This window comes from Aplidium turbinatum, chromosome 12 (assembly GCF_918807975.1).
Source record: "Aplidium turbinatum chromosome 12, kaAplTurb1.1, whole genome shotgun sequence".
In the NCBI taxonomy this organism is placed as follows: domain Eukaryota; kingdom Metazoa; phylum Chordata; class Ascidiacea; order Aplousobranchia; family Polyclinidae; genus Aplidium; species Aplidium turbinatum.
Window position 1 is genome coordinate 10791593 of NC_137483.1, and position 144179 is coordinate 10935771.

General features: G+C 37.4%; 6 protein-coding genes across 10 annotated transcripts; 2 read left to right on the forward strand and 4 right to left on the reverse strand.

The window, feature by feature from the left end:
* Window positions 1-29367: 29367 nt before the first annotated feature.
* LOC145781194 (uncharacterized) lies at window positions 29368-50769 on the forward strand. Its single transcript, XM_082592973.1, has 10 exons — window positions 29368-30429; window positions 30961-31051; window positions 36875-36974; window positions 38107-38323; window positions 39054-39108; window positions 39770-39919; window positions 41750-41851; window positions 42238-42309; window positions 44789-44925; window positions 47745-50769. The coding sequence occupies exons 1-10, from the start codon at window positions 29390-29392 to the stop codon at window positions 48088-48090; spliced, it is 2310 nt and encodes a 769-aa protein (XP_082449099.1). The 5' UTR covers window positions 29368-29389; the 3' UTR covers window positions 48091-50769.
* A 3524-nt stretch (window positions 50770-54293) lies between these two features.
* Window positions 54294-57832, forward strand: LOC145781382 (uncharacterized). Its single transcript, XM_082593173.1, has 3 exons — window positions 54294-54582; window positions 57133-57232; window positions 57696-57832. The coding sequence occupies exons 1-3, from the start codon at window positions 54391-54393 to the stop codon at window positions 57776-57778; spliced, it is 375 nt and encodes a 124-aa protein (XP_082449299.1). The 5' UTR covers window positions 54294-54390; the 3' UTR covers window positions 57779-57832.
* Window positions 57833-58417: 585 nt separating this feature from the next.
* On the reverse strand, window positions 58418-60242 carry LOC145781447 (uncharacterized). The gene is made up of 2 exons (XM_082593226.1): window positions 60055-60242; window positions 58418-58833 (listed from the first exon to the last, which is right to left on the reverse strand). The coding sequence occupies exons 1-2, from the start codon at window positions 60170-60172 to the stop codon at window positions 58562-58564; spliced, it is 390 nt and encodes a 129-aa protein (XP_082449352.1). The 5' UTR covers window positions 60173-60242; the 3' UTR covers window positions 58418-58561.
* Window positions 60243-64645: 4403 nt separating this feature from the next.
* Window positions 64646-82003, reverse strand: LOC145781062 (uncharacterized). Of its 2 annotated transcripts, XM_082592789.1 has the most exons (6): window positions 81772-82003; window positions 80263-80364; window positions 69015-70014; window positions 68622-68755; window positions 67881-67979; window positions 64646-66461 (listed from the first exon to the last, which is right to left on the reverse strand). In XM_082592789.1, exons 1-6 carry the CDS (start codon window positions 81944-81946, stop codon window positions 66391-66393), a joined length of 1581 nt encoding a protein of 526 aa, XP_082448915.1. In that variant the 5' UTR covers window positions 81947-82003; the 3' UTR covers window positions 64646-66390. The 2 variants fall into 2 exon arrangements, with proteins under 2 accessions (XP_082448915.1, XP_082448916.1); XM_082592790.1 differs by lacking the exon at window positions 64646-66461 and having other exon boundaries at window positions 67873-67979.
* Window positions 82004-90652: 8649 nt separating this feature from the next.
* Window positions 90653-111523, reverse strand: LOC145780495 (RNA polymerase-associated protein CTR9 homolog). 3 transcript variants are annotated; one of them, XM_082592111.1, is made up of 27 exons: window positions 111395-111523; window positions 110181-110398; window positions 108780-108838; window positions 108353-108451; window positions 105938-106039; window positions 105075-105212; window positions 104390-104597; window positions 103647-103795; window positions 103025-103132; window positions 102359-102466; window positions 101958-102086; window positions 101666-101797; window positions 101363-101596; window positions 100398-100581; window positions 100074-100162; window positions 99732-99917; window positions 99115-99258; window positions 96437-96646; window positions 95956-96101; window positions 95694-95765; window positions 95373-95508; window positions 95018-95155; window positions 93331-93384; window positions 92810-92971; window positions 92509-92669; window positions 91675-91859; window positions 90653-90817 (listed from the first exon to the last, which is right to left on the reverse strand). In XM_082592111.1, the coding sequence occupies exons 3-27, from the start codon at window positions 108822-108824 to the stop codon at window positions 90720-90722; spliced, it is 3417 nt and encodes a 1138-aa protein (XP_082448237.1). In that variant the 5' UTR covers window positions 108825-108838; window positions 110181-110398; window positions 111395-111523; the 3' UTR covers window positions 90653-90719. The 3 variants fall into 3 exon arrangements, with proteins under 3 accessions (XP_082448237.1, XP_082448236.1, XP_082448238.1); XM_082592110.1 differs by having other exon boundaries at window positions 93313-93384; XM_082592112.1 differs by lacking the exon at window positions 93331-93384.
* A 16980-nt stretch (window positions 111524-128503) lies between these two features.
* Window positions 128504-143120, reverse strand: LOC145781355 (uncharacterized). 2 transcript variants are annotated; one of them, XM_082593139.1, is made up of 11 exons: window positions 143010-143120; window positions 141363-141697; window positions 140841-141013; window positions 140215-140394; window positions 136884-137150; window positions 134858-135027; window positions 134033-134184; window positions 133001-133375; window positions 132043-132190; window positions 131211-131761; window positions 128504-130247 (listed from the first exon to the last, which is right to left on the reverse strand). In XM_082593139.1, exons 2-11 carry the CDS (start codon window positions 141526-141528, stop codon window positions 129601-129603), a joined length of 2829 nt encoding a protein of 942 aa, XP_082449265.1. In that variant the 5' UTR covers window positions 141529-141697; window positions 143010-143120; the 3' UTR covers window positions 128504-129600. The 2 variants fall into 2 exon arrangements, with proteins under 2 accessions (XP_082449265.1, XP_082449264.1); XM_082593138.1 differs by lacking the exon at window positions 143010-143120 and having other exon boundaries at window positions 141363-141817.
* Window positions 143121-144179: the final 1059 nt, after the last annotated feature.

The window sequence follows — 144179 nt, forward strand, 5'->3', positions numbered from 1 at the left end:
TGATTGTTAAACCATAAGCATTTGCAACAGTTTCGTAATGATGAGTTCTCATGCGCATGTCAGGCAATAACAATATCTGTGAGCGCTTTATCATGCAATGGAGCTTAGATACGAAGCGGAATCATTGTGCGACGCTCTTAAAAATTGAAACTACGCACCAACAGCGTGGCAACGTACAGTTTGAGAACCTCTGACCAGGGTTGTTTAACAGAAAAGCCAAAACTTTTCAGTGTTCAATGTTGCTACAGATAGTAGCAGCAGTAGTGCACCCTATTTATTGGTCTTCTACTAATTCGACAGCTCAACAGCTTACTGTAATTATATTTAGACTAATATTAAAATCTTTTAGTCTTGAAGCGCTGTGCTAATATTTGTTAAAATTTTCTTGCCTTTTATTGTATATTTTTGAGATTTTTTGGTTGTAGCGGTTGGTGGTACGCGAGCACTGTATGAAACTGCTAAATGGTACGCGAATAGAAAAAGTTTGGGAACCACTGGTCTAGTGTCTATATAAGCAAAAATGTGTAACGACTTTCTTACAATGCCACTACTGTAAACTTAATAACAAATCAACTTTGTAGTCGAAAAAACATTATAAACTTACTGTGTCCCGCTTAGCGAAATTAGGCGTTTGTACAATATATGCAGAAGTTGAGTCAATGTAAAAAAACGTTAGATTAGCTAGCTACAGCGCGGTGGCAGCGCTTTAGCACAGCAGTGAAACAAACAATCCACACACGCTCCTCTCTATAATTTTTATGGTAATTTCATTTTCGCACTTCGGTGCTCAACGTGGTAACAAAGGCTTGTGAAAATATTCGATACTTGTGACAATAAGCAAGCCTATGTATTCCGAATGAACGTCAAATAAGTTGCACTAATCACACAACATTACCTGGAACTGATACGAAAAAAACTGCGGTGCATTCCGAATGAACACCTAGTTCGTTTTTTGCCTGTTTAGTGTGCAATCAGAAGTCTAAATTAATATGCTTGAAAACTAAACAAACTGATACTTTATTTCGCAGTTGGCTGCCTTAATGTAAGTAACAACAATTTGATGCCAACTTCCAAAACCATGTTATTGTCTCTTGTCTGAAGATAACATTACAAGACGGCACACCAACGTGGTATGAAAAACTTTTACAACCTTAGTGGCTGAGAATCACAAAGCAAGCAAAAGATACAGCGTGAGAACTCTGTCAGGTGTATCTAAATATAGGATGGCAATAATCTTATTGCATTCACTGCAACATGTTTTCAAGTGTTGATCACTCAAGCCCAGCAACCAATTGTGAGTAAAATAATGTTTATATTAAATTTCAATAATCCTTATATTTTTTCACTAGAATTTAGAAAACAATAACAACTTGTTATTCTTACAGCTCCAGTCAAGAGGTATATATCATTTCGCTGCATTGCCAAACCAGGGTTCAAGTTTTAAAAAAAGAGTATTTTTAAATAGAACCCAGCCTGTCCGGGTTTTCATGGGTAAGTTTATGGGCAAGAACGGGTTTAAAATTAGCCAGAACAAGATTTTTTGTCAACATTTTTTTATTGGTTTAAGTATAGTTTGACCATTATATTTATACAATATGCGTTAGGTATTTATGTGAGCAATCATGCTGCTGAAAAATGACTTGCTGGTTGCTAAGCCTGCTAAATGAAACAAGAATGCAAGATTTGATTAGTTTTTTTTTTCATGTCTAGCAATAGTTGCAACATTCAACTGATGATTTTTGTAACCATCACTAGAAAAGACAACGATCTTGATAAACATCCAAACTTTGCAGTACAAGCATTCATTCGATTAGTAGTTGAAAATATAATTCTTGGTTGCATTTTTCCTTCGTAGTTGTGTAGGTCTGTGTTGAGGTTGTTACTTTAATTACACACTTCAGTAAACTACTTAAAAAAACTGCAGACATCAGTGAAATATATGAAATCGAAAATTTTTATGAAAATTTCAACAAACTAAATCAATTAGCTAATGCAAAGCATACACTGCAAGTAGGCACGGCCAAATAAGTAACTTTAAGACCTATTTTTTTGTTTAAGACAGTTTTACAATGTTATTTAGCTTGATAAAAATGAATCTGACAAAAAACAATAGCAAATTAAGGATTAGTCAAAAAAGGAGTTTTTCAAAAATGCATTTGACATCCAAAGGTCTCAACCTTAAGCATACAGCAACTTTTAAATGACATCATGCTTCTTTCTAGATAGAAAAAGGTCACCTATCAAAGACAGTGTCTTTGTTGAGTAAAGGCAGAGTAAAGGCCATGAAAAGATTCTGCCACAACTGCCGGAAAAAAACTTCCTAGAAACTGCCCAATTTTCATAATTACCCTTATATTCACCTAATGTAATTTAAATATCCTTGTCTGGCAACACTGACTGAAGCAACTTCGGCAACCAATGGCATAAGTAAAGTTGATAACAAGTTGTTACTTTACTTACTTATGTCATGACACACACAAATTAATAATTGTTCCAACACAGTGTTTCATGACTAGCCTAATTGAGCAAGTGAGAAACTTAACTTAGAATTCTAAATCAGTGTTGCCAGATGGGAAATTTTGTCTTCAAATTGGTGTAATATTAAAGTTGTTGGCTAAAATAAGCTTGAAAATGGGGAATTTATCTGACTGCAGAAAATGAGAACGGGTTACAAGACCTAACTCCAAGATTAAGACTTGTTTCAGAGATTACGTTAAAACTGGTAAAAAAATGCCTCAGATACAAGTGTTTATGTAAAAAACTATGAAGACATATTAGATTTATGAGAAGACCCAGTGGTGGCTCGTTGTAAGGGACTGCGGGACTGCAGCCCCCCCAACATTTTTGTGCATATGTGAATTATATTATATATAGATAGTTTTGCCATGTTTTTTTTAATTTATTTCGCTTGAAGAATTAAAAAACTCTTAATATTAATTTTTTTTTGTAATAAAAAAAAAAATTTGTATTACAAAAATTAATTGGCAACTCTGGGTCTGCAAATTTTGCAGGTCCGGTGTTGTTTGTTCTCTTTTTTATGACGTAGGTTTTTCAGAAAAAAGTTTTCTAGCATCACTGAACAAGCGCTGCAGGGACTGCAAATAGAACAGACCCTGGTCAGGGATTCCAACTTTGGTTCTCGTAAATCTTTAGGGTAAGCGTGTGGAAGCTATCGGTGATTAGGTGAAGGGATCGTAGGTTACTTTACTTGATCTGTGTTTTGAGAAGTCACTGAGACAGACTAGTTTTGATGTGAAGTAAAGCCAATTACTGTAATTATTGTAATTCTCTTTCACAATTCGCCTTCTAGATGATGACGTCATAACACGTCACACACGTTGGAATTGGAATGGACTATTATAAAGGAGGAAGTACAGGGTGGAAATGCACTGAAAAACACCTGAAGGAAATTGTCTCCCATTTATTCATTTGTTGTTCAAATTCAAGAAATTTGCTATCGTTGGAAAGCACAAGCATAGATCTAACCAACTAAGTTAATACCGGTACCAAGTCCCATAATAGTACTACCTCCATCTGGTGGCCACCTAAACGTGACCAAATTCAAGCCATTATCAAAAGTTTACTTTAAATGATAAAACATTAAACGACAGCTAATTAAAAGAACATGTTACTGTATACTGTGTTACTAACCCTAACTCAGTGCATTTATAACTCAGTCCGGTACAGGTTTATAATTATTTATATTAGGTTAGCCTACTGGTTGATGCAGCCTACTGGTTGATGCAGCCCAGTGGCGTAGCCAAGGGGGGTTTTTGGGGGTTACAACCCCCCCCCCTTTGGCACGCATGTGACATCATGATATTGAGAATGATGCTTTCAGTCTCTATGTCTCTAAAACAAAGTTTGCCTAATTTTAAACAAAACTGCATTAAAAGAGCGAGTTTTGCCAATACCAAACATTCAAATAACTCAGCCAGGAATTAGCAACAAGAAAACATAGAAACTTAGCTTTAGTTCCGAAAAATGCTCAAGAAAACATGATCTTATCCTTTTGCCATGCCACCGGACAGCACCATTTTACAGGAATATTTATACACACATTTTTGTTGAAAATACTCTCAGAATGCACCAAATTCAAAGTAATTTTCAAAATTTTCTGGGGGAGGCCCCCAGACCTCCCGTCGCTGGGTGTCGCCTTTGGCGAAAACGCCGTCAGGGTTCGTCGCCGGCCGTCAAAACCCCCCCTTTCACAATTCCTGGCTACGCTATTGATGCAGCCCCCCCCATGTTTTGAGACCACGAGCCACCACTGAGAAGACCTATGTAACATGTTTTGGACTGAGAGGTTTTAGTGGTAAATTTGCACGCTCAATAATATGTACAATATGGCATATTATGTTGGGGTTCAAGCACACAAAATACAAAAACTGCTTAAGACAACTTCAACAATTGATGCAAAATCGAATCATCTGCTCAATATTTAATAACCTTTAGCAAAAGAAGAGCAAAACTTTCAACACTGTACCAAGATCTAGACATACCGGTACTTCCTATCAGTAATTTGTATAAATTAGAAATTTGTCCTTAAATTTAAAAATTAACTATTCATAAACTTTCTAACACTGTATCAAGACAAAAAAATGCAAAAAAAGTTGAGTAAAAGTTTCTGTTTGATTACGACTTTTAAACTAGAATAAATTGATTTTCGATTTGCATTAAACCAGCACAATTGATGGTTGTCCGCAACAAGAAGTCGACAACATTCACATCTCATGAGAACATGGATTCACTTCACAGTTAATTAAATGCACATCTCTCTTAAATGATTCTATTTGTGTGAACACCTAAACAATCAATCATATGAACAAGAAACAATCACATTATGTGACAACATTCAGAGCGTTTTAAAAACCAAAGCACTAAGCCACAAACTGTGATATAAATCAATCGTTCAAGTTTATTTCAGTTTAGTTTCACATACCGCTACAGTACATTGTACAACAAAAACAATGTACACAATACAGTACAAAACACATAACTTTTATCTATATGAAAGCTACACCACCGTAGAGGCACCAAAAAGATTTAAGGCAAGGTGCCTCTACAAATTTAAATAAAACTTAACCGACAGAAGAAGGAGTAAGTTTGAGAAAAAATGGTTACCCACCCCTTAATGGGAACAAAACCAAATTGGGTAACGTGTTGACCAAATCTCCCTACAGTTGCAACACACCGAACCAAACTCACCCAGCTGCAACACTTACTAAGTTTTCCAACTGCCTGAAAGTTACCGGTACATCAACAACTTCAGATGCTAATGAGTAATTAAGCGAACATGATTCCAAAGTTTTTCTGGTGCATGCGACAGCTACTCTATGCAGTTCAGTTGTTTTTATTTCTGACCATCATATCATACCATCTATGCAAATTGACCAGGTGTGGTAATTGTTGTAAAAAAAGGCTAGGCTACTTTAAAACAAAAGTTCACTTAATTTAGACAACCTTAGGTTGTTACACAGCATTCTAACTGTAGGCTACCCCAACCATTTGCATCACTACATTCGTACAAACTACCAGGGTAACCAGATGTACAAATTAAAAAAGGCTAAACCACTACAAAACAAACAGGCTAAAACTCAATAAAATCCCAAATGATGATTTTTGGCAAAATACTGCATAAGATAAAAAATAAATAAAAAGAGCTTTAATCCAATAAAACTACTTGCCCAATTGCAAACAACTTTGAACTCAATTTTGTAAAATTTTCAAGGTAATCGTGGCTCTACTACCAAACTAATCCACCTGATGACTGTTTGCTTGAGACTCGAGTAGACAACAAACACAAACTGGCAAATGCTTGGTAACCAACAAACACAAACTTCCGATTTCCAAGCAGAAAGATTAGACAGGCTTCATTAATCGCCGTTCAGTGTTGCCGATTTAACTGTCATGTCATTTAGTCACAGTTTAGTTACAAATTCAATCAATCAATCAATCAATCAATGTTTTATTTGTCAGTAACAGGAACATAGGTACATGTTTGAAATATGCAATATACACAGTACAAAAGTTACACAAGTTCCCATACCGACAGGGAGACAACGAGACGACCATACGGTCTACTAGTCAATTGCCACCCTACGGAAATTACGATTTTGCCATTTAAAATAAGCTTACAAGAGAAAAATAATAATTGAAACGTTCCCGCGCTTCAACAACAGCATACGCACAAAAAAAAACATATTGATGATAACGTAGGCCAAAACACAAAATTCCATGAAGCAAGCAGAGAATAATAAAGTTTCCGAAGCAACTGACAAGTTGGTTTCCATAACATATCACTTACGATGCACTGTAGCTTTGTAAAATTAACGTTTTGATCTCTTTTTTGAAACAATGAAATGATAAGTTTTTTAGCCTACTTGGAACCTCTGACCAGAGCATTGGTCCCAATACCTGCCTGGACTTCTTGCCAAATTCTGTGTTTGATCTGTTTATAAAATAATTGTTGCCTGTTTGATATCTTGTGTTATGCTGATGAATAGATGAAGCATTTGTAAATAAATCACAATACGTAGACGGATACTCATTCAAATGAACTTTGTACATATGTTTTTTTATTTCAATGTTATGTATGTCTTTTAGTTTCAAGATGTTCATTTTGAAAAATAAAAAATTAGTGTGAGCATAGTAATTTTGTTTCGTAATTATTCTTATAACCTTTTTTTTGTAATTTTATTAATAGATCCAGTGCACTGTCACAGGCCTTTCCCCAGCTTGAAATACAATATTGCAAATGACAGTAAATCAAAGCGTGATACACATCTTTTAAAGTGTCTGTGTTGACATAATTTCTGAGTTCAAGCAACGCCCATGAACCTTTTGCTACTTTTCCGCAAATTTTATCTATGTGATATTTCCATGTTAATTTGTTATCTATGTAAACGCCAAGGTATTTTATTTGATCTTTTTGTTGAATGCTTGTGTTACCAATGTTAATGTTAAAATTTTTTATGTGTTTTTTATTTGTTATTAGCATGTATTCAGTTTTTGAGAAATTTAATGATAATCTATTAAGCTTCAACCAGTTGTAAACTTTTTGCATTTCGGCATTCACATTGTTCTGCAAATTTATTTCACATTTGTCGCTCATCGTAAGATTGGTGTCGTCAGCAAATAGTTTAACATTCATGTTTGTTGAATTTGGTAAGTCATTTATATAGAGTAAGAAAAGAAGGGGTCCCAATGTCAATCCTTGGGGCACACCGCAGGTAACCTGTCTTGAGTTTGAAGAGATTCCATTGACGACCGTGTGCTGTAGACGATTGCTGATATAGCTTTTTAACAATTGTAATGGAAGGCCCCGAAAACCGTATGTTTGCAGTTTCTGTATGAGAATAGTGTGATCAACTGTGTCGAAGGCTTTAGCTAAATCAAGAAATACAGAGCAAGTTGTATCTTTATTATCTAGGTTAGTTAAGATGTTATCACAAACGTTTGACACAGCTAACGAAGTGGAATATTGTAGTCTAAATCCATACTGATGTGGTGGGATCAGGTCTTTTTTTGTTAGATAATTGTACATTTGTTCATACAGGCATTTTTCGAATATTTTGGTGAAGGGGGACAATAGTGATATGGGCCTATAGTTGGAACAATTTTTCCTGGAGCCACTTTTGAAGATTGGGGTAACTTGAGCGACCTTTAGTACATCAGGATATACACCTTTATCGATACACTCATTGAATAAGTTGGTGAGGAAAGGGGCGATTATTGGTGAGGATAGTTTGACAAATCTCATAGGTATTCTATCATGTCCTGTACTTTTAGAGACAGAAAGATTATTAAGATGTTTTAATACTTCTTCTTGATTGACAGGTTTTAGGAAAAAGGAGAATGGGACACTTTGCAATTTCAATAATGAGCCAGGAGACGGTAGAGGGATTTTAGATGCCATAGAAGGACCAATTTCTGTGAAATAATCATTAAAACAGTTACTTATTTGTGCAGGGTCAGATATTTTTTCATTGTCAGTGCTAATTATTTCTTCTGGTATGTGAGCTGTGTGCTTATGTTTGTACTTGATGATGTCATTTATGGTTTTCCATATTTTTCCAGTGTTGTGCTTGCTTTGCGTAATAATTGATTGATTGATTGAATCTTTATCCTCGGACTGGGAAAGCTTCTTGCAGAGCTTAATCCTGGCAGTTTCGCATACTTGTAGAGGCTTTGAATCACTGACGCAAGCCCGGTCATCGAGACTGACAGAGTGAATTTTCCGATTGTTGAAGTCTTATTGCCGGGGAAATATTTCATCTATTAGATGCCGCTGAATGGAGAGCAGTCCTTAACGTAGTACGTTGCTCAAGGGCACACCCCGAGAGTCGAATCAGCGCCGCTTGATCTTGAAGTTTCTTCGTTCCAGAAGTGACGCGCTAACCAATTGAGCTATCGGGGCGGCTGGATGAAATGACCAAATTAGATAAAAAAAAATAAACAAATAGATTCTAGTCAAAATTCTACTCAAATTTAAATGAAAAACTTCTGGAAAAAGCGAATTTTAAAAGTAAACTACAATTTAGCTGCTTAAAATTAATACCGTATTGCTCAATACTAAGATTACGCTTAAATAGGTAATCTATACTGCTGTTTTGCATTGGTTGCTTGCAGTGTTGGGCGCGATAACTCATTTTTCAGTTAAGCGATAACGATAATCGATAAACGAAAAATGCCTAAAGCGATAACGATAAACGATAAATCAAAAAAAAGTTAAGCGATAACGATAAATTATCGCCGATGATGTCTGATAACGATAATTTTTTTTTTCTTGATTAGCGCTGCCCCACCCCATGCAGCACGAACTGTTTTCATCAACATGCCGAAAAATCGAACATAATATACTGTAAAGGGACAAGACTTTTTGTAAGCTATGCATAAATAGAATCGCAATAGCGGCAGTGGGTATCGAGTCTTCAACCTCTTGATCCAGAATCAAAACACTGAGGTAACCGCCGTGCTTATAATTTTACCTTCAGGTACCAGTTGGATGCTTTTATCAATTGAGTTACACTGCCGCTTACGTGCAGTAGGCAAAATAATTAAATCAAATGAAAATACCATAAAAAATTCCAAACTTTGTATTTTGCTTTCTGCTTAAAGGGCTGTTTAGTGTTTACAGCAAAGTCAGCAATAATTGAAAAAATTCGCAAAAACGCAAAATGCTTGAAAATTTATCAGTAATCTTAAGCGTTATTGGTAGTAAAAATGTGCATACTGTGAAATCCATCAAGCTTGTCAAATTAGTCGTGTTTGTTTAAGAAGAATAACATAATTATCGTAATTTACTGATAATTTCAGATGATTTTTTTTTTGTTTTTTTTGTGAACACCATCATTAAAGCAATGGCAGAACGCTGAGTTGTTGAGATAAGAATTACAATGTAGGCACTGTATTAGTGGGAATAAAAATATTTTATTGAGGTAGGCTATGTCGCAAAGGTAGGCTACAGTAAATGAGAAAGGTTATACTGTATTTAGCATAATTTTACCACGCAACTCGATCCGCCTATTGTCATGCAAAAACTACTACAAAATGCAAAAAATGTGATGTGTTTTTTTTTCAAAAAGTACAAACACAATTAGGAAAAAAATAATTGTGATATGTTTTTTAGGTCATAATTATGCAATATTTAAATTTTCCGAAAATTCTTTTAAGTACTTTCACTTTCGGCACAAATGGGTTAACTTTTGAAGTTAAATGGCACTTATGCATTCGGTTATTATTTTTGGATTAAAGTTATATCGCCAAGCTAGAAAAAAATCGATCTTACAATGTATAACCGATCTTGTGTTGTTATTGTGTGTGAATTTTGTCTTTTAATCTGAGTTTGTGACGTAACCGCACGTCTCAAGGCAAGTTCTTGCAATTGTAGTTAATCTACTCATCTAAAGATTTAATGCGCTTAAAACAGTAAGTTTCGTGTTTTGACGAAAGAGATTTTATTTTTTTACGACAATTACTAAAAACTAACACTTCCAACGAAAAAAGAAAACACAAGAATAAAATAGTTAATCGTGAGGTGGCGCGAAAGACCATGTTTTCGATGTAAAAGCGGCCTCGTAAGCGACACTGTCACAAACCACTTGCCAATTTTTTTCGCTTCGCTTCAAAGGAAGTTGTCCCGCCTGTGCGCTTACATTTTAATTGTAAAATTCACTCGCGATTGCCCATTGCAGCAAAACAACAAGAGACTTGTTGCATGCATTTCATTGCATTGCAATTTGCAACTCTAAATTTTATTGTGTTGTCAGGGCCGTCGCTGCAGGGGGGCATGCCCCCTCCCCTGATAACGACTTGTGCACACACACTTCAGGCACTGAAGAAGAACTGGTTTTAATTTTAGTTTCATTAACTAGGTGGCTAGTAAAAATATTACTTTTCATGATCTTTCCATTTGTGTGTTGATCCGAAATAAAATTTATCGGCGATTAATTATCGGCGATAATCAAATATTGCCTTTGGCGATAACGATAAACGATAACTGAAAAAATAATTGAGCGATAACGATAAGCGATAAAAATTTATCGCCGATAATTATCGCCGATGAATTATCGCCGATAATGCCCATCACTGGTTGCTTGGTTGATTTTGAATCTTCATCCTCGGACTGACCTAGTCTTAATAAGTTCTTCCTGGTAGTTTCGCATACTTGTACAAGATTTTGGAACATCAGTGTACATCGAGGGCTGTATCAGCCATGATACCTACAAAAAAAGAAAGAGAGAAGATTTTGACACAGGGCCTGTTACCGAGATTGGCAGAGTGAAGTTTCCGATTGTTGAAGTGTTGTTGCCTGAGAACTATTCTATCCATTAAGTGCCTCCGAATAAAGAGCAGTCCTTTGGTTGGTTTTGAATCTTTATCCTCGGACTGACAAAGCCTTGATTGGTTATTCCTGGTAGTTTTGCATACTTGTAGAGGCTCTTGACACAGGACCGGTTACCGAGATTGGCAGAGTGAAGTTTTCCGGTTGTTGAAGTGTTGTTGCCAGGGAATTATTCCATTCAATAGGTGTCGCTGAATGTAGAGCATTCCTGAAATGCGTTGCTCAAGCGCACACCCCAAGAGTCGAACTTGCGCGGCGTGATCTTGAGCCGGGCGCGTACCCACTGAGCTAACGGGGCAGTCCTTAAAAATGCATTGCTCAAGTGCACACCCCGAGAGGCGAACCAGCTTGATTAGCTTTTTTGTTTACCAAGTCATGAACAAACTAACTGACCTATTGAGCTATCAAATGCTGGCATTTGCAAGATAAATAAATCGAGAAAAATAACCGTTGTTCGTCTTATAACATGTTTGAAGAATTATGCAAAAATTGACTTGTTCTGGATGCCTCCCTTGAGTTTTTAATACTCAGTTTTGAACTGCTTGCACAAAGATAAATAGGCTAATAAGTAGCCTAATAGTCTACTCTACGGTACCTAAAATCATCAAGCCAAACCAACGCGTTGCCATAATATTATTGATTGTTTTTTCTTCAACACTTCAAATTTTAACAATCTGGCAACTTTGAAGTATAATAGTTGGAAATGAAGAAGTCGCAGTCTGGTGTAACTGTTTTTCGCCGGACTACAAAACTTCCGGCAGCATTAGAAGGATCAATTGTCAATTTGACATTTTTCGTTTTCTACTGGCTTGCTTTCGACTAATTATAATTTATTTCACACAACTTGGGTGCAAAATACTGCAGGGGCTCTATCCACTTTTAGAATTCGGGGGGGTGATTTTTGGACAGTGGGCTAAAATCGTCATAGTCATTTCAACTTCTGGGGGGCTGCGCCCCCCAGACCCCCCCATTGCAGCATCAGCTTCTTTCTGATCGAAGCATAGGGTTTCCAAGTAGTTTCACAAAGTATGTTTCGGAAAGGGCATTTGTGGGTAAGCAAACTGGTAGGCACTGCAAATGAAAACTCGAACCAATCATAAACTACGTTTTCCGTGACGTGAAAAAGGGCGAAAAGAAGATGATACAAAGCAAATCAAGTGCTGGATTTTCTATCAGCTGTTTGTTTGTTTGTTTATTTGTTTTTCATATTTTTACCCTGCATTGCGAGAAAGCGGACTTGAACGCTATGCATCGGTGTATGCCTTCTGACGTACACCTGACCCACGCTGCAGCCGACGGCAATGTCCGTTTCCGGTTGTCTACTCTACTTATGACTTAAATTTGGTACTACCCATTACTCGAAATCGATCACTGAGTAGAGGCAATTATACTCATAGTGAAGTTTCTTGCCCAGAGAAACAACTTCAAGTGCGGGAGGTTGGAGTCGAACATGCAGGCTCTCGACTGCGAGCCCAACGCGCTAACCACTCGGCCACTGCTGCCGACTAAGTTGGCAGCTGGTTGGCTTTTTAGGGGTTAGGGTTAGAAAGTAGTCATTTCATTGGCGTGGGTTCGATTCTCACAACTGCTATTGCTCTTTTTTCTTCTGTAATTACCAAATAAAGTTCAAAACAAAGATTAACTCTCTGGCTAAGTGCGAGAAAGGTCACAATTGGACGGTAGCCTTATATAACATGTCCTGATTGGTTGGCGGTGTCATTCTAGTCATTTGCAGTGGCAGAATTTATTCTTGTTAAAGTGGCTACCATGCAAACTAAGTTAAAACACAGTGTAAACGCCGGTAGGCACTTTAACATTACCCACTAGTCGAAAAGGTACGCAATCATGCGTGACATGTTCATTCGCGATTCAGCTGATTTCAGTCATGTGACTCGACACGTGATATTCTGATTGAAAATTTTTGATACAAAGAAATTTAACTGAATGCTTCACCACAACCACCGTTGCCTAATGGTTAGGGCAGAGGAGTAGTAATTTCGATTTCGTGGGTTCGATTCCATTCCCACCCTCTGCTAATACTATATTTTCTTTTGCAACTGAACTGAGTGCAAGAAGGATCTTAATGACTGCAATCAATGGAGTTTATAAGGAAAATTGTGACTAAAACACAAAGCAATTTCACATTGAAAAGCAGGCACTCTTCGACGAGTGGGTGATGTAAAAGTGCCTATCGTAAACGCCTGGCTCGTAGTTCAGGGTTGCCAAACCAAAAAATCATATTGAAATGAAATGTATATTCATATTGATAAAAAATTCAAAATGTGCTAACAGCGAAAATATATTTTTCAAAATTTGATCAATAAAATATCACAAAACCTTTTCAAAGCCAAATGAGTGGGGGGGTGATTTTGCATTGATCACCCCCCCACTCCAATTAGTGGGGGGGTGATCACCCCCCTCACCCCCCCTTGGATAGAGCCCATGCAAAATAGTCAGTCCGGTTCGCCTCTCGGGGTGTGCACTTGAGCAATGCATTTTTAAGGACTGCCCCGTTAGCTCAGTTGGGTTTTGTGGCCGTGCTAACTACTGATATATAGCCTACTACATAATTTTTCATTGAGGCACGTTTTAAACCTTTCAAGGTTTTGCCACCTTTTCCCGTTCGTTAACGTGCTGGTAGGTTTATATCGATTTTTGTAGTTAGTATCTTTTTCGTCCCGGACGCGTTAATGACGAAAAATAAAATGATTGATTGAAAATAGCGTTATTCGTTTGAAGTTTGTAATCGCAATTTTCCAACAGCGTGTGATTGGCTTTACTAGCTTTACCAAAGTCTCGATCGTTGGCCTACTGGAAACAAGTTCCAGTGTTTCCACGTCTGCACTCTGCACCGGGTTGAAGTGGGGTTGGATTGCGCAAACGAAATTTTTTGCTTTCAACTAAAAGCCCTAAATTACCTTTAAACCAAATTCACTCCTCCTGCAAAGCCCGAAAAACTACATAAATTTGTAAATCAAAACAAAACGTAACCCGTCTAGTGTTGCCGATAAGCCAAAAGTGGATATAGCATGATAATCCCCAAACAAAACCGACTATTTATTATGAAATTTAAATTGCACAATACTGAAATCACGTTTAAGTATGCAATAAATAATTTATACTACTCTGTATATAAATATAAAAACGACTCTTTAAAAAAATGATTCTACATGTGTATAAAAATGACCATCCTACATAGAAATGCTCTTGGTTCGCCAATTGAACACTTTGCTCGCAGACATCTTGCTGTTGCATTGCGTAGAGCTCACCGCTTCGGCAGTTTGAGCACTTTAGCAAGACGGGTGAAGGTACCCGAATGTGGTTCCTGCCACAAATGGAAAATCACCACGCTGCATTACTTTTATAGTATTAAGGGGTTCCTGTCTGGTGCACGATTTACTGCACTGAGGAGACCTTAATGTCGAAACAGTGACGTTCTGTCTGCAGTTATGTAGGCTATATCAAATAAGCTACATGGTTAAAATATGCAAACCACATGACTTACACATCGCAATGTACAACTTTTGCAGTGTAGCCTATGTACCGGTAGGCCTATTTGTCTTGCATAAATCTTTGTCATCGGGCTAAGAAAGTTTCTTGAGAGCTTAATCTTAGCAATTTCGTATTCGTGGAGAACATTTGAACCACTGACGCAGGCCCGGATTAAGGTCAAATGGGGCCCCTGTGCTAATGAATTTTATGGGGGCCCTTACAAGCTTACGTGGAGCGTAATGGAAGTAGGCTGGTTTCGCTTGCAGAGGAAACCGAGCCTTGCTTAGGTAAGTTAGATAACTTTGAAATAGCACGTTATCGATGATTAAATAAGCATGTGCAAATTAAGTCAACAATGTTTAGGCTACGTTATAATGGATGCAAAATCACACACATTAAATCAACGAAACCGTGCAAGGAAAAACATTGTAGCAAGGGACCACTGTTAGTACTGCACACTACACTGCAAATTGCAATGAAAGATTATTCTGAATTTCTATTCTAAACTGCTCTTTCATTCACTAGTAACTACCAATAGGATTTAGAAAACTAACATGAAATTCAGTCGAACGACTTTTTTCTGAATTGAGAAGTATAGCAGTTTACCACACTCTATGCTGAGAAGGCTCAGATTAGCCAACCGCTCTTGTGTCATTGTAGACCGAAGTACGTTTTTGATTCATTTCAGCTTGGAGAATGATCTTTCTCCAGAACAGTTAGTGACCATCATACAACAGGCCTCGAAATTTCGGCGGTCATGGCGGACATGACCTCCGGAATGACCTCGAATGTCTGCCGAAGCCGACTCATTGGTCGGTCATAAATGACCGCCGCAAAATTCTTGACAAAAATAGAGCTAATGCAGCAAAAATATATTTTAAATTTGAATTATTACAATTGTTTGTTTAACGCGAACAAATACGGAGCTGAAACAATAATAGTACAGGCAATTGCTTTAAAGATCACATTAGAGTGGCGTGGTTAACGAATAACGAACTGATGGCAAAAGTAGCCATTTTTACATCATTTCAACGCCTTGCAATGTTGCCTTGAAATAAAGTTGTCTGAACTTTTCGGCAGGATATGTATTCTAATTTTAACAATGAGGATTATTGCGTTACATTGATCGTTTGTTAAAAAAAAACGTCACAGAAAAGCAAGTCTCAGCTGGATTCCGTACGTGCTCAGGCGAATGTGGCGACCTTATTCACGCTGATACTGATAGAAATAGAATTTCTGCACAGAAAGGAGGGTGTTAGACTAACACTATTGTGTTAGTTAGTTAACACTAACACTATTGAGGGCTAACACTATTGAGTCACTAATGCGCATTTGTCTGGACGGTCCTGAGCTGGAGATTTACGACCCCGCGCCGGCATTAATCGCTTGGCACAACGATTCTATAACGCGAAAACCACGGAATAAGTGATCGTAGTTGCTTTTGTAATAAGAAAATTTGGATTGTTGTTTTCAATTGTGTTTATTGCGTCATTACACGACTGTCATTAACGCACTGATTTATTTGCAAGCAATCTGCTCCTGTATACTTCAGGGTCGGTTAATTAAGCCATCAACCATTGCAGAGTTATTCTGTTGTAGAAAATCTTCTACAAACACGACTACACATACAATACTGTAGTGTGATTTTGTGCAAAATCTACATGCAAAAAATATGTCCGGTTGAGATATTAAATGTCCGCTGAAAGGGCCAGTCCGGTAGAACATGCTTGACCGCCGGAAAAAAGTACAAATTTCGAGGCCTGATACAAAGAAACAATCTAAGAATTGTTTCTACATTAGGGAAAGCAGCTTCAACTTTGTCATTCTTTATTATCTGGTAGCCTACATGTTTTCATGACTAAAACTTGCTTTATTTCCATAAGCCTTTTTAAGATACAGATAGAAATTCAAAAGTTCATCAATAAGACAGAGATCAACATCAGTAGGAAACTCTTTCGCTAAATTCATGACACTCTGTAAAATCTATTCCTTTAATGCATGAAGATCAATTAAAAACGAGAAATTCTTAGCAACTCTTTTGTAGGCTACACAGTAGCTCTTCTGCTTAAATGAGAGCGAAGAGCATCAATCACTGGAATAAATGGTTTTATCCTAAATTTATCTTTTACAGCAGAAGTTTTTAGCAAGTCTGCAGTTGCATTGAAGGGGTAGATACATTGATAAATGTGTTACTTTTATTAGACAGAGGGGTCCCACTTTTCTTAATTTTTTTTCTTGAAAATTTTTTTCAAGAAAAGTTTGTTATTTTATTTTATTTATTTCATTTTTAGGAAAAGTGGGGCCCTCTGTCTGCGGGGCCCCTGTGCTTTAGCACACCCTAGCACAATGGTTAATCCAGGCCTGCACTGACGGTCTGACCAGTCTATGGTCTGACGCAGGCGCAGTAACCGAGATTGACAGAGTAAAGTTTCCGCTGCTTCCTGTCTGTTGTGGTATCTAGATTGTTATGGTGCTATTTTATTCGTATTGTGTATATGTACGGTAGGCTATTTGTCTCACTTTGTCGTCCAATGGATGTGATAGAAAATGTGTAAGTTGTGATAACTTTAATTTGCTTCAATATGTTTAGACTGAATGTTATTTACTAAGTTTGTTTCAACTACTCAAGTAATTTGTAAAAAAATGCTCATCACTTGGGTAGCCTACAGCCCTACACGACAAAATTTTGTCATCGGTTTGAAATGGAAAACACATTTGGCAGCACATCCAATCACACTCCCAATTTCTCTTCTCTGGCAACATTATTCTTAAACTCAGAAATTCTGAGTCAGAATTCAGATCGAATACGATGACACAACTTCGTCAGTCGACTAGCTTAGCCTAATTGTTTATTAGATTCCTGATATCGACTGGTGATTATTTTTTATTTTAAATATTGATGCAGCGATAACAAACAACTGTAAGGTTAAGCTTTATCAGCTCAACAGGCAGCCAACTAGTGTTTCCAGAAGCCTAGATTGTATTTAAGTGTACATATTGGGTCTGAGGCTTGAGAATTGATTGCCCACTGATAGTGTTCTTGTTTGTGTGGAGCGATATAGATAATATACTGTAGTTATGACAATAACAAACAGCATCGATATTGCAACATTAAAGATGCAAAGCTAAAATAGATAGTTGCTGGAAACTTTTTAACCTAACTAAATCTCTTTGGGTAAATAGGCTAGTATCAAATCAATGTTAGCATCATCTTAGATTCTTAGGCCACATACCTTTATTCATACACATGATTCTGTTTAATAGGCATGTATACTTCCAATTATGAAACTAAACACCATAAGCCATATTAAAGTTGGGAAATGAAAATGCCTATTCAAATTGTCTTGTTTTTACAAATTTTACCCATGGCAGTCAATTTGTGATATTGCCATAATAATAAAATATTGCCTAGATTGCTTCATTGAAAAGGTTACCATAATCTCCGTGGCTACGATTCCAATAAGATTTAATTGCTCGAGTCTTGGATTGCATTTTGTACTGTATGTTCTGTTGTGTTCAGATGTAATTTTGTTCTGATGATATCACAATAGATAATACTTTTTGTGATACGGTAACTATTGTTGCTGCCCAAGAATAGAGTGTACAATGACCTCTCAACTTACGAACATTTGGAGATACAAATATTTAATTTCATAACAGTACATACAAATTCGTACTGGCGAAAAAATTTTGTAAATGCATCTGTGGCATATTTGTTTGTGTTAGAAACAGTCCTTATTTTTTCTTTTTTAAATTTCATGTTTCAGGCGGGGAGTTTGACTTCCAGGGCAGTGCGGCTGCCAAAGATTAACGCAGGTGTCCCAGTGCAGACTCGGGGAGGATGAAAATCTTCTGCAGAGCAAAATGGCAAAAACCCCGCTTGATTATGATTTTCAGTACAAATAGCAACATCAAAAGCGCGACCTATCGACTGCATATGCCAGGGCTACTCAACTAATTTTAGCAAAGGTCCATTTTGACAAGTTGAATATTTTTGCAGTCCGGTGAATATTTCACATGCAACCACAAAAATTAAACAACCAGTACGAGCACCGAAACACTTTTCAGGTAGTATGTAACACGACTTGGATTTTTGTCTGACACAAACAAAAAAGGAAAAAATGTATTGTGTTTCTTTGTAGTGTAGCTGTGTGGATTGCACATCAGAGAAGACGGCAAAGTGTTGGGAGGTCTGGGGGCGAAGCCCCTAGCTCCTTGGATAGTCACAAACAATTGCTTTTTGCTAATGGAAATCTGTTTTAAGAGGCCCTAAAATGTGGCAATGAAGTTATTCTTCCAGAAGCCCGAGGTCCACCTTCAACACCCAGAAGGTCCGGATTCAGACCGCGGTCCGCTAGTTGAGCAGCCCTGGCATATGCTATAAGACCAATTATTTATAAGTCAAGACAGTTAGTTATCTTAATGTGTTGTTTTATGTTTTGTTCTTCAACAAAAGTTTTGTTCTTATGTTTTGTTCTTCAACAAAGTTGAACAAATACTGCACTAAAGCAGGGTTTTTCAAACTTTTCTGTTTTGCGTTCTTGTTTCAAAAAACTTAATTTTGTGAGGCCCCTTGATGAAAGCTTACATGTTAATAATGATAGTAGAGCAATCATCATCATCATTAAGAGTAATCATCATTAAGAGCAATAAACGTCCTTTATGTCAAGTGATATGCTTGATTATGGAAATATTGTACATGTACATACAAATTCCCGAAAAGCTGAGTATGGAAGGAAAGACGTTTTTCCATCTTCCATTCTTAGATTTTCTTTTTGGCGAATGTAACTTCAGTTAAGCAATATAATGTGACTGGTGCAAAAGCATAAAAATAGCATAAAATAAGCAAAAAGATCATAAAAAAGCATAAAAAAAGCCAATTTTTGTCATAAAATTATAACAAAAATTAAGATTTGTGGAGTGGGACACCTGTGTTTAGTGTTAGAACTGCTTTAGAAAACCTACATCTGTGATCTTGTTTTGGTGCAACTTCAAAACTTGGTGTACAGCAGAGTTGGATCAATTACATAGCTTCAGTTCAATTACTTTACAAAATTACATTGTTCTGATGTTTTCAAATCACAATTATTTCAAAATGTAGTTAATTTCATGTTTCAATATTTATGGTGTGCAAATAGCGCGGCAAGGTAGAATGCATTGGAGTGGCTGTTTTTCGTGTTCTGTCAAACATTAAGGGACTTTCGCTTAGACAACTGCTTTTCAAAGTCTAAGGTGTATCGTCAACAGGTTTCTGTGGGTTGGTGAAGTTAGGTTAGGAGCGTCTGTTTTTGTTTGTTTTGTTGTTACTGTGGTTTAGTGTCTGGTGTATGTTTATTGCTTGTAACCGCCGTACCGTAACCAGCATTCAGTTATCTCGGTGGTAAAGCCCAAGCTTACTTACAAGCTTCTAGCGATTATATAAATAAGTTTTATTTATAATTGTAGGGTTGCCTTGAGTTAGATAACCACATGGTTTTTTTTTCAGGTCTTCCACATCGACAAAAGTTTTATTTTTGATAGATGGATTTTGTAGCCTATTGCACTGGTATATGAAGCTATAGGCTACCTACTGAAATGAACATCATTGAATGATTATTATATATTACCACACTCAACGTTATGTTTTCAAAGCGCTTTTCCTTTACATGCTGTCAAATAATGTTATTGTTTCTCAAATTCTTTAATTTATTGCTTAGCCTAATTGTTTGCACTAATAGAGTCATTTAAGAGCGATGTAGTGCATCTAAATGTTTGAACTGAAGTGTAACTATGCTACTCATGAAGTGTGAATGTTGTCAACTTCTTATTTTCGAACACCCGTCAGGACAACAGTCACGCTGAGTCAATATGAACAAAAATTGAATTATTCATTTTAAGAAACAATAATCAAAGAAAACTGTCACTTAATTTATTTTACAACTTTTTTAGGCTATATCGTGATACGGTGTTAAAAGGTTTGTGATGGAAAACTGTCTTCCATCCCACCATCCAAATCTTCCCTTCCATCCTTAACATTTTTTCATCTTCCATTCCATCTCATTCCCTGTTGATAAGAACTATTCATACACCAATAAAAAAAACGCTTCATGGTGATAGTAAACCTAACAAAAAATTAACAAAAAAAGTTTATAAAAGTTATCAACACCTGTAATTGGATGGATGTCTGTGCTTGATGCTGATTTGTGAATTAATACAACACTACGCAATACGCTTGACGAAGAATAAATTATCATCATTTTTCAAAGAGGATTGACTTGTGGGCTTGGTGGTAGTTAATTTTAAAAACACTGCATCACAGAAGTCATCATCATCATAATCCATCGTCGGTTTGTTCCCCACTAGTGGGGGTGGCCGATTGTTTCCGCGCAGCAATTGTTTTAATCCCCTTTCTCCATTTCACCCTGTCCCTTGCATCTTCCTCCTTCAGTCCGACTTTTTTAAATTCATCCTTCACTTGTTGTTTCCACGTTCTTCTTGGATGACCGCGTTTCCTTTTCCCATCCACCTTTAGATCTAGTGCCTTTCTAAGAAAACTTCCTTCCTCCCTCCTTATCACATGTCCATACCATGTTACTCCATTTGCCCTTGCCAGTTGGTCTATGGTCTCTCTCATCTCTAGCATATCCAACAATTCTTCAGTCCTTTTTTCCCTTCTCATTTTCACCCCACACATTGCTCTCACCATTGACCTTTCCGTTCTTCTCAGGATTGCCAGTTCACTCTCTCTCAATACCCATGTCTCACTACCATATAGCATTGCAGGCCGCACACAGCTCCGATATACTTTTCCTTTCATCCTTAGTGAAAATTTTCTGCCATGCAACATTTCCCCACATTCCCTGAACTTTGCCCAGCCCAATCTTGCCCTTGTTGTCACCGCTGCTTCACATCCACCACTTCCATTTATCCGATCACCCAGATAACAGAAGTCTGTCACTGTTTCGTTGCCATGGCAGAACTCATCATCATGGCCTTCCACTTCATTCCTTCCTTTACTGCATTTCCCACAAACAAAACACTTCGCCATTCTTGTTGCGGCTCTCTTGACATTAGCACATCTTGCATGTACCCACTTTCCACATTCATTGCATTGAATTTCTCATCACTCTCTTGCCACATATTCCACAGGGTAGCTACTTTGTTCTCAACAACTGTTCCTTCTGCTCCACTCACCATCACTTTTGTTTTTTCAAGATTCACCTTCATACCCTTGGTTTCAAATGCTTCTTTCCATTTCTCAAACTTTCTCTCCAGTTCCTCCATACTATTACTTGTCAAGACCAGGTCGTCTGCATACAAAATTTCACTCAATAAGCCCTCCCTCACTCCTTCAGTTACAACGTCAACCACAATAGCAAATATCAGAGGTGACAAAACTGATCCTTGGTGTACACCAACCTTCACAAAAACTCGTTTGAATAATTTGATCCAACTCTCACTTTTGTTCTTGCATCCTCATACATAGACATCACAGCTCTCACTAATATCTCCGGTATACCTCTTTTCCTCATTGCCCACTCCATCACTTTCCTTGGTACTCTGTCAAATGCCTTTTCTAAGTCGACGAAACACATATATAGTTTTCTCTGCTTCTCTCGGTATTCCTCCTGCATTATTCTCAATATAAACAGAGCATCCACTGTACCTTTTCCTGGCATAAATCCAAACTGCATATCATTTAATTTCACCAATGTTCTCAACCTCTTTTCTAGTATTCGCTCCACAATTTTCATTCCATGCTCTAGTAGTTTTACACCTCTATATGCACTGCAACTTCTCACATCCCCTTTTCTCTTGAACAGTGGAACAACAGTACTATGCTTCCACTCCTCCGGCATTCCCTCTCCATCTAATACCCTTTGGCTAAGTTGTAGCATTACTTCAATTCCCAACTCTCCACTTGCTTTTATCATCTCTACGCTCACTTCTGATGGACCGGCTGCTTTATGCAGTTTCATTTGCCGCATTGCCTCCACCACTTCATCACGAATAACCTTTCCCACTGGACCCTCCACCAGATCAACCTCTGTCATATGATCCCATACATTTTCCTCATTCATAACATTTTCCATATGTTCCTTCCACACTTCTCCTCTGCTTTCCGGGCTGAAATGCAACTTCCCATCTCCACTCCTTATACATCTTCCCCCTACAATATCTTTCCCATCCTTTTTCATTTGCTTTATGAGTCTGAATACTTTGTTTTGGCTTTCCCCCATTTTATTAAGTTCCTCCTCAGCACCATTCTTCATAGCTCTTGCAACAACCCTCTTCGCCTTCTTTTTCATACTATTAATACTTTTTATTCTCTTCTGACCCATTTTTGCGCCACTGCTTGTATGCATCTCTTTTCTGTGAAATCGCATGCTTCACCTCTTCATCCCACCACCATGTGTCTCCACGATCCCTCCTTTCTGAAATGAAGCCCACAAGTCCTGCGCACTCATGTTTACCAGCTCTTTTGCTCTTTTCACAAACTTAATTCTCGTTTCTTTTTCCTCCAGTTTCCACACATTTCTCACAAAAACTTGTTCTTCACAATTTTCTTCACTTTTTTCATATTTAAGTCTCCTACTACTAGTCTATGCTGCAACTCCCACAGAATTACTTTCACATTCTTCAAGTACTTTCTCTGTTCCTGCCCAACCACAATAAAATCAATTTCCGACTCATGTCCTCCTGAGCTGTAAGTCACCTTCCTTTTCTCTTTCTTTTTAAACCATGTGTTGGCAATACAAAGTTTCCTTTCATCACAAAATTCAAGTAGCATTCTTCCTTCTATGTTTCTCTCCCCAAAACCATACCCTCCATGAATGCCCTCAAACCCATTTGCTTGTTTTCCAACATGTCCTTTAAAATCTCCTAATCCAAACACCAACTCTTTTGAACTCCGTAAATCCCATTCCTCTGCCAAAACATCATAAAAACTTTCCTTTTCTAAGTAATCCCTACCACTTTGAAGTGCATATGCACAGATTAGCCTCACTACCTCCTCTTCAAAAGCAAGTACCATTGTCATCACTCTGTCACTCCTTCTTCTAACTTCTATTACTTTCTCACATAATTCCTCTTTTACCAAGAAACCAACACCACCGATTCCTGTGTTATTTCCTGACCACCATAACTTATATCTCCTCCCATTGGCACCTAAAAACCGCGCTGACTGTCCCCTCCATCTTACTTCCTCTAGGCAACATGTATCCACCCTTCTTTTTCTTAGTTCTTCACATATTTCAGTTCCTTTACCACACAAACTTCCCACATTCCAGCATCCGATTCTAACACCATAATCTTTTTTCAATGTTTTTTTGTTTTCTCGGAACCCAGAGATTCTTCGCACCCCTTGCCCATCTAAGGGCTGCTGGGGACTAGGGGCCATTTTTAGCTTTTGCTGCATTTAAATAATATTTTGGAGCATAGATTTTCCAGCCGGATGCCCTTCCTGACGCTAACCACAGTTATTGGCGGTGGGCCTAGCCTTTACTTAAAAAGTATTTCCTGCAAGGCAGCAGGATTTCTAACACGTTTTAGCCAACCAGTCGAGGTTGTTGCCCATGAGGTGGGACGTGGACCCACTTGTTAGTTTGGTGTGTGATCAAGACCAGTGTTCCCCGAGACCCATGGTGTAACAATCCATGGCGACTGCCCAGGGTTCAAAGGTGCTACTTGTACCACTCACCTACTCACCAAACTCAGAAGTATGTTGTGCAAAGTGGCACGAGTTTACAATTGGCTAGTTCAGAAAGGGCTCAGTATGCATTTCTTGTTCTTATCTAAAAATCACACAAGGTTTGTTTATAAGATTTGTTGCAAACTTTTGTCACTTGAAAACTTTGCAAACTCTTCCTTGGCTTGCACTACCGTGTGTGGGACACCTGAAATGATATTTATTCTATAAAAGTCGGTTCAAAATGAAATGACCAAACAAATCATTCAACTCACAGTCTGCTTAAGTTTTTCTGTCTCTCCGAAAAAATGCAGAAAATTGCTTTTGGGTTGTTGTATGAATATGTGTACGACGTACATAGCAGATTTTCTCACTGTTGAACAACTTTTGATAATTGGCCTTGCTGTTTCAACCCTTGTGAGTTTGAGTTTTGAAACCTAATTTATATGTTTGACAACAGCCCCATGAAAGTTAATGTTTAGAGTTTAGATAACGTTACCAGGATTTCAGCTTAAATTCTATGAGCTTCAATGAGACCTGTTTTTTTGCTTTCAAGGAAAAACAAAATCTAAACAGTTGTTATACCTGCACTCTAAATAAGTAAAGATAAGTTTCCTGAAGTGAAGTTTTTGTCATCGGTGACATCTTTGAATAAGGTGACATCTTTGTCACCTTATCATCCGTGACCATGACACACACTTCAATATTGTGTAATAATCTCAATTGCATGTTCATTTGTGTTCTTGATTCTTTCATTTGTAAATCTTGTAAATAATTTTGAAGTTGCTTGTTTTATATATATATACCATGTTGTTAAAACTTGGGCAAAGGTTGTCAAATACCCTATTATAAATTGGCCTTCAGGTCAAAAGTAGTTGGACACTGCTGTTGTAACTTATTGGACGTCATTAATGGCTTTGAGATCACTAATGGCTTGTTTGATTTTTCTTCAAATTTTACTGGAAAACATTTATTTTGTGATTCAGAACTATGTAAAAGTTAAGGTGTAAGTACACAGCCAGAAAGTTTACAATCATAGTAGTGACGCATTGACGCACACTATTTCAACATTGTATGTTTGCTTTTAATGTACATTTGATGACACACTTTATATTAGTGTTCATTTTTAGATTTATTGCAAACAAAGTTCTTTGTTTGGTGACCATCTTTTGTTTCACTCTTGTCTTTTTATGTCTTTCACGTAGACATTCAGTTGATACAGCCAGAGAGCAGTTTATGTTTAACTTTTTATACAGTTTCACATTGTGTAATTTCTTATGATGCATCTCATGAGGCTTAAGAAAACTAAGTGATGAAAAAAGAGCTCATTTTTTAAGTAGCCAACTAGATATAACCTCATGTGATTGGATCGTTGTAATAGTTAAGTTTGAAAGCCGCAGTATTGTTGGTATTCTCTATTTGAGCTTGTGTTGTGCTCTGGCTACTTGACAATAATATTCCATGCTTTGTCTGGTAATTCTAAGCAGCTTACCTTCTTCATTGAGTGGTTGAACAACCACTTTTAAAATCGATAGCAGTTGTTTAGGTACTTTTAGGTTTTACTTTCAACAGTTTTTGCTTTGATTTATTTTCAATATCCTTTGTCTACTAAAAGAATATGCCAACACAGACTGAGCGAATTGCAAAGTTTCAAAATACTGACTACAACTTTGTTGAAATATGCTGAACTTTCAACACCACTCTTGTATCATCAACTGTATCCTTTCTATGGCTTTTTGTTGTGGTTACGTAGTACTGCTAAAGTGTTAGTTAGGTACTGCTAAAGTGTTAGGTACTTAAATACAATTATACTTCAACTATTTACTGTAAAATACTGTGAGCGTGTTGGTATAGAATCATATATATGCATAGGCGCCGAGTTTTCAAAATAGCTGGACGGGCGAACACATACTGTTATTTTGGTTATTTATAAAGGTTATTTTGTGCGTTTTTCAAAAGGGCGATTTTTCTAGGTTGTTGCGCTAGCCTAGTTTTACATTTAAGTGTATGTTTCCTCTAACACGATTTGGAAACAAGTAACAAATATAATTGGTACGCAACAACGTCTGGTCCTGCGGCATAGCCGTACGAGACCAAACCATTTTGGGGGGGCAGAACGTAAATTTGCCCAAATGTGCACGCTTTTATAGAAATTGCCCAAATATAATGTATGCGGTGCGTGATAACAATGAAAAACTAACATAACAAGATCACCAGCAGTGGCGTAGCCAGTAATTTTGAAAGGGAGGGGGTTGACGGTGTGTTTCGCTTATGGCGACACCCAGCAGTGGGGGGTCTGGGGGGCCTCCCCCAGAAAATTTTGAAAAATTACTTTGAATTTGGTGCATTCTGAGAGTATTTTCAACAAAAATGTGGTTATGAATATTCCTGTAAAAGGGTGCTGTCCGGTGGCATAGCAAAAGAATAAGATCATGTTTTCTTCAGCATGTTTCGGAAATAAAGCTACAAGTCTCTATGTTTTCTTGTTGCTAATTCCTGGCTGAGATATTTGAATGTTTGGTAATGGCAAAAGTCGCTCTTTGCAATAGCCTACCCACCCCCCCCCTCTGGCTACGCCACTGATCACCAGCTAGCTAGAATTTCTTACCAAAGTAGGCTAATCAAGATAGAACAACTGAATTCATCTCTGAAGATACCTTGCTTGTGCATTGCTCGATGCTTCTGCACTTTGGCATAGTAAGTAGGAGTAACAAATATTGTTTTACACACCACAAATAATAAACAACGCCACTTAAATACTCAGTTGTGATGTCACAAAAGACTCAGAAAAATAAACATTGCAGGAAACCGGCTCAGGGTGACCATGCGGATTCAGAAAAAACTACATAACAATAGATAAATTATAATTAAATGTAATAAAACACAGACATACTACTTCCGTTTAAATAAACTTTGTTCAATCAATTAAAGTAGTTTTGATGATACGAATTTTAGTACAAAAATAAAAAGGTCTGGCAGCACTACTTCTAAAAATATGGTTAGGCTAGGTAATTTGATGACAAAAATAACTAATATACAGTATTCTAAGTTTGCATACAGACGATGACGTAGGATTCAAAGAACCCAATTAGCCTAACAGTACGTATTTACATTGATTCAATGTCTGAATATTGAATAATATTCAATCATCGGATTTGCAGAAGGCGTCGTTGGATTTTCAAAAAATCGCCGAATAGGCAACTCGCCGAAAAAGGCTCTTGCCGAATTGGGAACTCGCCGAATAGTAACAGAACCTTTTATAAAAGTAAATAAACAAAGCTAAGCAACACCTTAACATTACTTTTAACAGGTATAACATGTTTTTGTTAAATGTTGTGGTGTTGCTTAGCTATGTCCGTTTATGGTTGAAAAAGTACAGTGACCTCCTCACCCGAATTGTTTTATAAAAGTAGGCTAGGCTATTCACCGGATTTATATAAATTCATATTTTGTAGTTGCCCAAATCAAGATGATGCATTTATTGATATTATGAAAAAAATTAAAGACTTTGTAAATTTTGATGCCGAGGCAACTGCATCATGCCAATTTGGGCAGTTTTATAAATAGACTATGATCAGATATTTTCATATTTTTTTGTTGCCCAAATCTAAATGATACAGTTATGTAAATGGGAAAAATTAATGAATTTGTTCATTTTGGGGAAACTGCCTCACGCTAATTTGGGCAGTTGCATAAACAGACTAATCAGTTTCATCAAATAGCCTAATTTCATGTTTTCAGCTGCCCAAATCAACACGATGCATGTGTGAAAATTAATAAAATTAGCTAAAAAGGTCAAATTTTGCCATTTGATTTGTTCAGTTTCACAAAACTATTAGAGACATATTTTGGTGGCTGCCCAAATTGGCATGATGCAGTTGGTTAAATGCATTTCGTACTACAATTTGATCACCATGGAATACAATACATCAATACGGGTGTGCCAAATAACAATTTTGCGGCACATTTCTTGTGCAAATAAGAGGCTGTACTTAGTTTGATAGGTAAAAGTTACTAATTTATAGTTTTTCTTTATTCATGCAATTTTGTAGCTTTTTATATAGCAATTTTTGCCCTAATAATTTCAAGATTTTGCCCGAATTCGCGACGTTTTGAAACAACAGGGGGGGCGGCTGCCCCCCCTGCCCCCCTGGCTCGTACGGCTATGGGTCCTGGTAATTCAGTTCCGCATATTTTTTGTGACTGGTATGTGCGGGTTGCGGGACGAAAACTGCAATACTGTATTAGTTCGATAATTAATTACATTACTATTGTTGATACAACACGATAACACACACAATACATCGGTGGGTTCATACGATAAGTCGCTCCTAGCGGGAGCACAGATAAGAAACAAGATGCTGTAATGCAACGCAGAAGCGATTTCACGGCAATTCAGCTCCCGAGAAGCCATCTAGCGATAAACTGCGCTATTGAACCGAGATTACATTGAATCTACAATTAGAACACTTATATAACGAAGGAGCTGAATTTCAACTAATGTCAACCAACGGTTTCATCCGGCCAAACCAACAGGTGTGCACAGTTTAATATCAGTGACGTAACAGACGCAACTGTGATGATTGAGACGACAAAATAGAGCATTTTGGCAGCAGAGTAAATTGATAACGTCATATGAGACAAAATTACTCCTTTGAAGAACAATGCTACAGTTTTTACACCGATTTAACATCGCAAGATGTAAAAGCACTGGAAATTGCGGTCAGACTTTTGCCGCGAATGAAGTTCCTAGCAGGTTTGCGCAATTTACTTGATTTATAGCACTGGGCTACGAGTGGAGACAAACGGCGCGGCCGGACACTTTTGCTCGTTTAACGGCGAATCAACGTTGCATAAATGTAACAATGGCAGTAATTGACGAAAACTAATCGCTTAATTAGTAGGTCTAGTAGGGCCTATCATATGGCGACAAAACCCTGCGAATAAGGTAAGTAGGCTAGTATCAGAAGGTGGCAGATGGTTACAGAAATTTTGGGACTTGAAGTTGCATTAATTTTTTTTTTTAAATTCCTGAAATGTCCGACGGGCGCGGCCCGCCCGCCCGCCCGGGACTCGGCGCCGGTGTATATATGCCTTATGATTGTCCTGAAGAACTTAAGGTCATTTTGAGCCCATGTACACTACAGTACCTTTATCGCTTCAAAAGCTGTGTGATTAACTGTTTTAAAAAGCCTTCTACACTATTCAATCAAGTTTGCAACTCCCTGTAACTGATTGAAACATAACTTTAGGTACCGTACAAAAATAAAATAAATTTTATTTACAATTGCAGGATATCTTTTTGTAGGCTATGGTAAAGTTAAAAATACTCTACTGTAGATTTCTCTATTTTCTTGAACCTTTTACGCTGGAAATTGTTAGTTATGGATAATAAAGGCACACTTGGATCCACCTGCAGAAAACTGCAGAGATGTGATGGCAAAATTTCTGATGTAAAAAAAATGTTGCCTTGGTGCTATGACTCAAACTTTGTCAACAGTATAACCCCAACTGATTGCATTTCTACCTCTACGGAAAAGACAAAAGATGCAAGTCGCGTTCAAAAAAGACAAGAAAAAACACAAAATTCTAATATTACTGAAACCGATAATGGTTTTCAAGTAAATTGTAATTTTGGCGTTGAAAAATGCATAAAAAATGATACTGATAATGCAAAAACTGCGGTTTATAAAACAATGTCAAACGCCATATCACCAGAAGACTCTTCATCAAAGACAGCAAATAAAGGAGGTGTTTCTGTAGACATATCTGTTGCTAAAACTAAAGCCCATAGAGTACCCAGCACACCTACACTGATCATTAGTGATACCAATACAGGTGTTAACAACTGTGTTTTGGAATCTACTGTTTTACCTACCAGTTTTTTTGATCCAACAAACAAAAAGGATGAAGATTTGTGTATGTGTAAGTCATTTGACAGTAAGCAGTCAAGCTTAGATGATACCGACAGCTGTATTGGTACCGAAAATACCACTGAATCAGAAAATAACAGCCCGACAGAAATCAAATCCGTGGAAGATCATGTGTTGTTAAGTCCAAGAAGAAGTTGTGATAGCGCATATGGTTCTTGCATGGAAACTGCGCTCTCAATGCCAGCAGATGAGTTGAACATTGCTTCTAATGCAGACAGTGATACGACCACAGACAATAGTAACTATGGAACTGGCTCATCTTCCTCATCAGTTGACGATCCTTCTAATCATCCCACTTACGGTGCGTCTCTGTCTGTGTACTTGCCATGTAAAACCTCATCATCAATTTTTTCCTCCTCTTCCTCAATAGCATCTGACTCTGCTGCAGAAGGCTCTTGTGCAGAAGACTCTGCTTCTTCTGGGAGTTTGCAGATTGACAAAGAATCATTCAATGCAAGAAAATTATCTTCATCATCAATTACATCACTAAGGTATTTTTAAATAATGTGGAGTATTATAACATCAATCTTGCTGATTTATGAAACAATCATGCAGCCAGGCACAATGGCACATCCATATTACGTACATCATTTTGATCAGAAATTAGCACTATATATATACTTTGTTATTCTGTTTTGTAAATTCAATTTTGTGGTTTCATCCATAAGTATTCTGTAACATAATGCACAGAAGTCATTGGTACCTAGTGATTTTTGTTAAAATAATGCAGCTTAAATTTACTAAAAGCATGACCAAATTGAACAAGACTTTTTGAGTACATTGTTGCTACGCGAGTTGCTGAATTAATCTGCATAATATATTGAAAATGTGACTTGCCTAATATGCATTGGTCAATGGAACTTGGTTAATGCTTCTTAGTTTAGGACATTATCGTTTCCTTACATAACTCTTCGCCCCGAAATGCATTAAGTTTTTTTTTTTAGAAATGTACATCAAATGCTTGAAAACATTAATAATTTATAGGTATATATGAAGCTTGATTATTTTGTTTCATTTTTAAGATCTACGTTGTCATTTGAAGAGTCAGAAGAGGACTTTGCCAGTGGTGATGATGTTGTATTGAATGCAAGCAGGCGCAATAAGATCAAAGCTGTGAGTTGATACTTACCAAGTTTTAAGTTTAATTTTTAGCAAATGCATGTTATCTTATTTATTCAATGCTCAGAAGACTAAAAGTGATCATTTTTGTTAAGCAGTTACTTTCAATGTAACCTAAGAAGAACAACTTTAAGACAATCATTCTGCTTTGCATCTCGACATGTTTTAATGCAGCAAAGTATGCGGATAATGCCATGATCTCTATCTGATGTTATTATCGTCAAGCCATCTTCTTAATTAAGTTAATGCCGCGTTTTGCGTTGCTAGAGGGCATTTTCTAATTACGGAAGAGAGCATGGAGTGATATGTTGATACTGTGTGAGCTTTCTCGAAGAATGACTTTACGGCTTACGAGCGATTCTTATTATGATACGGTTTGCAATTTAGCTGGAGTTTTAGATGGTTAAGAGGAAAAGATTTTGGTTTGGTGGCGTAGTTTTCTTTTATAGATAGACTAGCTACTTCCTTCTTTTTTGCTACGTAATCATATGCCAAACAATCGAATCAATGATGCTAATTCAACAAACAAGCTGTCTGGTATATACATGGGTTACTAAGTAGGATGTGAAAGTGTTTCAAATGATATTAACGATTTATTTAGCTTCACTATGGAAACTTTTGTTTCGTTGAAGGAAATTATTTCATTTATTTTGTGCGTTTAGATTCCAGTATCGGTTTGTACTAAACAATGCCAAGCTAAGCCGTCATAAAGTTTATGACACAAACTTTTAAACAGATTGCAGCATGTCACAAAGACTTCACATGGTAGTTCACAATTATGTTCTAAAAGAATCTTAACTGTTTTACTGCTTACTTAATTTCTTGACTGATGGGTGTTAATTAGGGTTTCACCAAATGCCAGCTTACTCTTGGGTTATAAAAAGTGAAATATATCGAGTGGAAGTTATTGGAGAGAGTATTGCAATGTAGTGAATACTTTGACCAGTAGAGCAAGCCATTTCATGACATAATTATAAAAAAGCAGAATGTCGTGAAATCTTGAAAGGTGACAGAAATATTTTTTTTATAACATCCTGTTGACGTCTTGTATTTGTTAGTTATTTGTTTCTTTATTTTATTTGTTATTATTTGATAAAATTAATCATCGTTGCATATTTTATTACATTAATTTACAATCTCTGATTCTCCATTTACGCGTGCAGTGCTGCGCATTTCAAATTGGTTTAATTACTTATAAAAATGCTCTGCTTAGAAGAGCCAATATTTTATCATATAGCCAACGCTGTGGAGTGGACTATAGATTTTGTGCTACCTCATGCTTCTTGTTTAAGCAATCGTCAGTCCTACATTTGTTTTACATTTGTTAACGTTGAATCAATGTGAAAATGATAAATTTTGTCCACTCGGTTATTCCGTTGGCGTTTTGTGTCCTTCTTTCAAAGTTTGGTCATCATGTTTTCAGTGTTTCTAATAACGTGCGTTTGTAATATATTAAAAGCGGTTTATATTAAAAGCAGATTGCCTCCTTCATTTACGTTGTAACGCATTTGGAGCGGATGGTGCTAAATTGGTAGCCTATACATTGTTGATTTGTGAGGTAAAATATTAATGTGCTATTGTTGCACGTTTAAATGTAGAATTTTGCCATTCGTCCTTTGTGAGTGTGGTGGATGAAAGAAAAAACATTTGGAACGTTTTCTCGGCTTGTGTCATAATTCCCAGACAGCTAAATTTGTCATTTTTATAATGATTAAACGTTTGCAGACGGATGTACGACGTTAAGAATGAGGGATTTTGCTGTCTGAGTAAGGTATAGAAAGTCGGTTTTCATTGTGTGGGGGATTCGTTAAACGACGGCCTTATAGCAGAATAGCAAATGGCATTATAGCAGAATCTATACACTGTATACAGCTCTTGTTATAGCTCTATTCAGGACGATACTAAGAATAGATAGTACCTTATATAGATGATAAGGTTATATATGTAACATCAATTTCAGAGCATACCAGTAATGATAAAATAGCCCATGGTAATTCACTGTGCAAATATTACATCTACATGGAGAAACTCTTTCCGGTTAAGGTTATTTTCTATCATGATTAAATATGAAAACATGTTTGAGGAACCTGAAGTACGGTACTCACCAGTGCATTAAAAACTCTTACACAATCATCCCATGTGTTATTCCACTTTTTCTTCTGTCACCAACCAAAGTAGCCTTGTAAACCACAGGACTTAGCAGTGTTAAAATGGTTTTTACATCTTTTCTTCAGTCGATGTGCACTGTACAGGTTTATTTTTATCGCCGATTTGCTTTTTTCCCACCCTGTCGACCAAGCAATCCTCCGTTTTCTGTTTTAGTAATGTTAATGGATAACAATTGGATATCAGGGTCATCAATAATTAACGTTACGAGAGATCCAATTCAAAAACTGGCAAAGGAGGCGAACGTGGCTTATGGATTATGGAACCATGTTTACTGTTCTCAAGAAGAATTTGAAGATGAGCCCATTCAAACACATGAAGAAACAGTTGCTAAATGCCAATGCCATTGAGAAACGTCTCTCCAGAGCCAGAATTCTGCTCTCACGCATTGAAGGAGGAGGCACGCTGCCAAACCTTGTGTTCAGCGATGAGAAGAAATTTGACGCCCAGCATCATTTTAACAGTCAGAATGATCGTGTTAGGTCAAGAGAGAGTGACGTGAAACCCCTGGTAGTCATTCGGAGACAAGAGGCGGCATCTGTGATGATGCGAGCCGCAGTCAATGAATCAGGAAGGAGTCCATTGATTTTTGTCAACCAAAGTGAAATTGAACCAAGAAAACTACCGAAATGATATTCTTGGGGGTTCATTGTTGACTTGGGCAAAGAAACGCTTCAAAAAACGTTTTGGTTATTCCAACAAGATTCTGCCCCTTCACATGGAGCTAAGAGAACGCAAAACTGGCTTTCAGCCAATGTGCCGTTCTTCATTTCTAAGGAAGAATGACCTCCTTCATCCCCAGACCTGAACCCCCAAGACTTTGGCATCTGGTCTTACCTGGAGAGCAAGGTTTCGACTAAACACCACCAAAGTTTGGAAGCGATGAAGGCTAATCTGAAAAAAATATGAGCCAAAATACCTCAGAGTCATTCGTGACTCTTGCAGGTCCTTTTCGAAACGTCTCTGACTTGTTATCGACGCAAATTGCGAACACATTGAGTAGAACTTGTTTTTCCTAAATATTTATTTATTTAACAATTCAATATTATATGTTTATTACTCAAAAATTGTCTACCATTTTTTAAATACAGTTGTTTGAAGTTATAACGTTAATTATTGATGACCCTGTAATGCCAACACCTCCACCTGCAATCACGCATCATCCCTCTGCATTGACTAATCACGGGAGGTAAAATGCTTTATCAGAAAAGTCTTCATCTCATTCCCTGTATACCAGCTTTGTTATGCGTAGCAATAATAATTCATGTTACCTGATTTCGTTAATGATTAATTGAGTTAACATCCGTTCTTTTCTTGCGTTTTGCAGCAAACGTATGCTAGTGCGACTAATTTAGTTCAAAAGTGTCATGCGCCTGAAGAGCTGCACAGTTTTCTTCAGCGTAGAGAAATAGTTATGATACCAATCGATTTTTTTTTACTTTAAGCTTTGCTTACGTCAACCTCAAACTTTTTCCGACTGAGCGTGCTTATGTAATCGTGAGATGCAGCTTGTCGACTGAGATTCAAACTTGTTTCACGGTTTGAACAATAAGCTTATTTTTCAACACAGTCGTAAGAGGCGTGACGTAGGGAGTGGAGTGTGTTTTGTAGAAATTGTCTTCGACCCAAAAATGCTGCGACTAGACTTCCATGAAGCTTCCATCTATTTTAATCTTGGTCTGAGACGCCTCAATTCACATCACTTAACAGTGGTTAACTGGTTATAAGACACGATGCTTGATATCAGTGTTCCTTAAATGCACTCGTGTAAACTTTAAAAAAAGCGAAGAAAGATTTTTCAGTTTAGCAATGGAGATTGTTCAGTTTAGGGTTCAGACATGCTAAATGTTTGCAAAAAACTGCATTGGTTTGAGTGAGGTATGTTCTTGCTTGTCGCGAGTGCGCAGATAATGCTGTTGTGAATTAAAATTATCGTAGTCGTTCTTACGGGTAGTATTTTATTTCCCCTTTATAATCTGTTAGACTTATTGACAGGAGTTTGATAGATAAAATTTATTTTGCTTTTTTTATTGTTTATGAGGTTTTTTTTTTTTTTTTGTCGTATCCAGGCTTACACCCGGTGGTTGAAGATTTAGATTAAGTGAACGGGAAGGCAAGGAAGCCAATCTTCGTGTCCACCTTCAGGCATGCCTTTAAGTGTCCTGCCACAGACACAGCCGCATGCTCTTGAGCGGTGTCGAACCGGCGCCCTTTCGATTGCCGTTTCAGTGTTTTCACCACTCGGCTATGCAGCCGTTTATGAGGTACATACAGTCATACAGTAAACTTTCAAATGGAATGTCAATAATTTTTGTTTTACTTTTTTTAAAGCAGCCTTTTCTGACTTTTTAAGCCGGAAGAGTTATCCCATTGACGTTTTATTTGCACTTCTCCCAAACGTTGTTTGATGATTCAAATCCGTGCAATTTACAGATTTTAATTCACACGTGGTTAAACAGTGACTCAAAACTGAAAGTTTTTATCAAGGCAGTTCATGAGTCAGCAACAAACTGATACCTCTCTAATAGCAATATACAGTTTTATTTAGTCATGAATCATGCATAACCCATTTCAAAGGCACTGTGTTCATCGGCAGCCTTGAACAGAGTACAGTGGAGGAATAAGGTCCGTTTGGTGGTTTCTTCTGAAGTGGTAGTGAAGACTGAAGTAGTGTCATACATGACTAACTTTACTTTTGTTTGATGGCATGTTCATTTTTGCTGCTTGAAACTATAAGAGGTTCTTTCACCACCTACAGAATGATTTCAGCCATTATTGATTAAATCTAGTAGGAAATTTTCTGTCCCCCGATGCTTGTAGTTGTCTATTTCAGTGTAAAGCTCTTCTCTAAGTTAATAGTAAGTATTACGTCAACAAGCATCCTGTGCTTTTACGTACTACCGGAAATGCTGACTATGTCATTGTAGAAAACGTAACACACACTGCATTGGTATCAGCATATACAATTATACAATTCATATTATTATTGTGTCGTAAATGTGAATGTAAGCAGTTATCTAATTGCAATTTTATGCTGTGCATGTGCGTAATAACGATTTTGCTAACTTATATATCAACCACTTATGTACACTTTCATCTCACAGTAACATGATAAAACCTTTTTACAACATCAGCTTTTGTGAAGCAGTGAAACACTATCGTCTCAATTTGCAAGAAATTGTTGCAATTAAACTGCGTCATTTATTGCTTTGTACCAGATATAATCAACACGCTCGCCCAGCTTAACGCTTGTTCGGTATTTCGGTGTAAATTGCTTGCTTTTTTATCCGACACACACTTTACTGCGCCTGTCGTGATGATTTTTCTTTATTTTTGGCGACATAATTTAAACTGAGATGTAAATAATGCATAGAGGCTGTGCAGTGTGAAGATATTACCATCGCTAATCCTGGTTAAACAAAGAAACGGCGTTCAGTCCAGTGTTGTTTAAAGGTGGTTTAATTGGTAATTAGAAACACTAGCCTCTGCAGCTTAACCATACGATTTCTCGGATTGGCTTTTTTTAAGAGCATGTCGTATTTTACCAATATTGGAAGTACATTTAAACTGCTATTTACAATACCTTTGCATTTGCCCTGACATTTGTTTGCATAGTGGATGATTTTGAAATGTTTATGTAACATTTTTCAGCAAAAGTCATGGACAAAGCTGAGGCGGATGGTGATTTGGTCCCCTTTTATGCAATCGTTTAAAAAGAAATATCCTTGGGTTCAACTGGCTGGCCACGCAGGTAAGCGAGTTGTTCAATTATTATAAAGAGAGATTTCCCACAAAATGACTCTTCCGCAGAAAAAGTTCAAGGAAAGGCTCGTTCTGGCAACATTACTGTCTATAATATGCGAAACTCTTTTATTTCCTTAGTATTTGGCCATGCTCTTCATTTCTCTCCAGCCTTTGTTGTAAATTTTCTCTCTATTGCGAATCTTTTATTTGTATTGCCGTGTGTACAATTTCAGTTCTGTCATCATGGGTGCTACTATAGCGTGATGTCCACCGTCGTATACCACCTGGCCTACCCATGTAAAATGAAGTAAACAAAGAGTTAGGGTTAGAGTTAATGATAACGTGTTTATTTTTACTACCTAACCGTATTTAAGTCATCCGAGGAATGGATAACACACAGATAGACCTCACGCTGTAGTAGCACATTGTGATTTACTTGGTTATATTATTTTTCGTTATAATTTTAGATTATAATCAAGTCCCTCAAATTTCAAATTTGCTATTTCAACGTTAAAATGATGCTGGCCATGTAGCAATGTGCGTTTGAAGCACCCAATTGTTAAGAATTTACAGCTTTTAGTAAGTTGTAAGTGTCGGCTTTCTGAAATTTCATTTACAGCCATGCATTGGTACACAGCAGGATATTGGCATTGGGCCTTTCAGGCTTAATATAGCTCTTTTATTGACTTTTAATAGTCGTATAACGTATTGTTTGCTGCATAGCTTCATGGCTATGGTAAAATACCTATACACATTTCCTAACAAAAACTCTCGTAAAATGAGAAGATTTGCTTCTCACGTTTTTATTTCCGCTGCAATTTAAAACTATTATGTACGGTAGTAATGCGATTTCTTAGTAGCCTACAACAACTTTTGAACAAGTTCATATGGTTCATAAATCGTTGGTGAAGAGTTTTCTCTGCTGTGTTGCAATGTCAGGCACTGAGTGTGTTATTGAGAATGAGATGCAATCATACTCACAGGGGACGTCGACGTCGAGCTCTGAGAACTTCCAGGGTCAAGCTTTGGTCAGGTTCTAACTGGGCTAGTTGCCGACAGTTACAATTAACGTTTATAATTTCGACGCGTCTTAAAACCAGCCATGTTTTCGTTTAAATAAATTGGCTTTCACTTTGCAGGCAATTTTCAGCCCGGGGAGGAAGGCTGCATCCTGAAAAAATACGTGGAACGCGAAGCGGAATGCTTGAAAGAACTCACCGCCGATCCTTTCCTAAGAGATTTTGCTCCAACTTTTCGCGGAGTTGTAAATCGGTTCGATGAGAAGTACACGCGCATGCAAGACCTTCTCATGCTCTTTGAAAGCCCGTCACTGATGGACTGCAAGATGGGCATAAGGTAGTCATGACGATAGCAACGCGTAACTTCCTAGTATAAGATCGAATATAGTACAGAACTTTTGTTAGCGCCGCTCAGTAGTTCTTTTTTATCGATTCAATATCTGCAGATGTTGAATTAAATTGTAAAAAACATTTTTATGTATAGCTTTTTGTTAGTTTTTTTTTGAAATTTTAGTGCATTCCAAAATACATACGTGGCAAAATTATGAATTGAAACTTTTTGCTTTTCAGTCTTAACAATTCACTGGCATGCGTGCAAATGCCGGCTCATTATGTTAGAAAGCAAGAAAGTTTCTTTTTTTAACCTCAAAGTCCACGTCGAAACATAACAAGTTCCCAAAATTCTACTTATGACGTCACTTCCTTCCGGCATACTTGTTCCTTTTTTAATCTTTGAAGTTTTTCGTTTTTGCTGACTTTTAATCGCTATACGTGACGTGGTGCCACGTGTTTTTTTCATATTGATTTGCATAAAAAAATAGTAACCCCACCACTATGAACTACCGCTTTTCTGATAGCTGGTTAGACGAATATTTCAACCGCTTGATGTGACTTCTGTCGTTCCCATGCAACAAAAATAACTATCAATTGTTTTCTTGTGGTATTCCAACACGCTACGCCATAGTTCATATGACGTTAACATGCGCAGGATGGATGCAAAAAATAACACCTTTTTTGTTGTTTTTTTCCTTTTCACAAAGTTCTGCAACGTCTGTGTCTTATTTCAGGACTTATCTTGAAGACGAGCTTGTGAAAGCGAAAGTAAAACCCAGTTTGCGGCATGTAAGTATCAACGATTGCTGGCAACCCTTACAGGGCGCGATTTTCGTTTAACGTACTTGCTCAACTGCTTTCCTATTTTACGGTTTTGTGCATTTATTAAAGTATTAAGAACAGTTTGTTCAAATGCCCATTTGGCCAGTTTTCAGTACTGTGCACTTATTAAAAGAAGCAGCACCTTTGGCTTGGTAATAATACAACACAATTAACTAGGGCTTTGGAGTATTGGAAACGAAATCGGCATAGCGCAATGTGTGTCGAAACAAAAGAGTTTAGAAATCTATTTAATTAATATGCATGTCATCGCTGTTCATCAATGATGTCATTTCATCCAGTCACTGTGACAAAATTTACACCTGTGGCTAGATAGCCTATTATATCTTTTAAACTAATGTAGACGCTTGTATACGGTGGTTGTAGCTTTTTTGTTCATCTGTAATATAAAATAAATGATACGTGAATGATGAAGTCGAATGCTCCCAGAGCAAAAGCCAACATTTTTACATTGATTCAACGTCTGCAGACGTTGCCTCGATGATATAAAATTAACGGATTTTGCGTTATGGGGCTATTTAAAGTTATAAAGTCTTTTCTGTGGTTCAAACAAACTTCATCCAAACTACGCCCCATGTGAAGAGCTATTACCAATTCTCATCTTTTTTAGGACATGTATCAGAAAATGATCGAAATATCCCCAAACGAGCCCACCCCTGAAGAGCGCAAACAGGAGGCTGTCACCAAGCCGAGGTACATGCAGTGGAGGGAGCAAGTCAGCTCGACTTCAAATCTCGGTTTTCGTATCGAAGGCATTAAGGTAGGACTGTGTACTGTTTCCAGATGCTTTTGTTCATTGTTTTTGCGTTCGTTCTTTTTCATTGGTTCAGCATCTGTACACGCACCCGACAGGGATACAGTACCTAACCAGCAGATGAATCCCTTTTTACATTGATTCAATGTAAGAAAGCACTTTGCCGGCTCCACAAGCAGTTCCTGGGTGTGTATGGAGATTTTACTGCGAGTCAATATGCTTTTCAAAGGCTTCGTTTTAATCGTTATTTGATTCGTCGTAGCCCAAAATGAGTCTTTAAAAACAGTTTCACGTTTACAAAACGGTGCAAACTTTATCCGATGGCCTGCTAATTTTCACGTTGTTTTAAATTTTCAGCTGACGCAATTCAATCAGATGAAAACAAATCTTTTTTCATTTGAATGCTTTTGGAAAAGTCATAGTGTTCAATGATATTGCAGTGACGTTAATGCAATGTACTGACGTTTCTAAGTTTCTAAAACAAACAAAAAAACAAGCGAAACTTATTAAACAATCTTGTAAGCGCGGCTTATTGTGTTCAGCTTAAAATTTCATGTTTTTATGACATTCCTGTCGTTTCAAAGTGTTATCATTGCGCACTGCACGCATACTCATATCCAAAGTGCTGCCACGGGCATCGGGCAGGAAAGACTTCAGTCGTATATCCACACGCATGGCGTAAGCTCATTAACGTTAATAAACGCTGATTAACTGTAATTTAGAGAAAAATGCCTTTACCGCTTGGACTGCATAGTGCATATGCTACCATCGATCTGATTAGGTTGACACTTAGACCACGGATTGACATAATTGACGACGTATTATGGAACGATGCCGTGATAGGTTAAGCCTACAAAGTCATACGGAATCGTATTGAATTCCTTGACAATACTGTCTTCCGATGTGCTAAATTAACATTGGGGTCTATATAAAATCGCCTCACCGGACGTACCATTGTGTACTTATGGCGTTTGCTTTGTTTTCTAAATTTGTAATCTCCTTTTTGTGATCGTCCGGCTACGTTACGCTTTTTACTTGTTTAAAAGCCTTAACGCGCCACGCTGATATTCTTGAATCTGTTGGAATGCATCGTCTTCTAAAAATACTTACAATAGCCTACTTTTTCGCACAAGAGGTATTTATGTGTTTAATAAATGTTTGTACAGCAATATTCGTCATTTCAAGCTCAGTGAACTTTGCCAATGGGTGTTTGAAGTGTACAGTATATATCTCATGAAGGCGCCATTCTTAACCTTTGCGCTAGAACGAACGTAATACGTATATGACGTGCTTGACAGTTCAGACAATTTTTCATCATTTTAATTCAATTTTGGCCGCTTTCAACACATTTTCAGTTTTTGTTTGTTAAACATGGCATATATCAAATTGGTATTACCTATTGTCTGGAAAGGGTGGCTCTCAACATTTCTGTTTAACATGGATAAACATGGATAGAAGTTTGTAAATCGACGTTTGAGATATGACAAGGTTTATTTTTATTTTGCCATTGGAGCATGCATTCCAAATGATGACTCGAGTGGGATGGTCAATGGGTCAGTGACTAAATTAATACTTTGCCTTTCATGCTCGCTAAATGTCTAGCTAGCAGATGGAGCTTGCTGCTGTTGCATTGTTTTTTATGAATCTCGATATGCATTTACCAAATCACCGTCGTCGTCTGTATGGTTAGACTTCCATTCCTTTACTACTGTTTGCTTTTTAAGGTCAATTTCAAAAAAGACGGTATGCAAACTCGGTATCTTATAGGCTTACGTTTTGTCAATGTCCCATGAGGATTCAAATCACAATTTCAATCCCTTTTTTTTCACATTGCAGAAAAGTAACAAAGACCCGAGCAAAGACTACAAGTTGACCAAAACCGAAGAACAAGTAACGAAAGCCTTCCGTTACTTCATTGACAGCAATGTATCTGTCTTGGTAAGTGATTGTCAAACACAACCTTATATGTTTCCAAGGGAAAGAAAAAAAATTCTCCCTGCTTTTCAATTATAGTCTAACACTTTTTATTGATTTCAAACAGCTCAAGTTTCAATCTACATCACCGCATTCACCTATTCATTCACTCGTTGTTAACACGTTCCGGTGATTTAAATTGATTATATTATTATTACATAATAATTGAATTTAAAGAGCACTACAGACCTTAGTCTGAAATAGCTGGTTTTCTTCGAGTTTACCCAACCAGGAAATCAGTCCTTTTTCACTTTATTTATTGTTATGACGCAATGCAATGTAAAAAAAGATGATTTGTGAGTGGTAATGTGATGACGTCACACCACTGACTTTCATCACTTGCATTTCAGAAAAATTACATTGAGCGATTGAAAAGCATGAGAGATGCTCTTGAATCTTCGGAGTTTTTCCAAAGCCACGAAGTGAGTTAGAGTTTGATTGTTATCTTTTTGCAGCTGGTAAAACTTGCTATTTTGACATCGTTTAACGTCGCTAGATGTCGAAACCACGCACCCTAGTCCCAGAGACCAGATTAATTTGATTCGCGTCTGTCGAAAAAAAAAGCAATAACATAGAATTATTGAAAAAATATTACTAACCGACGTTAAACATGGTAATGTAACCATGACTAAACGGCTCTTTTATTTGGCGCATTTTCAAACAATTGTTTGAATCAAGCGGTTACTTGTTTATGTTATTTCGATGACGACCATGCACTATGCAGTTTGCCATAATCAGTTTCCAGGACAAGGCAAAATAATTAATTGGTACCGTTCTATTTGGCAAACCCAGTGCATGCTTCACCCTAGCCTACACTGTAACGAGTATATCCGTTCCCAACTACCACTCACTGCATGTGGAGATAAATACCGGCTCTCACTGTTGTTTATTTGCTCCGAAACTACAAATCGCGTTGTGCAATGCCGATACCAATATAAAAACGATGCATTCCTGCAAAATTAACCGAAAAGACCTTGTATCCACGAGCTCACGTGCGTGAGTCTGGGTGAAAGAAAGTCGTTCTATCGTCACCATGCAGTGTTGTGTTATATCCAGCTTAACCGTGGAGCGTGTGTTATGTATTATATTGCGGAAACTTTAGAAGGAGAAAAAACTTTTATTTCGTCTGTTGTGAAAATAGTGCGGTAGATGCATTTTGTCAAATGTCAAAACTAAATTCTACAACACAGACAGCCCAGACAGCAAAATCCGTCATTTTTACATTGATTCAACGTCTGAAGACGTTGAGTTAAAAATTGTAGAGCTGTGGACAGTATCTGATTCGTAGTATCAAAACATTTTTTTGGGTGGGAGGGGGTGCAATTCAACGTCTGAAGACGTTAAATCAATGCAAAAATGACCGATTTTGCTTTCGGGGAGGAAGCGGCAAAAGATCTAATAGATGTAAAAACAACATTATTTTTTATTGCGCTTCCCTTGTTTTCATTGCGTACCTCATCTCTAACCGTCTTTGTGCTGTCTGCACGACTTGACGCAACAAGGGAAGTGACGCACATCAAGTTGAATTGTAATGACAAGGCTCATTGTGAGAACCGTTGAGGTAGGAGCTCCGCTTGCTGCGTGCAAAAGAAAATCGTTTAAAAAATCAAACTTTCCTTGGATTGTGTCGTCTGTTGCACCGGTTGCAATCGTGTTTTTGTTTTGACTGATTTTCATTGGCGATGATGTTGCTTCGACAGGACCTTTACGAATTATTATCAGTTATAGAAATCAATGTTTCTCTTTTTTTCTTAATTCTTTTAAAGTTTTCCCTCTTTCTATAAAAATCAATTTCTCTCCTTTCCAGTGGTAACACATCTGACCATATCGCAGGAGTTACAAGAATAAAGCTATCATTGAAATGTTTTGTTAGGTAGTGACTAAATTAGTAAAGCAAAAATGGCAAATAAACAGCAGAGCAGTCCGAGAACGTTTGAAGTACACATACCGATACATCAGTGATGCGTTGAATTGAGAGCCAAAACCGAGCAGTTTAAATATTTGTTGTCCATCAACAACTGATTTAGGCCATTTTATGAATAGTTGCCACTGTGCTGACAAGCGTGTGAATTGAAACTTTTGCGATGTTTCGTTCTGGAATGTTGGTTTAAGCCAAAACATTTCAAATAACTTGGTTCTATATTGATGGGGCTACAGCAGCTGGGCTGCTGAACGTATCGATATCTTGTGTAAATAGTACCGAAATAATGCCATTTCCATCGTACGTTTCTGCTCTATTGTAAACAATGGAGACGATATCCGACGCAGTCTGCTTTGTTTGTTTTCATCAATGACCAGTTCTATTTGCCAAAAAGGCAATTTCTTCTTTGCCATTGACTGATCACTGTTTCATTTTCATTGGTTCAGCCTGTAGTGTATAGCCGTTGAATCAATGTCAAAAACCCGATGCTGTTGTCGTTCATCGCCACCACAGCACTACCTTTTTGTTTTACCGAAAGGTATGATTTTCTTACACGATTTCCTTTCACAACGAACAGCAAATGAGTCGCTTTTTACATTTAAAAAAAAAAACGACTCATTTGCTGTCTGGGATGTTTCTGATATTGGATTTTTATGAAGCAACCTCCATTAATCCAAGGCACTCGCCGTTGGCACAAATAAATCTCCCACTTGCATGGTTTTCTTCGACATTCTTCTGTTTCATATTTTCTCTCAACCAGCAGTGCACACTCACTTGATCGATAGTCGTAAACATTGCGATACAGTAAACCAAACTCTTTGTCAAAGCTCAATACCCATCGAGAAAATCAGTCGTTTTTTTACATTGATTTAACCTCCCAATACGTTGAATCAATTTACAAAATTGAATTAAAAGACTGATATTCTGGATGAGGATACTCCTGACAAACTTCGATATTTCAAAAGAGAATGTCTTCTCAGGCGATAGGCAGTTCGTTGCTGTTCGTACACGACGGCACAGGCTTGGCCAACATTTGGATGATCGACTTTGGAAAGACTTCACGATTACCCGGGAATAAGAAAATTGACCACAGAACAGAGTGGGTCGAAGGAAACAGGTTAGTAAACGTCGAAACTACCTTATATCTACGTTGTTTTTACGAAATATCGTACTTTGATCAATTTCTGAAGGTCGTAATCTGTTTTTTTTTCAAATTTCATTTTTTTAAACTTACAAATTTGAAAAGTTGCGGATTTGCGTTACTGACCACATAAAATCGGAGTCCTTCCATCCAGCAACACTCAAGATTGATATGGCCAGCCGTGTCTGGCTGTCTGCAAGAAATTGCAACCGGCCATTTCTTTTCACTTTGAGTAACGTTTTCACAAAATTTAACGTCCAAAAAAACGTCACTATGATTTGACGACTCCTTTGAGCTTTAGTTTTTTGATGCATCAGATTTGGCCCCAGACTTCAAAATCCGTTTTTACATTGATTCAACGTCTGCACATACCTTGGATCGTTCATTACGATTGATGGTAAATGTAAAAAAAAGAGATTAAAATAAGAATTGTTAAGCGAAACAGGCTTTCCAAAACTTTGCATACATTCTTCGAAACTAAAATTTACAATGCACAACAAGGAAGCGAGTGTCAACGTAGTATATCTTTCCTATTTTGCGGTATGGATGTAAAACCTGAACGCTAAGCAAAGAAATACAGAAGCATTTTAACGCCGCTGAAGAGTGGTCCATTCGAAAAATACAACGAATGACATACATCGGTCACAAAACAAAGGAAGACGTACTAACTCAAACCAAAACTCTCTTGAAAAACATCATGAAGCGACAAACAAGTTTTTTTGGCCATGTCATGAGGAAAGAACGATTAGATCACACTGTTTTTTGTGAAGAGATCAAAGGAAAACGAGCTCGTGGAAAACAGCGTCTCACTTTTCTCAATAACCTCAAGGATCATCTTCACGTTACAACCACAACAATTTGTAATACAGTCAAATACCGGAATAACTGAAAAGAACTATGCAGGAACGCCTAAGCCTGAAACAGGCATGGTACACACAGAAGAAGAAGACGTTGAATCAATGTAAAAATGGCGGATTTTGTTCTGGGGCTATGCCCAGCACATGCTTTTTTGTTTGTAATTTCAGTCCAGTAAATCTCGTTGCTTTGGTGTCATGATTTACGAGTCTTACGTCACGTCACGCTTTGCAGAGAATGTATTTATATCACGCTTTGACGTCATAGTCGGTTGTAACTTGTACTGCTCCATAACGTTTCTGTTCGTGTAAAAAGATGATCATGCATTGCAGCAAAACGGCTCAAGATGCGCTAAGCTTGTTGACAAATTCCGTCGGCTTACCTAGCAAGCAAAATCCTTTGTTTTTACATTGATTCAACGTGTGTAGACGTTGAATCAATGGAAAGGTCTGCGCATGAATGCTACATAATTGCGGTTGGATCAACGTAAAATTACTGGCTTTGTGAATTTCATTCACACCAACTTACATGGTAAAAAGCAATATATCTATCTCTTAACACTTCACGCCACAAGACGTTTGTTGGTGCGAAAACGCGAACGATAGTCCAGCCAGTAAATTAGCCTTTTCACATTGATTTAACTCTCGCAGACGTTGAATTAATGTGAAAGATGACTAATTTGCTGCTTCAATGTGGCTTATGGAACTCAATAAAAAATATTTATATTTCGGTTCCACTACCTGAGAGAAGCAAGCATATAAGTGGTACAACTATATGATTTCCGTGTAAAATTCACATAATTTCCTTTTGAAATAAAAATATCCTTTAAGCGCATTAATCATTGCGGTAATCTCTGCGACGGCTGGTTAGAATTAAGCCTGCCTTTGACTTCCAAGGAATTCCAAGTTGTCATGTTCATGAACAGGCTGAAAACACAGTAGTTAATTAATACGTGTCTGCCTACTTAATAACGCATTGAACGAAATTTGACATACAAAGCTACAAGGCAAATTACAAATTATATGTTATTAGAAACTTTATGACACTGGTTTAACGTCGCCAATCGTTGAAATGTGATATAAGCGATAAATTTGCAATGATACCTGAAAGCTATTTTCGGATATCCTCCCGCTAAAATTTCTTTCAAATATAACCTGTTGTCATCGTATGATCTAACTTGGCTTTAAATTATTGATTCTCATTGGTCATTTTCTCGCTCTATCTCCGATGAAACTACTTAACGAGGCTGTGATCTGTGCCTGCGAACAAACCAGTCGTTGCTGACATTGATTTAACCTGTGCTAAGGTTGAATCAATGTAAACGACTAGTCAGATTGCGACTGTCTATTTTCTGGGATGCCAGAACTTCAGGGAGATAACTTTAACTGCAGAAGCATTCGTTTCTAGCACCAGTTGCTACGTTCATCAGTTCTACGTTTCAGTATACAGAAGCATTGTCGCTTTCAAGTTAATTTTGGTTTTATCAATTTGTGACACCACTTCCATATTGCACAGCGAAAATCGCAGCCTACAATAAAATTGATAATACGAGATTTGGCTGGAAGCCGACAGTTGGAGACTTTTCATTGACGCTGTTTCAGCTATATGCTACCTACTTATTGTGATAGGGGAGTAATGAAACGATCCAACATAAGCAAAGAGAAGAGTGCATTAGAAACAGCTAGGAACCACTGGTCTAATCAAACGTGAGACACCAAAATGGTTGTTTAAAAAGATGCATATGGACGATGGTGTTATGAAATAAAGCATTTCTTTACACTAATTGACGACACACTGTTTGTTCTGATTTGCGTTGCTCGCTGGTTGTCTGATTGGTTTAAACGTCACTTTGCGTGGGGCACGTTTCGTGGTTTCCTCCACTTTCTTACGTAATGTGTTGACGTCAGCATCCATCAATTTGTCATTGACCTTTTTTTCAGGGAGGATGGATATCTCTTTGGCATGGACAAGATGATCTCGCTTTTTGAGTCCATCCTTCGACAACTGACTCCTGAATCCGCAGCAACATCGCTCTCCTCTTCCGCAACTAATGATGTCTCACGAAGCACCCACACTCATCCAGGAGGCAACATGGTGACTCAGCTTCGCATCACCATCGCTTCCCCCCTTCCAAAGAATCATGTCATAAAACGTCGCGTCGCCAAAATTCGCTTAAATGACGATTACGCCTCACAGCGCAGTGACGTAAACACGCATGACGTCACCAATAACAACGTCACGAACACTGACAACAACAAAAACGGTTTAACTGAAAGGACGTCATAACAACAGCCAAGGAGGTTGGTCAGTTGCATCCAGCGATTTGATATCCCTGTCGTCTCGCGTTTCCAGCTGGAAAAGTTACTATTTTTTCATCGTTCCATCGTTTGGTGAGATTGTAACGATGTAAAACTGGTCTTTTGCTGGTCGGGTTGTTAAACTATCAAATTTGTGATGTTTTAGTTGCTTGAAACCATGAGCTGCTGTTTAGAAGGCACAGTGGACAGTCGGTGCTGCGATCCTGAGTAGTTGACCAGAGTACCTCCTCTCAACCAAAAGTAAAGTGCGTTTCTAACTTCCAATTTAACTTAAAATTAGCTAGGTATGCCATTAAATGATGCATGAGGTGAGGGAAATGTCGTTTGTATCTCCGATAAAGAAGTAACTAGCAGCTTTCAATTGGGTTGTGAAAATTCGCCTTGGGGACCTCCATGCACTTTTATTGTGTGAGTGTGTTCCTTGGTTTGTTAACTCAGCTGCGCTGAATCAGCAAAAAAGAACATTTTAGGACAGATGTTATATTTGCATTTCTTAATATTGCGCAATATTACTATTTTGCTATTTTCTTCATTGAATTAACGTTATTTTATGTTTGTTTTTAACTTCATGGAAAGATCTGCCCGATGCTCTGCACATTTGCGGTTTCTTCAAGCAACAAATCCCGAAAAAAAACTTTTTACATTGTTTCAGCGTCGCCAGACATTGAAACGATGTATAATTGGCGTCTCTTGCCAGCTGGAAACGTCGTGGCCAGACGTTGAATCAATGTAAAAAGAGTGTTTTTTGCAACCGGGTAATGTCCTTACTGTATTTCTATGACCATCTTGCGACCGAGGCAGGTCCAAACTTTTATTGTATGAAAGTTATTTCGGTTGTTCTGCCCCAGACAATAAAATCTGTCATTTTTACATTGACTCAACGTATGGCTTCGACGTATGCAATCTGCAGACGTTGAATCAATGTAAAAATGACGGATTTAAACCGTCGCTTTTTCTTTGTCGTCATCCACCGAAACACTTTGCAATACGTCATAACTACGTTATCAACAACAACGCACTGCCCTGAACTTTCATCTTTTCCCAAGCAAAACCATCTCATTACGCAAGGGAGCGGTCTCTTCTGAAACTGATGACTCACCTGACGTTCTTAACGTCATTCGGCCACGCCTTTTTTCCAGCATCGGTACAGTTCAAATCGCTCGATTTCTCGTAAATAAATCATTTGAAAACCGTTGCCATGCCGACATTGGACGTGACCTCAGCTTCATACCGAGATCAAGGGTATCTAACTTTTCGTTTGGAACTTAAATGAAAAGTACACGTTAAGTTAAATTTGAATCATTTAGCCTGATCTTAGCTAGAAAATCAGTCGTGTTTTATATTGATTCAATGCAGACGTTGAATCAGTGTAAAACACAGCTAATTTTCGGACTTAGATGGATAAATCAAAATACTAGTAACGAGAACACGAAATACAATTTCACAATAAAACTTTCATTGTTTGACGCACATCAGAAGTAAGTTGTGTTACGAAATAAGTCACACGAAGTTATTCTACAGAATGTAGATGCAGCAGTTGGGTTGTTTTTATCGTGGTTTCACCAGTCCAAATACAATTCACGTTGTTACAACCTCTTGAGAAATTGGTTTGAAGCCTTATTTGTTTTCAAAGCTGATTTTTTTCCAACTATGATTGTTTATTTCTGTATGAATGTTTTTATTTGTAAATGGTGCCTTTCTAGTTTGCAAAATTTATCAGTGATTTGACGTCTGGTTACGTTGAATCAATGTAAAAAAACAGTTCCACCTCTTGAATTTACGTCAAATTTTGTGTGTATGTCCCAATGCAGTGAAGTCAGTGCATTGGTTCAGGCAACAAAATTAAGTACTGTAAATTTCAGTTGTTAAAGAGTTTTGCCGATAATCGTCGTTTGTTGCTGTATTTTTAAAGTGAAAGCACTTTCACTTTAACAGACTTGTGATCATAAGTCCTTCCGGCGAACTCAATTTACATTTTTGGAGTTTGTTAAAAGTTAACTGTGTCTCAAATTTCTCGCCTATGACTAGTTTGTATTCGTGCGTGCGACGTGTGGCAACACTATATGATCAAAATCCGTCATTTTTACATTGATTCAACATCCGCAGACGTTGAATCAATGTAAAAAAGTTGCATTTTACTATCCGGCCATGCTATGTATTTGCACAGATAAGAAGCAAAAGCACCTTCTGGTACGCTGGAACCTTACTCAGACAGCAAAATCCGTCATTTTTACATTGAAATAACAGATTTTGATGTCTGGGTACAGACACTGTGTCTGTGAGCGCTGGTGCCGGTACGCAATAGAATCGCTCGATAAAATCAACTTCATGCCACGCTTTTCATGAAGTGAAAAGCATCGTCACACTTACTACCAGCTTCGCCAACTCTTTCGCATGCAAAAACAGAGAGATTCTGTTCGCATGTGTTGTGCTCTGGAACTTGCGGTTTTCAGAGCGATTAAATTAAGTCACATCCATTTTGCAGAGATGGTAGTCTTTCTTGTTTAGACTGTTGCTTTTGGCGGCTCCGAATTTTTTAGTTAATCTTAAATCTTCTCCCTATTATTAAATTTAACATTGTTTTTTTTTATAAATTTTAACAAAATATTTTGCAAGTTGTGTGTATTGCGTAATAAATACCATGTTATGATAATAGTCCTGTGCGTTACAGTCTCACCTGACGTTTTTAGTTTCTACGTCTACTGACGACGACTTTGAAAGAAGAGGTAGTAGATAGTAGTAGTAGTAGACTTTGAAGAGTAGAGATAGATCCAGTTTTGTGGTCTGCATTTTCATACGAGTGATCCAAAGACCGTAACTTCCGTTTTCCATCTAAACATGCCAACAGGGAACAGATTGACGAATGAACTATTAAGGGGACTGCCCATTTTCCTTTTATGGCAGAGAAGAACTGCCACCGCACTCCCTTTAAGCATCTTGCTGGCACCAGATGTGGTGCAAGTGCTATAAATAATAATGCATCCTCGCTGAAGCTTAATGCAGAAGTGACCAGACCTTGTCGATGTGCCAATCAACTAACTACAGTAGAACTCGGTTAATCCGGATCTTCACCTAATCCGGATAAAACTGGAAGTATAAAAATTGATTGAACCGTCATCGGTTAATCCGGATCTATACGGTAACTGAATGCCTTCGATCATCTGCAACCGAGTTCTTGCTGACGTTGACCCAGGTAGGCTATTGTTATTTGGTTTTGAATCTTTATCTTCAGACTGACTAATCCACATTGTGCGCTACTTAAAAACAGTGACGTTGCTAGAAAAGAAATTAGGGGGCAAAAGCAACTGCTGAGGGAGATATAATTCAATGCTTGAAATAGTTTATTAATGTTTTTGTTTTATTTCAATGTTTTTACAAGTCATTCATGGAAGTTTTGCATACTTGTAGAGGCTTTGAACCATTTACGCAGGGCCGGTTACCAAAATTGATGGAGTGAAGCTTTCGCTTGATGTTTTCTATGAATTATTTCATGCACTAGGTGCCGCTGAATGAAGAGCAGTCCTGAAGTGCGTCACTAAAGCGCACACCTCGAGAGTCGAACCAGCGCTGCTTGATGCTGAGTCGGGCGCTTTACCACGGAGCGGACGTATGCTGAGTAGAGATGTAAAAAAACGGTTTTTTTTGTTTTTAAAAAAAACGAGCTCGTTTTTTATCGTTTTTTTTTGTTTTTATTCGTTTTTTTGTTTTTTTTACTTATTTTGACATTAAATGTCTCAATATGCAGCAATTAGGGTAAACTCATTGCAATAGCGTCTCTTTCAACAAAGAAACAGTCTCATAACTTGTATAACTTACTTTAAATTAGACTATATGTCTGGTATAGGCCTATTTTTTCATTGCAATTTTGTAGATCCCAGGTCTCAACACACGAGCCATAAAGATTTCTCACTGTCTCAAATAGTAGTAACAGTGTCCTATGGTTGGCACATCTCAAGTAGCCTATTGTCTGTAATTTGGTCGAGCCAGTTGTTAAATGCAGTACCACACTCGTGTACAGTTTCGAAGCCACCTGGGATTTTGGTTAATGGGCATGTTAGGACCAGGTGGTCAGTGTCCTGTTTTTCTACTTAACACAAGCACTTTTGACCAGCATTCCACACCTTTTCCAGTACAACGGCAAGAGGTTGTTCCAGTTGATGTGCATTTGGTGCAAACTTGATGAAAATCACACAAGCGGTTCTCGAGTTATAAGTGAAGTAACCTTAGCCACTAGGTGGCTTCATAGATAAGGAGCAGTAGAAAAATGGCAATATCTCAAGAACCGCTCAACATATTTGGATAATTTTTAGCTCTACCCCATGTTTTCTGGGTTGGGCTATCTGTTTATGAACATTAAAACAAGTTTTGGCGACTACTTTTTCAGATAAAAAGAAATTAACCTCTTGTCGTTACGCACCAATAAAACCATGATGCGTAACTTAAAAAAAAATTTTTTTTAATCGGGTAGAGGAAAGATTGATGAAAAGTTTGGCAAAAGCAGTGCAGTGCTAAAGCCCCAACTTTTAGCCCAAATTACATTTAAATGTAGTGAAAGATGGAAACATTTTGATGTTTTTTATTTTCCCTGAAGAGGTTCAATACTCCTTTGTGATGTCATAGTCATGTTTGTTTTCCCTTAACTACACCATTGTGCTGTCATAGACATTTTTAAAAGAAGTATGGTTGCACTTATCCATCCAAATTCAACTACTGTAGTTTGCAGGACCTTGAGACTTTAGCACTTTTCTGTTTTTGCCTAACTTTTCATCAATCTTTCCTCTACCCAATAAAAAAAAAAAAAATTAAAGTTACGCATCATGGTTTTATTGGTGCGTAACGACAAGAAGTCAATTCTCAGTCCTTTTTACTCCAGCGTAGTTCCCAAATAAAATAAGTTTTCATCTTTGATGTTTGTTTTGTATCTTTATCCTGCATTGCGGTACCTAATATGGGTAAAACTTTATTCCTGTCAGGAAAAGTATTATGAAGCATTTATTCACTATGTGAACACTGAGCAGTGCTGAAAAACTCCACTTTAAAGGGAAATTTTCTTCATTCATGGTTAGTAGATACTAGCAATAGTTAACACGGGTGGTGGGTATTTGAAACGAACATTAACCTAAACCTTTTCTGACAAATGCACTTACTTTTGACAGCTAAAAATATCAGTGATAAGATCTCTTGCATTATGTCACAAATGATCTGCAGGAACTATCAATGACAAAGTGTCTAAGACCTTACAACACATAAAAAGAATACTTCTGTTTCAACATTTATAAAGCATATTCATCGTTGTTAAGCTATCAGTTTAAAAACATGTTTAAACAAGCTATTGGCAATAGCTTGCATTAGTAAATTACCACAAACAAGGTAATGTGCGTTCTGAATACTGCCATCTTGTTTTTCCCAAAATTTCGTCAACCCATTGAGTGTGTACAAGAATAACCATGTAGGCCTACCGGTATACTAACATCGTAGGCTACCTTCCATAAAGGGCACTTCCATAAAAGGAAAAAGAAATTAACTCATCTACATTATGTCATGTATCAAATTGCATTAATACAATGTTTGTCAGGTCTACTGCCACAAACATGCCTGAGAATGAAAAAGAAAGTGAAACAACGTAAGCTAAGGGCTATGCAAAAAACATATGCTGCTGCCAAGCACACACACTTAGGTATTTCAGCACACCAATAAAACCAATTTTACTAGTTTAATGTTTTTCAAGAGCACTATAATGAAACTAAGCTGCAAATTGTAAAAAATTTGCAACTTTTCCAGAAAAATATGAAAAAAAACAAAAAAAACCAAAAAACGCGTGTTTTTTTTGGCCCAAGTTTTTTTTGAAAAAAAACACGTTTTTTTTAAAAAAAAACGGTTCGTTTTTTTTGCATTTACAACTCTAATGCTGAGTCAGTGTTATACTCCTCTAAATGAATTCCAACTGCCACATTTGCATTTCACTAGCGTTTTTCATTACGTTGTTTCTATGAATAAAAAGTTTTTCACCTCTTGGAATGGCGTTCTTTCGCCAGCGTTGCGGTGCTTTCTCGTAAAAATGTGAGTCCTTGAAAATATTCAAAATGTGCGTTTATGATGTCACAGAATAATTTTTATTAAGTAACAAACAAAACATGTCTCTTCTAATATTGCCTTGCTTTGCTATGAAATTCAACTAATTCTGAAAGACAGTTCAATTTCTTGAAATGACCCGCTAGTCGGGACTTTTGATGGACAACGTTTACTTTCTTGCAGTCGTTAGGATGGAATGGCCAGATTTTCATCTGGCAATAGCATCGTAAAGGATACCATCAACTGGATTCGCAAAAATGAATTGTACTCTCAATCTTCGGCAGCTCTTGGATTCTTTTTATTCGCTGGGCTCATCAATGATTTTGTGCAATACGTAATTGCAGAACAACCATTGCTCACAACTCAAAGCTTTACGTATATCATTCTGGTGAGTTTTTGATTGCATCAGGGTTGACAGGCAAGCTCAACTCTTGTGATCAATTTAATTTTTTCTTTCAACGAGACATCAACAATAGTTTGACATTTCAATATTAATGAAAACTTTTACGTCCCTGCACTTTGTGCGCTACTTAAAAACAGTGACGTTGCTAGAAAAAAAAATTAGGTGAGCAAAAGTAACTGCTGAGGGGCAAATAGTTCAATACTTAAAATAAAGAGTTTTATTAATGCTTTTGTTTCATGTTTGAAATAAATGCAGCCGAACATTTGTGAAACGTCATTCAACCTGCCGTATAATACAATGTCATTAAAACGTTGTAATAGTATTAATCCGTACTTTTTTTGAGGGGCAAGACAAAATCATAGGGGTGCGATTGCTCAACCAAGCCCCTCCCCTCCCCCGTACGTCTCCACCTAATAGAATTCTGTGACCTGTATTTTTTAGCTGGTCATTTGATAAATTGGTTGAAATTAACTGATCATTTTTAATCGTAACCTATCGGTATATCTAAGCTTTTGCACAATGGTGAAAATTTGGATTCAGTGGACCAAACGATGAAAAAATCAACCTCTGTGTCAAGCATGTCGTTGAAGAGTTGAATGGACCAGGAACAGATCATTCACTAATTAAACAAACCAGCTGATTAAGTCGCGCACTTTGCAGAATACTATTTTAGGCACAGGGCATACGTAATCCGGTGATTAGATGTTCCCATCATTGATTTACAGATGAACTTTGTGCAAACTGATTTTCAATTATCTAATCTGGCGATTAGCCTAATCGCTCGCTTAAAAGATCCGTTTGTGGTGCATCCAACTCTCAAGGTGCGTCTACACGAGAAAGTGTTCTTGCTTAGAAATTCTTGCTTAAGCTAGTGATTAAGCTCGTTTCGTCTACACTGGCAACCTCGACGAAGATTTTGCTCGCTTGAATCGCGGTCACGTGAGTATCTAATTTCCAATGACGTCACGTTTTAAAAAGTTCGCGCCAAAGCATAGCAGTTCGCGCAGCAGAGTAGACCAAGCAACTGACTGTTCTTTAACCATTTGAAGTTGTTGCAGTCTTTCAGTCATGGCTTCCTAGAAGTTGTGTAAAAAATGCTGCAAAAAGCGAAGGATGCAAACCCGCAATTTACTGCTTATTGAAGCATTCAGACACCTCAGTGAGGTTGAAATGTTGGAAACAGAATTTCGTGTCAGTGTGGGTGACTGGTAATAACCAGCAAGATCATTCCTCCGCTATTTTTATTACCCAGTGTACAATGGCAATGGTTTTCTGTTGAGATCCTGTTTTGGATTTGAAATTGGAAAATATTGTGCTTTCTATGGACTATTTCGAGTACGGTCACCGCCAGTTCAGCCCGCAACATTAATAAGAATGGGTTGGGATCAAAACTTAACGAAATCCTTTAACGATACCGCCCTGCCCTGTCTGGATACTGAGCTGAGAGGAGACCTGAGATTTTAGCGGGAAAAACATTTCTAAGCAAGAGAACTCACTTAAGCGCCCAGTTTTTCGCTCTGGAGCGTATTTTTCTCGACGGCTCGCTTACTCGCCCATTTTCTTAAAAGTAAGCGGCACAAACTGCGATTAACTTAAAGAAACAAGAAGTTTGGCTAGCTTAAGCAAGAAAACAGTCGTCGTGTAGACGCACCTTCAGTGTCTTGCCAAGGCACAATCATGTGGACAATTTGTAAACCTGCAAGATGTAGTGGTGTCCATCTTGAACTCTAAACGTTGCGCGAAAAAAAAAAATCATGTGCATTTTGTGGGGTTCGATTTTAGAATCATGCGAGCGTTGCTGGAATGGTTTTATCTCTCGGCCACGCAGCCGACGTAAAGTACAAATTTGTGATAGTAAAGATTCGTGCTTTTTCCAAGCTTGCAGACATTCTTGTCAGTTGTCACGGTGCTGGACTTTTTCGACGCTTAAATTAAGTTTCAAATTGAAGACCTGAGTTGAAAAACTACGTCCAAAATAGGCTACGACTTTTGAGTTAAAACAAGTTAAAATTCTTTTAAATTTGTTTTATTCTTTTATTTCTATACAAACGCCAGCGTGTGTTATAGCGAAAGCCGTTTTTTAAATCAAATTTTGTGTGAAGTCAGGCGGACCAAGTTCATTCATCAAGTTGTTAACAAATTTTTGTATTTTAAGCGATGTGAGGAGAAACTGCTGACTTGAGTTCGTGCTCACATTTTTAAGGAGGTGGTAGCCTGTTATAACATCGAGTAGAAGAATTGACAGCAGTTTGCCGGTTTTTGTTTTCAAAGTTTACTCAACGAAAAACATGCGGATGCATGTCATAGACCTACTGTTTTTCAATGAAAGCATTTCAAAGAAATCAACGTTTATTTGAAATAAAATTTTATTTAAAGGAGTTGGCCTACAGGGTATAACGAACCCGCCCCCATGGCTTTTCTTCCCCTTGCGTAGGCTATGTGCCTCTATAGAGACCACATAGAACAGCTTAGCTTTCCCAAAATCTTATTGTCAGTTTAAGTGATAAATTCTATTCGACTATTGCGTTTATTTAGGTATTCCATGTTATTTCTGTTCTTATGTCAGCACAAGCTTTCATGTATGCAACATTGAGATTCAAGCAAATATCAGATCGCACTTCAATCCTGCTCTTGGGTAAGTCAATAAAATGTCCTATTGGTAAACAGGCGTTGCCTACCAGTGAGCCCGGTCCAGCTTCAAATCAGCAATAGGTGAAGTCTAAAAGCTTTGCCATCGTTTCACAAAAGATGAATCTAATTGCGGTTGCTTCCGCCAAGAGCCTTTTTCCTAAGTAGCAGATGTTTTTTTAACATTTTTACGATGTCCTCTGGAGCATTTGTTTGCAAATCACCTTCTGCAGAGGCTACGACAGCAGTAGCTTTAGTGCAATGAAAAGTAGAGCTATTCCAATTAACAATTTTAGAGGGAATCAATTTTAACGTCTTGCTGGAAGATACAATTTATAGAAAAAATTTATAAGCAGTTTAAACTCCGTCTTGCCGAGTGAGATTGAAGATCTTGCAATACTCACTTCACTTAGCTACAAAATTTACTTTCAATTCTTTAACTTTTCTGCAACGCTCGATTTTATCCACAGTTTACAACGGACTGCTTCTGACTTTGCGGCTAGCTCTCGAAGTAACGTTGATCCACTACAGGCGAGAAGATTACAGTTTGTAAATTTTGTGTACTGCTCCTTTCGCGCTTAATAAATATGCAAATGCATTTAGTGTACAGATTTTGCTTTTACATGTCCGTAGCAATTCGACTTCAAAAATATTAGTTTGCAGACTAGCGAGAACTAACAAGCTGCAAGGGGGGCTGCAATCGATTTGTGCCACCTACCAAACAGTAAAATAGCACCTTTGGTAGTGGGTTACCTCAATATTTATCTCAAGAATTTAGCATTTGCATAAAAAGTTAGATAGTAGCCTAGGTTCCTTTGATAGCTGCGGTTGCCCACCTAGCCAAACCTTCAAGTTACCGTACACCAAAAAAGCGCGCAATTGGATAAGCGTCCAACTTTGTGAATGCAGAATTGGAAATCAGATAACCCACACACTCTGGTCCAACTTGAATAAGGTGACTCTCAGTTCTCACAATAACTTTTCATCCAGCTGCACCAAGCGGATGGAATGATTCACAAGTAACAGCCTTTCAAAAACTTCAAAGCGGACTTTTCGGTCCGAGGATTCTATGGGTTACAGGCGCAGTGGATTACACTTATCTTTCTGATTGGGCCTTCCTTCCTTTCTAGGTACACTTCCGTCTATTCTGTCTACCAGCACCACAAAATATTTTTTTTTTGTCTACATTTGGATGTAATTTATGTTTTACCAAGGAAACGTTATAATCGTAAAGAAAAGACTATAATAAGTTGCGATAAGGTAGATTACTGTATCAAAACGAAAGTTGTTGTGAGGGCTGATACCAGCTCCGTACCGCAAGTGAGTTGTAGGGCAATTACTTTTTGCTGCGGGAAAACGAACTGGAATAGCTTTGGCGGTGAAGCATTTGATTGGATGATGGACGAAACACAAATTTCCTTCTTCTGCGCCTTCGCCGCATTCTTGATTCGGTCCATTTGAGAATAAACTTGAAGTCTGCTCCAAATAGACCACAATACCCGAGCATAGATTCGTCATCTGACCAACGACCAATCAAAGACGCTAACAGCTTTCCCACGTGACCACTCATTACTTCGTCATAATTGACTTTAGCTTGAACTTTTAAACCTTAAAAAATAAAATCGGTTTTAACTTTTCAACAAAATAGGATAATAAACAACAACACCTAGCAATTACCTCAATAGTCTATTGTCAAGCCTATATGTCAGTGGTTCCCAACCGGGGTGCCGCGGCACTCTGGGGTGCCAATTGCAATACTCAAGGGTGCCGCGAGATATTGCAATACTGCGGCCCATTCTTTATTTTAACATTAACCCGTTAAGTGTGGAATTTATTTATTTATCTTAACTCTAATCCACGGTAAGCCTTTGTTTTCTCGCCCAGGAAATACAGCGTGAAAAAGATTTAGACTCGTTGCTGCTCTTTCCATAAAAACGTTTGAAACGCATCATTATTGCCAGGTTTCCTGATTTTACTTTGCGTTTCACGGCGCACAAAGTCAAATTGCAGTGATGGATTATCGGATTGTGTGACCCAGAACAATTATAAAATTGCACGATTGTTTGCAAACCATTATAAAATAGAAACTTTTGCATGGGGAATACCTGCGCATACAAACACGATAGCCTACATAGCTAATCGAGAAAAGGCTAAGTTATAATTGATTTCTTCTTTATACTTATGAATATATTTTGTGAATTGCTTTGCGATTACAATTAGGTCTCCAATTTAGTGGATTTTCCGTACAAACGAACATTAAAACTAAAAAACGAGAACGACTGCTTACAGTCGAGGAAGAAATGTGCGTGGCTTTGTCGAATGTGCATCGAGATATTAAGGGACTTTGTGCAAGAAGTCAAGCCCAAATTTCACACTAACTTTTGAATAAATACATTTATTTGCGCGCGCTATACTGTACAACTCATTCTGTGTTATTTCATACAGTTATTTGAAATACAGAAATCTCATAAAATTGATCCAGTTTTGCCAGGGTGCCGTGCCGCAAACTATTTATCTCTTTGATGGGGTGCCGCAAGGTCAAAAAGGTTGGGAACCACTGCTATATGTTTTAAAATTCTAAATAGCAAATACACTTTGCCAGGTGTTGGCCCTTGCATGCAAGCAGTAAGTCATGCACTGCAGCGGCAGTAGGGGGAAGGTTGGGTAAAACGGACTGCGGGGTAAAACAATTCTTTGCATTTTTTTAATAAAGTATTTGTACCTCCAGTCCAATTTTCTACTTAAACCTACGTCACCACAACGTTGTTGTTTGCTTTAGCTTGGCAAGTTTAAATTGCCATGCATATGGTATATATCCAATTTACCCACCCTTTTCGCGATAACATTTCCAGCAATATCTGCACAGTTCGTCATCATGGTCAAATATTCTGGGTGGCAGAATAAAGTTGACAGAATTTTCTCGACTTCTGGCTGAATTTATTTCCATTTGATGAGAAAATGGTAATTTGTTAATGGCTTAGGCCTACAGCCTAATAAACTCTTGGAAACTCTGCAGGCTTTCTGTAAATAGTAAAATCTTTATTAAATATTTGCAACATCCTAGCACGGAAATGAACCAAGGGCAATTCTCATTAAGCAAAAATCCATTTTTTTACTTAGTTCAATGTCTGCAAATGTTGAGACAAAGTAAAAATGTTGGGCATTGCTATCTTCGCTGACTACAAAATAGCGCTGTTGTTAACTGAAAGATACGTTTGTTACACATTGCATTGGTAAGTGAGCTACTGGTTTTTTCGTATATAATATTTTCTAATGTAGCACTTGAGTACTGTATGAGGGTAGAGTCGTCGGTTAGGCTAGCTACTAACTTTGTGGGCATTGCAGTGTTATAACTTAAGCTAAAGTGAACTAACTAAGCTTATAACGTAAACTGATTTAATCACAACCAGTCTGATTGTAGGTAGGCCTGCAACTCAAAAACATGCTACTCTTTGGCAAAATTATAATGCCGTATTTGCAAGAGGTAAGCTTGGTCAAATGTTGTTCGTCTTCGCAAAACTTTCTCCTGCTTTGGCCAAATATTAATTGGAAACTAGTTTCGAATTTACAACGAAAAGAAAATGCATCTCTTCACAAACCAAAACAAAAATTTGAGGTCGAAAGCAGGCAGTATTTTCGAATTTTTTTTTATGCTTAAAAACCTACTACTGCAAAGTTGGAATATTTATCAAATCATTTCGCATTGCAAACTACTTTTAGAGTACTTCAAAATAAACGCAAGCACGACAATAGGCGAAGTTTTGTTTTGAACCAATAGCCTACTTTTGTTTCTGAAATGAACTACAGTTTTGCAATGAACTCGAAAGAGCCTTTCACTCATCGGAATCTGTTGCCTCGGATATATTAGCTCATGATAGGCTTAATATCCCATCAACTGCAAACTTTCAACTTTTTGACTGGCTAGGCTTTTAAATATGAAAAACTACAAGCATCAGTTTCAGAAAACAGTTCTTTAATCGAGAAAAAATATTTGCAGATTTGATGCTTCCTAATACTTCTGCCAGTTTCAATCTTCAAGTAAAGCTTTTATCTTAAATGTTTGTAATGTCGGCTAGCCTTTAACATAAGCGCTTCCAAATCTGCAAACACAAATGGAAGAGTGTGTTGTTTTGATAACCATTGTGTTGAACTATGGGTAAGCTTGTCATTCAGGTTTTGCTGAACTCACTTCATGGAGATTAGAGATAGCACCGTTAGCTTTGATTTAAGTATTAATCGACGTAGGCTATTAGGCTTGACACAAACTTTATGGCTCGCCAAAGAATGCCTATCCAACAACAATGGGATCGCAATGAAAGAAAGGTAATCTTTTGGTGGCACGAGATAGGCTAAGTTCTTGCTTTTGACAATCAAGTAGGCCTATAAGGTTCTTCTTACGTTTGAAGTTGCCTCATGCCAAGTTGTTTGATCCAGGCACAGCACAGGCCCGTAACTAGCTTGGAGCGCGTAGGGGGGGGGGGGGGGGCCATAAGTATTCTAAAAGGGGCCCAACTCTTACCTTCCGTATCACGTACGAAAACGACGTTTATACTCAATGTGGGTATATTTACGCAAAAACCTTAATCGTAATACAGCGTTTACACTTTACATTAGCATAGATTATTATCATGGAAACAGCAGCGTGAACTGGCATTATAGAGTCAATTAGGCTACATGCTGTAGCTTGAACAGTTAAAATGACGACAGCATAGAAATTGAAAAGCAAAATCATTTTTAAAACATCCGACCACCAACTAGTGATAAACTGGTTAAAAATTGGCTTAGAAACCGCAGTAAAATTTATTATTTTGTGGTTGATTCTTTTGTTAGTTAATCCATTGCCTTTCATAAACTTTGAGTTCGTTTTAGTTTAATTACATTTTCCTCAAATGCGCTGCATAAATCACACAAAATATAGGCTACTAGACCTATAGGCTACATAGAAAATAGGCGTTGAACTATGATCAAATAAGGCTGCAGCCGCTGCACCTGACACTCATTATCGTTTTGTAAATAATTGTACAATGCATCTCACTTTTTCTAGTGCAGAATCAACAATCCTCTTTTCAAGATCAATTCTTTAATGATAGCCTAATAGTGAGAATGTAGCCTATTTCACACCATCAGTGAAATGTATCCTCGCCATAGAAAGGTTAGGTCCTACCACCTAAAGATACGGCCTGATTTGTCACATTTTGCAAAAATTTCCAGGTTTTTCTAACTTTGGGCAAACGTTTAAATAATTTTTTTTTTAAATTAGATTTTTACGCTTTCTTTATTCTTTTCCCTAGATGACACAATAGGTTTTAACATCCTCACATGTTGAAAAATGAAGAAAATTTGATTTTGTAGATTTTAGTCAGACTGTTAATTTTCAATAACAGTCTGATTTTGCGTTTTTCAACTTGCTTTTTCTCATTTGCTACTGCTTCCGCAGGGCAACAAAAAAGTTTTATGTCATTAGGAAACCGCAAAAAGTAAAAACATCTCAAAAAATGTCAGTTAAGCACTAGCAGTAGCTGTAATCAAAATCTGCAAAATGTGACAAATCAGGCCGCATCTCCAGGTGGCCATATGGTCCTACCTTATAGACACCCTTGAATATTTAAGGTGTCTATGTCCTACCTTAACATAAGGCGTGGATGGACTTCACTGAATCTATTAACAAAAACGTCCAGGTATATTTTCTCGGTCATTTCCTTTTCAAACGTCAACAAAACCAAGTTCTCCTGGAACATAGACCTGCGTGTAGGCTTGTCTATCCGAGATAAGACCGAGAAGCCACTCTCACAAACCGCACTACTGGACCCGAATGATGCCACAGCAGCGGCAAGCTTATATACATTCAGGAATGTCAGTCGTTGATTGTAGGGCTGTAGGCCTACAGTTCTTTCAGTACCATATAGGAATCCTGGAGTTCTGCAACTTCCACATGATCATGTCCGAACTGTTGTGCGACTTGCAATTCCGCCTCTGATGGAATACTGTATCTCTCTTCAGTTTCGTATGTAATGGAAAATATAGTCGTATATAGTCTGCCAATTTGAGTTTCAAACTGCAAGTAGCCTATAGAAGCACACCTAGAACGCAAATGCCAAGGTGGTTGTCCGGTAATAACGCTTAGTGGCAGTCAACTGCACAGTATTCTGGACACTGATTGGCTATCACACTGCTTAGCTCAGTTGGAAACTGGTGTAGGCGTACTCTGGATCTTACCAGCAATAAATCTCGAGTCTGTCTGTTTAACACAACATTCGACCACACCATTAGACACACAATGTTTGGGGGGGGGGCAAACATTAATGCAGGGAGGCTTCGCCCCCCCTAGTTACGGGCCTGGCACAGCAGCCAGCATGCGTTCATCGTTTAGCAACACTGTTACAGTTAAAATAAGCTATTTAAGTGGTGTAGCCTACTCTTTCAGCAGTTTTGAACTTCGGAAATCTATCTGAAGTGTCCTGACTTTCGTTTCACCGATAGCATTTTCGGGGCATATTTAACTTCACAAGTCACAACCAGGGATATCTGTTCGTAACCTATCTCAATTAGCAACGAAATTTGTCAATTTAATTGGTAATTAACCAGGCTATTTGAGTACGCTGCGTTTACTTCGAAATATTAGGCTACATCATTTTGTTAGCTTTTGTGGGACAAAAAAAACTTTGTGCTCCGTTAATCCACCGTTGAAACTATGCACGCCAAATTTTGTCGGGTAGATAAATAAACTGTGGTTGAGCGAGCGAGAAAATTTTACAAAAATGGAAAAAGATTATGATTAAATGTTACCGGTACATGTAAAATTACAACACGAAAAGCGCTGCACGAACTAAATATGAGCAGCCGGGGTTTGAGAAGCAGTAAATACTTCTGTGGCAGCTTTTCTATTTTTTAAACAGTCAAAAAATAAGTATTAGCGGTCTGTAGGTCAGCATTGTACAAATCACAAAAGCTTGATAATTGAGCATTACTTTGGTGTGCTTTTTGATTTCATTCATCCAGAAACTTAACTTTCAGGTATAAATTTTGGCCATGGGTAATATTATCCATATTTGGTTTCGTCTCCTCCAGTGAGGTTGGTCGATTCTTTCCCTGCAGCTATGGTCTTCACCATTTTTGTTACTTATATTTCATTATCTTTTTTCGTCATCAATCGCATTCTTCATTTGTTCGATTTGAACGTCACCGTTACCTAATCTCATCCACTTTCAAAGCCAATAATTTTCACAAAAAACTTCCTTATTCTTTTCTTTAGTAAATGTCCATAGCCTACCATCTAACTCATTTGTCCTTTATATATTTTGAAGTTTAAACTACAATATAGTGTTTCTTTACGTATCTAAAATATCCTCATGTTTTCCCTTCTTTTGTAACTTTGGTAAAACAACTCGACGAATATAAAACAAAACACACCAACTAGATCAAGAATTTTATTGAAATGGCAATTCTCGCTTCTTCGCCAGAAACGCAATATTAGTAAGAACATTCGAAAATGTACATGAAAACAAACCGACCAAAACCACTGTAACCTTTCTGAAAAATAAACTAAGTGTGCCACGTGCTGATAACCGAGGGATAGTCAGAGACGAAATGTGAGAGTGCTACACGCTTGGGAGCAGTGGCGTAGCCAGTAATTTTGAAAAGAGGGGGGTTTTGACGGCCGGCGGGCTCGTGTTTGCCTATGACGACACCCAGCGGCGGGGTCTGGGGGCGGAGGCCTCCCCCAGAAAAATTTGAAAAAATACTTTGAATTTGGTGCATTCTGGGAGCATTTTCAACAAAAATGTGGGTATGAATATTCCTGTAAAATGGTGCTGTCCGGTGGCATAGCAAAAAGATAAGTTCATGTTTTCTTCGGCATTTTTCGGAAATCAAGCTAAGTCTCCATGTTTTCTTGTTGCTAATTCCTGGCTGAGATAATTGATTGTTTGGTACTGGCAAAACTCGCTCTTTTAATACAGTTTCGTTTAAAATTAGGCAAACTTTGCTTTAGAGACATAAAGAGACTGAAAGCATCATTCTCAATATCGTGACGTCATACGCGTGCCAAAGGGGGAGGGGGGTTGAAATCCCTAATTGGCTACGCCACTGCTTAGGAGGCAAAGCACACTACTAAATACAAATATAGAAGCTATCGTTGTTTGTCAAATATGGCATTTTCTTAACAACATGTGGTTATAATGAGGGTCTAATATTTTAGATTGTCCTTCGGACAGCCCTGGAAACCATAGCTAAGCCATAGGCAGTCTATTCCTTAGTTTGCACATCAGTGACTTTAAGGCACTCTCAGCTCTACAGATTTGTCAACGTGATCACGTTGGATTGAACATGGACTTTCAGTCTGGACGATAGTGAACGACTAAGAACTCGAGAAAAAAAATCACATTATGTTATTTTACGCAATTACAATGCAATTGTGCAACATTCAATTTGCAAAAGCTTGTACTGATGAAATGATAAAGTGCACAATGTACTATGTGCTAAATGCAATTATAGTCTTTGAAACGAACGAAATACAGCATTATGAAATTAAAAAAAGATCAACGTTGTATAGCAATTACCCACTTTGCGCAACGAATTCAACCCAGGCACAATGAACAGAGGCAAAACATACTGTTACATCACAAGTCACCAATTGCTAAGCAAAACGCGCAAATTCTTCGTACTGTAAAAGGCGATAGCAATGAGCAACGTTTTTCTTGGAAGAAATCACTTCCTTGTTGCTGATATCAACGTAAACCCACCTAACAAAAATTGCCATATTTTACATAATTTTCACGTGTGGTGACGTTGAAACGATGAAAAAAGGGAAATTTTTGTTTGGTTAGAAACACTATAATACAATTATACCACAGGGTTGAGCATTACAACAGTATAAAAGCAAACTCTCTCCCGAAACTATATTATAATACAATTGTCGTTGAAAATAAAATTACTAAGCTTATACTAAAAAACGTAAGTTCAAAAAATCAAATTTGCAAAAGCTTTACATTAAAAAGAACAGCACAAAACATCAACAAAGTGTTTCAAAAACGCACCGAAGACTAAATGTTCCGAAGATACCACAAACACTTTCAAAAACTTGCTGAAACAAAACTGAAAAATGCTTGCACGGGTTCTACCTGCACCTAAACACCTCTAGGAAACAAATCACGATGAGTGGTGTTCTCAAGCTCGTAAACTGGGGGGGAAAGGAGGGGGCATTGAACTTGGAGGCGGACGGTATGGGATCCTTTCGTCTGCAAAAGAATATTTTTTTATAAAATATCGAAAAATCGAAAAGCTCAAGCAGTGAGTTTTTATTTTGTGGAATTTACCGCATGCTGCCCAACCAAAAAAGTTAACACTCTACCAAAAGTGAATGAAAATACGTGACATAATATTCAAAAGAGTCAGCTGAAAGATTGCTAAAACCAGGCAAGCTTAAAAATGTCATATTAGTAGCTAGATCAGATTAAATACTGTAACTATATAATATAGAATTCACAATACAGTAGAATTCGCCTATAACGGCTTCGTTTATAACGTCAATTCGCCTATTACGTCACATTTCGCTCGGTCCCGGCAGAATTCCTATCTTTTACATACATTGTAGTTCAGCTACAACAGCATCGCCTATAACGTCAATTCGCATGCAACAGCACCCTTTATTGGTCCCCAGATGTCTTTTCATCGTTTATAACGTCACTTTAAGCCATCACCTTCACCACGAACGGTCAGTCTTTTAATCCAGTTAGCGCTGCTGCTTGCAAAATGTCTTCCCTTTATTTCGCTACGTCGTTCTCAGCAGGGACTTTCTTTTAACTGAATTAACTTTTTCCCGCATGAAAAACTATCACATGTACAAAGCAGCTCTACAGCTGACCTAACAACTCAAAGCAACAGTTGTACAATGTACGTGCAGTAGGCTACTGTATAAACTAATTAACTTTTTTTTCCCCGCGTGAAAAACTATCACGTGTAAAATGCAGCTCTACAGCTGTGTCAAAACCGAAACAGCTCAAGATCAATGCCTTTTTTTGCGAATAAACAATGAACTTCTCTACTACTGTAGCCTATGTAACGAGCTGTAGGTCTATTGCGCAAATTTCCTGTACCTTTCGCTGTAGGTTTTTTTTTTAAAACAATTTCTTTGTTTACTGTATTTTCTGCGTGACTTTTGTCAGTTTAGTGGTACACAGTAACCCTGATTGGATTATACACCTCTTTCTTTAATCAAAAGACAGTTGTGGAATAGTTTGCGGTAGTTCGTCTATAACGTCAATTCGGCTATAACGTCAGTTTTTGCAAATCCCCCAGAGGTGCCGTTATAGACGAATTCTACTGTAATTCAAAAAATACGTTTTTGTGTAACACTGCATCTAAACGTGTGTAGTTACAGCATTACCTTATTAAGCCAAGTACATCATTACCTTAAATTAGTTTCATTCAATGCTAAACACACAACACCAAAGCAGAAAATGCAGTTTAATACTTTTAATTACAAATTTTATGTGTGACTGGGTTAGGTATCGAACCCACGTCTCAGGAAGCAAGCAGTCAATTCACTAAGCAGACACGTCGGTCAATCTCAAAGCAAGTTGAAAAAAATTCTCAAGTTGAAAAAAATTCTAAAAGTTGACGAGCAGTTTGCACTTCAAGCAACCTAACTTAGTTACCTCTTCTGGGGTTTTGGCTGGGGTAGGTCTTTGGGTAAGGCCTGAAGCTTTCCGGAGGGGGAAAATCCTTTCGAAATTGAAATCTGGCGTCAAAATCATCTGAAATAATAAAACTAGTCACAACCAGTACAAACTAGTTATACTGAAAACAAAATAACGACCTTGGCAGATAAAACTTCACTACTTTATTTCAGTTGTATCAAATCAACCAAAGATTAAAAAGACAGAATTTGGTGAACTGATTTGATTCCTATTTAACTGTATAGAATGCAAAACTAACTGGTAAACACAGCCCAGATAGCAAATCTGCCGTTTTTTACATTGATCATATCAATGTAAAACATGACAGATTTGCAGTCTGAAAGGATACACATCGTACTGTATTCAAATTGCACGTTGTGGATAGAACCTTACGACACTCAAATCTATGTATTATTTATGTTGATAAAACGCAAAACAGTTCATGGTTTAAAACTTTAAATAGTTAAAAAAAATCATCAGCACACCATACACGTTTTTCATTGCAAGCCTGATGTCTAAACAGTTTCCAAGAGTCACTAATTCTCACAAAACACCGTTCGCATCGGGTAAAAAGTAAAAGTGTAGTCATATGTCACAAAACGGGTAAACATTTATAGGTTCAGCTAGCTTCCCCGTCTTTCTGTTTATTCTAAATTCTCAACTACCGGGCTTAAGTCAGGACACAATAAAAAGTGAGTAGAAGTTGAACTAAAAACTAACCGTCGTCAAATGCGTTTGAAAACCGACTCATTGCTTGGTTTTGGAAGCCACTGCTGTTGCGGGCTGGAGGAGGAGGTGGGCCCATACGACCACCAACATCGTATCTTTGTGGAGGAGGAGGAGGTGGTTTGCTCCTACAAGATGTTATCAAGTTTGGTTATTGTGTTTTCAACTGGTCATCATCAACATCATGTTCCATTTCCGAGCCGAAGGTTGGCTGACATTTGCTTCCACACGTTTAAACCCTCATTACAAAATCGAAAATTTGAATTTTTATCATAGGCAGAAGATAGAGTTTAACAAAAATGTTTTCATGGTGACGAAACCAATAAAGTTGGAAAGATGACAAAAAAATTATCCCCAAAATGAGAAAAAAACGATCGCCATTCTCACCTTCCAAGACTTCCATAATTTAAAGGTCCTCTTCCTCTCGTTGGGGGAGGAGGAGGTGGGCCATTTCTTCCTTGATAATTGTGGGGGACTGTTGACATTTGTGGAGGGGGTGGTCTAAAACCTGATTGCGATGACGATCGAGGTCGAGCGTTCTGCTTTGGAGAACCCTGGTTGTTGTAGGACATTGTTCCATGACTTGACATTGAATCAGATACGTTCCTACTTGGCGGAGGAGGAGGATCGCGATCACGGAAGTGTGGATTACTCCCAAAAGTTGATGAACGTTCACCTCTAGATCCGTTGTTACTTGGATACGATGAAGGAGGTGGTGCGTTGCATTGTGATGAAAAGGAAGATGGTTTTACTCTTGATGAAGGGGGTGGAGGAGGTCCACTATTTCTTCCTCCTCCATAAGACGGAGATGGCCCACTTGAATGAAACGGAGAAGCGTTGTTCCTTGATGGATTCAAATTTGCTCGTCCTCTATCTTGTGATGAAGAAGAAAAATCATTGTTTCTTGATGAAGCGGGCAATGAAGGACCATTGCTTCTTTGTGATGGCGGTGGGCCGTAGTTTCTTCCAAAAGAAGGAGATGGAGGACTGTCGTTTCTTGATGGAGGAGGAGGAGGACCTCTGTTTCTTGGCGAAGGGGGTGGTGGAGGAGCATTGTTTCTTGAGGGGGGAGGTGGAAAACCGCTGTTTCTTGAAGGAAGATTATTGTGTCTTGATGAAGAGGGTGGTGGGGGTATGATACTGGCTCTTTGATGATTCTCAAACTGTCGCCCAGATGAATATCCAAACGTAGCTGGTTTCCGTGAAGATGAAGGCACATGCGGAGGAGAATTAGATGAATGGAAGTTATTATTCGGCGAGTCTCCATGATAATTTATAGCATGATCAGTATGGGAGCGATGTGAATTAGGGGTCGGTGGTCCATGAGGATAACTATTTCTAGCTCCACTCCGGTGGTTTTGTTGCCCAGGAGGAAACATAGCTTCACCTACCAAAACAATGATTAAACATTAGGTGGAGTGATAGCATAACGTAGAAGAAATAGTATATATCATATATATAACAAGTTGTTGTAATTCATCTTAAATAACATCCTGTGGTGTGTAAATACCACAGATTGTGCCAAATTTGTGAGTGGCAAAGTTTCTTGCTTGCTTCAACTTTTTGAAGCCAATGGGCCACAATACCGCAAATAAAAACTGCGCCGTGATTTGCAACTCTATCTCATAGTCATCATACCAATCCCTATTTCGTTTATATAACCTTTGCAGACGTAGAATCAATGTAAAAAAAACTGATCAACTAGTTCGGCTATTGTCATTTCATGTTTTTTTTAGTGTAATGTCCACAAACATTTTCCAATTTCAACAAATGGTTAACGTCAGAACAAAATCTGATTTGAATTTATTTAAGTACCGTAATAGAAAAGAACTCACGTGAATTGGCCTTATTATTAACGCCTAACTATTTGTGTACCTTTCACTATGCACTTGTCTTCAACACAGCACTTCAATCAAAAGATGTCTTTAAGAAAATAGTTAACAAATAAAATATAACCGTGTAATGTATTTGGTATTCCACATTCCACAAGGTAAAAACTACAGATTGATTAGACATTAAGAGCACAAAAGCAAATCTAGTTTTATTTTCAGTTTTATGTTCAGTTCAGTTTAGTGTTCAGTTATTTTCAGTTTTATATTTTCAGTTTAATACTTTGACAAAATTGACAATTTGACATGGTAGGTTTTGCAAGCCGAAAGTGTTTCGCTGCAATACAGTACACAAGCCACGAATCTGTTGCCGTTAAAGCTAATTGCCGATAAGACGAAACAGTTGAGGAACAACCGATTAGCTACTGAATTCTCATCATGGTGAGGTCACCTGGTCACTTTTCGGTTAGAGCTCGAAAATCAATTTCGGAATGATATTGAAATATGAATAGAGAATTGTTGCTGCGGATTCAAAGTGATATCAGTTTGCAATGCAGTGAAAACTGGGTTAAAACTAGAAACTGTTGAACAAACTAACAAAGTGCATTGAAACTTATAATTATTATAAAAAAAGCCACTAAACTACTTTAGCTTTAGTTGCAAATGACACTTCCTCAATATTACTGCAACTTTTGTATCTTATGAACATTACACACAGCCTCCTGCCTACAATAATGCAATTCACTGGCGATTATTTTCTGCTTAATATTCTGACATAGGCTACAGCTGCGTATCTTTTTTTGTTCTTTAAACGCAACATTTAATGACATTTAGTTTTAAACACAGTGACTAATGCCGTCTGAGCTGACGTTAGAGCACGAATGCAAAATAATGTTCAAGGAAATACTAACACCATTAAAACACGTAAAAATACTTCAAAAATCATAAAGCTAAAATAAGAAACATTCATCAACTGCTGATGGCAAAATATTTCAAATTAAAACCAATATAATGACTCATAAACAACATTAGTTTAAAATTTTTCGTGTTTCTGAATAAAATCAACTTGTAATAATCACGGAAGTGGTGAAACAGAGGTAGATAACCATAAGGTTGCAAGGGCAAATAGAGTAAGATGGTATTATGGGCATGGGTATGTGTATGTGCTATTGTGTTGTGCTAAGGAAGGAAGGTTTATTCGTAAGGCGTTGACTTTGAAGGTAAATGGGAAGAGAAAACAGGAAAGTCCAATAATAACATAATATGGGCAGATAAAGAATGAGGAAGACATGGTAGGACTGAAGAAAGCTACGATGGAAAAGAAGAGTAAAAACAATTTTCTTAACACAAAACAATCGGCCATTTTCAGTGCTGGGGACAATACCGAATTTGAATTATGAGACAAGCATCAGCTTCGACTTTTTATCGGTGACAGACTAAAATCGTTATGTATAGGCCTACTGGAGTCAAAGATACGTTCGCTACAACATTACAACGGGTATCACAAAATGGCACAAAGTGCGTTGTTCCTGGAAATGACTAAAACGGTCTTTTATACATCAATGTATGTAGCCTACACTGTACAATGTACATACAGTATAATTTTTTTGATTTTTTGTCACACTAGATGCCACAGAGCTGATTTTTTAAAGTCTAGAGTCTACCATAAAACATGTGTCCGAGACTGCCTTGCAGAGCGTTTGCCAGTTTTACTAAACTGTAACATTCAGTTCCTGCTATTTCGCCAACAAAAAATCCATTTTCAATACCTTAAGTTACTTACTTACCGCTTTGCTTAAAACATTATTAGCTGCTTTACTAAAAATCGAAAACAGATTGGTCCACTACACTTCAAGCCTTCAACTGTTAACGTAAAACATCATAAAGTCGTTGCAGCAATTATATCCATGATTAGGGTGCGCGAAAACGTAACAAGAGTGACGGTGACGCTATAGCAAAAATAATTCTCCGAATGAAGCCCGTTTTCATGGGTTGGAAACCTGATTCTTCTAAGAGGTCATTATAATTTGTGATACTGATATTTTTCCTATTGCAATGTTCTAGATTTTGCTTGGAAACTAAAATTTTTACAGCTATTTTGTTAATAGAATGCATATAGGAAAGAGCCATTCCGGTATCTTCACTTTGGCTTTGGGTACTGTGTACATATCTGAACAATGAACAGGGCCAGAACACTTTCAACTAGAGATGTACCGATACCAATATTTTGGCCGATACCGATATAACTTTTTTAGGCCGATACCGATACCGATATTTTGGCCGATACTTTAGTGTTACAAAAAGAAGCAATTTTGGTATTTGCAAGTAATTATATCAAATGCTAAGTTTTACCTTATTTGCATAAAACTATTAAAAAAAGCTTTTTTTAATAGTTTTATGCAAATAAGGTAAAACTTAAAGCACAAGAGCACAAGATCAAAAGTAAAACCACAAGATCTTGTGCTAAAACACAAGCGGTGGCACCACCGCGACTGACACAGTGACAAATTAGTCTAAAACCAAAAAATCCCCTAAATTTAAAATTAGTTGTGTTCAAGTTTAGCGCTTACAATAAATAAATTCCAAAATACGCCACAAAACCAACCAAATTTGGAAATTTATAGAGCAGCAAGGGGAACTTCAAATGGGCAACATTAGGGGCCAAAGGGGCATTATTACGTCATTATGAGTGACAATGGACGGATTTCGAAGTCCTTGGTACTTGAAGATTCAAGAATCCAATCCCAACTCAATGTTGTGTCATAATAGTAGGTTTTAGTAATGAAAGGCCACCGTGATTGAGAGCTGGGGTATAAGGGAAGAAACATTATATCATAATTGGGGTTTCTGAAAAATTAATAAAGAGTTTGCGCAAACTCTCCAAATAGGCAATCATAATTGATAATAAGATGTAAAATGTAAACCAAGTCATTTGTGTAGTCGTACAAAAACTATACGACAAGTAATGTGCAACCTAAGGGCGGTAGGCACTTTAACATACTGATATCCCATTGAATCATCAACCAATCAGAAGCTACGCTGTTCATGACGTCATCAAGGTTGCGTTTCTCGGAACAAAGGAAAAATGCAACTTCCCACCACTGCTATTGCTCTTGTTTGTTGTGTAATTACCAAAAAAAGTTTAAAGTAATAATCAACTCTCTGGCTGAATGCTGAAATAGCCACAATTGGACGGACAACCTAACATCTGATGGTTCGGGTTCGTTCAATTGGATATCAGTATGTCAAAGGTTCTACCCTTAAGGGCGCTTGTCGTTTGGTTGAGAAGCTTTTGCCAGGCCAAGACTACCAAGGTAGCAAAAATGTATAATTTTGCATCGTTTTTACGTTGCTAAACGTTTAAAAAAACATGTAACTTGGTTGTTTTTAGTAAGCTGGTTCTATCAGTTTGTGATTTAATTTCCACCTTTCGTTGTAATAAACTCATCAAGCTTAAACAATGTCAGAGTAGGCTAAGTAGGCTGCGCAACAAACTCCCACAGCCACAGTTATCCCCACTTGCTGCTGACAAGTCAAAGAACATCCATGTCTTTTGATGTTGCCTATTTGCGTTGCATTTTTGTGTTTTTTTTTGTATAGTGATACTTGCTCTTCGCTATTTCTGTTACGTTTAGATGATGTCACGTTATTATGCCGATTTCAGATATAATAATTTAATTCAGATAATATGAAACCAAGGAACTTTCAGAAATAATTAATTAAACTACCATTCAACGTTTTATAGGCAGAGAAAACTTTTTCTCGAACCGTAGAAAATTTCATTATCAGATCACCGCTTCAATGCGTGATGGAAATCTACAGATAAATCTGCATCAGGCATTGCAGAGTGCAAAAAACAGTGTTGCAGAACGCGTTTTCGAATATTAAATTCTCATCAGTGCAACTACGTTTATGAACGCAATAATGACGTTGTATGGATGAAAAACTTTTACAAGTTTCATACTCTGCTGAGAGTAAAAAAGAAACACAAATGATAAATATTGGAGAAATTGAGTCTCCTTACACAATTTAAGAATCGAACAACGCAAAACCGCTGAAACAAAATGTTTTGTTTAAGTGAAAGAATCACTCTAAGCAACCAATGTTAAAACTTGCGCGCAAGAAGTCATGGGAGTGTGACGTATCAAAAATTTAAACAGGTTGTTATTTTTCTACATCAATGTGACGTTAGTTACTACTATAAAAAATTTATATCTTTGCTTCTCTAGAAAATCCGCAGCAAAAGCCTTTTTTTTCCGTGTTTAGTATCGGCCACAGTATCGGCCAAATTTTGCCGATACCGATACCGATACTCAAAAAATGGCCGATATCACCGATACCGATATATCGGTACATCTCTACTTTCAACCTTGTGGTGCCAACTATTTGCTATTTGTACAATTTACATTTCTCGCCAACAAAACAAATAGACTGAACTAAAGTCAATACATCGAATCCTTCGGCACCCATGTGACACTGATGAAAAGTAAATAAGTGTTTCGAAAAAACAAAGCTTCAGATTTAATATTATAATGGCCAGGTCTATTATACAGGGTTTTTTTGGTTTTTTTTAAAAAAAGATGTAAAAAAGGTAGATTCATGCTTATTTCACCTCAAAACTACTTTTTACCAATGAAGTGCCTTTCACTCACAGTACATGCTTGCATAATTCAATAAAATAATGCACTATTACTAGAGCTGTTGCTGCTTGAATGTTGCATCATCCATTAATTTCAAGATCAAATTGGATGTTGTATCATCCACTGATTTCTATACCAAGTTGATGCTACCTTAGTAGAAATCACATTATTGCATTATTCGCTTTAGATTTGAAGGCAAGGAGCATTTATGCCATCATGTTTAAATATTTTTATCATTTATATAGTATATATAGTAGTATATAAACTACTAACTTATACAAAGTTAAAACCCAGGATTGTAAAAAATTGCTTAATGATAATGTATCGGCAAAATACAAAAAGGTGAATCCTGCTATCAGTGACACGATCAATACTGAGGCTAAAAAGATTGCCAAGGCGTTAAAGGTTGATGATCGGGTTGAAAAAGTATCAAGCAACCCAGCGTTTATTACGCTAAAAGATCATAAACCAAATTTTACATCGAACCCTAAATGCAGGTTGATTAACCCTTCCAAGTCCCAGATTGGCCGTATAAGTAAACAATACTTGGACTCTATTAACGTAACCATCCGTGATGCATCACGACTGAATCAATGGAAAAACACAGACTCTGTGTTATCCTGGTTTAAGGCTATTCCATCTAAACGTCAATGCACCTTTATGAAATTTGACATTGTTGATTTTTATCCATCCATTACGGAGGAACTTTTGTGTAAAGCAATTGAGTTTGCCAAACCATTTATGGATTTGGACGATCGTATCATACAAACAATATTCCATGCTAGGAAATCGTCGCTTTTTGATGGTGGTGAAACTTGGGCTAAGAAAGATGGTTTGTTTGACGTTACAATGGGCTCATTTGATGGTGCTGAGATTTGTGAGTTGGTCGGCTTGTTTCTTTTGAACGAACTTTCTGCTATTGTTGACAGAGACATGCTTGGCTTATATCGTGATGATGGTCTGGCTATTTTGCGTAATTTATCCGGCCCTAAGATTGATCGTTTGAGAAAGAATGTCATTCAATTATTTAAACAACATGGCTTAAATATTACTGTGGATACTGGTCTAATTGAAACTGATTTTCTTGACGTCACTTTGAATTTGCTATCTGGTAAATTCTGGCCTTATAGAAAACCCAATAATGATCCAATTTACATCCATGCCCAGTCCAATCACCCACCCAACATTAAGAGACAAATCCCGACTATGATTTCAAAGCGATTGTCCGCCACATCATTTGGCCAAAATGAATTTGATAAGACCGCATCTGTTTATAACGATGCCCTTTTGAAAAGTGGTTTTGCGGAGAGAGTTTGCTACAACCCTGCTAATAACTTACGAACATCTAGGAAAAGGAGCCGGAAAATTTTATGGTTTAACCCTCCTTTCAGCTTGCAGGTTGATAGCAATATTGGTAAGGAATTTTTCAAACTTGTTTCCATACACTTTCCACCCCATCATAGATTGCACAAAATATTCAACCGTAATACTATTAAGCTGAGCTACAGTTGTACTCCGAATGTTGCAAGCGTCATATCCTCCCACAATAAAGCAATATTGCAGGCTGATAATATACCATCGCAGTCTGGTTGCAATTGTAGGGTGAGGCCAGAATGTCCTTTGAATGGGTAATGCTTGCAGAAGGCCATTGTTTACAAAGCTACCATTGATAACAGCCCGAAGGTTCTTAATTACATTGGTTGTTGCAAAACTACTTTTAAAAAACGTTTTTCCAACCATAAATGTACCTTCATGAATAGGTCTAAACGAAACAGTACCGAACTATCTAAGGCAGTTTGGGACCTTAAGGACAAGGGTGTTGATCCTAAAATAACTTGGTCCATCCACAGCTGTGCTCGGCCTTATAGTGGTGGTGGTCGTAACAATTGTGGCCTATGTTTGGCTGAAAAGCTGGCCATTCTGAAGGCTGATAGTGGCCACCTTTTGAACAAGCGTTCGGAACTGGTCGGCAAATGTCGTCATAGAAACAAATTTAAACTCAAGTACTTCAAAATAAAATAAATTCCTTTTGATTTTCACAGGTTTTTAAAATTTCATTTGATTTTTACAGGCTATAAATCTCATTTAATTTTTACAGGTTTATAAACAGATTTTATTTCATTTGTTCAGGACACTACAGGTTACATCATCACAATTCCTTGGGATTTTTACAGGTTATAATTTTGAAAAAATTGAATTTCATTTCATTTTTACAGGTTGTAAATCTCATTTAATTTTTACAGGTTTAAAAACAATTTTTGTTCATTCTGTTCAGATTACTACAGGATGCGCCGATCATAACAAGCATTTTGCTTCTTTGTGATGTCATAGATGTTGCCATCATGTTGCTTGGTTTCCATTGGGACAAATTGATTGAAACTTTATCGTGGCGGATGGAGGCTGTCCTTAGTAATTCTGGAGTTTTTTTCTGCAGATTGGATTACGGTTATAATATTTAATATCTTTTCAGGAATTCAGGTTTAGAGGTTTTTTTTGCAGATTAAATTACAGTTGTAATATTTAATATCTCCTCAGGAAGTACAGGTTTAGAGATTTTTTTTTGCAGATTAAATTACAGTTGTAATATTTAATATCTTTTCAGAATTATCGATTCTTTACTGTTTACATGTTTTTACAGACCTTCTGATGATCCGTTAGGTGAAACAATTTGTAAAGGCTTCAGATAGTAATAACTACATTTGATTTAGTAGTATATATCAATATATAGTAATGGATGAGCGATTGCGTGGCCATTTAGGCAAATGCTCTGAAACAGCCATGCGTTAGAATCATAGGCGCCTAACTATTTTTTTGGCCGTGGGGGCGAAAGCGTGTTTCATCAGCAGCAACGTATTTTCAGCAAAATGTCACGCAGATGGATGACGTAATTGTGTCGTCACACTAGGATTGCTTTTATAATTGCCACACTCAGAGTTATCGCTACGTTCGACCTACCGTTAATTCTTATAAACAAAACTCGACAAAAACACATGCCATGCGTCTGCGTTGGCTAGCGGTTGATGGACTGCGACTCTTCAAGCTAAGCACAGCATAAAGTTTAGCAACAAACTAGATTCATTAGCATGAAACAAGAGACGAAAAGGTTTACTAAAAGGTATACTGTAAATGGAATGAAAATGCTAACTTGATTATACGCTTGAAAATATACCTGTTGAAAGCAAAATCATTCATGTTTACATCAATTCAACAGCATGTCACCTTGAATAAATTTAAAAGTTGCTGACATCCGTAAACAGCCCTTGAAAAATAGTTACAGAGAGACGTTTGATTAAGTTTTCGACTTGACATTGCTCCCTTTTCACTACAATATCGCTGACCAGCTTTCAAGTTTCAATTCGCTGTAATACGCCCGTTTTCGTGTTGCAGATGAAACAAAAGATGCGCATATTCCCCGCCTTTGATCTGGTTTCCATGGCAACGGTCGTGTGTGTGTCATGCAGTTTGCGCGAGTCCGTTGTTGTGTTGATTATGCCGCGTGTGCGCAATTCGGTTTGTACTAGCCCTTGTTACGTTGGTTAGTGGTAAATTCAAGTTCATTTTCACAGCAAGCGCTTCACTGCCGCGACAATTCTCTGCAGAGGATTCGACTTTCGAAAGCGACATTGAGTCTGTTTGCAAGCGCATTAAGCTAAACACATGCTGCGTCAACGTAGCAAATTATGTTGTTTTTGGGTGCATTCAACATCTGATGACATTGAATCGACGCAAAATGGTAGATTTTTGCTATGTCTCAGGCAGCAAAATCAGTCATTTTTACATTGATTCAACGTCTGCAGACGTTAAATCAATGTAAAAATGACAGATTTTTTTGTCTGGGGTGGGATTGTAGCATCGCTACTCGTTCTAGTGATTCTTTATCGCGAAACTGTTGCGGTTTGCATTTAAAAATGTTTTCCTGCTGCCGATCGCTAGTTCATCTATTGTTTTATGTATCAATGCAGCATAAAAAGTTGCTCCCACGCAGAAATATGCGTGGGGGCCTGGCCCCCACGGCTTAGGCGCCTATGGTTAGAATCCAGAATCTGTAATTGGTAAATAGCCTACTTTTTAAAAATAGCCTCCTAAATTGCATTTTACATCATATATACAGACTACAGTAGAGGGGTCTGCTACTATTCGGCGAGTCCAATTCGGCAATTTTATGAATTTTTTTTTAAATTATTGGGTACCGTAGCCTAATTATCATTGCCGCTTTTACATCGTTTTAATGTCGCGAAACGTTGAAATAAGATCTTAACCCTAACCTCTAACCCCAACCCTTACCTCTAACCCCAACCCCTAAAACGGCAATGATAATTAGGCTACGGTACCCGATAATTTTTTAAAAAAAATCACTGAATAGGGAACTCGCCGAAAAGGGCTCTCGCCGAATCGGACTAGCCGAATTGGACTCGTCGAATCGAACTTCCCGAAACGGGCCATTCCGACAGTAGAGTAGTACTTTCACCAGTTTAACTGTAAGGCCTTCTGGCATAAATGAGTTTTAGTGCAGTATACACAAAGTGGCATTACTTGATTTTTGTGTACTGTACAATATCCACTGCGTTTTCAGTTTATTCTTGGAAATTTACTTCACAATCACATCCTTAAGTCCTAATTTAAAGTTTGTTTTAAGTGCCTTGTAGTGTTTTTGTTCATTTTTTTAAATTTTTAATAAAAACTGCACAAATATGATGCTCTGGGTTTTTTTATGGGTTTTTTTGGGTTTTTTTAAGTGGGTTTTTTTAAAAAAACCCACCCGGGTTTTTTTGGGTCGGGTAAAATACCGACAACCCTGCTATTATAGCAAGAACTTATAAGGCATTTTGTAGCTAAATTATGGGACAAATTTTGGCTTAGTCGTGCAATGTGCATATCATAAACGTCTGTGGATTGAATGAAAGTTGGTCAGAAATTTTTGTTGATTAAACGCATAGCCTACTGAACATTTTTGGAGGCTCTCTTTTTGTTGTTGTGCAATACGAAAACTGAAATGGTGCTACTGACAACTATCATATAATACATTATACTATTTTTGCTTTTCCAACATACATAGTATAACAATTATTCTTTTCAAGCAAATATTATATCATAACAGCAGGATTAATTGCAATCTACATATTAATAGTGTAGTTTAAATTGATGTCGCAGGTTCATCAATCTCACCTGGTTGCCCACTTGTCTTGCGAAGTTGAGGTATTCCTCCAGAAAACAATCCTCCTAGTCCCCCTCCAGAGCTAGCGTTACCACTACCACTAGTTTTAGAAGCTAAAATAGAAACATACATATGATAGTATTGCAATTAAATCATGGAGTTAGGTGGTATGATGTTGTAAGAAGGCTTCCAGAAATATATGAAAAACAAAAGTGCATGCAAATGATACTCGAAGCTACTTGGAATTTGACCATTTTTTATGACAACCTCCTAAGATTATGCTTGGCAATGACCACAACAAGTGATAATTTCTTTTAAATAAAATTCACAATAAAATAATGTCATTGAGGTTTAAAAAAAAAAGATTGAACACCAAGTCATTGCAGAAAATGATGTTATATGTATGTTTAATGTCTAATCAACTAAAAGTACTGCTACTGATAGTCCAAAGTCCATCCAATTCAACTACTGGTTCAGTATTTGTCTTTTAATTAACTTAGTTTGTATATGGTTGATTGGTTGTACAATGTACATCTATATTATATAGACTATCTTAGATCAATTAAAAGAATAATTATTCATATTTTGCTGCAATGAAACAGTAGTTTGATGATTATAATTTTCATTTGGGGCTCTGGGGTCAAGGGTCTACAGTACACTTTTACCTCCTTCCAATATTTTTCAAACTAAACCACAAGCCTACTAGAGAGCAATGAGTCTTTGGTCGCATCTTGGTCTTAATGAAAATGAATAAGAAAGTGTTGATTTTTCGTGGACTGTTAAATTTCCAACTACTGATGCGGTGTCTCCTCTAATGCTGCTATAGCCTATTTTATGCATAGAAAATTGCAGCATTGTTTTCATAAAAATAATGGGCATGAGTTATTAAAAACAAAACTTGTTTCGATTGATAATGGAATCCTTATCCTTAGATTGAGAAAGCTTCTTTGCGAGCTTAATCTTAGCAGTTTCCCATACTTGTAGACCTTGAATAAACTGAGTTTGACAGAGTGAAGTTTCTGATTGCATTGTTAAAAGAATTATTGTCTGTGAAATATTTAATCTACTGTACAAGGTGCAGCTGAACGAATAGCCATCCTTGCAATGTGTTGCTCAATGCTCATGTGCACACTCCAAGACATCGAATCAGTGCTGCTTGATCTAGAAGTTTCTTTGTTGGTAAAGTCGGACACTGAACCAACTGAGCTATCAGGGCGGGATATTACTTGGAGCATAATTTTGTGTCGTGTGTGCTCATTAAGTGATTTTATTATGAAATCTAACATTTCTATCAATGACTAATTCATGGTTGACGAGTGACAACATCATGATTTGCAGTACTGCAACATAATTACATTAATGAATTACTCCAAACAGCAAACCAGCTTGGAAAACAGAGGATAGACTACATCAACTATGACAAATCCTTTGCATAAATAGGCTAATTAAATGAAAAATAGCAACATAAAAAGCATTTCTAAATTAGCCTTGTACAGCAAAATATTGTTTACATACTGTACCTGCCAAGAGCGGACCACTTCGATCATTTGTTTGAGTTTTCTTTAGCTTTGCTCCTTTAAATTTTGTGATGTCACTCAACAATGCATTTCTGTCTTTTGCATCATTTTTGCCAAGTTTTGGTGGCTGTGATATTGGAATAGATGCAGGTGGTGGAGGGGGCGGAGGTGGCGGCATTTCAACAATCTGTCTTATATAAACAGCAAAATATGTTCTAAAAATATCATTTCCTTATGTTCTAAATACTGATAGCATTTTAATGGTTTTGAACATTAAAAAATACTCAAGAAATAAAGTCACATGTGCAATGTGCAGGAAATACTTATATCTTGTATTCAAATTCACAGAGTTGATCTCTAAATGGTCAAAACTGGTTTTGACCACTAAGCAGTTTAAACCTGATTTTAACCGGTGAAAACTAGGTTTAAACCGGTCAAAACCCAGAAAAATATTTTATGTAGTGAATGGTCGGCTACCTGGGCTATGGGCTATTTAGGAAATATAAAAGCAGTTGTGAGTTGTGACCATTTTGATATGCAGTCCTCGAAATAGCTGGCGGCCATGGCCGCCTGAACTTTCATTAATGGTCGCCGATACCGACCTGTCAGGCAGCCATGATTGAAATATCAAAAATAAACAGAGAAATTGAATATTTTTTGTTCCAAATCCAGCATTTAGGTTATTGTTGATCAAAACAAAATATAGTTTAACATCATTACTAAACATGGAGGGTAATATTTTTAATTCAATTGAAAAGCAACTTGATTCATACACTAAAGGGGTTTTGACCAGTAATAGGTGGTCAAAACTGCTCGATTTAAACCAGGTTTTAACCGGACAGTTTAAACTTTCCCGGTTTAAACCGATCAACCTTGCATATTCACCTCAATGTAAAAAGTGATGAAAGTTCTACTCAAAAATACAAGTTGCCCTGCTTTGAGCAATGAGCTGAAAGTTGAAAAATGATTTTTTTCCAGACAAGTTTTACTTGGTGGCTGGTGCAAAGACTAGACTTAGCAAAGCTAAATTTTTTACAATAGCTTCGGCTATAATAAATAACGAAGTGGCCATTTTTACCCACTTGTTGCCATGGTTAATGAGGTGTTGCCAGAGTTAGGATTAAAGTTAGGAAGGGTTAAAGTTAGGAATAAGGTTAGGGTTTTGATCTTTGCCCAGGACTAAAAAAAATTCCAAAATTTAAGCTTTTGTTTTCAACATAGAGTAGAATATCTTATCTGGCAACGCTAGCGAATAAATAAAGCTTAATGAATATTATGTGCAAATATCATTTTAATTTGAAATAGTTTAGTTTAGCAAACTAAACATTTAGGCTTATCATTACACACTTTTAAGGTTTGTTGAAATTATAATATGAGGCTATTCAAATTAGGCTGTGGCTATATTTACATTATATAGTGTAACAATAGTCTCAATAGTGTTGCCAGAGAAGGAATTCTGCCCTAACTTGAAAAAAGTTTAAAGCTGTTGAAAACAAAAATTTGTATTTTGGAATTTTTTTTTAGTCCTGGGCAAAGATCAAAACCCTAATTTTATTTCTAACTCTAACCCTTACCTTAACCCTTCCAAACTTTAATCCTATCTCTGGCAACACCTGATTGTAACCATAGCATTAAGTGTGGAAAAATAGCCACTTCCTTTCAATTAAGTTCATATATGATATTTAAATCAGATTGAGAGACCTGTTCCCAGGCGGTGCAGGGATGCTAAATCGTTTGGGTTAGTCATAAAATGACAAGAAGTTATGCTTGTTTACCGTGCTTCAACAAGCATTTTGAAATATACTACATACAACTATTACTTTTCAACCAATGCTAGGAGGGGGTGCAAGAACTGGTTAGTGATTTCAAGATGGTGACAACAAGGCAAAAGGTTAAGAACCACTGCAAGCTGAAACAAGTACAAAGCAAAACATTTACATTGAAACAAAATGTGGTGAACAATAGGGCAGTTCATGTGGGTATATTTGTGATGAAAACTGAAGCTGAGTAATCATTATGAAACAAGTAAGCATTTATTCTCCCATATTATGATTTAATATGTTCTTGAAAAACAGTAGTCCACAAGATCATTTTGAACTTGATTTTGAACAAGATCAATTTTGAACACTGTCATTCACTTTTTGTGTTCGGAAATTTGTAAAGGCCTAGCTTACCGTACGATTTCATTGTTTATGAAATTGTTATGAATTCATTGTTATTCATGAATTGTTATGTTATTCATTGTTATGAATTGCTAAAAACACTAAATTTCTCATTTAAATCAAAACAGTCTGTATTTGCACTAGTTTCTTTAACTGTATATTTTCAAGACCAATTTGGTGGTAATTCATTCCAGTTTCCACCATCTACAAATGACCAAACATTCACTTTCAGATCAAGTGAAAAATAATTTATTTTCAGTGTGAGTACAGTACTTTGTTAGTTGTGTAATTCTCCTTTTCTTCCAAAAAAATGCTGTATGGAAAAAGGATAAGAATGCCCTTGAACTTTAAAAGTAGTGAATACAGTTAGCTTACAAAGTAAAGTAGGCTACTTTACCTAGGTACCGTAGTAGACATACACTTGTGAGTTAGGGCCAGTGCTTCCACTTCTGACAATTGATAAATCCTCTTCAGTTTCCTTTTTGGCAGTGGCTATTTGACCGGCGCCGGTCTTTGAATCTGAAACACTATTTGACCGTCATTACGTCACTATACAGTCACTTTTTTTCTTTTTCTCTTTCAAATCAAAGAACGAGAAACGCGTATTCTAAATCCGATCATGTTCTTCAACTCGTTACGTGGTGCGTGCGATACGTCGGCGGATCTTATTCTAGAGGGCCTGAGTTCGTTACTACCCGGAAGCGTCCCTTTTCTTTTATTTATTTTTTTTTTTAACTAAACTTTGACCCGAAGTGCATTTTTGTTTAAAACGTCTGAAACGTGCCTGAATGAAAAATTATGTAGTAGGCTATAGTTAGCACGGCCACAAATGGAAAATTACCCAGAGAAATTTTCAAATTTCAGCAAATTAAAAAACTCTAACTTCATTACTCACATTTGAAAAGACATAAAAAATTGGGATGTAGAAAACTCAAATTAAAAATTGACTACAAAAATGCACTTCGGGTCAAAATTTGTTTAAAAAAAAAATAAATAAAAAAAGGAGCGCTTCCGCTTAGTATCGAACTCAGTCCCTCTAGGCTAGGAGCCGGCGACGTGTCGCACGCGCCACGTAACACGTTGAATAAAAATGGTCGGATTTAGAACTTATATACGCGCTACTCGTCTTTTGCTTTGAAAGAGAAAAAGAAAAAAAGTGACTGTTTAGTGACGTAATGACGGTTAAATAGTGTTTCAAATTCAAAGACCGGCGCCGGTCAAATAGCCACTGCCTTCCTTTTTTGTCCTGAAAAATCCCTTTTTTCTCAGTCGGAAATCCTACAAAATTTCCTTCAAAGGCAAGGTTATTTTTGACGTTATGTAAGTTAAAAAAGGTGGTAATATAACTTTTAAAGTTATTATAATCTCAGTTAAAGCTGTTTTAATCTCGATTTTTTTCAGTAGCACCAGGTATGTCGAAGCAACGTTGTTTTATTAGAACAGTAGGCTGTACAAAAGCAGCACATATTTCACAATAACATGGTTTACTTTCTTTGTTCGCTGTCCAGCCAAAAAACTGCTTGTCAGTTAGTTGGTTCTGGGACATTTACCAACTGGAGTCCTGGACATCATTTACCAATTACCACTCTCATCTTTCCTACCTGGATTCCTAACCTATCCCTAACACCAAAAATGTACAGGTGGTACATGTCCAGTACGTAACAAATTATCCATCCATTACCAAATTTATTTTTGTGTTTAGTTCAGTATTCCTTCATGCACTAACTTAACACTATTGGCTAGGCTATCTCTTTTTTCTCCTTGTCAGTAACGTCTTCACAATCACCTGAGACTGATGAAAAACTTCATGATACTAGGCCTATTTATGATACTGACTCAGTGTGACTGTGTAGGCCACACTAATATGTTGTATACACATACTAGCTAGCTCTATTATCATAACACCATAATAGAATAGCATAGGCTATAACTAAGTTTTCTAAACCGGAAGGGTATGGTACCACTAACCTAAGGTGGTGGTCTTGCACAAGACGCCCTGTTGGTCAACTGGACAAAATGATGACGTCAAAAAACGTCACACACATTGGAATATACTATTATGAAAGAGGAAATGCGGGGTGGAAATGCAATGAAACACACCAGAAGGAAATTGTCTCCCATTTATTGATTTGTTGTTCAATTTAAACAAATATGCAATCGGTGAGAAGCACAAGCATAGATCTAACCAAAAAAGTTAATACCAAGTCCCACTATGCTACTAGCTCTATCTGGTGGCCACCTAAACTTGACCAAATTCAAACCATTATCAAAAGTTTGTTTGCAATGATAAAAACATTAAACGACAGCCAATTAAAAGAAAATGTTACTGTTTATTGAAGGGCTAACTTTCATTTTTATATCTTGTTTAATATGCGAGCAATCGTTGTTTGGAGACAGCCCCCCAACGAAGCTTTTGCCCAACGCATTTCAATGGCGAATCGATCGTCTTTCAGTTCACGCCCTGCGTGATCACGACAATTAATTGTCTCCCATTTATTCATTTCTTGCTCAATTTCAACAGATTTGCTATCGTTGAAAATCACAAGCATAGATCTAACCAACTAAGTTAATACCAAGTCCCACTATGCTACTAGCTTTATCTAGTGGCCACCTAAACTTGACCAAATTCAAACCATTATCAAAAGTTTATTTGCAATGATAAAAACATTTAACGACAACCAATTAAAAGAACATGTTACTGTTTATTGAAGGGCTAACTTTCATTTTTATATCTTATTTAATATACGAGCAATCGTTGTTCGGAGACAGCCCCCCAACGAAGCTTTTGCCCAATGCATTTCAATGGCGAATCGATCGTCTTTCAGTTCACGCCCTGCGTGTTCACGATAATTAATTGTCTCCCATTTATTCATTTCTTGCTCAATTTCAACAGATTTGCTATCGTTGAAAAGCACAAGTATAGATCTAACCAACTAAGTTAATACCAAGTCCCAACATACTAATAGCTCCATCTAGTGGTCACCTAAACTTGACCAAGTGCAAACCATCACCAAAACTTCATTTTAAATGATAAACAACCTAAATTAATTCCAATTAAAAGAACATGTCACTGTTTATTGAAGGGCTAACTTTCATTTTTATATCTTATTTAATATGCGAGCAATCGTTGTTCGAAGACAGCCCCCCAACGAAGCTTTTGCCCAATGCATTTCAATGGCGAATCGATCGTCTTTCAGTTCACGCCCTGCGTGATCACGATAATTAATTGTCTCCCATTTATTCATTTCTTGCTCAATTTCAACAGATTTGCTATCGTTGAAAAGCACAAGCATAGATCTAACCAACTAAGTTAATACCAAGTCCCAAAATATTACTAGCTCCATCTAGTGGTCACCTAAACTTGACCTCACAAAGGATCAAAGTTCTACACCGCTCTAGAGCACACATCGCTTTCCTATTGATCAGTGTTTGTTACATTACTGGATTCGAACAAGCCATTACACCACCAATTAGGCTATTTGTGTGCCTGATCCTAATCCTTTCTATGACTTTAGCATTTTTTCAATATAAATGGGAGACAATTAATTATCGTGAACACGCAATGCGAATCCAAAAAGACGATCGATTCGTCATTGAAATGCATTGTGCAAAAGCTTCGTTGGGAGGCTGTCTTCGAACAACGATTGCTCATATATTCAATGAGGTATAAAAATAAAATTTAGCGCTTCAATAAACAGTAACATATTCTTTTAAATGGTTGTCGTTTAATGTTTTTATCATTGCAAATAAACTTCTGATAATGGTTTGAATTTGGTCAAGTTTAGGTGGCCACCAGATGGAGTTAGTAGTATTTTGGGACTTGGTATTAAATTAGTTGGTTAGATTTATGCTTGTGCTTTTCAACGGTAGCAAATCTGTTGAAATTGAGCAAGAAATGAATAAATGGGAGACAATTAATTATCGTGATCACGCAGGGCGTGAACTGAAAGACGATCGATTCGCCATTGAAATGCATTGGGCAAAAGCTTCGTTGGGGGGCTGTCTTCGAACAACGATTGCGCGCATATTCAATAAGATATAAAAATGAAAGTTAGCACTTCAATAAACAGTAACATGTTCTTTTAATTGGATTTGATTTAGATTGTTTATCATTTAAAATGATGTTTTCGTTATGGTTTGAATTTGGTCAAGTTTAGGTGGCCACCAGATGGAGCTAGTAGCATAGTGGGACTTGGTATTAACGTTTTTGGTTAGATCTATGCTTGTGCTTTTCACTGATCGCATATTTGTTTAAACTGAACAACAAATCAATAAATGGGAGACAATTTCCTTCTGGTGTGTTTCATTGCATTTCCACCCCGCATTTCCTCTTTCATAATAGTATATTCCAATGTGTGTGACGTTTTTTGACGTCATCATTTTGTCCAGTTGACCAACAGGGCGTCTTGTGCAAGAGCACCCCTAATTTTAACTAAAAGAATTGAGAACTAACTCACTCACTGCACTCACGTCCAATTCTCAAAATGGAGAGAATAGAAATCAAGCGACAGAAAGGCGAGAATGGGAAAGAGAGTGAAGGGGGTTCCGGAAGGCGAGTGACAACGGAAACTAGCTGATCATCGTTATTCCAGTCGTTTTTAGAACGTTTGAAAGGGAATATTAATAAAATTTTCTTTAAAATTGCTAAAAACAACAATTCCCCTTTTAAGACAAAATTTCCTTGTAAAATTGTTAAAAATCCTTCTTATCTTCATTTTCTTTTTTTATCCTTCAAAGCGTTGAAAAATCCCGATTTTGGGATAAAATCCTTCAAAGTGGAAGCGTTGGTCAGGACAGTCAATTGAGTCCTTGACCAAAATAAAATTATTTTATTGACTGGACTTTCTACTGTGACACCTTGCGGCGATATTGGAACTTTTTTCTTAAATTGACATCAGGTTTGATTGAATGATTGAATCTTTATTCTCGGACTGGTCACCGAGATTGACAGTGTGAAGTTTCCGATTGTTGTTGAAGAATTATTCCATCCATTAAATTCAGCTGAACGGAGAGCAGTTCTTAACGTGCGTTGGTCAAGCGCACATTCCAAATCGAGTCAGTTCAGTTTATTTTTTGTTTTGTTGGCGAAAAAGAAAGACACAAAAAGCAAAAACACAATAAACACAAATAATTCGCACAAGGATGGCAGCGAAAGACCAAAAGGTCACCAAAGTCAGCTGCCACCCAAACATTTAAACAAAAGACCCAAAATTAAGAACATTAACACTTATGGTATATAATATATAGCACAATACCAGCACTTTAATTTGTAAAAATTAACAATGGAATTAACAATACATTAACAATGGAATAACACTGGGCAACATAAAAAAAAAATTTTGTGTAGAGAAATAAGCGGATGATACGTTTCAGGAGTGATCATTGTACAAATTCTTTAATAAACATTTATATTTAAATTTAAAAACATTGTAAGACTTTTCTTTTATTTCTTTTGGTACTTGATTCCATAGTTTCACTCCATTAAAACATAGCATCTTCTTACCAGAGTTTGACGTTGTAGAAGGCAAATATAAATCATTTTTTTGGTTCTGACGGGTTTTATGATGGTGAATTTTATTTACAAAAATAAAGCAGCCAGCAAAGGCCCGGGCAGCATTTTGTGCACACATTTGTACATAAATTTTGCAGTTTCTAATTTAATAATATCGTCAATTCTGAGCACATTAAATTGGTGATAAAGAACAGTTGTATTTGTTGACCTCGGCAAAAATAAGCAGGATTGAATGAACTTGTTTTGTAACACTTGTAGTGGAGCAAGCAATGTAGAGTTTGCTCTTCCCCAATTTATAATCGAGTATTGGATCTTGGATTGAAACAAAGCATAATATAAAGCCCGTAGTTCTGTTAAAGGGGCAATGTATCTCAGCTTAAATGCTATGCCGCAGACCTTTGCAAGCTGCTTTCTAAGATTAATAATATGACTATCCCATGTCAATCGCTCATCCAAAGTTACACCTAGATAGTTTATACATTTCTTCCTTTCGATGGATCGGCCACTGATGGACAGACTAAAATTTTCTGCTGCAATTGTCAGCGTCGCTTGGTCTTGAAGCTTCTTCGTTCACGAAGTCACCAACTGAGCTATAGTTTAATTTGGCCTGATTTAACCAAAAATTATACAGTAGGGGAACGTTCAAATATTACGTAACGCCTTCGAGGGGGAGGGGGGGGTTTATGCAAAGCGTTACGTTAGCGTCACATCGGGGGGGAGGGGCTTCAAGCAAAACGTTACGTCACGCTTTCGAGTACGGAATGGTAGTTTTTTGTGCTGAATTTGTAGTGAAAAAGCGTTACATGGGGGAGGGGGGGATTGAAAAAAGCGTTACGTTGGCGTTACATGGGAGAGGGGGGGGGGTCAAAAATTCGGAAAAAAAGCGTTACGTAATATTTGAACGTTCCCTAGTACAACTACCAACGAATTAAGATTCCGTGGACTTCCAGTTAAAATTTAACAGCAGTAGGCCTACACCTTAATTTAATAACGGAAGTCACGGTTTTATCGGCAACAGGTATCTTCGCCCGGAACGAAAACAACAGTTAGACAATTTCTGACAGTTAAACCAACCGATTTATTTTGTTTTAAGAACTTGAGATGATTACATTTTCCTCTCAAAATAACATCTTTTTTGAAGAGTTAGATCTGAACTGGCTGCATTAACTCAATAACTCATACATTAAAATGTCAAATCTTCACATTTCAGAGAGCGTGTAAATTTTATTCGCGATAAAAACAGTCCGTGAAACATAATCCGAAGTTCAATGGCTCCATCACTCATCGTCTGAATCATCATCACCACCATCATGTGATTGCTCTTCATCATCGGACGCAGGGGCTGTTCCTCCCACACTTTCATCATTGCTTTCATCTACAAAGAAGGTTAATTAAAACTCAGTCTAGGTCTTTCAGTCGTTTATGAACAAGTAAACAATTATGTCTTGGTAGGCTAATACTGTTCTTAGTCTTCTACAAAACTAGGCCTCCTCAGGTAGGCAGGTTAACAATAAAAGACTTAGGCTAATAGTCTTTGCGTTGCATAAAAAAAATTGACAATAAAGAAATCGTTGAACGTAGATCCGGTGTAGCTTCGATAAGAAAATCAAACCTTTTCTAAAGCTAATAGCGAAAAATACAACGTTTGAAGTTCATAATTTGTTGAGCACAACAGAGAGGGAAAAACTTTAATTCGGCTGTTGTAAAAATAATATGATAGGCTACATTCAAACTAAATCAGTATAAAAAATAAAACCATAACAAACTGAATTCTACAGCAGACAAGTAGCAGGAAAAGTTTATAACTTATCATCGAGTTAGCTGCTTCCGGTTTCCTTAATGTGATAAATGTCAAGGAAGGTCGAAATAGGTGAAAAACCAGACGAAAAAACTCAAACGCAAGTGTGGCACGAAACAGCTTAACCCGCTTTCGGGATTTTGCTCTATTTACATACCACAAACCTAAGTTGTTTCTGGCAGAACACAAGGTCGACTTGACTTCGCTGAGCACCCCAACATCGGGAGCTCCCACTCTCGCATGTAAAGCAACGTTGACCAACGGGTGTGAGGACAAGCGACCCAGCCCGACCCTCCTCCACACAATTACTTTGCAAGCTTAAACTTGAAGTGAAATAAACCGATCAAATCCGGAACCTTCACACAACTACACTTATTCAAAAAGGTTTCGTCAGAACACTAAACACGAGGAAAAAAAATAAACTAATTTTTAACCTTTTTGCTGCGCTTCTCCTTCAGAAGATTCGTATGCGCTGGCAACGGAGTCTTGTGCTGCTTCTTCATCATTAACATCGGAGGGATCGTCTTCAGAAGAGGCAGCAGAATCTTGGAGTGCAACATCACCTTGGTCCTCATCTTCGGATGATGAGTTGAAACGAGCCTGAGCTGGAGCAGCATCCCTGCAGCGAATTACATTGACAGAATAAAAGAAATGAACCCAGGGAAAATTAACCAGGTTGTTCTAATTTACATCTTTCAGTAACTTTGTTTTGTAGACGGCTTTGTTGAAACATAGGCTTAAAACTCATTCGGCGTAGAACGCGCAATTACGTCAATGACAGAGAAAGTTTTTCTTTTATGCTAATTTACATTGGCGAAAGTAATTTTTTGCAGAAAAATACGATTGTTATCTGATGAGAAACTTCCTTTTGGCAATTGTTGCTAGTTATGGTTAAATCACGAATATAGGGTGGAAATCGCAGTTGTCTGTTTAAATTGGAGAGAAACTATTTCCGGCACCAGATTCTTGAAAGTTGTCCTTGCTACAATATTCAAGGCTCTTTCATAGATGATCGACGCAGAGCTGACCTGGTCAGTGGATGTATCAACATGGACATCTTCAACGCTTTACAAGACCGGTTAAAAAAAAACTAGATTAAGAATGTACAATTGTACAAAAGACCTTTTCAATTTTCATAACTCACTGGGAATTATAGATTGTGTCACCAGACGAGAACTATCTTGACATACTACGTAACGAGAAGGGTACATATCCTCGGACTTAAAATTACAACGTGGTCCTTTACACAATATACAAAGCTTCCTCACACTTCAAGCTGATTGTTATCAGAAGAAAGAGATGAATCCGAATCGGAGATGTAAGCGCGTGATTTGATCTTCATTTTCTGCTTCACGCTAAGATTTTCTTTCTTTGGAGGCTTCTTGCTTCGTTTTACAGCCGTGGAGTCGTTATCAGAATCACTGTCGTCCTAAAAACAAGAAACATTTGAGAAGCACAATAAAGAGATGTTTATGCGACGGTGAAAATTCGGTGATATAGAAAACGAGTTCACCACATAAGTGAACAGTAGTAGAACACCAAGAGAACTCTATTTTATAAAATACATACGTTGGACAAAGGCCTATCTCCAGTTCCCCGCTCTTTCTTGCTCTTCAGCTTTCGTTTCTTCTTTGCTCCTGAAGGTTCACCCTTTTTCCTCTTGGCAGAGACAATCGCGTCACTGCTGCTGCCGTCGTTGACAAAATCGTCTTGAGTTCGTGGCTGCTTTCTCTGCGTCATACAGCAACGTTTAATCAACGTTAATTTCACAAAAGTACTAGTCTAATCATAGAACAAACTGTGCCGGTGAAGTGGCGCATTATTTGTACGCAGCATTCCTGCTACTCCAGTAGTTCTTAAGTCGTTACTCGTTTAGTGTAGTGGTTTTTAAAAATGTAAGATCCGTAGGTCTCCTTACCAAGACCACCAATTCCCATGGCCTATAAAACAAGCAAAACTTTTCTCCGCTGATCTGCAATGAAACAATCACTCACTGAAACAATCAGTACAATACAAAAAAACGAATAAAATATTTGCTTTAGAAAGTTATCTGGATAAGGAACTGGTCTTACTTTTAGACCTTTTCTGACCTTTCTCGAAGAATTCTTTGACCTTTTTAAAGCTATGTCTCCTTTTCTTTTTTTCTGTTTAAATTGAAAATACATTTTATTCTACGCTAAGCTCTTTACTTACACTCCAAGTGCTCTCTATTACTGCAAAGCTAAGGAAGGATGAATCAACATTATCAACAATCATAGCTGAAAGTCCAGAAACTAACAGATGACTAACTTTTGGCTTAGACCTTAAGCTTTTCCTGTGATAACTAACTCAGCCAGTCAATTTCTAATAACTCCATTTTCCATAAATTCTGCAGACGTTGAACCAATATAAAAAAAGCTTGTTTTCTGGTTGGGAAACTGTTACTGCTGCAATTACTATTGTTTAATTGGTTGAACAAAAAAGCTGCACTTTTATTCGTTTGCTAGATCTCAATTCTCGAAACATAAAAAAGATAAGAATTCTATACTGTATAGCGCTGCCTCTATCGCAGATATTTGTTGCTCTCAGGGCTTTGCAAAGCAGGAAGTTTCTGCGCAGGCGCATAGATTCACAGCCCTGAACCATTTTAACACATATATATCTTTCGATAACGAGTGCTAGGCAAGAATGAAATTGGTGTTAATATTTTAGGGTCATCTCAACAAAATAATCAAAAAAGGCCAGATTGCAAGAAATGAATATATAAAGGCTAAACAATTACACTTTAAAACATTCAAAAAAGTCCTGCTTTACCACTAAGAAGTAAACTATACTACTGTACTGTATATTTATCAAATTATTGTTTGTTTGGTTTAGTTTTAAGCCCACAGCGATAAGAAATTGTTTTTTTGTGAAGACAGAATATGTTTAAAACTTTCAATCATCTTTGAAATTCAATTGTTTCAAATATTACTAATCAAGAACCTTCTCGAAAAACACGAAGTAAAAAAAACGGCCAAAAATTAAAATCTGTTCACAAAATGGCGTAACTATTGCGGTTTTGTAAACCATGAAGCTTGCATTTTGGGTGTCCATTTGAACATGGGTTTTTTTAATGAAGGATAAAAAATTGTTTTCGAGAGTTATTTATAGATCATAGCACAAAGTAAACAGGGACTAAGGGGGAAAAGTTCTATCAATAAACCTGTTATTGAAAAAGGAGTCATAACTAATTTTTATTGTTGATTGACACTACAGAGAAACGACGCCATTATATATTACTCTATGAAGGTGATAATGAACGAGGAAAACGATTGGGATCAAAATGTGGAAGCCGACGTTGTAGCAGGTCCAATAAAGAGAGGAACCCGAGAGGAGGTGACGCAAACAATAAAGAGAATGAAATCGGGAAAGGCTCCAAGACTATCCGAAGTCATTGTGGAAATGATACGTGCAAGTGGAAGACGCAAGTGTGAAGACGCTTTAGGTGTACCTCTGGCGTTCTCATTAGAACTGTTATAAAAAGACAAATGACATTCATCGGGCACGTCTATCGTAAGCGCGGAATTGAGCACTCGGTAATGATTGGGCGGCTTCCTGGTCAAAGGCACCAGGCGTCCACGATTAGAAAATTTTTAAGAATCTTTTAACATGGACAAACAAGGATTTTGTAAATTTAGTGAAAACAATGGACGATCAATTGTTGTGCAAAAATCACGGTAGCCGATGCCTTATTTAAGAAAGGCCGATGATGATGATGATGAATTAAAACCTAGCAATTTTGAGGTAAAAGCTTACCTTTCCTCCAGATTTCTTCTTTGGAGCTTCCTCCTCCTGTTCAGCCATTTGGATCAGTTGCTTATTTTTATCCCTGATTTGCGCTCTCTGTTCCATGAGCGCTCGCATCTTTTCCTCTTGTGCCCGGATTCGACTTCGCTAAATTTGAAAAGATCTTTGTTATGTTTTCACGATTTTGCAATCACCCTTCAGGATACCCCATTAAAACTTTTCTACAAATAAAAGCAGCAATTTTGTGACATGTAAATTGTGAGACATTTTCACAAGCTGGCATTATTTATTAATGATCTTAAATTTCAAATAAATATAAGTAAACAAATGTCGGTTGAAATGAAGAAATCTGTCAAAAACATACTTCTTCTTCCAGTTGTTTCTCGCGCATAAGAGCTTTCTCTCTTTCTTGCTCTTCTTTCATCTTCCTCTCTTCTTCATCCTGTCTCCTAGCTCGCGAGACGTGGTATTGTGCTTGCGAAAGCAAATCACGGCATTTGCTAAAAGCGAGCAACAAGTTTAGCAACTTTTCCAATCAAATTTATCCTTGTACAGAACCTGACTGTGTTCGAATCTAACTGGAGAGACACCGAAGAGTTTCAAAGGGGCAATATTCGCGCGCTTTGTAGGGTCAATAAGAAAAGAGAAGACAGGAAAGAAAAGTGCAAGGCAAATCGAAACATACCTAGCTTCCTTGGCCGCGTGGTTGAGATCGAATCTCATTCTGTCGCCGTTCTTGCTCAAGTAGGTGAAGTACCTGAAAATTGCACAGTTGAGTGTGAACCAAAACCGAAAGACAATTTAGTGCAGGGGAAATGTTTCATAAACAAGAAAGAACGACAAATCTCCAAAACTTCTTTATCGAGTGGCACTTACTGAAGTCACAATAGAAGACAAGTGGTTATTAGGAGGATTCAATTGGGCCAACCGGTGACAACATGACCTACCCTTGGGCGAGCTCAAGCTCTGCCACAGCTCCCAGGACCGTTCGCAAGTCGCTCTTCTCATCTTGGAGAGCGGATGTTGCGAGTTGTTGGAGCACAATCGATGTGTTGTACAAAACCGCAGTGTCATGTGGAGCGACGTGTCTCGCCTGTTGAATGGAGGAAAGAAAATCTGATTGCTCGATTTCATAACCGGTCAACATTACGCCAACGGTAAAAATCGCCGTAAAATGAAGATAACGAAAAGCAAATACACACAAAAACTGTAACCTCTATGTCTGAATTCACTGAAAAGAGATGGTTTGTCACGATAATGTACAATTCTACAAAGTAATCAAAATCTTGTCGCTAGCTACTTTCCAACGTTGATGTTTGTGATTGAAGCGAATTTCTTTGACTAAACTGGCTACTAGGTAGTAGCTAAAAAGTAACACAATCACAACATCTTCATAGAAAATTTCATCATTATCTAACACCATCTTACTCGCAGAAGAGTTTTTCGACATTCTTGGAGCTTTCCGCACTTGAAGTAAGCGCGAGCAAGATAGAGCAGCAGTTCTGGGTCTCGGCGTCGTTTGAATTTCCTTGCGCAGTTCTCGTACATTTGCACAGCGCTGATGAACTGTCGTTGCTCGATGTACACGTGCGCAAGATTCAACCAAACATCAGGCACATTGGCAGTTGCTTCGCGGACCTGAAGTCAGTGAAATCCGGCCGATTTACGAATGCTTTGTCGAAGTACAAAATATGTCTAACTTTTACATCTTATACAGGGTGAACAGAAAGTTCTTGGACTTTTTTTCACTTTATGATTAAACATATTGAATGTCACTAATACGCCTTTTATTTGAATAAGGATATTTTGATGACCCCCCTTTTAGGGTGAAAAAGGCTGTAAAGGTTTTAGAGAGTAATAACTATATTTGATGTAATTTATACCTTTGAATATGCTAAATATCTTGCTAAACTCTCTAAAATTTAGGTCTAATTCTAAGCATTAATTGTAAGGTCTAAAATGAGTCAAAGAGAAGCAATCATTTAGCTCCATCGCGAAGGGAAAACCAACTCTGAGATCATTAGAGTTGGTTTGGTGATGCTCGTACCGTTGGAACAAGGGGTTAAAATCAAATCGCTACATCAATGATATTTTGGTTTCAGCCCTTGAAGAGATGAAGAAACACTACAAAGACCAGCCCTTCACATTCCAACAAGATGGTGCACCATCTCACACTTCACGAAAGACTCAGCACTGGTGCTCACGTCAACTTTCAAAATTCTGGAGTAAGGAAATGTGGCCTCCCTTATCGCCTGATTTGACTCCCATGGACTTTTGTGTGTGGTCGTTATTGGCGACAAAGGCCTGTTCCGTTGCTCACCCAAGTGTTGATGCTACGAAGCAATCACTCCTGCGGGATGCGCCTCGGTCGAAAACTTCCGACAAAGAATTGAGAGAGTTATCCAAGTGAAGGGCGGCCACATTGCCAATAAATAAAGAAATATATTCCTAGTATTGTAAGCTCTTACTGTGATTTCTTTTTGATAAAACTTTAATTATTTACTATTAATAAATCGTTTATAAGTTGGTCCAAGGACTTTCTGTTCACCCTGTAAATACACTTGCAAATTTATCAGGTTTTACAACCATTCAACCAACCCCTTAGTCTGTTTTGTTACTCCCGTGTCATCAGCAACCTCCGACCCCTTTTGTGTAGATTCTTCAACTATGCCAATGCACACTCTATTCTTTTTGACGTTGAATCAATATGAACTTATTGCAACGGACTGTAAACTAAATTGTGTTTGTCTTTGTATCATAGACTCCTTAAGTAAAGGACTGGAACCTCCCATGCTCGGGGTTTGTAACTTGAGTCCGAATGATTAACTCGAGTCCTGGCTTAAATGACTTCTAGAGAAGCTAGAAACACAATCTTGGATTCTATATTAGGGTTTTTGAGGATGGCGAGTTTAATAGTGTTACTTTCAGCAATACCTGAGGTCATTTTCAAGGTCAAAATATCATATTTTAAGGTCAAATTACAGAATTTTGGTCATTTTTGCGTTTAAATCGTAAAGCAAAACTGTTTCAAAGAAGTCTGTGACGAAATATGATATTGTGCACCTACTGCATCTATTGTGTAAGATATTTTCTCTACACTGCGTAAGTTCTTTGAAGTTCTTTTTGTTTATTTTCGGAAATATTTTGGTGATTTCATATGCCCTAGCAAAACATTGCGGTTCCAAGCCTTTGTGACGTAACAATTTATTGAAATCAAAGCTGTAATTTGCATGGCAAGACTGAAATGCGTTGTCGGTTTCATTTTGCTGAGTTGTTATCCTTTGTAGATGCACGTTTAGCTAGTAGTATAATGCTGCTTGTACTACTTTAGCTAACATTCAATTGAAAGCTTATGTCCTCAATGTAAGTGACAAAGAAAAGCCTTTGGGATGCCTCAGAGGGCAAGAAAAGCTTTCCAACTAGTGATAGACATTGTCTATTATAGTGTCATCTTGTTATGTGTTGTCAATTTGTGTATTATATTGTAATCATTGACTCTTTTAGATAATAGCCATAGTGTTGAGAAATACATATGATGTTTATGCAATAGCATATTTCGTCACAAACTTCTTTCAAACAGTTTTGCTTTACGATTTAGACGCAAAAATGGGCAAAAATGACCAAAATTCTGTAATTTGACCTTGAAATATAATATTTTGACCTTGAAAATGACCTCAAACGGTGTTGAAAATAACACTATTGAACTCGCCATCCTCAAAAACCCTAATATGAAATCCAAGATAGTGTTTCTAGCTTCTCTAGAAGTCATTTAAGCCAGGACTCAAGTTAATCATTCGGACTCAAGTTAAAAACCCCGAGATCGTCAGTTTCCAGTCCTTTACTTAAGGAGTCTATGCTTTGTATTCATCTCGTTGAACTTTTGTAATTTTTCTTTTTTACATGTGCTAGCTGAAGATGCTGTTACTATAGCGAAATCGATTCTTAAATAAATTTCACTAAGAGGTTAGATTGTTGTGCAAATGTCAGCATTTGATGAATGCAAAATAGCAGTACATCAAAAAAGACATGATCAAAGCTGACGGAAACATTCACATTCACAAACCAAAAGATTTTCTCAGAAAGAACAGGTAAAAATAACAAGCTACCTGAGCGAATATATCTCTGGCTTCACGAACATAACCTTTATGAGCGAGCACAGCGCCAATACCGTTGGCAGCAAAGATGTTCTTGGGGTCATTTCGAAGCACTTGCTTATACATGGCCAAAGCTCTGTCCTGGTGGCGTTTTTCCTGAGTGGAAAACAGCAAGTTAAATGACTTCCTTGAACAAATCTTGCATGATAACCCAACAACACGTTTAATCTCCAATGAGTAAAATGTTTGTGTAACCCGTATCATCAATCAGCATAAAAATGTTATGCAAGATCAAACAAGCGATGTTTACCTAATAACTGAATTTAGGTGCAAAAATCACATAGATTGTAGACAAGAAGTGAAAGTGAAGGAGCACAATGTTTGGAACGCTTGGTCGATCTAATCCAAAAACACAGCTCAAAATGTACCAAAAAAAAATAGTAAATTCATGTTCAGCAAAAGTTAACTACTGAACTCATGCTCGAAAACTAAACATATGAACATTCAATAGTACTGAAGATGAAAACAGTTTAATTTTCGAAAATCTTGTTGAAGCTGAGTTTAGTATTTGCATTTTGGACTCTATAGTTTGATGGAAGTGAAAACTGTTGTAAAAGCAATCGAGCCACCTTCTCTTTATCTCGCGTTGGATTGTGGAGAGTCTGCAACCAGACGTTTCCCAGGGCGAGCATGGAATATGCGTCGTTCTGTGTCTGCTCGTGCTTTAGAATCCGCTCAAATTTCTTTTGGCCCGGTCCCCACTCCTGCTTGGCCAAATGTAGATTCCCGATCAGAGTCCAAGCGTCCGGGTGTTCCTGGGAACGTTAAAAACACGTAAAATTACATAAATAGTCAGTGCAAGCTCTAACATTAACCACCGTAAAGCTCAAAGCAGGACGAAGATAGAATTAGGAACTGATTTTTATAATGTTTTTCGCTAGTTTTTAAATTTGTCGATTTGTTCCGGATACCTGGTTGATCTGAAGAGCCTCCTTAAACCACTCGGAAGCCTCGTAGATCTGTCCTCTGTCTCTGGCCATGCATCCAAGCCGCAAGTAACCTGGAGGAGATTGTGAAACAAGGGTAAAAATTCAACTGACGTTATTAATTACGTTGGTTTTGCGAAGATAAAGTGTTAGTGATGTAGATGAAAACGGATGAAGTGCAAAAACAACCATTTCTTTACCTCAAAAATCTTAAAACGTCATGAACAATGCAAGCCCATCAAGCCACACAGAAAAGTCCTTTATTTCTAAATCTGTGAAAATGACCGATTTTGCTGTTGGGGAACTTACAATCAATGTAGTTCGGATGGCGGCGAAGTATATTCTTGTAATGGTCGACCGCGTCTTCAAAATGGAACATTTCCTCGCACAGACGACCAAGATTGTACTGCATGGTGACGATGATGGAGCGGTAGTAGATTACGTCATGGGTGGATTCGTCATCGCATCGCTTCAGTGCAACTTCGTAGTATTTCTATGAAGCAAGTGTCAAGCTGTCATGCAAAAGGTCAGACTCCGTTCACCCTAAAACGATGCTTTTCGAAAGAAATACATTGAAACTATGGCTACCTGGAAATGCGGTTGGATTTGTCACATTTGAAGACTTATGCAAATTATGTAAGCGGTGGGTAACAACCTTGACTGAGTGTTTAAAAATTATACTTACTCATATTTCAAAGCCTCTCCGGTCGATATATGCTGTTATAATGAAACTAGGCAGTGAAAAAAGAAAGTGCAACTATGTGTTGGGATATCAGAGAGTTTAAAAAGCTTCGCAAAACCTGCAAAAGTCTTCAAAATATCAAGAATCAGATTGCACCCCCAGGTAATTATGGTTAAAATGGATATCTTTAAATGCATTTTGCTCCTTTTATTTTAGATTAGAGGTCTGATTGGATATCATCAGAAGTTCCGCCATCTTGAAACTGCTTTCTGAAATTTTATTTCGGCTGACTAGTTGGGAGGGAGAGGCACATGACACCGCCAGCACCAAGCTACAATCAAGAACAATACAATAGAAAGACGTCCACTATCACTAAGCACTTTATATCATATTATGACCTTACCTGACTTTTTTTTTTAAATTTTTGTTGAACTTGCTCAACGGACCAAAGTGTTTTGCTGCTTACTATTTTTATAGTGGACCTTTCACAGCGCAATTGATGTTGGTTACGACAACGGGCAACAAAGTCAAAAATATTGTTGATAGGTATTACTACATAAATGAATGTCTAAAACCACATTAAACTTCCAACCTTTGCTTCGTTCAAATTTCCCAATCTGAAGTGCAGAGCCGCAATGTTGTTGAGAATCTCTGGAGGAACATCTGCCTGGACTCGATCGCGTACAAGTGATGTTGCAGTTCCGTACGCCGCGAGCGCTCCTTGCACTCCATCCGATGATCCGGATGTTGAGCTGGATGGCTGCCTCTCAAGGAGCTGAGCAAGTTCGATCCAAGCCTCAACATCATCAGGATATTGCTCCGTAACCTGATGGAGAACCCAATAAGATGAAAAAAATTATGACCTTAAAACATGATAGCAACAATGAAACACTACCTTTCGTAAATGCTTTTTGGCCAGGTCTTGTTTGTCAGGGTGATCGGATTGAGCGTAAAGCGAACCAAGAATCTTCATCGTCTCATAGTTGTTGGGGTAAGCTTTTAACACCTTTTCAAAGCACTCTGCTGCCTGAAAAGTGAGTTAAAATCAAATTAAAGCTAATCAAATCAAAAAATTTAAAAAAATCAAACTATGCTTTAATAAATAAACTTTACACGCATTTAAATACTTTACCAATTACAATCACAAAATTTTGACGCAAATATGAAAAAAAAACACGAAGACCTACCCTTTCCCTATCTTGCTCATCGCCTTTGTAAATGTACATTTGGCCAAGTCCGTAGTAAGGCAACACAAAAGTTGTTGATGCAAACTGAGTTGACTGGTAATAGTACTGGAAGGCTTGATCGTAGTCACCCTGAAGAAGCAAAAAAAAGAGAAAGAAATTAATGCGCCGTAGATGCGCAAATCCACTGCTAGCATTGATATCTACAGACTTGAATAAAGTACAAAAATTGATTGAAATCTAAGCATTGAGTATGTCCTTGCCTACCAATACCATTAAGTTAGTAGAGTAGGTCTATTTCAAGTGAATGAATAAGACGCATAAAACTGTTAGCTTGCAAAGAAACATGTCACAGGTCACGCAAAACTCAAACACGAAAAATAAACTCGTGATTTTATCAGCACCTGAATATGAAAACTTCTTGCAAGTTGGTAGCAGCTCTCAGCTTGGATAGCTTCGTTTTCCGTGTTGTGAAAAGCATGAAGGGCTAAGTGTTGGACTTTCTCATAGTCCTGAAATAACATGACAAGAATGTGAAGTCATTGCAACTTTGCCAGCCACGCAAAGTTACCAAACAGTGACGAATTATACTTTGTCATACAAAAACAAGATAGCAATTTAAAGACATGTTTTTCTGGGTGGCTGTAGCAGACCCTTATTTATAATAATGATATTTATGATAAATCTTTCGCATTGTTTGTCTAGCAGTGCTGCCCACTCCTTATTTTTCTCTTCTCCCTACTTCGGCTCAGTCACAAGGCTGTTCTGTCAACATACAGTGATACTCTTGTTTTCTTAAATTTCTATGACAATTCCAACTTCTTCAGCTTGCTGTGCAAGCTCCTCTTGCTCATCTTCCTCCTTCTTACCATCCCATCCGATCGTGTTAATCCAAAAGAGACTTCACTGCATAACGTCTGCTCTTGTTTCGTAGTCAACTGAACTACTTATATGTCGTAGTCAATTATTCCAAGGGTTATTGGGTCATCTTTCCGTGAACAAAGTGTGCCAAAATTTTCTAAACACCACCACGCTATTCAAGACAAGATTGAAAAATCAAGAAGACTCACCTTTTTAAAGAAGAAATGGTTGGCAAGGTGATTGAGAACCATTGGATTGCTCGGGTCTATTTGGTAGCCTTTTGACAAAAGTTTGATTCCATTACGAATGGAATCAACCTGAAAAATAAACTGTGTTGTTCATAAGCTACGTTGCAACCTATAAGCAAACACAATAACAATTCCTCGACAAAACCCAGACAGCAAACCAGTCGTTTTTTACATTGATTAAACTTCTGTAGACTGATTTGCTGTCTGGGAGCTTTACAGACAATAAAATTTGGAAATCCTTCACTGTGAATGATCTACGGGCTACGGCCAAGAACAATAGACACATTACACACAAAATTTGAAAATGAAATATCTGCCGCAGTTCAGTGAAAGCTATTGTTCATCAACATCGTCGCCCTTTTAGATGCAATCATGCAAGGAAAAACACAGAAAAAATGTGTGATTATATCAGGAAAAAAATATGGCAACTTCTCATACTCCAGTTTACATCACGTGCGTGTTCAACGTTCAACTCATGCAACAATGTTAATTGTTCAGACCGTTGGCTTGTAAAAAAACTTCTACACTCCTGTGACATAACCATTAACCAAGCATAGTTTAAACTTGACAAAGCAACTCATACGTCTTTATTGTTCAAATCGAGGAGAGCAATTCCAACAAGAGCACCAACACACGTGGGGTCGAGATCAAGAGTCCTTTGGAAGGCTTGCCGCGCTCGTTCCGGTTTGTTCAGTTTGTAAAAGCACAAGGCGATGCCAAGCCTCACGTCGGCTGCCAATCAAGTTAAATGAAATCAGAAAAAAGTTTTCTGCAAACATTTTTTTCTATATTGCTCTGACGTCACCAGATATTTAGCAGAGTGTAAATTAATGTGGAAACTTTTGTCAGCTGCAAATGGTGCAACTCAAACAAATCAATCGTTTTTTACATTCTTACGTCTGCAGACGTTGAATTAATGTAAAAAAGCAACTAATGTGTTGTCTGGAAACTTCACATAAGCACCGACACTAGCAGTCAAATCATCAACATACTTAGACAGAAAGAATTGATATGAATTCATGTAACAAAACATAATCTGTCCAAGAAAATGGTTTCAACGCTAGATCAATCTGAATCAAACGAACACATACCTAACTCATGATTTAGTAGCAAACGTTTCGAAAACTAAATTGTTTTTCTGTGCACAACTCGATTGAGTCACTGAAAAGGAAAACAATTTTGCTTTCGAACCGTTTACTAAAACTCCTAATTGCTTAACACAAGTAATCGATGTTACATATCGTCAACACCATTATTTACAGTGCACACATGATATTGATAATACTGACAGATATATTTCCACACACTGCAAATGCTATAACTAACCTGGGCATCCTGGCTTAGTGCGAAGTGCTTTTTTATAATAAGCCAAAGCTCCCTTGAAGTCTTTTTTGTTGAAGGAGATGCAAGCTTTTCCAAGCAGTGATGGAATGTTGTCAGGCGACTGATGCATGACGAAGTTGAATTGAGCGTCGGCTTGGTCCATCTTGTCTCCCTCCAGCAGGCAGAAGCAAGCACGACCGAGCAAATGGTTCTTTAAACGATAATAGACGTTGTTTTACCACGAAAAATAGACTTCCAATAACCAACACTAATAAATCAGTCACCATCAGTTGCTGTGGTGGGAAAATCAACTTTTTACCTAAATATTGCTCTTTGCATTGGTGATTGTCAAATTTTTGAGGATGCTGAAACTGTTCTTTGCACATGTCACTTCTATGGCAAGCCTTTCACAATATCACTTGCAACAAGTTTTAGTCGTATCCAAGCTTTACGCCTGGCAGTATATTTAGATTAAGTAGGCGGGAAGGCAAGGAAGCCAATTTTCGTGCAGTGTCCATCTTCAGGCATGCCATTAAGTATCTGCCAAAGACACAGCTGCATATGCTCTTGAGCGGTGCTGAGCCGGTGTCCTTTCAAACGCCGTACCAGGGCTCTCACCACCCGGCTTCGCGAACAAAATTTAAATTAAAAGTCTATATATCTCCTTATTTTTCTGTTAAGTTCTTACCTGGTCGTACATGATGATTTTATCTGCCATTGTGTAAAGTTGAGTTGCTTGCATGAACAATTCCGTTCTGCGATCTTTATTTTTCTCCAATCTCGCTTGTTGGACATAGTATGCCGCCAGGGTATCAAGACATGTCATCTGTTAATAAAGTGAGTTAAATGGTATAATAAATACACTACAAACAAAATATATATAAAGCATTCAATAAATCAATGGTGAACTATCTTTGTATATCGTAATTCCATAGTATTTATTTTTTGCCCTGATAACTGAATTCAAATTGATAAACACCTAGAATTGCAAACAAAATTCTGACTAATTAAAGCGGCAATGGTTACATTTCCCAGTGGCACGGTTAAGTCCATCACTTTAAGAGTTGTTCCTTTGGAGGTGCTTAGTGAATAAATACAGCATTAACAACATTGCAAATACCAATTGAAACATCACATTGTCAAACTAAGAGCCCCGATTGACATCAGTGATAGAAAGCTTCAAATTTGCAAAGCAGCCATTAACAACCTTCACCAAACGTTTTTTTCAGTCTTGGACTGAAGACACCAAATCCGCTATGAAGTAGGTCAATAAAAAATCAGGACATGGCTTTCATAATGGATAAGAACATGCGATAGAAGTAACATTCTAGCATAAGAATAAAAACTCAACAAGTACATCAGATGAACGTTACAACTAGCGCTAGAAACAATAATTGTTCTGATGAACACCCAAGCTTTTTAGTATTCAATTTAACAAGTAAAATTATTTTAAACAGACTTCATAGCACAGCATTAAGAAATGAGCTTAACAGTACGGTACAGTAATTAAAAAAATTGATTGTAATAATTTCAAGCCAGATAACCACAAACCTGGTCTGTCTCATGATTTGGGTAGTCCAAGTTTGCTCCTGTTCGAGCAGTTTCAAGTATTTGAACAAAGTCTTGAATCTTTCCTTGTTTGTAGTACTCCAACTGCAATGTTAAATTTACAGAAAAAATCAAACATACATTGTAAAAGATGACACACTCAATAAAATAGAATAACTACCGTAAGCTTAATGCAATATGCATCCAAAGCTGACACAACAAACTGAATATAAAATCCCAATTACAAAGGGAGCAAGTCTTTTAGGCGCTGACAGTTAGGCGCTGGTCTAATAGGCGCGCACACTGTGGCGTCTGGATATTTAGGTGCGGAGCACTGTGGCGCCCGGTCATTTAGGTGCTATTCCTAGTAAAGTCTGTAGATTGTATCAGCTTGGCAGCTTGCCAGAAAATTATATCATGGCTTCAGTGAGTGAAGCTGCTAAAACCGGCAATGCTTTTCACACAAAATGTTACATTGAACAGAAAAATATATTGTTGTTTTATTGATTTATTATTGTTTTATTTGTTGTTAGTCCAGGTTTGCGTTGGTGAAAGCTTTATCAATAAATTATTGAAGCTTCCGAACATTAGTGAGTTCATTTTTAGTTAACTCTTTCGCGACCACGGACGTATACACACGTCTTGGGATTTTTGCCATGATGACCAAGGAAGTATCCCTACGTCCAAGGTTAAAAGGTAGCCTATTTCAAGCAAAAAAAATAATGTAAATGATGGCAGATCCATAGTCTTTGCCTGTCCTTTTTTGGCTAATTAAAAAAAAATATTTTGGCGGTGCAGTTATCAGATGAGAACTTCTTAAAGATGGGGACACAGTGGATTTTTTTTCTTTCACTTATTGGAATTGGCTAGGCAACCCCTTACTTTGGAATTTCTCGATCAAAAAGACTGTAGGCTAAATTAGGTAAACTTTTTGCGTAAAATTTTCCAAATTTCTCCATAACCATTCTGCTGTACCTCCTAAAGCATTGCGCGCAGAAACGAAGTAAATTTTTTCTCATGTGCAGAATTGTTTTGGCATTCGATTAAACTACATATGTTTTCATATTATTGTATCATGCTTGGGTAGTAAAAATTATAATGAAGTACACTTTTCTGCCAATTTTTAATTTTTTTAGAAATTAGAAAAAATACCGTTTGGAGTTGCTAGTTGTACATAGAATGTTTTAAATTTTACTGCAAAGCTTTGCATCTTCGGATAGCTGAAGATGTATGCTTTCATTTGATGTCAAGATTGTGCGTCTACGTCGATCACATGACATGTTTTTACAGCGTAAATACAACAGTTTTGTGTGAAAAATGTCTGGTAATTTAGATTAAATATAAATTACTTTTGTTCGGGATGGATTGGCCATGTGACGAGAACGCGTAAGACGCTTTACTACTGTTCACATGAATACATTTCTACAGGGCATATAGGCTACACCTTGGCTACAAGTTGCAAGCATAATGGTGAGACTTCGCTCGTTATTAAACCTAGTCCGGGTTTTGACGGAAAACTAAGTTACTCTTCACTCAAGCCTACCGCCCGCTTGAGTACAGCCTACGGTACATTTTTTACTGATGTTTAGTTATTATTTGACCTAACTAAAAGTGAACTCATACATGTTCGGAAACTTGAATAATTTATTGATAAAGCTTTCGCCGGCGCAAACCTGGACTAACAACAAATAAATGCTGAACACGCGCATTAAAAAAACAACATATTTTTTTGTTCAATATAACATTTTATGTGAAAATCATTGCCGGTTTAAGCAGCTTCACTCACGGAAGCCATAACATATTTTTGTGTTCAATATAACATTTTGTGTGAAAAGCATTTCCGGTTCAAGCAGCTTCACCCATATATTTTTCTGTGTAATATAACATTTTGTGTGAAAAAGCATTGCCAGTTTAAGCAACTTCACTCACTGAAGCCATGACCAACAACGCACACGCATTAACAAAACAATATATTTTCCTGTTCAATATAATATTTTGTGTGAAAAGCATTGCCCTACGCCTCTACCTGCCAAGCTGATACAATCTACAGACTTTACTAGGAATAGCACCTAAATGAACGGGCGCCACAGTGCTCCGCACCTAAATATCCAGACGCCACAGTGTGCGCGCCTATTAGACCAGCGCCTAACTGTCAGCGCCTAAAAGACGTGGACCCATTACAAAAGAGATTTTTCCATTTCTTCCTCTGTTTAAAAACAAAATATTATAATCAAAAAGATTGTTAATTTATGTAAAATGGGCCAATCACAGCAGCACTGCAGCAGTCTAAGGAAAAGACTAAAGATATCTTTACAACAAGCTACCACTGTAGTTCTTTTCAAAATACAAGGCCCTGAGAGCTCTAGCTCCAAAGTCCTGTCTCAAGGCTATAGGCTATACAGTATATACTGTACATACAGCTAGAGTAATCCATATGTTTAGAGTGGTGTTTTCTTGCTTCAAGATACCCAAAACTTCCTCTCCATCAGGAAGCTGAGCCAGGTCTAGCTCAATAACCTAAATAAAACAAGAGATTAAGAGCATGACTTTCTAAAGTGAAAGAGTGTTGAAAATAAATGTTACTTACATTGGTTTTAGCAAAACACAAATTTTCTTGCATGCACAAAAAGACTGAAAGAATATGTAAGAATTACAGTGAAAGTATTTGCAATCCCTTTCACTTCATTATGTTTGAAAATCACATAACACTGGCCATTAGTTTTACAATATTTTCTGTTTTAAAAACAATCTTGCAGCATAGTGTCAACCTCCTTTGAATGATGGAAAGCAGATTCAAATTATGAGTATGAAGGAATGGCACAAAAATTAACTACCGGTACTGCACCTCGTCTGTATCACGAAGAGGAATTTCTACTGAAGTGGCAGCCATTGTAAGCAGAAAACCTGCACATAACAAAGTTACCAATGATTACAAATATAAACATATTATGCAACGATCAATGGAAACTGATTCAAGATAAAAACTGCTCTAGTGGTAAAAACATAGCGTAAAAACAATAACTCTATTTTCCACAAACCAATATCAACATCATTCTGGTTTCTTTTACATTGATGCAGTTTAGGTGATAGGGTACTCATTCATATATAGCTATACTAAAGCTCTTGAAATAGTATACATCAGGGGTGTGCACTGTGCAATCTTTATCAGAGAAGGACCAGAAATAAATAACTGGAAAAAGCCGCTGGCCGCACGTTTATTTAACATATTCTTTCTAATTGCTGTCAGTGTCCAGGCACCAACAATAGTTTCCTTTCGTTATTGATCTGCTGGCATTATTAAGGATTATTTCCTTGCAGAAATAATAAGTTAATAAGCATAAATTTCTGATAACTGCTATTAAAATTTATTGTCACACCGACTTTAAACAAATTCAGTGAGAAATTTTCAGCTGGCGTTTTTTCCCGACAACTTTTTCCAAATTTGCTTTAATGGAAGAGTTTGCAATTCAAAGTTTATTTTCAAAGTGTTTGTCTGTCAGAACCGATCGAAAGGGGGATTTTATGATACCTATTTTAGAAAAAAATTGATTGCACAAACACATTGAGCCAAAAAAAAGCCATTTTGAAGCCATAAGTCTTTTCAAATGCGGAAAGTTGAGATGTTTTCGATAAAAATCGCCAAGATTCATCTTCAAATACGTTATTTTCAAATCAGTCTTCTCCTAAAGATCTATCAGTTCAATCAAAAACAGGCAAATTACCACACAAACAAGGCCAATAATTTGCAATCAATATCAGGTAGACTACGCAGTTTGAAAATTCAAAATTTTAAATACAACTTTTGCACCCCAGTCCACATTTTATTTTGACAAGAATGACACTTATTTGTAAGGCCATTCTACGCAATAGGCTAATCATCTTGAAAAGGATGCAATGTTGAAAACAAAAAAAACTCAAAAAAACAAGCCCAAATCTGCTAGAAAACCGTATGGTTAGGCATACATAATAAACCGGACTTAGGTATATAGGTTTTACTACAGAAAGGGGATAAATTAAAAAATGCTTGCATGTACCAGACTAAACTGAATTAAAAACTCTATTTGTGGGCCACACACCATTTGAAATCGGCACTTCTCAGCGGAGCGCACACTTTTTCTTTGGGGGACGCATTTGGCCCACAAGTTGCAGGTTCCACACCCCTGGTATACATTGATAGATCACAGGAGTCATTTTGCAACAACTCATATAAAACTGGCATTATTGCCTACATGTAATTGTAACAAACCTTATAAATGATCCACAGGTAAAAGGGATGCTGTTTTCTATTGATCCCACTTAGATACTTTTTTCACTTTCCTTGAAGGGTCATAAATAAATTTTCTTTCGTTGTACAAATGTAAAATTATTGTTGCACAAAGAAGTGTTGAAAATACACTGTAACCTAGCTTTTTTGAACCAGGTAAAGTTGACCACCAATCTCGAATTTCTCCCATACCATCAAAACTGTAACAATGAAAACAACTTTCAGACAGTAAAAGTTAAACTTTGGTAAAACTGCACTTTAGCTGAACAAATTATTTGCAAATTTTGTTTATTGCATACCGGTACCAGTATCCTGCACTTTGCCCTTGGAAGCTTTAGCTGCCCAAATTATTTCAAACTGTTTCTTACTGAATAATAATGTGTAGGCTATGTAACAATGTGTGCCTATTCTTTCTGCAGAAATGTAAATGTATTATAATTCTTGTAATTATATACGTAAAAGGGTAATTGCCAACATTGCAATGGCTGGAAGACCGCATGCTCCGACAACCATTGTCACATCAAGCGCAATTGTGGGAACGCGATAACGAGCGAAAAAGTATAATATGCAGTGATGTACGCGCATACAAAAAATATTGACGCCGTCAGCGTACACGCAAACGTTCGAAAAACCATATGCGGTATGCGTCAACGTAACTTGTAAAAAAAGTTGGCGGCGTCAATGCATATACTAGCATAAACTCATTTTGTTTGCTAGGTGCCAAACATTCACACGGTATAAACCACTCGAAACAAACAAGTTTTATTTTGAATTTCCACGAAGAAACACAAGCATCTAAAAGTGTTCATCTGACATTTTGCTGCGTTTTGGTTTCAATATGTCTTTGCCCATTGAAATCATTCTTTCAACTTATTCAAAATTTGGAGAGTTTGATAAAAAAAAAAATGCAAACAACAGATAAGAGTAAGACATTAAAATGCATTGACGCTATACGCTAAAAAAAAAGGCAAAAACTCAACGGCGTAGCCTCAAGCGACAACTATCCAAAAAAATGTGGCCGCAAGCGTTAGCATAAACAAAAAGTCTACGCAGCAAGTCCATGGCGTAGAATTTGCGGCGTATACATACATCTCTGATAATATGTTGTTGCTGCTGGCCGAGATTGGTGATACGAACGCTTGCATACATTGGCTAACTGAATGAGGATTAATCAGTAACACCTTCACGTTCGGCACCTCAATAACGCTGTTTCCGTCATACATTCACAAATTCATGTTCCGCAACAAATTCAGGAACGACGACATGTTCTACCATTTCTTGGCTGCTGTTGCTGACAATCACTCGATGTGAATTTATAATTACTTACTACGGCAGCTAAAATGCAAGAATAAATTGCAAATAAAGTGCAGTTTTACCTAAACTTATTACAGTATCAAATTTTACGTAGAAGATATTTGTGAATGAAATATGATAAAAATTGCTATCAGTTTATGGAGTAGTCTATACATTTATAGAAAGCAGGAGCCCATTGAAAACATCTTTATGCCCAGGTTCCAGACATCGAAACTTTACCCTAAGTATGTTTTTAGGGATGCAACCTAATTCGTACAATGAACAATCCATACCGTCAGTTTGTACCTTAAAAAGATCGAGAGAAAAAATTAAAAAAAGCCGAAGTCGCTGATCTCAGTTTCCGCAAACATTTTAAAATTTTCTGCAAACAAACAAAAACTCCTGGGATCATTATTATACCAGAAATTTTAAAATGTTTGCGGAAACTGCGATCAGCAACTTTGGCAAACACTTAGGATCATTACCGGAAATTTTAAAATGTTTGCGGAAACTGCGGAAAAACGGAAACTGCAATCAGCGACTTCGGCTTTGTTCTATTTTTTTCTCTCGATCTTTTCAGTTTGTTTGTTTGCGAAAACACCCTAACCCCTTTTAAAATGTTTGCGGAAACTGCGATCAGCGATTTCGGCAAACTCTTAGGATCATTACCAGAAATTTTAAAATGTTTGCAGAAACTGCGATCAGCGACTTCAATTATTTTTAATTTTTTCTTCTCGATCTTTTCCTAACCCTAACCTTTATTAAATGTTTGCGGAAAAACAGAAACTCCGATCAGCGACTTCGGCCATGCTTCAGCTTTGTTCTATTTTTTTCTCTCGATCTTTTCAGAGGGAAAATTTTAAAATGTTTGCCGAAACTGCGATCAGCGACTTTGGCTTTTTTTAATTTTTTTATTTGATCTTTTCAGGGTACAAACTGAGGGTAAGAACTGTTTAGGGTACGAACTACGGTAGATTGCACCTGATCAACCCTAACCCTTTTAAAATGTTTGCGGAAACTGCGATCAGCGACTTCGCCAAACTCTTAGGATCATTTTACTGAAAATTTTAAAATGTTTGCATTACCGGTACAGGAAATTTTAAAATGTTTGCGGAAAAACGGAAACTGCGATCAGCGATGTTTTATTTTTTTCTCTCGATCTTTTCAGTTTGTTTGTTTGCGGATGCGGATACCGATACATAACCGACAGTGTTGTACGTTGACGCTGAGGCTAGCGCCGTCAGTTTATTTTTTAGTTGACGAAAGTGATAGCGCCGTCAACTATTTTGCCAATTTTAAGTGTCAAGCGCTATGCGTCATTTTTCGTTTTCATGGAAAATCTCGTTTCACTACGAGAGTTAAATTTTGTTTGACGTTTTGACTTTCAGACTACTAGCAATGAACAATTTTTTTAGGAGCTGTTCGTCTATCGAATTATGCAGTTTCAAGTTTCTTTATCGTATCCTGGGTTAATCTGAGTCGAGAAAAAACGAAATCGTCTTGCACAGCTCGAAACAGTCTCAAAAACCAAACTTGTTAGAAGTCGAATACTTCCGGTTTGTGAGACCGTGGCTAAAATAGTGCTAGAAATTAGCGGTGACGCTGACGCCGTCAACTTCTTCAAGAGCTTGCGCAATACTTTATGCCGTAAAGTTTTTAGGCAATTTGCGCTGACGCTGTCAATTTATTTCATTGACGCGTACAACACTGCTAACTGATACCCTAACCCTTGTAAAATGTTTGCAGAAACTGCAATCAGCGAGAGACAGCGACTTTGGCTTTTTTAATTTTTTCTCTTGCTCTTTTCAAGGTACGAATTGTTCATGGTACGAATTATGTTGCACCCTAATTTTAGCATTGGCACTCATGTTGTCAACCTCCATGTGGTGTGAGTAAAAATCAGGCAAATGGCAATCAATAAAGATATGGTTACGTCAAGGCATATCTGGATTAGTAAAAAGATAAACCCACGATCTATACGTGTCATATCATACCAATAAGCTTTGTCAGGAAAAACTCTAACATTTTTTTTATTTTAATGTTGGACCCCTCGTTATGACCTGGCTATCCATCAATTGCGCTGAAACTTAAATTATCTGTCTCATGCAAAAAATACTTTTGCGTCATACCAATTTTATAACCTGTTATAAACATTGTACCAATGTGCTGTTGTACCAAAAGGAACAGAATTTTAATGCTGACAGACCACAAAACAACCTCCTTCATTCCCAATTTTCTGAAATGATTAACTGATAAACTGAGTACTGAGACAGTGCTTCCACTCTTACAAAGCTAGATTACCACTTGTATTACCACATTTGTCCTCAGATTACCACATTTTTTACTGTGATTTTCTACCCGATTTTAACCGTATTTCGACTTACTTTTACATTAACAAAGTGGCTATTTTTACCCACTTGTTGCCATAGTTACTATCAGGTGTTGCCAGAGTTAGGATTAAGGTTAGTAAGGGTTAGACTTAGGAATAAGGTTAGAGTTTTGATCTTTACCCAGAACTAAAAAAAATTCCAAAATGCACGTTTTTGTTTTCAACTGCTTTTAACTTTTCTCAGATTAGGACAGAATTCCTTATTTGGCAATGCCATTATTTGGCTATATTTACACTATATCAGTGGTTGCCAACATGGGTCTGCGGACCCCTTGGGGGTCTGTGAGAAAGCATTTGGGGGTCCGTGATTACCTTGATGAATTTTGGAAAAAAAAAGCGATCTTTTTACTTTCATTTCTCTCATTAAATTTGTTTATGTTGAAAAAGTTTCGGCATGGCACTTTGGGTCACCTTAATATTCAAATACTGCTGACATTTCTTGAAAACAGTAACTCATTCATTTTCTTATTTGAGTAACTGTTTAACTTGATATTTGCCGCAAGAGTCATTGCGGCAATGCAACATGACACAGTACAGTAGTTGAGTAGCATAATAATTACAATAATCAATAGTATGTTAATTGAGTTTCAGGTAAAATTTAGGTAGGGGTCCGCAGAATTAATAATTTGTCTAAAGGGGTCCGTGACAACAAAAAGGTTGGGAATCACAGCACTATATACGTATATAGTTTAAAATAAGGTCTAAAACAGTGGTTCTCAACCTTCTAGTCTTGGTGGACCCCTTTTGATGCCTTCGAAGCGGTCGCGGACCCCTAAAAATTTATATTTGAAATAATTTTTGTATATTGCGTCTCCTGGTAAGTTTCTAAGAACACACTTAGAATAATTTGCTGAATTCGCGATGCACTTAGAGATTGACGAAATTATGTTAATTATGTTGGCACACAAGATGAAACATCAATAATGTATATGCTCATTTGATGTTTTTCTATAAATTTAATCAAAAGTTAATAGAATACTTGCGACCGTTACAAAGAATTTCTTCGGTTTTTAAACTTGTAATCAGTATTAATTCGTTATAATCGCAGTCATTGCAAAGCTGTAAGTAGTGAGACTGCTGACTAACGCTTGCATTTCTAAGTTAATTATTTATCAACAACCTGCTGTCTCAGAAGAATTAAGTTGAACATGGTCAACATAGCCTTATTAAAAGGTTTAAGTCATTTATATGATATTTTAGTTAAGAAACCAAACCTTTGTGCCATGTCCTTTGCAATTTCAAACGACGCAACAGTGCGTTGCGACAATTGTGGTAATTACCACCAAAGTGGAAGCGCTGAGCTGACTGAGACTCTGAGAGTCTGTGACTTCAGTCTGAGATTCTGACGTTGTTCGGTGTTGCCAAAGGCGGCCAAATAAACTTTCAACCAACGTTTTGAAAATTTTCCAACTGCAAAGACATTTCACCAATGTATTTTTAATGCAGGTATTTCTAGAAGCACAAAGTTTCTGGAAATCCTTGACAGAATGTCAAAACATGGCGTTTTGATGTAGTTTTACTACCAATTCCTGCGTGATCTTGAAACCGGGGTCTCGAAAAAATAAAAGAACGGTTAGTTTTCGTCTCTGGTTGATTGTGTTTTTTGTTCAATTTGAGCGAAAAAAAAAAAAATTTTTTGTCGATTGTAAAAACAGTATAAATATAATAATTTAAAAAAACAAAAACGAATAAACCTTTACCTCTTGTTCTTGCTTGAGGTCCAGCCCCGGTCCAGACTTCACCGTCTGCCCTTTGTTTTCGAAACTGCAAAATTATTTATCCTATTATAATTTTTGCTTCAACAATTTACAATTATCTTTGGCAACACTAGTTTTTATTCAGTGTTTCCACAAAATTTAACAAATTTCTCAACTTTAAGACAGTGAACCCATTTATTTTTGCATTGAAACAAACCAAGTTCCTCCCTAATTTCCCCACAAACTGTATTATTGTCAGAAGAAAAGTGTCGTTCTTTGTCTTTTTTAGGAACTTTGCATAGCACTTTGAATTTAAAAACATAGCTACTCACTGTCGTTGCTGCGAACACTTTATGTCTGTATGAAATCTGTAAATAGTCCTTGTATTATAAGTCCATTTCATAACTTCAATAATATGTGTATGTTGTAGTATTTTTTGTGATAGTTGTTAGGTTTAGTCGTCTTCGCATTGCTTCAACAATTGGTACTCCAGCTGTTTTAGTAACAAGGAGACGACTGATCCTTTCAACTAATTCATCTAGTCTACTTGCTTCAATATCAGGTTTGATGGTCGTGCCTGATTACATTCATCGATACATATACCATAAAAGATCTTGTATATGCACCTCTTAAATGTGGTGAAAAGGTGGCAAAACCATTACAATTTTGTGACAAAACCACTACGGGAGGGGACTAAAACACGTTGTTTTCATAAGCATTTTATAATATAAACACACAAAAATCAAATCGTTGAGACCTTTATCATTCAGTCTGCTTCTCAGTTTTCTGACAAATAGTCCTATGTCCGGAGTTTGTTTGTTTATCTTTATCCTGCATTGCGGGAAAGCGGACTTGAGCGCTTTGCATCGGTGTACGCCTTCCGACGTACACCTGACCCACGCTGCAGCCGACTGCAATGTCTGTTTCCGGTTGTCTACTCTACTTATGACTTAAATTTGGTACGGTACTACCAATTACTCGAAATCGATCACCGGGTAGAGGCAATTATCGTAAAGTTTCTTCAGGGATATCTAGAACAACGGGATTGCTGACTTTGCAAATTTCGATAGAGCGATGGACACGAGAAGGGTCAGCGCTGTTAACGCCCGAAAATGAAAAAGGCGAAAGCGCGTGTCAATTCCGCTGTTGAGAAGTCGCCTTTTCTAGATATCCCTGTTGTGAAGCTAAAATAAGGTCTTGAAAGTGGGCCCTCCTAGGCATCTTCCCTAGCAACGCCCATAGCAACAACTAATGGCTGGCATTGTCTATAACTTAAGATCATCATTTTAAAGCAAATTTTTGCTGTTAGTCATCCAAGACTATTGAGTAGTGAACGCAGCTTTAGTTTTCATATTTAATTGATTATTGCATCACTTTTGAGCAAGTTTTAGTCATCAAAGATAGGAAATAAAAAAAACATGAAAAGAAGTAAGAAAATTCAATTTCGTGGTATTGCTAAACAAAGAAAGTTGGATAAGGTTGGTTGTAAGTCTAACAATGGTGGTAGACTTGATGAACTGTTACTGTAACACAAGTGTAACCTTTCCTGTAACACCAGAAAGCCATCCAACAACAGAAGATCAAAGCCCTTTTTGCCAACCTTCTACTTCGGCAAAAAAAAATTAGGAAAACAAGACAGTAGCAAAATCCCTGCATATTCAGAAACCTGCCAAATACTCGACAAGTTTTGACTTGACAAATCAAGAAAAAGAAGCTTTGACACATCCAAGGCCAGGAGAAAAACATTAAAAGCACTTAAGAAAAAATTACAAACCCAAGCAGAGGCAAAAAAGGGTCTACTTATGATAAAGGAGGCTTTAAGGTGTTGAAAATGTTTATTGTTGTTTTTCGTAAAATGTGATTTTTGACCAAGTACCAAACTTTAATCCCAAATATCTCTTTCATTTATTTGCCAATCGCTTTCAAATTTTTAACACTATTAGACAGAGTAAACATGCAAAGCCTCTGGTCAAAGAATTTGGGAAATTTTGTCCATGATGCTGTAGGCACCCATTTGTTTTATGTCCGAGGATCAAAAATTTTTGAAAAAATGCAACAATTCGAATAACTTTTTATTTTCTCAAAATATCTTGATTTCCTTCCATAGAGCTTCAGTCTTGATACTTATAAATTCTTATACTTATAATTCTTTTAAAATTTGATTCAAATCCAGTAAGTGGTATTAAAAATATTTGTGTTTAAAATTTGTGTATTTTTCACCACTTGGTGGCGGTTTGGGGAAAAACGGCCACATTTTCAAATTTTTTTTTGCTTTTTTTAAATTATTTCATCTTCAAGCATCATTTTAAAAACAAGAAATGGGTTGTATGTTGAGAAATCCACATTTTAGTTTGTGTAGTAATGAAGCAGTAACCCTCTTATTGTCCACTTCAAAACAGAGTCAGCAATCCCGTTGTTCTAGATATCCCTGAGTTTCTTGCTCAGAGAAACAACAGCAATTGCGTGTGGCTGGAGTCGAACATGCAGGCTCTCGACTGCGAGCCCAACGCGCTAACCACTCGGCCACTGCTGTCTTACGTCCTACGGCCTCCACTGACATGACTTGATTGTGAACTAAGAAAGATCGATTCTTTAACATAGGCTAATGTATTTAAGGCTTTTGTTTGTAGCTGAAAATTCACATTGCTTTTCACTATTCTTTGCTGTGGATGAAATGGCCTCGAAGTTGTGATTTGCACTTTTCAGAAATTAAGCAAAATCCTCAGAAAGAATGGACTCTCTTATGCAGTGGCGCGGGAACTATTTTTCTCTAGGGGGGGCTGAAGATGCCGTAGTGTTGTCAGCTTCTGGGGGGCTTCGCCCCCCAGACCCCCCTTATATGGGTCAGCATTTAAAAGTGGTAGTAGCATATAAGCATTCGGTCACCTCCGGTGTAAGAGACGACGCCAAAACACATAGCCTACATTGTAAATTATGACAAATGAAAAACGGCAACAACAAAGCAACTGTTCAGAAAATTCAAATGAAAACGTACAAATTAGAAAGTGATTTGAAAACGATAGTTTGTGTAAGTGAGTTCTCACACGCTTCCGAAGATTGCTTTTCGCTCAGGTGTTTTCTCTAGAAACTGTGTCATGAGTTCTTTGACATCGACAGTGTCCAAAATGTTTTGATGGACATGCATCAACGCAAGATGAGTAGCCTAAGTCTTTTTTGTGTGGTTGAGCTTCTCAACCACGTTTTCAAGCGTCTTAGAGCAGAGAAAGAACGTTCTGATGATGCAGCTGAAGCAGGGAGGCAAAGGCAGAGCTCCACGAATTTTCGCAATTCTTTGAAAAGATCTAGTGTTTGAGGATTTAGTCAGGCCCGGATTTGGGGGGGGGCAGAGGATGCAGGTGCTTTGAAGGGGGCCCCCCGACGTGGAAAAAATGTGATTTTGTGTTATTTTTTTCTTTTAGCCTTTGATGTTTCTACAGAATTCTGTGCAGTGCAGGATTAATGCTAGTGTAGACGTAGTAGTTTTTCGCCGGGGGCCCCCCGATGTAAAAGTGCTCCGGGCCCCCCATCATCTAAATCCGGCCCTGGATTTAGTTGTGATAGTACCTCAGCAACCTTTTGAACGGAGTTTGCGGTTTTTCCACTTACAACTTCGCTGAACAAGGAAAGTTCCGTTTTTAGGCGATCTTTTCTGATGGCATCGGATAAGCTGTTCTCAGTAGCCTATCAGATCTTTCCTCACCATTTGCACAGCTCAGAAGGGCCTTCTATCTGTTGGCTGCTGTAAGCAGATCCGCCTGGTCGAATCTTCGATCAAGCTCAGCTTGAACCAACTCAAGGGCTTCGATGTAGCCTATTACCGTTTCCACGCTCTTTCTCCCGCAGACAACAAACCATCGGATTCTTCTGTGTTTCGAAACCTTGCTGGAGTTTTGCCCACTCGGGGATCCCTTGGCGTGTTTAGGTTATCGGCAAACATAAAGACGTTTGCTGCATCCATAAGCTTGGAAATGGATTCATCTTTTCTGAGATTTTTGATCCGTTTGCGGAGAATTGTGATGGATTCCAAAACTGAAGAAGCAGAAATCTTTTTGTTTTGGAGCTGTCTTGCGACGGCTTCCGCAGGCTGATAAACTTCACCACTGCAGGTAATCGCAATATAAAGCCGCATCGTGCGTACTTGTTTTACAAAGCCGAATATTTTTGCACGTGCGTCTCCTCGCATTGCACTATCTTCTGTCATGTCGGTCAGTCATTGCGACAGGGTAGGGTAGCACTTAACAACACGAGCGAGGCAAAAGCACGAAAGCACCAACAAGTAGGACGCAAACCCAGCAAATTGCAGGCAACTTCATCGGAACCAAAAAGCGACATGAATGAAGATTTACGCATAGACGATTCACGAATTACAACTGCAACACTTTGAACGAAGTTTAAGGCATCGGCAATAAGCCTCGCTTCCTTTACAACGTCTTGCAAAATCAAATCGAGAGCATGATTACTGCAGTGAATGTATACCGATCCAGGGCAGAATGCTTTAAGTTTGGCCCGCACTCACTTCTAGCAACCAGACATAGCCTACTGTATTTGCTGCACCGTCAAGACAGTAGCCTTGAAGGCGTTCAATCGGCAAATTCAGCTGGGAAAACAAATCGGTAATACACGAAAACAACGTTTCCGATTTCGAATTGGGAGCATTATAAAACCCAAGAAAAACGTTTTGCAACACGATTACTGAAAATATGTTATGTACCTGAAATTGTCAGAATTTTCTAGGGGGGGCTGAAGCAATTATCGAAATTTCCAGGGGGGGCTGAAATAGCTCTAGGGGGGGCTGCAACCCCTTGAGCACCCCTACTTCCCGCGCCCTTGCTCTTATGAGTTAGCTTTCTCACTTTCTCAGTTCTCTCCGGAACGGCGTTCCGGAAGCTCCAAAAAGTATATCCATAATTCCTGATGAGTCGAACACGTCAAATCGGGTATTCACTCTGATAATATATCTTCGTACCAGTCTTGACGGAAGCGAACCTGTGGATGTATTTGTTTTGTTGAGCTCGCTATTCTTACGGCGAATGGCATCTATGATTCTCTGAAGAGCTGCCTAAAATCATTGTGGCATGTCTACAACATTTTTATCTTCTTGTTTGATTGGTGTTGTATGTGATGGCGAAGCTGTGATGATAGGTCGCAAAAATCGGTGTAGCAAAATGGCTTCGTGATTAATTTCCAGACATTGTGGTGTGGTATTGTGCAACTATAGATTGGAACTATCGGTTCGTCATGCTGTAAAATTAGTCAGTAATTTGAATCGATTTCGATCTTTTATGGACAAACGCTATAGCCTTTACCACGCTTCTCCTAACAATAGCAGGGAATTGGGTGAATGTGCAGCGGCTGTTGAAGTGCAGTTGTTGAAAATCGGAAGGGTAGGCCTACTGGACACACGTTGGGTAGCCTCGAGTTTCCGCACAGTTAGTGCCGTCTGGAATGATTTCCCAGCACTTGTCGAATTTTTCAAAAAGGGGGCTATTAGCGACACAAGAGATTCTCGGGAACGTGCGAAATATCCACGGATTTCTTGTTGGACTTGGCTTTGATGTACGAATACTCGCAAGAATTATCCGAAATAGCCTAAGCCTTGAACTGTAAAACAGAGCATGTATAGGCTACTATTTGAGATGCAGATAACAAAATTAATAATCTTGCAAACTTATTTAAAACACGAAGGAACGAACCCGGACGACATTATGGCATTGCTAAGGATGCTGAAGGAAACTTAGAGTTCAAAGGTGTAGAATTACATGTAAACAATTGCAGAAATAGCCCGCTAATCAATCCTCGCATCTTCTACACTGTAAATCAAAAAGTGTAGTTTTAACCACTTCTAGGGGTGTCCAAAAATTCCGCTTCTACTTTTTCATTCCCACCTTATAGCCTATTGGGAAAGATGGTCATTTCCACCCTACCAAAGGGTGGTATTTTCCACCCAACAGCGAAGGGTGTATCACTTAGGAAATTCAATCCAAGATCGCTTGTTAAATTCAACAGACTTGTCATTTATTAACAGCTGAAAAATACTTGATTCAACTATTTGGCCAGAGGACACAGTAATGACACACGGAGAAAACGAAATCATTGAAGTGGCAAAGAGATTGCGCTTAGATGAACGCGAAGCTGCTGTGAGAGGACTTCGTGAATATATAACTACGAAAAGAAGATCCCAGAGTCTTCAAAATTTGATAACGTCACTATAATCCCTTCCAATTTCATCGAGCGAGTGTGAGCGCGGATTTTCACAAATGAACCTCATACTGACATCTGACCGTGCTTCTCTACACACTGTAACTGTTTCAAGTTTACTCTTTATGAGAATGATCCGTCTTCCACTGAGAAATTTTTAACCAGCGAAGTATGTTGGATTCTGATTACGCCATGGACGTAACCTGGCAATTGAGACCCGAAGTCGCCAGAGGTTTTATGGTTTTGAATACGATAAGTGTCTTAAAAATTGTAGGCTATAACTTGAAAAATCAAAAATCAAAAGTGGAAAAAACTAAAAACAATTTTTTTTCTTTTTTTTTCTAGGCTATAACTTATATTTTTTTGTATTATTGTTTCACTAAAATATGAATATTTGCATTGAATAACGCTATATACCATCTATAGACCATGATACTTACTTTAGCAACGTTTTAGGTACATCAAGTGTGTTGTTTCAAAGTCTTATAAAGACATATTTCTGAATTTCTTCTACGGCACCTAGCGCATTTGGAAAGTAAAAAATTAGCACTCCGGAAGCTAATCTTCTGGAAATCCACCACTGTTCTCTTCCATATGACCGTCAGGGCTCTGGAGATAGTTTTTTTCAAAGGGATTTCGCTGAAGAGGTAATTTTTTGGTTTTCGAGTTTTGTGTCTAAATGGTCTTCGTACTAGTCCACAAGGCCTATGAGAGGGGGGTACGGAAAGTACGAAGTACCCTTGAGGGCAGGGGCGCGGGAAGTAGGGGTGCTCAAGGGGCTGCAGCCCCCCCTAGAGCAAATTCAGCCCCCCCTGGAATTTTCAATAATTTCTTCAGCCCCCCTACAAAATTCTGACAATTTAAGGTAGGCCTACATAACATATTTTCTGAAAATTATTTGAACAATAATTGCTACGATGATTCGAGTTCCTGTTAAGCCTAAGTGTGGCCGCGCTCATCATTCGCAATAAAGAGTCGTCAATCACAGAAAGCTATACCTCGCAGTAGCGGTACTAGCCACCCTCCCTACTAACACGGCGGTCCATCATTTATTGGACATCATTCTGCAAAATTTACATTTCATGCGTAGCCTACTTCTAAACATTACAATAATGCATGATATTGCTTTGTCATATCTGACCGACATGACAGAAGATAAGCAATGAAAGGAGACGCAGTACGTGCAAAGACATTCAGCTTGGTAAAACAAGCAAGCACGATGCGGCTTTAATTTGCGATTACCTGCAGCGGTGAAGTTTTTCAGCCTGCAGAAGCCGTCGCAAGAAAGCTCCAAAACAAGAAGATCTTTGCTTCTTCAGCTTTGGAAGCAATCACCATTATCCACAAACTGATCAAAAATGTCAGAAAAGATGAATCCGTTTCCAAGCTTATGGAAGGAGCGAACATCTTTGCGTCTGTCAATAACCTAAAGACGCCAAAGGATCCCCGAGTGAGCAAAACTCCAGCAATATTTCGAAACACAGAGGAATCGAATGCTTTGTCGTCTGCGGGAGAAGGAGCGTGGAAACGGCAATACATCGAAGCCCTTGATTTGGTTCAAGCTGAGCTTGATTAAAGATTCGACCAGGCGGATCTGCTTACAGCAGCCAACAGAGAGGCCCTTTTGAGCTGTGCAAATGGTGAGAAAAGATCTGATACTGAGATCAGCTTACCCGATGCGATCAGAAAAGATCGCCTAAAAACGGAACTTACTTTGTTCAGCGTTGTTGTAAGACAGTGGAAAACCGCAAACTCCGTTCAAAAGGTTGCTGAGATATAATCGCAACTAAACCCTCAAACACTAGATCTTTTCAAAGAAACAGTGAAAATTCGTGAAGCTCTGCCTTTGCCTCTCGGTTTAAACTGCATCATCACAACGTTCTTTTGCTGCTCTAAGACGCCTGAAAACGTGGTTGAGAAGCTCAATGACACAAAAAATACTTAGGCTACTCATCCTGCGTTGATGCATGTCCACCAAAACATTTTGGGACACTGTCGATGTCAAAGAACTCATGACTAGAGATGTAAATGCAAAAAAAACGAACCGTTTTTTTTTTTCAAAAAAAACTTGAGCCAAAAAAAACACTCGTTTTTTGTTTTTTTTTCATATTTTTCTGGAAAAGTTGCAAATTTTTTGCAATTTGCAGCTTAGTTTCATTATAGTGCTCTTGAAAAACATTCAATTACTAAAAATGGTTTTATTGGTGTGCTGAAATGCCTAAGTGTCTGTGTTTGGCACACAGCATATGTTTTTGCGTAGTCCTATGTTGTTTCGCATTCCCAGGCATGTTTGTTGCAGCAGACCTGACAAACATTGAATTAATGCAATTTGATACATGACATAATGTAGATGAGTTAATTTATTTTTCCTTTTATGGAAGTTAGCCTATGATGTTAGTATACTGTGGTACAGGTTATTCTTGTACACACTCAATGGGTTGACGAAATTTTGGCAAAAACAAGATGGCAGTATTCAGAACACACATTGCCTTGTTTGTGGTAATTTACTAATGCAAGCTATTGCCAATAGCTTGTTTAAACATGTTTTGTAACTGATAGCTTACCAACGATGTATATGCTTTATAAATGTTGAAACAGAAGTATTTTTTTCGTGTGTTGTAAGATCTTGGACACTTCGTCATTGATGCTTCTTGCAGATTATTTGTGACATATAGTGCAAGAGATCTTATCACTGATATTTTTAGCTGTCATAAGTTAGTGCATTTGTCAGAAAAGGTTTAGCTTAATGTTCCTTTCAAATGCCCACCACCCATGTTGACTATTGCTAGTAACTACCAACCCTGAATGAAGAAATTTTCCCTTTAAAATGGAGTTTTTCCAGCACTGCTCAGTGTTCACATAGTGAATAAATGCTTTATAATACTTTTCCTAACAAGTATAAAGTTTTACCCATATTCCGGCAATGCAGGATAAAGATACAAAACAAACATCAAAGATGAAAAGTTATTTTATTTGAGAACAAGGCCTACTGCTTTTTTAGATAAAAAGAAATTGACCTCTTGTCGTTACCGTTACCCACCAATAAAACCATAATGCAAAACTTTAATTTTTTTTATTAGGTAGAGGAAAGTTTGACGAAAAGTTTGGCAAAAACATAATCGTGCTAAAGTCTCAAAGTCTTGCAAACTAGTTTAAATTGGATGGATTAAGTGCAACCATACTTCTTTTAAACATGTCTATGACAGCACAATGGTGTGATTAAGGGAAAAAAAGATGACTATGACATCATAAAGGAGTGTTGAACCTCTTCAGGGAAAATAAAAAACATCAAAATGTTTCCATCCCTCACTACATTTAAATGTGATTTGGGCTAAAAGTTGGGACTTTAGCACTACACTGCTTTTGCAAAACTTGTCATCAATCTTTCCTTTACCCAATTATTTTCTTTTTTTAATTTACGCATGATTATTGGTGCGTAACGACAAGAGGTTAATTTCTTTTTATCTCAAAAAGTAGTAGCCAAAACTTGTTTTAATGTTCATAAACAGATAGCCTACCCCAGAAAACATAGGGGTAGAGCTAAAAATTATCTAAATATGTTGAGCGGTTCTTGAGATATTGCCGTTTTTTTTATTGCTCCTTATCTATAAAGCCACCTAGTGGCTAAGGTCATTTCACTTATAACTCGAGAACCGCTTGTGTGATTTTCATCAAGTTTGCACCAAATGCACATCAACTGGAACAATCTCTTGACGTTGTACTGGAAAGGGTGTGGTGTGCTGGTGAAAAGTGTCTTTGTGAAGTAGACAAACAGGACACTGACCACCTGCTCATAACGTGACATGCCCATTAACCAAAATCCCAGTTGGCTTCGAAACTGTACGCGAGTGTGGTACTGCATTTAACAACTGCCTGGACCAAAGACAATACTTAAGATGTGCCAACCATAAGACACTGTGTTACTATTACTATTTGAGACGATGAGAAATCTTTATGGCTCGTGTGTTGAGACTTGAGAGACATATTGTCTGATTTGAAATAAGTTATACGAGTTATGAGACTGTTTTTTTGTTGAAAAAGACGCTATTGCAATGAGTTTACCCTAATTGCTGCATATTGTGACATTTGATGTCAAAATAGGTAAAAAAAACAAAAAAACGAATAAAAAACAAAAAAAAACAATAAAAAACAAAAAAAACGAGCTCGTTTTTTTTAAAAACAAAAAACCCGTTTTTTTACATCTCTACTCATGACACATGAAACGTGTGAGAGCTCATTTCCACAAACTGTCGTTTTCATATCACTTTCTAATTAATATGTTGGTTTCATTTTAATTTCTTGAACAGCTGGTTTGTTATTTGCCGTTCTTCATTTGTTACAATTTACAATGTGTGTGTTATGGCGTCGTTTTTACATAGGAGGTGACCGAATGCCACTACCAAATCTAAATGTTCCACTACATAAGGGGGGTCTGGGGGGCGAAGCCCCCCAGAACCTGACAACACTACGGCAGCTTCAGCCCCCCTAGAGAAACATAGTTCCCGCGCCACTGCTTGAGGGCACAGGCCTGTGTTTGTTGGGGGGCCCGAAATTGTGGTTTTATGATTTACGCGCAAAAATTTTTGGTTAAAACCATTTTAAACGACAAATTTCAAGCATAAAAATTGTTATTCTTTAGTCCTGGGGGCCCGTAATCCAGCAAAAGAGCCCAGAAAGGTAATCACTAATCGAGTGCTTTGCAAGCAAATTAGGGGCCCAAAGTGGTAATTTAATACTTTAGGTGCAAAAATGTTCTGTTAAAAGCACCCCAAATTAAATCATAAAAGTTAGTTATTCTCCTGTCAAGAGGGGGGAGGGGTATGGGGCATGTGGTGAATGCAAAAGTTAATGAAGAAAGGTTATTGGTCAGATGATTAACTTGATTATATTTTAACAAGATGTTATGTTTGAGCCTAGGAAGAGAGCTTGGCTTGTACCAGATAGGCCTACATATAGCCTAACACTCAGCAACGTTAACGAATTTAACAGTAAACACACAAAAAAACATGAAAAAACTACTAAATCCAACGTTTTCGACACCACATAGTGTCCTTTTCAGAAATAATTATAAGCTACATCTAAGACAAATAAAAAAATAAATTTAAAAATTTTACATTAAAGATGTAGCCTACAAGCGACACCTCTCAACAGCACCTTCAACAACTGACACACGAATTCAATGCAGGATACACAAATTGGCGAAGGATAGATCACATGAGATGCACAACACAAAACACTAGCTTAAATAATAGTTTTATTACAGCCTGATACTATTATTGCGCACAGGTGTTCAATTCTGCAGTAAAATGTTGTGTGGTGTGCAATACGCTTAAGCAAACATCACACTTTTTGCCCAAGACAAAGTGGGCCCGGAGTGAGAGGGGGGCCCGGAATGACTCTTCGTACCCCTAGTGAAAATTTTTCTCAGAGGCCCTGCTAGTCCACGTAGCTGGGAGACTTAGAATATTTGAATCAGTTTCACATTTTCCCTTTCTTGCACACCCTTCTTCAATGTCTCTTGCAGATCCCTACTGATCTCTGCTCCCAAGTCTTTCAGCTTGTTTAAGGGGAACGTAACCACTTTTTCAGCCAGATGAATGTTAGGATTCTCTTTGAAAAGATATTTCGACTTACATTTCAATAACACTAAGAGCTTTACAAAGTTCTTTAATAGTTTTACATTTGTCATCAGAAAACTAAAGCTTTCGCCCAAGTCTAATCGTGGCCACCCTTATTTCTTTACGTAGCTGATAGAAAAGGTAGAGCATCTTGAAGAACCTATTCTGCTGAGTCTTGCAATCATGGAAAAGAACATTCTTCTTTCCGTATGAAGCAGAATTCTGCAGTTGTAAATTGTGTTCATTGCACCCAGCGGATGTTCTGAGTGGCTTCATTGCCTTGTTGACTTTTGCAACTGGAATTGTCTTCAATTTTGTCAATCAATTCAATCTCAGAAGTTAACAAGCATAGGCCACGATACCTCTTGTGACTACGCGGCCTACTGCGCTTTTTCAACACTTTACAGTCGTGTTTCTCGGCAGCCGATTTGTAGCAAGAATTGACAGCGATAGACACCGTGCTTCGCCCATGAGGCTGGGCTCGTCAGTATCGCACCACTAATTCTGCCACAATGATATTCGACCACCGCTTTACCAGTCAGTTTAACTCTTATCATCGTAAAATTGGTCCAACGTGATTCTGTATTGCGAGGACAATGTTGTATGATGCTATATAGCGCTATAATATATGGCGCTGTTGAAACAAAATAAGTTGACTTGACTAGCTAAATGCGATGAATAGGCTACGTAGGCTACAAACAGAGGGTGTACAGTAGCCTAGGCCTTTGAATAACGTACGTACAGCTTCACTAAATCATTTAAACGTTTTTAGATAGTAATCTTTTTCACATTCTGTCTGAAAACCCGAGTTTCTTGATTTTAAAATTTGGGTTTCACGTAGCAAAAAAAAATAGCCAAATTACCCAGGTTTCGGGTTCGGGTAAACCCGGGCTGGAAACACTCATGCCGCATAAAGTTGATCGAAGAAATAACCTACATATTTTTTTCATAAACTTTTCTACAGCTTTTCATGAACATACAAGTCTGCTAGTCGGTTACATATAACTTGCAAAAATATTTTCCGGAGGGAGCAATTTCCCCCTTGACTACGCCCCTGTGTAGGCCTATACAGTAGAAGATGCCAATATATAAGTTGTTTGAAAACCATGGTATGAAACAAATCATTTATTAACCAAAAGTAAAACATAAAAATGTAATCCTAATACTGAACGTAGTACAAATGTTTCACATATCTAAAAGCCAGAAAATATAAAAACTCATTCACAGTTTAAAAATTTATATATTTCGTCGTCTGATTGGAGATGTGAAAATTAGAATTAATAAGAATATAAATAGCTAAAATCACGAGAAAATGACTGTAAGAAGTGGATAAATGTACAATACTTTAAAGCGTAAGCCAAAACTGCTGAAAACTAGCACTTTTTTTTTCAAAATGTTAGATTTGAAAATGTTCGATTGTTTAAATTTTCATTTTATATTATTTCTCGTTTCTAACGTAAGTGCAGGTGTTCACAAAACTTTGCACATTGACTACAAGAAAGGAACAGTTTCGCGAACAAAATGTGTCCTTTTTGCGTTGACTCAATGTCTGCAAAATTGGATCAATGCAAAAAAGACGGATTCTGCTAGTGGAGAATGCCTGGGGAAAAGAACATTGAAAGTTTTGTTACCCAGTGACAATGAAGTAGTCTTTCGCATTTAAAAAAAAATAACACGGTTTCAGAACAAAAATAGTTGGTTAATTTCAATAAACATTAGCCTTGCTTCAGAGTCCCAAATGACAGAAACTAAACTCATAATTTAGCAAATATTTCATCCTTAGCGTAAAATTTCAGTAGAATATAAATTAAATTTATTAACACGAAAACAGTGTAGTTTTTGAAACGCTTGCTGAGTCATGAGTTTAATTTATATAGCAGAGTCATGAGTTTAGTTTCGGCAATTTGGAATACGTACTTTTTATTTAGTTTGATGTAGGCTGGTTTTCGTAAGCATTGTTGGTTTCAAACAAAACAATAACTTGCTTCATAGTGAAACAAAAACGGCATAATTTATTGCACCAAAACCGGCGCCAGCCTTGAAACCGAATAACTATCACTGTGAAATATAAAGCTAAAAAAGAGATCAGATCAACTGAAAGAGAGCATTATCCATCGGTACAAAGTCTACCCTATAGATTGGTAGGTGTAGAATACCAAAGCTTAAGTCACGCAGCAAAATAAACTGGTAGAAAATTACGCAAAATTTCATTTCAGCTTGCCCTGAACTTTTCTCAAGAAACTGCTTTGTCGAGTCGGTATTTCGGTTTTTATTTCAGGAACTTCACTTAGTTTTCGAACCTCGTCATCATCATCATCGTCATAGTTTTGCGAAATAGAATTCAGACTTTTCAATGAATCCATTCCTTTATTATTTCGTGGTATTGACCATGTATTAAAAAACCTGTGGGAAGAGTTAACTGGCCCATTATTAGGAAGAACAGGATCTCTGATATTTTTCTTCGTTTTTTCAAACTTATTGGCACTGTTTGATTTGGTTCCCGGTACCAAAGAGCCATTTTGAACTGATGATATCACACGGGGCTGTGAATAGGCTGTCGACATATTGGTGTCTTTTCCAGTTCGCTTTTGTAGCGGATCGTAGGTTCTTTTGTGTTTTCCTGTTTTATCCTGTTCTAACCAGTTTACCTTAGGATGACGTTTTGATTCGCCCGCATAACCAAACTGAGCCTCATTGGAGCTGTCATGGGAAGAACTTTCGTTACTGATATTGCTAGACGAGTGAGTGTCTGATGAGCTGGAAGCATCTTCGTTTTGTTGACGGAGTTGCACAGCGCGTCGATAGCTGTTGCTGCGCTGCGTGGAAGATCCAGTCGGAGTTGAAGGTGGAGTTCCTAAAAATTTTTATGATGATGAAGGTTGCAGCGTTTGAAGGGGGTAGACCTATCTTTGTAAACACAATAAATAAGAACAAATTAGTTTAAAATTAAGGGTTCTCAAATGGGGTAAATTTAGAAGCCTCCTACAAGTTAGTCTAGTTGTGAACAGAGCAAATGGCAGTTAAGCAAGTGGCAACTGAGCTGCCAACATTTCAGCAAGTGGTTGACGTTGGCAAATGATGACACTGAGCAAGTAACAACTGAGCAAGCCGAAACTTGGCATGTCACATGTCAGAAAATTCAGTTTAGCAAACGATGACCAAAACAAGTCTGATGCTAGCTGAAAATCTTATTTGCTGACTTATATAGTAGTTGAAATGTAAGCCTACTTGCTGAGTTGAAGCACTTGCTGAATTGTCGCATGCCAAGTGGTCCGATGACCAAATTTAGGCTCTGTTGGTGAATTTCATCAATCAAGAGGATAAATTTATTTCAGCAGAAAAAGTGGACTGCTTGATAAATGTCTATAAACTTTTATCAATAGAGGATCCAGGGCATAGTAGCTTTAATTACGGTGTATTTGCAAGGTCGGATTATTGTACACCTAGTCTACACATCATTGTGTTTTGTTGAAATTGCCCCTCTCGCAAGACTATTCTCTGGATTCACCCCTGAACACAGCTGCCACTTCGAAAGCGAGCAGTTTCTACATTCTACTTTCTAGAAAGTAAATCCAGAACAGTCGCATTGGTTAGCAGCAGTCGCCATAGCTACAACAACAATATATTTATTTTAATTTTTTAAGTATTTTAACATTATAGTAGCCTATCATCTAAAATTTATTTATTTTTGAATTATCACACAGATATATTAATTTTCGTAACAAAAGGCTTTCTGACAAAATTTGCGCTCAAAGCAGTAACCTGTTGTTTCATTAGGCTACAAATTTACAAAAGAATTTAAAATAAGCAAATTTACCTTCAGAGGTGTGCGGCGATAACGCTTTAGGTGAAACGTTATTCGAGCTAGCCCTTGATGATTTAAAGCTTTGATTGGCATGCTTATGTGATGATTTCGATTTCAAATGTCCAGGAAAGGAAGAATTGCTGACCATGAATTTCAAAGTTCCTGTAGAAGAGACGTTAGATTTTTGAATGCTAGGTGGCGTGAAAGATTTAATATCGTTTGGAGTTTTTGCTTTGGTTTGGGTGTTTTTCCGGCTGTCGTCGTTTCTTTTATGTTGAGATTTTGGCACGGTTGCTTCTGTGGCTGTCTTTTGGTAGTGCTGCTGTATGGCGCTTTGCATCTTAGTAGGATTTTTTTGATGAGTCATTGCAGAAAGTTGGGTTGTGGCTCGCAAAGGCTCGTTTTTGACCCGAGGATTGTTCTTGGGAAGATGGAAGTCACCAGCACTCCGCCTGTCATGATTGTTAACGCCACGCGGGGTTGCAGGAGGCGGCAAATTTTTCGGTTTCGCTTCTCTTCCTTTTTCAACCAAGAACCATCTGCTAGCCGCAGCCATCCTTTCTCTGCAGCACAAGAAAAATACAAAATTAACTTTATAGAAATTAAGAAGCTTCACCATACTCACCGAATGAGTCTCGTTTGAATAAATATTTTAGAACTTTTTGCCAAGATTTTCTCATAGAGACAAATTTATTTTCACACGAATCAGTTCAATCATCAACAGATAAAAAATCAATTTTGATTTGCTAGCAGCTAGATCATCTTCTGTTAAGGTTATTCAAATAGAATCAAATAATAAAATATAGAACATATTTGCAACAGCTCATTTTCCATAAACTATTACTTCATAACTTCTACGGGTTCCATGGTGGAGTCCTCTGTGCATAGTGAGATGGAAGGAGATGGTTGGTATCGGATGTCTCGGACCATGCGAAGCATTTCATCCATTGTCAATTTTTCCCATGGCTTTTGTTGTGCTGGTTCAGTGATGTCTAACGCACGAGAACAAGAATTAGGTGTGAAAAAGCTTTCGTGTGTGACAAGCTAAGGTATACTTAGGGGCAATTGTCGATAAATGTAATAAAAGATGTTTTATTGTTTGTTCAAAAGTTCAACGTCAGTTAATGTTGTTAGTTGTGGGTTGTTGCTGTTACTAGCAATATTTCCGAACGGTATTAAGTGAATCTACTGTATTCGGGGCATTTTATAATAGCCTTAGTATCTTTTGTAGGTTTTCGTTATTTAGCTATATTTTTTTCATCCAATGCTTGAACCAAAGAAATAAGCAAATAAAATAAAGTGCCATGGTAAGTGTGTTTCATCTTCAAAGTAACAATAGCAAAGATGTGAAGTATCAAGGTGTTCAAGTATGTATGACACAATATTGGCTTATCATACCTTATTCTTCGAGGAAACGCGGTCGTCCAAGAAGAACGTGGAAACAACAAGTGAAGGATGAATTTAAAAAAGTCGGACTGAAGGAGGAAGATGCAAGGGACAGGGTGAAATGGAGAAAAGAGATTAAAACAATTGCTGCGCGGAAACAATCGGCCACCCCCACTAGTGGGGAACAAATCGACGATGGATTATGATGATGATGATACCAGCACAATATAATCTTATTTAGCTTGAGCTTTGGACACATGGCGTATGCAAAAGGTTATGTACAATTTGCTAACTCAATATTGACAAATGAATATCATACATTAAGCAAGCAAATCTCAACCAAAGTCGGCTCAGTTAAAGTTTGAAGCCCCTGAAAATGAAGCGGCATTAAATTACGACAATGTAAAGCGACCAACCTTTTGTTAAGTGTTCAACTTCGTTGTTTAAATCTTTTGAACGATTTTCCATTGTATTAACTGTCGATTTAACTTCATTTGCGTTGCTTTCATTGTGTTCGATATCGGTCACTCTGAGCAAGCTTGAATTACCATCCACAGTTGTGCCCGGTCCATTAAGCGCCGCGTTTATTTTACGCTGAAGGCTGTCGTTGTTCAAGCTTGCTTTAGCCTTTGGTGCTGGTACAGCAGCATGGCCTTTTATACTTGATACAACTTTTTCACTCTTTTTAGAATCATTGTTCATCTTGGATGACCACAGTTTAGGAGGCGGAGGCTGTTCTTGCAACGGTTTACGCTTCTGTTGAATAGCAGCTTCCTTGTCGGTTGACGTTCCTGATAACAAATTGATCATGTTAGCTTAGTTGTTATACATGTTGCACGTCAACACTTGGGTCGATGAAATCACGGCCGAGAAAAATTCATCATTTTTACATCGATTTAACGTGTTGAGACGTTGAATCAATGCAAATAGGACGAATTTTGTGAGCACAAATCGCCTTCGTTAGTTAACTTGTGTGCGGCAATAATGCAAAAACTGCCAGCGTCGAAAAAGTATGGTTTATTTACTTTTTCACTTGTTTACATTGTAGTTGCTTTTGAATCGTTAACAATATAAGCTAAACGTTTATCACACAACGTCGATCAATTTTGTCACTATTGGTCACCATAGGCCGTTTTATAAATGATATTTATGCTTCAAGCAACACTGCTAGCAAAAGCAAAACTAAATGACAAAAATGATATCAGTACTCTTCCAATGCAAATGTCGCAAGGTAAAAACCTGTTTTTTTCCTACAAAGTATTTTGTAGTTTTTTACTACAAATTCTCCCGCTGTATTACAGTGTATCTACTCTACGCTTAAGGCTGTAGACCTCAGGCTCTAATAGCACCGACTATTTTCCACCCTTTGCAGTCCGTAAAATATTTGGAAGTTGTTATTTCCAATGTTTGCGTCGACAATGAGTTGAAAATTAACAACAACAGGCTACCTGAGAGCTCTTCACGTTTCGTCGTTTCAACTGGTTTAGGTTTATTTGTTAGCGTCGGGTCATTAGAGCATTTCGCATCCAGTTCCGACTTAGCAAGGGACGATCTCTTAGCCACAACATCGTTTCGTAACTTCTCATTTTCAGCTTTCAACCTGTATTGTTAAGAAATACCAAGAAAATTTGTAAATCGTTGAAAGCTTAAAACGCTATTTTTGCATTTCTGCATCTACTTTTAATGCTATAATCATGAATATGTTCTTGTAAACAACTTATTTTGTTGATTTAGAAGTTGGTCTTGTCCAAGTAGAAAGATTTCAAAGAATCTTTATTAAACGCAACTTCAAAATCACTAGTCCCAAAAAATAAGCACGGTACAGCAAAACACTTAAAATACAAGCGCAAGCAATGAAGCTTGCAGATAGAGGTTAAACTTAGGAATCCGCTAAACACCAGAACAATGGTGTGAAGCTCACATAACGGTGTCCTTGATTGAATCCAGCCAACGAAGAAAGTATTGAGATTTCAGAACACTGGACGTTGAAAAAAATGAAGGCTCCAAGTTCATGCTTTTTATCAATCGTATGTTGCTATTGTGTACAATATTGTACATATGGGTTAATCTACAAAATATCATTCCAATAAATGAGAACTATAATACGACAATTTATTCAAAAATACACAACAATTTCTTTCAACAAATCGTAATACAATCACATTCACAATTCACTATGGACATATTAAGTTTCAAAACCAATAAGTTCTAAAAATAAGCCGCTCTTTTCCCAACAAGTCACGAACATTTATGGTAGGCTAAGTTTTACTTACGTGTCCATGTCGTTTCTCAAAGCAACAAGTTGTTGTGCTAAGGAAACACAAGTCTCCACAACCACTAGGTAGCCAACTGTAGCGTCGTGGCCGTGCTTTTGTGCTGCTTGTCCTGGGGTATCCCCATCCGAGTTTAGAACTGTGACTGATGCACCTTTTGCCACAAGAGTCTGAAAGAAGAATTTAGTATCTCGATGAAATTGAAATGCTGACCCAACCAACAAAATCTTTTTTAGCATTAATTTAGCGTCTGTAAAATCAATATAAAACAGACTGAGTGGCTGACTAGGAAATCACATTAAATAAACATAAAAAAGAAAATCAGTTTGCATAAAGTTAACTCTATCTCCACCAAGAAAAAACACATTTTGCATTGTTTCACCCAGGAATATCTAGAGAAGGGGATATGAAGGCTCGCAGCGATTACCTTATTCTCATGACACTACCAGGGCGGTAGTTTGTAATGCTTTAAACATGCAGTTCTTTTTAAAATCGTAGAAAGTTTTGTAGTGCAGTTGGTACACTCAGCTACAGAAGACAGTTAGCAAATGTTACGTAGAGCATATTTAAAGAATACTTGTTTACACAGACAGTTGAAAAGTTATCAGTAAGCTGTTTTTTTTATCAAAGCTTTTGCAGCAGGCTAGATGTAACGCAAGTATATGAGTAGTTGAATTAACAAGCAACCATGAGCATGCTGTGAATATCCAGGGCTGATTCTAATAGCGCAATGCAAATTATTATAACAAGATATATTAAACTACTATCGGTGCCAAGTGTCATTTTACGATAAACACAGATTATTTACGATAAACAAAAGCCCTTCTATTGTCAGGCGTAATAAAAGCCTTCGTATCCCCTGACCCCTTCTTTAGATATCCCTGGTTTCACCGTCTACAGAGGTCGAGTGAATGTAAAAAGGGTGAGATTTGCTAGCTAAATAATTTTATATAAACCATTAGCTAGCTAAACCATATATATAAACCATTGCTAGCTAAACCATTTTATAATTATTATAAAATGGTCATCACACTTCAGAAGAAAGCGATCTATGGTCATTGACCATTCAGCAGTGTGTTGGATGACAGTTTAATTTTGCAAGTTATCTATGGAGTGATATGTTCCAGTTGTAGTTTACCCAATGCAAACACGCTCCAATTTTTATTTTGTCCAAAAAAGAATTCAGATGACGATTACAATTACAACGTTTTTATTGGAAAATTGAGCCTGCAATTGTGGATGTTCTACAAAGTTAGTGCATTAATTATAAAGAGTCATAGCCTATGCTTTTGAAATGCTGTTTTTGTAGCCGAAACAAATTACGAACAGCGAACAAAACGCAGTTTTTCGTACTTTGTTGAAGTATACGATTATCACTGTGGACTCCATTCTTACCAGGATTATTTCACAATGGGAGCCATTTAATTGCTGTTAGTAAATAGGAAACAAAACCTCTTCTTAAAGGTTCAAATCAGTAGCAGATAATAGAAAGAAGAGGCAATAATGACCAATTTGTATACTTTCACGTAGCCTAAAGCCTACTTTTGTGTACAAAAATATACTTGGTTGACAGCAAAAATAGAAGATTGTTACTCTAACCCGACATTGCCAGTGTGAGTTGAAAACACCGAAGTAATGCTGATATAAAAAATTCAAGCCGTTCTATTCATTGAAACTTCAACTTTCATGTCGGTTACCACATATAAAATTTCGTACTTTTTAAGTGAACAGTTTTAGTTTGTTCTTTGTTGTTGTAATGAAACAGTTGTATGGAAACTAGACTTTGAAACCTCGCCCAAAAGCCTACTTTTTCTAGGAAGGTTGGTGCCTTCTTTACTACCAAAAGAACTTTTCTGCATCTTTGTAACTTTGCACCGGTGAAAACACATCTTTTTGATGCAGATTTGCGCGTTCAATCAGTCATAGCAATTCTTATTCATACACCAAATTAGCTGTTTTCAAAATCTCTAGTCCACAATTTACAGTGAAGTATTAATTACGAAATATATTTAAACATGTTGATTACTTGGGTGCAACGCAGATGACCGTAACGGGCTCCCACGTGTACGGCCGTGTTGCTGCAATGGTCTGCAGTGTCAATGGAAATAGAATCCTTCAGCATTTCCTCGCAAATCCACTCCAAAATCTCGTTCCTGTTAAACATGGCGGCCACATGGGCAAGAGGAGGACGTGTGTTGGCACCATCAATTGATGAGGGATTCTGAGAAATTGTTAGCTCGCTTCTGGCCGCCGTGTTGTTCACTAGCCATTGGACACACTCAACATGGCCGTTCTGTTACAAAAAAAAACAGATTAATTAATTATTGAAAAGCTTGTATTTGTTCTGGCAAAACTTGCTGTGTAATAGCCGCAGTAGTGTGTAACATGATTCTTTAAACACTTAAACTTGGCAGTAAAGTTAAATCTTTATTCTAACAGAATAGATAAACAATTAAACTGAAATTAAATTACGAAACTTAACACTTTTAACCGCGTCAGACTTTTACTATCCATACATCTCACAAGTATTGAGCAAGTAAAATGTGTCTTACGTAAATCCAATGTTATCAGACGTCAAAGAGACGCATTTGTAATGAAAAACCTGTTTTGGGTTTAATTCGAAAGAATCTTCGGTTATTATCAGAAAATATTTGAATAGTGATTTAGTGTCAATAATAATGTAGAAACAAAAATGTCTTTTGAAAAGCATTTTAAAAGAAAAATATACAAAAAGGACATGTCCCGGCTCGTAGCTTTCCAGACCAACAGTGGCTTGCAAGGCTGACATAGCTACCCATATTGTTCCTTTTATATACTTCTGATGTCTAGTTATGTAATATTGATATTATATCTCGCCAGCACATCACTCACGATTTTTCGCGAGCAACAAGCAAAAGTAAATATTTGCTTTCACTGTGCCTTTAGAAAGCTAAATATGAGCCTAAATTGTTGGGCGCAAAGACGAAGCAGAAAGTTATAATGACAGGCCTATCCAAGAAATAATTTGCAACACCAATAAACACAACAGAAGCGTCATAAATCAGTCACTCCAGCTGGCGACATTTACTTCAATTCAAACCCAACCCAACTTTCAACATTTGTCCTTTTTGCATTGATTCAACATTTTATATCTCAAGGATGATTAGATTGCGAATTTATGTCAAAAATACGATACATTGTTCAAAGTCTCAGCATTGCAAAAGTTGAATCAATGTTAATGTTTTGTCAGCTTGGTAAAAACACTTTCAGTTGTGGTGCTGTCGCATTTGATTCTGGTATAGGTTTACATGCACATTTCAAACAGTTTACAATTTTCTATTTAATTTGCTAGATAGGTTTACTGCAGTATATTTCCATGCAACTTAAGTTAATGGTCCGAAAATGGCCATTTTGCTATATGTTGGGCGAAACGACGTTCAAATGATGTAATTGCTTGTTCATATTGTGAAATGATCTTGATGAATTGGTAAATGGGCATTGTCGGTACAGCAAACAGTCCCGATAAAAACTGACAGAGGTTACTTAATTCCAGAATTGCCAAGTGATACCAGTAGAGTAGAGGTACGTTTACTAAACTAAAAGTTTTCAAATCGGTACCCATGTGATTGCAGAAAGCTCATTTAATCAGAAAAGGATGTCCTTCTTTAAAAAATCAATCTTTCGACGTGTAAAGTAACAATGGAAGCCGCTGAGTTTGTGAATACCACAATGTGTGCACGATATGATGTAGTTTTAATTTAAATAAATCCGGGGTGGGAAACCTGAGGCCCGCGAGATCATTTTTTGTGGCCGCGATTGAACTTTGCTTCTATGCGCAACTTTGAGACTTCACCATACAGATGACAAAACTAAAGCCAGTGAACGTTTACTTGACTATTGCTCACTCAACTTGATATTGTGCATAAACTTTTTTTGATTTTTTTTTCATGTTTATGAATTTCGCTGCTGGCTAACACTGTGTAAGCAGTAAAAGTCATTGTATTCCAAATGGAACTCCAAACTACTCCATATTGATGATCTGAAATTATTAACAGAGATGTTGTAGCAGAATAAGATGAAAGCTCTTGATATACTGTAAGGTTGAAAACTAAACTAGCGTGCGAAACTGCCTTGTCGGAGGAAGGTGGTTAAACAAAAGTGCTGGCAGATGATTTTTTATTTTCCAGCAGAAACGTTATTTAACTAGCTCAGAAGTAGACCAACGCTTGTCTGTTAAGTCAATCTAACAATTTATAGAACCTCACAAACTTAATCGAAAGCGAGCTTGAGTCAAATGATATTGAAACACGGGTGCTCTTGAAAGGGCATTGGCGAATATTTTAAATGGGTATTAAAATGTAAAATCTTAAGGCGAAAGTCAAGCTTACAAGGAGGGCAACATCAAACTCACAGATAATAATGCACTGTACAATATTTCATCTTTGGAGTTTTGTTTGGGTATTGATCCTTTGAATCACAAGATATCAGCAACTTCTTTCCATTTATATTGATTTCTATGACTTTAGAATCTAAGTGAGCCTACAGCAATCCTTGCTGCTTGTAAATTTTCCCATTTTTCAAGTGCGTACTTAGCACAACTTTCATGGAAGCCCTACTTTGAACACGTGAAAAAGCAAGAGTATTGGAAACTTTGAGATTGTACGAAAGTCTGCTCAGCACTCAAGCACTTCAGTCATTGTATCATGATGCGTATACCAGTGCACCACTTTAGAGAAACTTCAAGTTTTAGTTGTGACAGAGAATTTCACTTTTCACACAGTACAGTAGTGAAAATAAAGAAGTGTTTGAATAGCGCTGTAACCTGTAAGCAATAAATTCTTTTCAGCCATTCCAGTGACGTAAATGAATTACTACATTGTATTTAGGCCTATTCGTCATGGGCTACATTGACGTACAGAGACGTTCTAACAGCGATTTAGTTCGTGTAAATTAAAATCTTGTTTTTATCTCAAACATACCCCAGAATTTGCCATTTCCTTTACTAATCTTTGAAAAATTTCAAGAGAATAACTGAAAGTGTATGTGAAAGATAAAGACAAACCACAAAAAGTCCGAAAACCATTGAGCATCGTGTCAGTATTCGCCAAAAAAGTCAAACAAATGTTATCAGGGCATCGATTTTTTACGTTTTCGGTAAATCTCAACATCGTTTTGTGAGTCTCGAAATGTACGTCATCAGTATTACGTGATGATGTAAAGAGAAAAAGAACAAAATCTACCAGCGCTCCAGTGCACGAAATAAGGCGGCAAAACCTTGAAGAGTTTTGAAAGTGCATGAAGTTATTCGAGTAGTTGATCTGCCACAACTAACACGACTACAGCACCAGCACCCAAAATAAACAAAATGTCGCAATTACCTTCACGGCGGCAGCAGTTGGAGTTATCAATTCGTCATTTGGCAAAGTCACCATCTGCGGAGAAAGATTTGCAACAAGCTTTTTCACACAGGTTAAGTGACCGTGTTCAGCAGCAACATGAAGTGTCGTATTGCCGCTTTCGTCTACTGTGTCACTTAATTCGCTTACGGAAAATGACTCCTGAAACATAATGTTTTTGTATATTATATACAAAAATTTGAATAGACCTTGATGCACATTGGCAACGCTGCTAGCAAGTTTTATCGTTCGGAAAAGGTTTGGACTTGGAAATTCTTGTGCTCGAATGCACTCCACTAAGTTTAGCTAGCTGAGTCTGATGACGGTGTTGTTATCCGTTTCACTTTCCTGTAGTACAAAAGCTTTTATTCATCTTACAAGCATTCCTACGGATAACTATGGAATAAACTTGAAAGCAAATGCAATAAAAAACTGAAAGCGACAAAGATGTTTTTAAACAATGTGATTTACAAAAAGTATTGATCTATGCACAATGGCGCTTTGAACTTTCGACTTAATGCCTATGTCTGGAACATGAGTTGATTAAGCATGGAAAATTTGATCGACCGTTCTGCAAGTCTAATCAAATTGTATGAATAATTAAATACCAGGGCAGGTAAAGAGCCTTCCCGTGCCGCTTGAAACATGTCAGTGATGGTCGCAAGTGGCCCGTTCGACTGAGTGTGATCGATGGAGGGGGCTTTGGGCAATTCGACTTGGTTTTTTGGTGTGAGGCATTTGGCGTACACGATTTTTTGCTGCGAAAATGGATCCACGGCGGCTTTATTGAATAAAAAAAGTAATTAGAAATTATTCATCAGATAAACGATGTTGCTACCGAAACCAGGGGCGGGTCCAACAAGTAGCTTTTGTGTGGAGGGAGGGGCAATTTCAACAAAACATTATGATGTGCAGGCCTACCACCCATTAATCCACTCTTGAAAATACACCGAGCAAAAGTTATCTTTCTGTGTATTAGGGGGGGGGGAGGGCGATCGCCCCAATGTCTTCCTTTTGGAACCGCCACCGATTGCAACACGAATTTTCCACTCACTTTCAGTCCAATTTAACAATTTTACATCGTAGGCTACAACTAAAATCTCAAGCAAGAAAATAAAGTCATAGCTCACCATGAGAAATGGGCTCATCAGAATCGTGGACATTGTAAGAAATATACGACGATGATGTGTGGTATCCATTAACTGCAGAGTCATTTTTCACACCAGTGTTGGGATGAAAATCTCTGCTGCTTGGAGACTTTTCCGACTGCATTCGTGGTGTGGAAGTTCCACTCATACTAGAATGAGAAAGATCACTGTCGCTTGTCCGATACGTGGCATCGGAGTCGTAAACGAAGCGCGAGGCCTTTGTTGCAGCATCAATATTCCTCCAAAACTCTTGGTGGAGACTCCTGTCATCATCAGATTCTAGTACTGATGATTCTTCTTGAATAGTTTCGAGGTCACTATCAGGATAGTAATAATGATCAACAATGTTCAAGCTAGCTCGGGTATCCATATAATTGTTATCCATCCCAAGAACACTATTCATTTGGTTGAATAGCGTTGAGAGTGGTATCACTTAATCTCTCAGATACTGTTTAACACTATTTAGAATTCATCTGTGATCTGTAATATTCAAGTAAAATTTTAGGTAGGCTATAAGTATATTAATAATAATAATATTTATTTGCATCAGACAAAGCTGTCCATATCCTAAACAAAACAAAACAACGAATACACAAACTGCAAATGCACAAACAACAACAACGAAATAACAACGAAAAACAACGTAATAAATACATAAAAATTCTAGAAAAACCAAAAGAACTGACTGAAAAAGTAGGCTACAAAAATACACAGACAGTAGGCTACTAACGTGCTGTGTATGTCAATATACTGATAAGGATAATTTTCGGTGATGCTGGAGTCGACCAAACAAGTTTCTCAACTGGCAACACTAGTAAGTTTTGTGGTGACAAATGCGTTGAATTAAAAACTGCTAGTTTACAAAGTAACCGAAACTTTGTCGTTTGTAGGGTAGAATACAGCAAGATACATATTTCATATAGAGATTTCAGGTACGACATCGCGGTTTAAGAATTGCTGCGGCAAAGTTTCGATAAATCTTTTTTAAAAATTTCATAGAAAGCCCTATTTTAAAAAGAAAAAAATGATCCAGTCAACAACTCTTTGGGAATAAATTACAAAAAAATTATTTCAATGGAAATCTTAGAGTGCTTAACCAAAGTTTAAAAAATACATGTTGTTTGATTTCAGCGTTAAAATTTGGTTATGTCTGGTCTGGCAATACTAAGGTTGCCGAATGCTTGCACTTGCACCAACAATTGAAAGTTTGAAAGTTATATAGCTTGGTTTAAGAACCTCAAAATTTTCAGTGTAATGCACAATTTTGTATTACCGTAGCCTAACAATTCACAAACAGTTAAATTCTTTATTACAATGACGTTTTGGTAAGTTTCACTCGAAGTAAAGATGGAAAATAATACCAAATAATAAAAATTGTTTGACAGTGACTTGGATAACTGAAAACAACACTCATCTTCTGTTGAGATTTGAAACTAGACTTCCTAAAAGTGGTAAACTACACAGTATCAAAACTTTCGCTCTTCCATATTGCAGTTTCTTGTTCATAGAATGTAATATGACAAAAACTTTGCAAAACATTAAATTTTATGTAGGCTACAACTGATTCAATAACCTACTATTGAAAAAGTCCAACTATGTTTTGTTTTTTTCAGAAAGCGTTAAACTCACTAAGTAGGCTATTCCAAGAAAGAAGCTTTTGTAAAACCGCTACTTCAGAAGCAAGTTCAATTTTGCTTGGATACTAAATTTTTCTATAACAAAAAAAACATTTAATTTTTGTGATGAAGCAAATTCCTCTTCACGAAATGCTTTTAACTTCACCAATCACCTCTGAATCTCCGATTTGTGAGACATTAATCTGATTTACTTTTTTATGACGTAACAACTTAATTACTCAAACAAAACAATCTCAAGGTTGAATTATCTGGATTCTGAAAGTAAAACAACAAAAATCAAAGATAAAAACTTTTAGGGCAACCTTTACTCTGGCCTAGCAAGCCACCAACCAACGACTAGCTATTCAAAATCCGACAAAGTAGCATCGGCTACCCTACAAACATACGAATTAATATGTACACCGAATACAGGAACTATTCACTACAAACCCATGGCTGTTTCACCCTTTGGAATCATCAGAATGGTCTTATTCAAACAGATTCTATTCAAAAAATAAAAGGTGGTATCTTCAGGTTCCCCGATCTCATGAAAATATTCCGGATCAATATAACCATTTCGGTAAGGGACTATAATTAGCCTACTCCTGAAACTCTGTCAATTCTATTCCATAGTAGTACGTATTGAAAGTTTACTTTTTTAAACTTGTCTTAACAGTAATCGGTAAAAATTCCCGTGGAAAAGATCTCCCGGAAAATATCTTCCAGGAAAATATCTACCCAAACATTGCAAAAGTCTCCATGTGTTGTTTCACTAGTATCTTCACTCTTTAGAGACAAGACGCTTTATGTTATTTATGGTGACAAGTAGGCTTCTATTTTGAGACAGAGTTCTTTGTCTAGATTTCGTTTAATAAAAACAAACAATCTAATATCATGAATTCGAAACGAAATGACTTACCAATTCTCGAGTCTATGAGTGTTCAGCAAAAAGATGTAGGCTAGGCCTATATATCGAAGGTACAGTAGAAGTCAAAATATTTCGTTTGTGTTTGACTTGGAATTTTTGCCTTGATTTTATTTTGAATCGAATGCCAAAAAATAGTTTCAAAAAGTCCGAGTTGAAACCACAAGTCTGATAAAATATCTACCGACTTCCTTTAATTATTTTTTGTAACAAAACTACCATCAATTCTACTGTAACTCAGCCTTCAGCGTATTGTTA

What these genes read in the sequence shown, in the direction of transcription:
- LOC145781194 (XM_082592973.1), top strand. Translation starts at nt 29,390, where the DNA reads ATGGATAATAAAGGCACACTTGGATCCACCTGCAGAAAACTGCAGAGA. An exon ending in GACTGCAAGATGGGCATAAG is followed by an intron (nt 38,324 to 39,053) that starts GTAGTCATGACG and finishes GTCTTATTTCAG; the next exon opens with GACTTATCTTGAAGACGAGC. An exon ending in AGTTTTTCCAAAGCCACGAA is followed by an intron (nt 42,310 to 44,788) that starts GTGAGTTAGAGT and finishes ATGTCTTCTCAG; the next exon opens with GCGATAGGCAGTTCGTTGCT.
- LOC145781382 (XM_082593173.1), top strand. Translation starts at nt 54,391, where the DNA reads ATGGCCAGATTTTCATCTGGCAATAGCATCGTAAAGGATACCATCAAC. An exon ending in GCTTTACGTATATCATTCTG is followed by an intron (nt 54,583 to 57,132) that starts GTGAGTTTTTGA and finishes GCGTTTATTTAG; the next exon opens with GTATTCCATGTTATTTCTGT. An exon ending in CACTTCAATCCTGCTCTTGG is followed by an intron (nt 57,233 to 57,695) that starts GTAAGTCAATAA and finishes TTTTATCCACAG; the next exon opens with TTTACAACGGACTGCTTCTG.
- LOC145781447 (XM_082593226.1), bottom strand. Translation starts at nt 60,172, where the DNA reads ATGGAAATAAATTCAGCCAGAAGTCGAGAAAATTCTGTCAACTTTATT. An exon ending in GAAATGTTATCGCGAAAAGG is followed by an intron (nt 58,834 to 60,054) that starts GTGGGTAAATTG and finishes TTATTTTTTAAG; the next exon opens with GTTTAAAAGTTCAAGCTAAA.
- LOC145781062 (XM_082592789.1), bottom strand. Translation starts at nt 81,946, where the DNA reads ATGCCGCCACCTCCGCCCCCTCCACCACCTGCATCTATTCCAATATCA. An exon ending in AAGTGGTCCGCTCTTGGCAG is followed by an intron (nt 80,365 to 81,771) that starts GTACAGTATGTA and finishes TTTCTATTTTAG; the next exon opens with CTTCTAAAACTAGTGGTAGT. An exon ending in CAAGACAAGTGGGCAACCAG is followed by an intron (nt 70,015 to 80,262) that starts GTGAGATTGATG and finishes TTGTTTTGGTAG; the next exon opens with GTGAAGCTATGTTTCCTCCT.
- LOC145780495 (XM_082592110.1), bottom strand. Translation starts at nt 108,824, where the DNA reads ATGGCTGCCACTTCAGTAGAAATTCCTCTTCGTGATACAGACGAG. An exon ending in CACTAAGCCAGGATGCCCAG is followed by an intron (nt 103,796 to 104,389) that starts GTTAGTTATAGC and finishes CTTGATTGGCAG; the next exon opens with CCGACGTGAGGCTTGGCATC. An exon ending in GATAACAATCAGCTTGAAGT is followed by an intron (nt 91,860 to 92,508) that starts GTGAGGAAGCTT and finishes AATTCGCTGCAG; the next exon opens with GGATGCTGCTCCAGCTCAGG.
- LOC145781355 (XM_082593138.1), bottom strand. Translation starts at nt 141,783, where the DNA reads ATGAATAGTGTTCTTGGGATGGATAACAATTATATGGATACCCGAGCT. An exon ending in GAACCCGTAGAAGTTATGAA is followed by an intron (nt 131,762 to 132,042) that starts GTAATAGTTTAT and finishes CTTGTGCTGCAG; the next exon opens with AGAAAGGATGGCTGCGGCTA. An exon ending in ATCGCCGCACACCTCTGAAG is followed by an intron (nt 130,248 to 131,210) that starts GTAAATTTGCTT and finishes AAAAATTTTTAG; the next exon opens with GAACTCCACCTTCAACTCCG.